Source organism: Mytilus trossulus, chromosome 7 (genome assembly GCF_036588685.1).
Source record: "Mytilus trossulus isolate FHL-02 chromosome 7, PNRI_Mtr1.1.1.hap1, whole genome shotgun sequence".
Taxonomy (NCBI): domain Eukaryota; kingdom Metazoa; phylum Mollusca; class Bivalvia; order Mytilida; family Mytilidae; genus Mytilus; species Mytilus trossulus.
The window spans coordinates 73,426,747-73,567,794 of NC_086379.1; the positions used below are offsets into that span (position 1 = coordinate 73,426,747).

Sequence of the window (141,048 nt, forward strand, 5' to 3'; positions counted from 1 at the left end):
AAACCCATATCGCATAGTCAGCTATAAAAGACCCCGAAATGACAATGTAAAACAATTCAAACGAGAAAACTAACGGCCTTATTTATTTAATAAAAAAAAATGAACGAAAAACAAATATGTAACACATAAACAAACGATAACCACTGAATTACAGGCTACTGACTTGGAGCAGGCACATACATACATAATGTGGCGGGGTTAAACAGTCCGTTTGTCAGTATGATACTGATATATGAGCAAAAAAAAAAATACTTTTAAAATTTTGATTCAAACATAAAAAGCTTCTGCTTGAACATAAAATTCGATGTCGGTTTGACATATAGTAAATGGCGTTTAACAAACTTACAAACTTTAACTCAAGACTGAAACTACTTATCAATTGTAAAAAGAAATCCTTTAATTATTAAAATACGTGAGAATTTAATGTGATAGTCGTGTTTTACGGGGTATCAATAAACGACAAGTCTTGGGTTCTTTGACATCACTTTATTAAGTAAACATAGGAAATAAATAACCCTGCAATAACAATAGCATAATAGTTATCACATTTATCAATATCACAGTCTTATTAAAGTCTTATACTATAAACATATAAATATTATACTGGCGTAATAACAATGTTACAAGATCGTAAATAATATTCTATTCCATTTACAATAAACTATACTGAGTATCAAGAATGCGGTGACATTCACAATATGCAATACATTTGCAATTATATCTTTCTAAATATAAATGCATGCTTTTGATAAGTCGTATCAAATAGTATATCATTATAATTCCACCTTATATAACAATGCTGTATTTTTACTGGATGAGAGAAATGGTATTTTTTAACAATTTTGTTTTATACATAAAATTAAAATTGAGAATGGAAATGGGGAATGTATTGATATTTACTTTTTTCTGTCGGTGTTTTTGTCATAAGGGAATTCTATTCGTGACTTCAACTTTATTTGCTAACAAATCTGACAGCAGATTGTCACAAAGAGCATTCAGTGGAGTTGCTTACAAGGACTTGTTTAACCCCGCCACATTATTTATGTATGTGTCTGTCCCAAGTCTGTTATTCAGTGGTCGTCGTTTGTTTATGTGTTACATATTTGTTTTTCGTTCATTTTTGTACATAAATAAGGCCGTTAGTTTTCTCGTTTGAATTGTTTTACATTGCCTTATCGGGGCCTTTTATAGCTGACTATGCGGTATGGGCTTTGCTCATTGTTGAAGACCGTACGGTGACCTATAGTTGTTATTGTTTGTGTCATTTTGGTCTTTGTGGATAGTTGTCTTATTGGCAATCATACCACATCTTCTTTTTTTATACTTATTTAATTTTTACCTTCGTATTTATAGGTAAATTGAGAAAGCACACGATTTCTCATCTCATCTGGAGATAGAATGGATAAAGGCCAGTATGTAAAACTAACAGTTGCTATTATCATAACAGGGATGTGTTTCATGATATATTCTGGAGTATTCAATAATTTAATTGAAAAAAAACAATTGATTGAATTAAAGTTAAATACAGTACCGTTCCATTCGTGCACTGGCCTCAATTGTACCAACTTTTTAAAATCCTATTTTTGGAAGAAAACCTATAAATCAATGGTTTTTCTGGGTGATTCGTGTATGAATCGCTTGTTTTTGGCTATATTAGGAAAACAAAGATCTTGCAAAGTTCGAAAGCAGGCTTATAGATGTAACCTTATCTCGTATTTGGGTCAACAAAAACGTTCTAACTGGACTAAACCATCTAGTGCAGAAGGACCTGTTGGGTATGGATTAACACACCCATTTTGTACAGATTGTTCTGGATGTAACAGTGCACTGTTTCATTGTGGAGAAACCAAGATTGAATATATTTCAGTGGAATATGCACGAGATGTCGAAATTCAGTCAACAATCGGTATTACTACGCAAGAAGCCGTTTCTCTGTACCTCAATTTAAGCTTAACAAATATATGTGTGGTTAATTCTGGTATTCATGATATGATTCTACCAGCCCTAACAGACCAACTTTATGTTAAGAACGTGCAGTTCTATGTACAAAATTTGGTTCAAACGTGTCAGAATGTAATTTGGATTTCCACGACAGCAGTAAGAGGTGACAAAATATTTCCTCAAAATAATCGCAGAATTCAGCTGTGGAATAGATTAATCAAAGAAATGTTACTTAAAAAGTTTCCAAAAATAGGTTTTATGGATTTCTTTCCTCTTTCTAATTCCATTAAAGCGCATAGTGATAATGTACACGTAACTCCAACTGTGTATAAGTTGTTAGCAAGTTTTTTTACTTGATTTTTGGACATGAAGTATAATTGTGTTTGTACTGTTCGAATATTGAGTTAGTTTTTGTTCCTATATATAAAATGTCCAAAATCCCTTAAATAGCGGATCTTTATATCAACATGTTCAAATTAACAGAAAACGTAACAGATGTCAATAAAAATATCACATTTTATCATGAAAGAGGGAAGAAAGATACCCGAGTGACAGTCAAATTCATAAATCGAAAATCCTGACAACGCCATGGCTAAAAATGAAAAAGACAAACAGACAAACAATAGTACACATGACACATCATAGAAAACTAAAGAATAAACAACACGAACCCCACCAAAAACTAGGGGTGATCTCAGTAAGATATGATAACAACCAATTTAGCGCGGCTCCAGATATTTTGAATGAGTATTCAAGTCGCTTTCGTAAAATGGAATGGCCGAGGACATCGAACGCTGCCGACAGGTCTAACATTAATAAAACTACACAACAGTTTTTATCAAGTGCAACAGCTACGTCGTGATGAACCTGTAGCAATGCCGTCTCGGTGGAATGGTAAGCACGGTAAGCCGCTTGAACACTATCAAAAAGATCGTTCGACTGAAGATGGTTCTCTAATCGATATTCTACAACCTTTTCGAGGACCTTCGATATAAATGGAAGATTCGGGACTGGACGATAATTCTTCAAAACATCTTTGTCTAATCCCGGTGTCTTCAGTAAGGGTCGTACAACTGCTTCCTTAAATGTTTTTGGAACATACGACTCTTGTAATGACTTGTTCACTATTTTCGTTATGATTGGTGCTAAGTTGTCCACACACGGATTTAGTAACAAAGTTGGCAACGGGTCGAGTTCGTACGATTTCGACGGAGCCTTTGAAATTATCTTCCGAACTTCACCCACGGATGCATATGGTAAAACAGCAAGTGCCTGCCCGTCGAACCTCACATCTGCGCAGAAGGCGTCATTCCCATTTAGAGAGGAATCATCTTCAATTTATAGACATCTCATGATGGTTTCAATCTTATTGAGGATGAAGTCGAAGAACCTGTTCGATATATCTTTATCGCACTCACGTGATGGCAAAACAACGGTCTTTGTATTACTTATTAGCTTGTTTGTTAAATTGAACAGTTTCTTTTGATCACACCCTATTTCCAAAATTTTATCTGAATAGTAGTCAGTCTTACACTTCAAAAGCAGCTTGTGTTTTGATACATTGCTATTTATACAACCTCAAGCTTTGTCTTCCTCTTTTTACGCTCAGCTTTACGGCACTCTGTCTTAGCGGTACGGAGCTCTGAAGAGTGCCATTCTGTATTCGGGCGCAATGTTATAGTTTTGGATTGCATAGGAGCATGTTTCTCAGTGATAAAACTGAGCACTGAGTCATATGTTGAAACTAATTCTTCAAGCGTTGTTGTCTGAGTTGGCATGAAATTTGAAAAATTGATGTCGGTATTAAAATCGTCAATGACAATTCCTTCGAGCTTACGGAATTTCATTAGGTGGTTTGTTAAAGTTCAGACTACAGTGAACCGCGAAATGATCGAGTGTTGGAATGCCTTTATCATTATAAAGATGTAATTCCTCAATAGATGGAATGCCGATTACAATTAAGCTATCTTCTCTAGTTATAATGACATCAAGCGTGTGTCCACGAACATGAGTAGCACCAACAATATTCTTTACAAAAAGAACTTGAAAATGTGTTCACTTTGTTTTTGAATTACTTTGAAATTATTTATGGCAACAGAAGAAATAAACGTTAAATATCAAAGACTTCAATGCAATTTAAGTGGTCTACGAAAGTAACCTAGGCAAACAAAAATATGATCATGCAATTGTTTTAAAAATTTTAACTTAGTTTCAAGTTGATTGAACTTCAACTCTATCAATAACTACCATGACCAAACGCTTTAACCTGAACTTCGCACTATCATTTTCTATGTTCACTGGACCGTGAAATTGGGGTCAAAACTTTAATTGGCATTAAAATTAGAAAGATCATATCATGGGGAACATGTGTACAAAGTTTAAAGTTGATTGAACTTCAACATCATCAAAAACTACCTTGACCAAAAACTTTAATTTGATGCGGAACGAACAGACGGACGAACGAACGGTACGACGAACGAACAGACGGACGTACGACCGAACGTTACGACGAACGAACAGACGGACGGAAGAACGAACGGACGCACAGACCCGAACACATAATGCCCCTCTACCATCGTATTTTGGACATAAAAACAAATGCTCAAATTTAAAGAACATCTATATAAAACAGAATTATACAAATAACTTAACAAAAAACAGCTTGTGTTTATCTTTAAAAAAAAAACGTTATGAATTTCTGTCTAAAGGAAAATTACGTCCACAAATCCGAATTTTAAGCCAATATATTAAATGTAGCACATGGAGATACATTTTGTTTTATTACATATTTGATTTAATCAGGCAAAAATAGCCTACATGCAAATTTTCAGCCAAATTTCAATATCAAAGATCCCGCTACGATTATAACACGTTCTCACCGCGCTTATTCTGCGACCTGCGACCTCACTAGGCTTATCAAACTCTTACTACGCTCATCACGTTCTAACTACGACCATACCACGGGTTATCCGATTGCAACACGATCTTACCACGCTTCTACTGCGATTATAGCACGTTCTTACCACGAGTATACTACGTTCATACCGCGATCTGAATACATTCTCAGCAATAACGTCGACATCCTGTTCCATATCAATACAGTTCCATTCCTTCTTTTTCTGATTAGTATGTAGATTTCTCGGAAACAATGCAGTGATACCACCAAAATCTACTAGAAAACGTGGTAGTGTTTGATGTAGAGGCAGAGGGAGCTCTGATAGTTAAGAATCCGGACCAAGCAGAGATGTCGGACCGACTAATTCAACCTTAATTACAACCTATTGCTGGTCAATAAAGCTGAAATGACGATATTTTAGTGAACGATATCAGAGATGACACAGATGTGTCAATATGTATATATAGGAAGATGTGGTATGAGTGCCAATGAGACAACTATCCATCCAAGTAACAATTTATAAAAGTAAACCATTATAGGCTAAGGTACAGCCTTCAACACGGAGCCGTCTCACACCAAACAGCAAGGTATAAAGCCCCCCTCCCCCCAAAAAAAATAAAATAAATAAATTAAAAAAATACTAGTGTAAACCCATTCGAACAGGAAAACCAACGGTCTAGTCTATATAAAAACGAGAAGCATAGTTGGGCCGTTAGAGAAAATTGATAATAAGTCATAATTACATACAGACAAACAAAACCTGGAGAGATTTAATATTTTTATGTGAAATGACCATGAGAATGATGGTCGTAGTATGAACGTAGTCAGGTCGTCGTAAAAGGAGCGTGATGAGGACGGCAAGGGCGTGCTACAGTCGTACTATGCATGCTCGTAAAAACCCCGTCACACTGAGACAAAGTCCATGAAGTTTCCACTACGCCTTAATTTTTTTTTAAACGTAGTAGAAACTTGCTCAAATTCGATTGATAATACCGTTATTCGGTCTCTAACACGACCCTTCTACGTCCTTACAAATATTTCGTCGAACATCTTGGGCGGCATTCTCAGAAAGTTGAAAAACGACTGTTGATCCTCCATTCTCAACTCCTGCATCAGTCTATCATAGTGGCCAAACATAAGCCTTCTTTCCTGAGTAAGCCAGGGACGCACCCACCATGTTCTGGGTCTCCTTTGTTTTCTTTTTATCCTGAAGCAGAAAAGCGCAACTGTGCATCAAGAAGAGCTTGTTGTCCTTGTAATGATGTATGAAGTAGAAGTAAATCTTGTTCCATCGTTCAACAGTACAATTACAAATGATTCCGTCTTAAAAAAAACCACCTATATATACCATATTCAACACGGGTAACAGAGATCCGATGCAAACCTGCTGCAAACGCACCGCAGACGTGGTAAAGACGTACTGCATACCGATAGGTCGTACAAAGAACGTACTAAGGTCTTTAGGAACGTAATAAGAACGTAGAATAGTCTTCGCGAGGTCGTGTTGAAAACTTCCCTAAATCACCAAGTTCTAAAATATCGTAGTAAAGACGTAGAGCAGTCGTAGTAAGGTCCTGGTGCAATCTCCAAGAACGTAGTAAAAACGCAGTGAAGACGGCTTTCAAATTTATCACGTCCGTACTACGGTTCATAACTAGTGTCCTCTACGTCCTTACTACGACCAAGCCGTTCTCAGTACGTTCTTATTAGGTCTTTACTGCGTTTTATCCTCAGGAAGTTCTCACTACGTTTGTTTTGAACATGTTCAAAATTATTTTACGTCCTTCACGTCCATGAAGACCTTACCACGTCCATGCAAGTTTGCAGTACGACCATATAAGTTTGCACTGCGTTCGTACCACGACTTAGAAGTTCCCACTACGTTCGCCTACTTTTTCAGAACGCACTGGGAACGTGATAGGAACGTGATAGGAACTTGGTCTAGTGTGACGGGGGCATTAACAGTGTGGTATAGTCGTAGTGGAAGCGTAGTTGGGTCGCGGCGAGAACGTGATGGTCGTAGTGAGGTCGCAATAACGTCGTTGTGAGATCGTAGCACAGTCTCTCCGATAGAATCACGCTTTCGCTACGCTCTCGCTACAATAATAATAATAATAATAATAATATCTTTATTTAGAGAGAGTAACTCATTTGGATTACACCAATTTTCAATAAGGCTCTCTTAATACAATAATAATTACATTACAAATAAACAATGCATCAATAATAATGGTAAATAAAGATTATGTACAATTTAAAATACAATAAACAATTATGATATGGCATTACAGTAAAAATATGATGGTAATGTTAAAAGTACATAGATTTGTATTTATGTTTAAATTCGGATACTGTATTTGATTTTTTTATTGAATTAGGAAGAGCATTCCACACTCTTAGTCCATTGTACGAGAAACTAGACTTATACAACTCTGTATTTGGTTTTGGAATAATAAAATTATCTGAGGATGAAAATCTCGTATTATATTTTTGGTTTGCAGAAGCTGATACAATAAGACTTGACATATATTCTGGAGCTAAGCCATGTTTTGCCTTATACATTAGTAATGATTTGTGATAAAGTATTCTTTGTGTGATTGGCACAATGTTACATTCGTGAAATAATGGTACAACTACCTTTGCAATATTACTACGACATAACTGCGCGCTCACTACGCTTCTGCTACAAACTGATTTAGCCATGATTGTTTTGAACATGCTCATCACACTCTTGAAGACCTCACCACTACTGTGATACGACCTTGCTGCGATCTACACGATCGTACAACGATCATCAAAATGTTCACAGATCGTAGTGCGATCTTGGTCTAGTGGGACTGCGGTATTAGGGACTGTGCAATATTTATCTGAGGGTGGGGCCGGTGTACAGCAAATATTTATTAAAAAAAAAACTTTATGCCCCGCCAAAATTTATTTAAAAAAAAGTTCCTGCCCCGCTTCAATTAATTACAAAAAAAGTCCTTGCCCCGCTTGAAAAAAATAAAAAAAACACATGGAAACATGATATTTTTTAACTCAAATGCACAACATTCAATAACACATGTATATCAGAGTTAATATATCAACTCAAATGCATATTTTAATATTATAAAGATTTTATAACACATTTTAATTGTGTTTTGAAAATAATATTTTATACTGCCACTAGAATGTTTCTATACAAATTTTTTTATATTCATTGATATACATGATATACTTTCCTTGGAATTATGAAATTCAACTTTAATAAGGGTTTACCCAACATTTTTACTAATTTTTATAAACTTTTGAAGAAGTATTTATTTTGAGATATTGACAAAACTATATAAATTTTAAAAAATTGTGAAATAGCCAAATCAAGTATAAAATTGAAGAGCTTGAGGACCAAAAATACCAAAAAAGTATCCCAAATGAGGCTGAGGAATTATCTATGCCTGAGGAAGAAAATCCCTAATTTTTCCAATGAATTCAAAATTTGCAAACTGTAAATTTATAAATTTAACTATGTCATTCATATATTGTGTCAACACATATGTGCTAACTACCAGGCTTGTGATAACTCATTTTTGATGTATTTTATAAAACAGTTTACTTATTAAAAAAAGTCATGAAATCGTGATGGAACACGAATTTGTCTATTAGTTTAAGAATTTATTTACAATACAACATACTGTAAGTCTTAATAATGTTTAAGAATTTAATTTTAAACACACTGTAAATTTGTTATGTTTAAGATTTATCATGTTTCTTTACAATACAATTATAAAAGTTGTTTTTATGTTTTACCATTTGTTTTGTTATGTTTAATTTATAGTTTTCCAGATATTTTATTTATACAGACAATGCTCAATAATTATGTACATTTATTTGTAAGTAATTTTATATTTTCTTTAAAATTAAAAGTGCCAAACATTTATTTTTCATATTTTAGTTTCAAATTTTTCTTGCTTTGCTTTGCTATTAAAGAACAACTGTACATTTTCTGAAGCTAATTCCAAACTATCAGTCAAATAGCTATGTGTTCAATCCTCTAGTGGTATTTACACAACCCAAATTTAAGTTGTAATTCTTTTAATGTTTAAGAATTTAATTTTGTTATTTTATTAAAGTTTAAGCATTTATTTTCCATATGTTATGTTATGTTTAATTTACAAACCATTGTTTATAGTTTTCCAGATATTTTATTTATACAGATAATAATAATGTACTATATTAAAAGCAATTTGATATTTTTTTAAAGTGCCAAACATTTATTTTTCTTATTTTACATTGTTTTAGTTTCAACATTCTTTTTTTTCATTTTAATACATTTGAGTTTAATGTTTTGATTCTCCTTTACTTTTATAAACAAAAATGTGAGTACAATATACATGTACATGTGTACAAATAGGTTGTATATACATTGTACATGAACATTTTATACATTTATATGTTGGTCAGTATTTCATTTTTTTAAATGATAATTAAAAGCATAAACTCACAAAAATATATTGAAGCACTGTATTAGGCTAATTTGTTTTAGATTATATTGTGTTTTTTTTTTTTTAAGTTATTTTTTTCTCACAGAAATCACAAATATATGTATTGAAAAGAACATTTAGACCTTTAAACATGTTGCATTCAGATAATATATAAGTATATGAACTAACATTATCTGAAGCCATCGATATGTTAAATATGCTGTTATTCAATTTGATTTTAATAAATAGTTTTAATCTTTTTTACTCTGATTTAATTATTTTTTTTGCACACGCAAAGGGGTTTTAAAAGTGTGCGCCCCGCCAAATGTTTCTTAAAAAAAACTTGTCGCCCCGCTCATAATTTGCATAAAAAAAGTATGTGCCCCGTCCATGTTTGCACCGGCCCCACCCTCTGATAAATATTGCACAGTCCCTTAGGCGTGGTCAAAATCGATTTAACTCCGCCACATTCAAATAAGCACTTGTGTTCAAATACGGATTTAGTCTTAGATGCATTGATTTAATTGATACCTATAGAATTGTATAGAAAGTATATACTATTACGTGTTTTACATAATTTATTTAATAAGTGTTTCAAATTTGGTAAAATCCCATCTATGTGGAGTAAAGGTATTATAACCCCTGTTTTAAATTGTGTATATAGTAATATACTCTGTATGTACTGTATATTTATGTATTGCAAGTAGTGAGACTTTATATTTTTGAATATTGAATCTGAATCTGCATCTGCATGATTTTTTATTAGTTGTTAGTGTCTTTGAACTAGCTGTCAATTAACTGCGAACACTCTCAGATCTGTACCTAGTGTCTTTTTGTTGTTTGGTTGTACAAGTTCCCGGAAACGTCCACTTGTATTTTTCCACTGGTTTTTATAGTTCGTTCTTATGTTGTACTGTTATAACATTGTCCCAGGTTAGGGTGTGTGTGTTGGGATCCCGATAACATGTTTAACCCCGCCACAGTATGTATGTATGTGCCTGTCCCTAGTCAGGTGCCTGTAATTCAGCGGTTATCTTTTTTTTTTGTTACATAATTTTTTTTTTCGTTCTTTTTTTGCACATAAATAAGGCCGTTGGTTTTCTCATTGGAATTGTTTTACATTTTCATTTCGGGGCCTCTTATAGCTTACTATGCGGTATGAGCTTTGTTCATTGTTGAAGTCCGTACGGCGAACTATAGTTGTTAATTTGTGTGTCATTTTGGTCTATTGTGGAGAGTTGTTTCATTTGCAATCATACCGCATCTTCTTTTTTATGTCAATATAAAGTCATGTCCTAGATATGTCTTTAAGTAGTTATACATTTAGTTTACTAAACGATTTACTGACATTGTTCTTTACAGTTAGATAGTATTTCTTTTTTTGTCGGAGTCATAAGAGCTTCTTAAATGGCGTGGACTGCTTAAACATTAAATACCTGTTATAGTGACAGCTGTCTGATGGTTTTGTATTTGTTACTGATGTGAGTTAGAATGTCTTCATGACAGCTCCGTTTCCGTTAATCAACAAAGAAAAAATCATAGCACATGGAAAGCTGTATTTTTTCATTTCAGTAATTATATTTTTACATGGTAATATTCCTTTTTCATCTTTTAAATACGTTTTCAAATTTTTAACTTATATTTGATAATTTTTAATAGCAATCTTATTTTAGACTTTTTTGGCTATTTTATTTTACCAACTTTATTCAGTATAATTTCATTTTGATTCATTGATATATATTCCACTTTTTGTAAAAATTTCCACATTATTAATCCTTTTATCTAGAAAAGTTTTAACACTTAAATATTTATTTTGTGTGTTCATGTTTTATATTTTTATCACTGTCTGTGTGTATATTTCGTTTAACATGTGATGTAAAGCGCTTTGAGTAATATTGTTTTAGATTTAGCGCTATAGAAAAATCTAATTGTCACAAAAAAAACGTCCTGGCCAACACCAAAAACATTCAATAAAACCATTTATGACATACAACAAACAACGGCAATGAAAAATTAAAAGTTCTTGCTTGAAACAGGCACATGAAGAATATGGCCATACAGTTCACTAAAAGAATCATCTCAATGTCTTAATTGGTCGAAATGACAGAACACATACAGTATGGAGTTTTTAAATAAATACTTGTATTTATTTAAAGCCAACTTATGATATGTGTGACAACATAACCGAGAACTTTTTGAATATGACTACAACTTTCAGTACTTAAAAATGACTAAATTTTCAGAAATATAAAATGACTGAAATTTACAATACTGAAAAATAACTGATATTTACCGTACAGTAAAATGACTGAAACTATCAGTTCTGAAAAATCACTGAAATTTCCAGTTCTGAATAATGACAAAAAATTTCACTACTGAAACGAATGTTTCTGTACTAAAACATAACTGAAATTGTAAGTACTGAAAACAACTTTTTCTCAACCTTTTTGAATACATACATACATACATACATACACATAATTAATTGTACTGAATTCACAACTGAAAATATACATACATACAATTGTACTGAATACACATATTCAAAACTAAAAACATACATACAATTAACTGTACTGAATACAGTTTGAAGAGGTTCTTCAAGGCCCAATATTTTTGGTCTTGTTTTATTTAATATTTTTTTAACAGTTGAAGGTTACATTATTGGTGGCGGAAATTATCATTTGGTGGTAATAGTTAATCACACAGATCATTTAAACCCACTAAAAGAGAATTGTTCTGATTTAAATGAAACAGCTTTTTCATGGAAGCACTCGTCTATATTATATTTTCTTCTTCTTTTCCAGAAAAAAAAACACCTGTCAGAAATAATGTGCTACAAAAGATTTACACGGGTACAAATGGTGTCAGTTGTTCTAGTCCTTCTGTTTGTGTGCATATTTAAAGTCAACTATGACAAGAACTCAACAAAGATTCCATCTATAAATAAAGAGGAATATAACGGTCTGAAATCATTCACATATGAAAAAAGAGCTGATAACAAAAAAGCTTTACAGCCCATTCAGGAATCAGATTCTGTAGATTCTATCAGAAAGGATTGCGGAAAACTTTGTGAAACAAATGCAAAAGGGGTACCTGGACCTTACTTTGATCAAATAACTGTCCCAATTGATTGTCAAGCGCTCTTTAAAAATGAACATATAGATCGTGGCCACGGCTTATCTAATGCCCCCAAAAATATACCTAAATATTTGCATATGGACTTTACGATGAACAAAAGACTAAAGGTGTCACCATGGTATTTCAATGATGGGGGATATTTGGGTAAGACAGCCAAACTGGCAGTTTGGACAGAACAAATAATCGAGGAATACATTTCTTTGGCAAAAGACAACAAGTTAAAAGGAACGTATGGCGTATCAGAAACAAATGCTTTACGAGACGGTTTAAAGCATGCACCTGGCATTATGAATGGTCGAGTTTTAGTTATAGGTTCAGAAATTCCATGGGTAGAAGCATGTGCGTTGGAAGCAGGAGCACGCGAGGTTGTAACGTTAGAATATGGTAAAGTTGTTTCAAAACATCCTAAAATAAAGACAATGATTCCCGATCAATATCGGAAAAGTTACTTAAATAAAACTCTAGGGAGTTTTGATGCTGTTGTTACTTTTAGTTCAATAGAACATTCCGGTTTAGGCAGGTATGGTGACGGACTAAATCCCTGGGGAGATATTATTGCCATTGCCAGGGGGTGGTGTGTAACTAAGAAAGGTGGATCGTTAACCATTGGCGTTCCATATAATTATGAAATGGATTATATCAAATTTAATGCCGGAAGATGGTATGGAAAGATAAGGTATCCATATCTGACTACAAATTGGAAACAGCATTATCGAGGTTACGGACTCCAACGCGTACATGTTTTTACTAAGAACAATGAAAATTTTACAAGACAGCTTGATCATTACAGGTTACAAGAACCACATACTAATTACCATTTAAACAACATTGATCAACGCTTCTCGCAAGCACATCAGGATGAAACGGTGTATCAAATTTCCCGAAAGAAAAACGGATTTTTTGTTGAAATGGGAGCATTCAATGGTCAAACGTATTCAAATACTTTGTGGTTAGAACGAAAACATAACTGGACTGGACTTTTAATAGAAGCTAACCCCAATCTTTGTCGTCAAATAGATGCGATGAAGCGGCACGCTTGGCGTCTTTGTGCATGTATATCAGATACATTAAATAAAACTGAATTTATTCAGAGTGGCGCAGTAGGCGGCATGGCGTCTGAATTAGATGATGACCAGATGAAGATGGTAAAAACTAAACGAACAATTTCAGTTCCTTGTTTTAATATGATGAAAATCCTAGATCTGATAGGCGTGCAACATATTGACTACTTTTCGTTGGACGTTGAAGGATCAGAAATGAGTATTTTGAAGTCAATAAGAAACGAACTCATATCCGGAAAAATAGTGGTAGATATTTGGTCTATTGAATATAGGACATGGGATGGAAAACAAAATATTATAAACAAGTCATTACAAAAATTAAAGAATTTACGAGATTTTTTTGAAAATATTGGAGGTTATGTGGAACATTCTCAGTTAAATAATGAAGGTGGTGATATTAGAGACGGTATGGCATTGGACGTTGTGTTTGTTCGGCTCTCGGCACTTACGGAGGAAACTCTAAAAGCCGATATACCGGCTTCGGCATATACAGTTACAGGGAGGTAATGACGTTGCTAACGTAAAATGTTATTTTCGCGACGTCAAACTGTAACCTATGGGGAAAAGATGCATTTTTCGACTGATTTTTATCATTCAAACTGATTTGATTTGAAAACGAGTTCATGGACCCATATTTTTCAAAACAGCAATTTGTTTCATTTTGCAGGGAGATTATGTGACCCAAATTTTATAAAACTGTAAAACTTCTTATTCTGTAGTCTGACCATCAAACGATGTACTTGTTAATAAATTAGTTTTATTTCATATCGGTTTAGAATAAGATTCTCTTATTGGATAAAAAGGGGTCACATGACATTCATTAATCTTCAGTAATAAATTCAATGGGTCATTTACAGAACGATATGGACCAGAAAACCGGTCGTTAATGAACTTTTACATGATATGGACCGGTGGGGCGTGGTTTACGTCTGATAATGACCGTTGGGGCGTGGTTTCCGTTTGATAATGACTGTTGGTGCGTGGTTTCTCTGTTTAGAAAGATGTACCTTTTATAAAAAATGTTCCTGTTATTAATATTACATTTAAGTTGTTGACTTGTTTATTACATTTTTCACGTTAATGGTAAAATTAAAGAGAACTTAATTTAGAATTTATATACTGAAAAGTTGCACTAAACTAAAATGAATGGCAGTATTACTACGACTGGTCTTCACTCTTTGCTATAGAAATCGTACAACTACTCGAGTTCGTTTTAGGCGTTTTGAATTTGTGAGCATTTCCAAAACATGGTTTCTCAATGAAATAAACATAATAGTTCTTGAAAAACTGGTCATTATCGTGATACATGGACGTGCCCGTATAGGACAGTGGTATTGACTGCGACAGCGATAATGACCTCGCCTTCGGCTCAGTCATTATCACTATCTTAGTCAATACCACTGTCCTGTGGGCAGTCCATATATCACGATAATGACCAGTTTTTCAAGAACTATTATATAAATAGAAACTGGATTGTATTATTACATAGCAAAGATATTACAATTGGAATATAAGCATTGGTCAGAATCAAGCTAACAACCACTTATATAATAGTTCTTGAAAAACTGGTCATTATCGTGATATATGGACTGCCCACAGGCCAGTGGTATTGACTAAGATAGTGATAATGACTGAGCCGTAACTAATTTATTAACAAGTACATCGTTTGATGGTCAGATGACCAGGTTTTCTAGTCCGTATTGTTCTGTTAATGACCGATGGAATTTATTACTGAAGATTAATGAATGTCATGTGACCCCTCTTTATCCAAATATAAGAGAATCTTATTCTCAACCGATATGAAATAAATATATATAGTGAATAAAAGAATAATAAAATTACATTATACATGTATATGTATTTATTCTCAAATTATTTACTTGACTTGACTTAGTGTCAGTGTTCATGCCTGATCTCCTTAATTCAAAACAGTCACAAATATAACAACCCAGTTTTTCCATAAGAGAAAACATTTTCTTATGTCAAGAGCCATAAAAAATTAGAAGATTTATTTAAATTTATAAAATTATAACAATTGTTAGAAATGCCTTGAAAAAAATCGTCCCTTTGAATATCATAAAGAGGGCATTCTAATAAAAAATGAAGCCCATCTTCAACTTCATCAAGTGAGCAATTAGTACAAAGACGCTCAGATCTTTCTATATGCTTTTTGGAATATCTGTCTGTTTTATACGATATAATCAATTCAACGTCGCTTTATTGTACATGTTGCATATACATGTATGATGTTGGAATCAGGTAAAAGCACATAATGTTCGCGTTAAAAGTAGTTTTACCCTAACTTGCCATCAAAAGGCTATTATGATTATCTTTTTCGCCTAATGCATAGTCTGAACTTAGAATATTTGAAAACTGTGATTAGTTTAGTAAGAAGTGAGGAACTATTGATTTTGGGATTGCGATGGCATATGAAAGGTGTAAATGATTCTATTCTTATTTTTTTTTATGTCTGTTGCCAGATATTGTATCTTCAGAAGAGACTTGTTGAATAGTGGTTATTCTAGTGTAAGTTTGATAAAATTATTTAATATACATTTAAACATTATGTAACATATATGTATGTTTATCTCTGTCAATGTCATAATATGAGTCATATATTTCAAAAAAGGTTTGTAATACATAACCCGTTGTTAGAAGAAACAGACAATGTTCCAGTCTTTAAATTGTAATAACTATTGACTGTGTACCTGAAATGTGAATTAACAGTATTGTGAATACAAAGTATAGTATATAGTATATAATGAGAACAATCAAGGACAATTGATTTTATATGTTGTTTTATTTGTATTATATGATGTTTGATTTTAATAAAGATAAAAAAGAAAAAAGAAAAGAAGAAGCGACTTGAATGCGGGACGTCGTGGGTTCGAACCCCAGCCGGCTCAAACCAAAGACTATAAAACTGGTATTTTCTGCTTCTCCGCTACGCACACGACATTAAGGAGTAGGAGCAAAGACTCACGGCATGGTCGGCTCGGAGCAGAATAATGTGTCCGGGTAAGGTAACTTGTCTTCCTGCGAACGATTACCTTTTGAACAAGCACGTTAACAATCCGACTCAGTGTGTCGATCTAGTACATAGTAGGGTTAATATTCATATTACATTGAAATGTTCTCGTCCTGAATTACACATTACTTTGTATTGAGCAGCCATCCACCACCATCAACATCTTTTTACTATTTCGAATACAATCTATCCTGATTTTACCGTCTCATATAGCATGTAACGGACTCATTGAAAATTGACTTGATTTAAATTTCTTAACGGAATCTAATATCAAATTTCTCAACGGAATCTAATATCAATTCACCACCTCTTGAACAAACAGAAAACATGACCCCTCTCATCTAATTATAAATGTATTCATTAATTAAAACTAATGCGGATTGATGACCATATATATGTTAGCGGCAATAAGTAAAATTAGGCATTAAGCTTAATTCCTAGGCAATAAGCTAACGCCTAGGCATTAAGTTATTGCCTGAAATTTGCAGGCATTAAGCTTATTGCCTGAAATCTGATGATGATTATTCATCCTATTGCCGAACATGATTTTAGGCAATAAGTAAACTCTGAAATGTATGCATATTGGGAGATTTATTCTTGATATAGGGTCGTTTTTAATTATATTTTTAATTCTACATTCATAAATATACAGTTATTTGACAGATCTTCAAATTTAGTAAGTTTATCTAGTAATTTTATCAGTTGAAAAACAGAATTACCTCATACTTTTTTCATGTTTGTGTGGTATAACTAAGTATCAAAAAGACTTAAAATAAAGTAATTGTATCCAATTGAAAAAGGGTGGAGATTCTATACAATAATTATAATTATTTTTCTTTGAAAATTTGTATACTTCGTTAGTCGACCTAGTTTGAACTGGTCAAAAGTAGACCAAATTAAGATATGATTTTTTTTTATCACATCATTTTCCAATTTTTCTATTGGATAAGTAAATTATCTTTGTTAATTGTTCCAAAATTTGTGATAACAAAATGATTTTTGAACACAAATTTCTAAGTTTTTATATTTCTAAATTATTATTTGATGCATTTTAATATTATATAAATAACATATTTTATTAGTGAATTTATTTCTGGTCTCTTGTGGAGATTTGTCATATTGGCAATCATGCCACATCTTCTTCTTTATATTTAGAATGACACTTGGCCCTGTACTTTTGCATCGTTAAAATCGGTGAAATTCAAATTTATTTCTTCTGCTCATATTCAAACCTATGTTATTTGCAGTAAACAAATAAAATGGTTGAAGTATTCAGTATTTATATGAAAGATGCACAAAATTTTTCTATGAACTATTAGTATGAAACCGTGACGCTTCGAATTCAGTTCCCTCAAAGCATAAAATGATTTTACCGATTATATATTTAATTTTAACTATTTACAATTATTTTGTTCAATTCTAGTATAAAACGTAGTTATATATTTTTACTTATATTTTGTTTCAAAGAGTTTAGATCTACAATAATAATATAAAAATTATTTATAACCTTTCATTTAAAACTAATAATTATTTTCTAATAATTAATCGGTTTATGAATTAAAGTTTTTGGTTGAATTTGATACAATATTTCTTTTTTTTCATTTGCTATTTTCTTTTACGCCAATACTTAGACATCCCAGCTAATATAATCCTCAGAAAGCTTTAAAGTGCAGCATGCTGAGAAATGTAGTAAGTCGATCCTAACTATATCATATGTTCTGTCCTAAGAATATCTTATAGGACTTATCTTAGAACAGTGTCGATAAACAGGCCACATTTATCATAATGTTATTATGTAACAAATGTATTTTAATTTATATGATTAAATATCTTTTATTTACTCGCATTTACATTTTAGGCATTAAGCTTAATGCCTGCACACATTTTTCAGGATTTAAGCTTAAATCCTAGGATTTAAGACTAATGCCTACCATCATTTAGGCAATTGACTTACTGCCTAGGCATTAGCTTATTGCCTAGGATTTAAGCTTAATGCCTAATTTTACTTATTGCCGCTAACATATATATACATGTACTGCATTTCCTTATTATTTATACCATGGAAGTATTATATTGACACTATAATACTTCCATGTTTATACCAAGCACACTGTGCCGTTCGAAAACACCGAAGGCTTAAGGGCATACGATGCAGTTTTGATCCTGTATTCACAAAGTTCGTGAAAATTTGCATATAGGCTATTTTTACCTGATTAAATCAAATATGTAGTTAAAAATATACCTTCATGTGCTACTTTTTTTTAGTAAAATAAGGTCGAAATTTTGTATATTTGCTCAAAACTCAGATTTGTGGCCGGGCCGTAATTTCTTTTTCGAAAGAAAGACATAACTTTTTTGTTATAAAAGATAAATACAAATTGTTTCTTTGTTAAATAATCGGTAATTTCTTTATTTTATAAGTATCTAAAAACATTAAGCATTTTTTATTCAGAAATAACTCATATTTATCAAATGTTCATGAATTGAAGAAAATACGTCAATTGTTGCTGCATGTTTATCAAAATTAAAAAAAATCCTCTATTTTATGTCAACATGTGTATAAGAACTTCAATTGATCTATTTAATGTATGTTTATTTAAGAACGTGCAGACATGTGAGAGTTGCTGATCTGTCAATTATAATTACTGAAACAGATGATACGGTAATAAAGTGTGGTGAACTTTATAACACTTCTCCGGCCTTAGATAAAAACAAATTAAAAACAAATTAACTCAATTACAGAAAATTAATGTCTTTTCACTGCTACTGATTGATAAGTCCATTGTTGAGATTATCGCGGGAACATAACGTTCCAACTATTGTACGTTTATTGTCGACGTCGTATTGTCAGTGACGTCGCCTTGGGCGGAAATACGAACTGCTATATAAAATGTAATGGCTGAATAGTTGTTGTTATATCGTTATATCATCTATATTTATGGTGCCGTGACCAGGATCTCGTAAAATTGAAATCAGTCCGATCGGGGAATAGAAGCGCTGTTACCAGATTATTCCGAAGATTAGATGAAGCAAAGGAGAATTCGAATTTCGACGAAGAAGAAGTTATTGCAACACTCGGAAAACTAGTGCAAAAACAAACATTGTTTGAGGACTTAAACGAACAAATTCTAAAAATAACAGAACCGGAAGATGTGGAAAATGAGATAGTGGATTCAGATGAATATTCAGTAGATATGGAAACAAAGATTCGCCACATACGTAAGTTCATAAAAAATGTCCAAACACCACAGTCCCGTCATATTGATTCACATACAACAACCCACACTTTAAATCCAGAAACTATACCGTTTGTACCAACGCACAACATAGCCAACCCACACAACGCACAGTCGTTTGAGAACCCGTCTGTACAAGCCAGTCATACGTTTAACACACAGCAAAGCACATTTTCGTCAGCTAGTAGTCACCGCCTACCCAAACTTTCGCTTCCAATATTCTCAGGGAACATCTTAGAATGGCAAACTTTCTGGGACTCATATGAGTCGGCCGTACACCTTAACTTGTCACTTACAAATGTACAAAAATTCAATTAATTGAAAGCACAGCTAGAATATGAAGCACTTGATTCTATAGCGGGGTTCGCACTTACAAATGTAAACTACGATGAAGCCGTAAATCTATTAAAAGAGAGGTTCGGTCAACAAGACAAAATCATAAATGCATACATGCAGGCATTATTAGAAATCCCTTCGCCTAGAAATCAACTTACAAGCTTACGAAGTTTTTATGATAAAATGGAAAGTTACGTCAGGGGATTAGAAGCTTTAGGTCAGACACAAGAAACATACGGCACTCTACTTGTTCCGATTATTATGAAGAAATTACCCGGGGAAGTCAGACAACATCTCGCGCGAGAACATAGAATACAAACTTGGGTATTACGGGACCTCCGTAAAAGCCTTTTAGATGAGATCAATATAATGGACGCAGGACAAGAGATAGAGTCGACAAACCATTTGCCCACAACATCGTCTTTCTTTGCCGGAGCGAACTCTGCAAAGTCCAAATCTGTCAAGAATATTGAGACAAGACCTTGTGTGTTTTGTCATGAAATACACGCACCTACCCAGTGCAGTAAAGATAACCGACACAGAATCCCGTATGATAATAGTTAAACGTGATAAGTTATGCTTTAACTGCCTTGGTAAACACAGAATAAATGATTGTAAATCTAAACACACATGTAGAAATTGTAATAAGAAACACCATACAAGCTTGTGTAATTCACGTCCAACAAACAACATAAAACCAGTGAATGAGGTAAACCATAGAAACGGGAGTAGTAACTCAGCAAATACGAACTTCCACGCGAATTATAACCAGAGCAGCAACCCGCCATCGACAAACGTTCAACTCGTTAATGAACTTCATGATACAGAAGAAGATACTACCATTTTGTATTCTCAATCGACAGAATCGCGATCAAATGTACTTTTGAAAACCGCCGTATCTCAAGTAGGCTCAAATCAGCACTTTATCGATACGAATATTCTATTTGACGAAGGAGCTCAAAGATCGTTTTTGACGCAGAACTTAGCGAATAAACTCAATTTACAGATAGAAGGAACAGAGATAATACATTTATCGGCATTTGGAGGTGAAGAGAAAAACACGAGACACTTAGAAAAGACAACAATCTATCTGAAAACCGATGCCGGACACATATTGCCAATCAAAGTATTGATAGTACCGATGATCGCCACGCCTTTACAGAATTACATACGTAATATTGATACACAGAACGGTTATTTACGTGGTTTGAAGTTAGCACACACGATGACACAGCAAGATTCGTTTGATATATCCTTGCTTGTAGGTGCAGATCACTATTGGGACATTGTAGAAGACCATATAGTACGAGGAAACGGTCCAACCGCTGTGAAATCCAAGATCGGATATTTGCTTTCGGGACCTACATACAGTAAGAAAACTAACACATCGAAAACTAGCATGTTTAATGTTTTAATATCACACAAAGATGAAGAATACAATTTAGAGAGATTTTGGAATTTAGAATCAATAGGTATAAATAGTAAGGAGTTAGACGAAGACGACGATACCTACATAACAGCATATCAGGACAGATCAATTGAATTCAGAGAAAATAAGTATTTCGCTAGGTTACCATGGAAACAGGACCATGATGAATTGCCTACAAATTTTGCAGTCACGAAGAGAAGGACAGAAAACGTCATTAAAAGACTTACCCAAAACCCTGATATGTTAAAGAAGTACGGGAACATTATACAAGAACAGGAACGAAGGGAGTTCATAGAGAGAGTGGATGAAACAGCTGAAACTCAAGGAATAATACACTATATTCCTCATCATCCAGTACAGAAGGAATCAAGCACTACGCCTATCCGAATCGTTTATGACTGCAGTTGCCGCCAGTCGCCTTATTCGCCTAGTTTGAATGACTGCCTCTTGGACACACCGCCGAAACTAAACGACCTGACAAAAATTCTGATGAGATTTAGAGCCAACCCTGTCGCCATAACAACGGATATTGAAAAGGCCTTTTTACATGTTGGCTTAAACGAAGATGACCGAGACGCTACACGTTTCTTGTGGCTCAGTAACCCATCAGACCCTACAAGTAATCTACAGACTTACAGGTTCAAATCCGTCCTTTTCGGAGCAACTTGTTCGCCGTTTATGCTTAACGCCACGATACTGAAACATTTACATCGTTACAACAGTACAACAGCTACATTGATGGAAAGAGACTTGTACGTGGACAACATTCTGACAAGTTTACAGAACGAGGATGACGCTAATACGTATTATAAGGAAGCGAGAACAATGATGAAGGAAGCCGGATTCAACCTACGATCGTGGACATCGAACAGTGAAAATATACGCACGCTAGCCGAGACGGAAAATGTACTAGATAAGGACATCAACACAAAAGTACTTGGTATGTTATGGAATAGCAAATCCGATGATCTGATGTACCAGAAATGTGAGATTCAACTACGAGACATTGTAACAAAAAGGGAGATTTTGAAACAATGTGAGATTCAACTACGAGACATTGTAACAAAAAGGGAGATTTTGAAACATTCTTCCAAAATATACGATCCACTTGGAATACTCAGCCCCGTCACAATACGAGCAAAGATGCTCATACAGGATCTATGGAAAAGTAAACTTGATTGGGATGAACCAGTTCCGGAAAACTTTAAGGCTACTTGGATTAATGTAGCAAGCGACTTAGAGAAAGCGACACAAATCGTATTTCCCAGATATTATTTCTCCAGTAATTCTACTTCGACACAATTTGAACTACACGTATTTTGCGATGCGAGTCCAAAAGCGTATGGAGCGACTGCATATCTGAACAACGGTACCGAAACTACGTTAGTGATGGCGAAAAGCAGAGTAGCGCCAGTGAAAAACCTAACATTACCGCAATTAGAACTTATGGCCGCAGTTATTGGAACTAGACTAGCGTCACATGTAAAATCGACTTTTGAATGTAAAAACGTGGTTTTCTGGTCGGATAGCTGCATAGTATTACACTGGATAAAATCATCGAAACCGTTAAAACGATTTATTGCAAATCGAGTGCGAGAAATTACAGAGTCTACAAATCAACATGAATGGAGATATTGTCCTACAGAATACAATCCAGCAGATCTCTTAACACGAGGAATTGACGCCGATCAATACATCAATAGTGTAATTTGGAAAAAAGGACCAAATTGGTTAACGACTCGAACAAAATGGCCAGAATTAACTCCTACAAGTAAAACAGTATTGACAATTACAGGAGAAAACGACGACGAGGAATTTCAAAACAATGACGTTCATACTGGCTACTATGGTATTAGTAACATTATAGACATTTCGAAATATGGGACTTTCAGGAAATTGATTCGAGTAACCGCTTACGTTCAGCGGTTCATATCTAATTGCCGATATACCAAAAATCTGAGAAAAGGTGGAGTCTTAACGACAAATGATATTAATATCGCGGTGCGTTCATGGATATTACATTGCCAAAAATCTTCATATTCCGCCGAAATAAAAAGTTTACAGGACGCTCGAAACAAAAACACAATGAAATATCCAAGAATAAGACAACTAGGACTCTTCATAGATGACGATGGCCTTGTGAGATGCAATGGTAGGATTCACAATGCACCGATTCCAGAGAATACTAAATTTCCATATCTTATACCTGCAAATCAACCACTTACCAAACTGATAGTGATAGACGCACACGAACGTTCACTCCATTCTGGACTAAATGCTACGCTAACTTATGTACGACAATCGTATTGGGTACCGACACTCCGACAATTTGTTAAGAAGTTATTAAACAAATGTGTAACTTGCCGCAAAGTTATGGGAAAATCTTACAACAAACCCGATCCGCCACCCCTACCGAAAATAAGAGTACAGGAAGCTTCGCCATTTACCGTCACAGGAGTCGATTATACAGGTGCTTTATACGTAAAGGACTCAGAAAGAACTTTAAAGAAAGCGTATATATGTTTATTTACATGCGCATCGACAAGAGCAGTTCACCTAGAAGTAGTTCCAAACTTGAGCGAACATTCATTTATTCAGGCATTTCGGCGCTTTGTTAGCCGTAAATCTTTGCCTAAAATTCTAGTATCTGACAATGCAACTACATTCATTGCAGGATCTGCAGAAATAAAAAGATTATGTGAATCGGATATAGTAAAAAATACTTTATCAACACACGGTGTCGAGTGGAGATTTATACCGAAACGTGCACCTTGGTATGGTGGATTTTGGGAGCGCTTAATTGCTCTGACGAAGACAAGTTTGAAGAAAGTGCTTGGACGATCCCAAGTAAACATGGAAACATTACAAACAGTTGTTACGGAAATAGAAACTATCTTAAATGACAGACCGCTAACATATCCATCATCCGATATCAAAGACTGTGAAGCTTTAACGCCGTCTCATCTATTATACGGAAGGCGGATTTCAACATTACCGTACCCGCAATCAGAAATTGATAATTTCCTAGACCCGACTTACATGGGACATAAAGATCTTAATAAAAGTGTACACAGACAAACGCAATTGATTCAACATTTCTGGAAAAGATGGAAATCCGAATACCTTACATCTTTACGTGAATTTCATAGGACAATCGGAAAAAATGAACAATTAATAAATACAGGAGACATCGTACAAATTCACAACGAATGTCCGAGGATAAACTGGAAAATTGGGATCGTAACCGAACTTGCGAGAGGTAATGATGGACTTGTAAGATCAGCACGAATAAGGACCAGCACGGGAGAAACTACAAGACCGATCGCCAAATTATATCCGTTGGAAGTAACACAAACGATGACAAACAATTCTAACAGTAACGTTCATATTGATGAGCAGGAACATATGGATAACAGACCGAAACGAAAAGCTAGCCTAAAAGCCCGAGAGACGATACAGAAGTGGATTCACCAGTGATGTAATCGATGAACATAAACAATTACACGTTTAGTGCAAAGTTGAATTTTATTTTATTTCATGAGAGACTTTAATTGAATTTAATCGCTAAATATAATTTCCGTTTTATATGATTTGCTCAGTATTACAAAGAAAAACACAACGCGAGAGACAATTTCAAAGTGATATTATTTATTGATGGACAGTTATTTATCAGTGAAACGATTTATCAATGGACAATTGAGAATTTTAGAAAATTGTGATAATTTTTACTTTTTCGCGGCCCCAGTATGTTGAGATTATCGCGGGAACATAACGTTCCAACTATTGTACGTTTATTGTCGACGTCGTATTGTCAGTGACGTCGCCTTGGGCGGAAATACGAACTGCTATATAAAATGTAATGGCTGAATAGTTGTTGTTATATCGTTATATCATCTATATCCATATCAGTTTGTAAACAAATAAAAATGTCAGATCACAAAGATTCATTCGTTAAAGTTTGTCTGCACTGAAACTATAATGTCCTACTATGAAAATAAAAATAAAAATGTTCGCACTGGTCTTGTTGTTATTTCTTACACTAATTGATATGTACATGCACTGCGAAGTACTTAACGCACTTCAAACGGTTGTGAGGATTATTATGCCTCTTTATAAATCAACCATTTATTTTAACACAAAATCCTTTAAATGCGATGGTTCTTTTCTTATTCTCTTCGGATAGCGTGGTTCCATTTGTTCAGTGATGTTTGACGGTTTCTCTACTTGCGGTTGTTCGGTCTCAGGTGTACTTATCGGTATAGTTATTTCTGGTTCAAACAAATCACTGTCATTGTCATATTTTTCTTAAATTTCATTGTTTGTGCATTCGAAGTTTCGTACTCTGATGTGGTCAATATGTCTCCGAATGACACGTCCATCTTGCAATTTAATATGAAATGAAAGTGGTCCTGATTGTTTTATAACTTCTCCTGGAATCCATTTAATCTTTGAACCAATTGCGAAATTTCGGGCAAATTCTCCCTGTCCTACATTTATTTGTCTGTTCACAGATTTCTTATCATGATAATGTTTTTGTTTTTGTTGTCTCTCCTGAACTCGCTTCTCGATATTTGGAAAAACTAAATCTAGACGTGACTTGAGTTTCCTTTTCATCAACAATTCTGATGGTGCCAATCCTCTCGTTGTTTGTGGCGTTATACGGTAGTTGAATAGAAAACGGTTCAATTTTTCCTGGACAGTTCCTTCTTTGATTTCTTCATACCTTCTTTGAAACTCTGAACTGCTCGTTCAGCACAACCATTACTAGATGGATGCCACGGCGCGGAAGTACGATGTTCAATTCCGTTTGATTTCACATAATCGGCGAATTCCTTACTAGTAAATGCGGCTCCATTATCACTAATAATTAGATCACATAAACCATGTGTTGCAAACGTTTGTTGAAGTTTTGCAATCGTAGCTTCGGATGTTGTAGAATTCATTACGTGTATGTCTATCCATTTTGAATACGCATCAACCATAATTAGAAATGATTTGTTGATGAATGGTCCTGCAAAGTCTATGTGTATTCTTGACCACGGATGGCTTGGATATTCCCACGGATGGCTCGGATATTCCCACGGATGTAACGGTGCTTCTGCTGGTAACTTGCGGTTTTCCTGACAACTATAACAATTAACTACAGTTAATTCCAAGTCATTGTTCATTCCCGGTCACCATATATAGCTTCTTGCTAGACTTTTAATTCTAGTAATCCCTGGATGTCCTTGGTGTAATTCATTTAACATGGCTTCACGTCCTGGTTGTGGTATAATTACTCTTCCTCCCCACAATATGCATCCGTCCTGACTACTGAGTTAATTTTTCCTACTATAATACGGTTTTATTTCTTCATTTGGACATTTTGACGGCCATCCATTCAAAATGTATCTAAGCACCATAGATAGTATTGTGTCCTTGTGTGTCCATTTTTGAATTTGTTTAGCATCAACTGGTTTAGTGGCTAAATGTTCCATTAATAAAATAGTATCACCTGGCGTTGGTGTCTTTTCAATGTTTGTTTTCAGCGGTAGTCTACTCAGTCCATCCGCATTACCATTCAAACTCCCTTCTTTGTATACAATCGTGTACTCATATGCAGCTAACGTCAGTGCCCACCTTTGAATTCGAGATGCGGCCATTGTTGGTATAGGTTTATCTTCTCGAAATATACCTATCAGCGGCTTGTGATCGGTTATGATTGTAACTGGGTGTCCATACAAATATTGATGAAATTTCTTGATACCATGCAAATATAATTGCCAGACTCTCCTTCTCAAGAACGGAATAATTCTTCTCTGCTGATGTAAGTGTTCGAGATGTATAAGCTATCGGTTTGTCACTGCCGTCGTCCATTTTATGCGAAAGTACGGCGCCTAATCCATACGGAGATGCATCACATGCTAAGATTAATTTCTTTTTCGGAACGAAATGTACAAGTACTGATGCGGATTTCAACAGCTGTTTTGACTCTACGAACGCTTTTTCCTGTTCTTTTCACCAACTCCATTTTGTGTCTTTTTGTAGAAGTACATGTAGCGGCTTTAACAAGTGTGACAAATTCGCTAAGAATCTATTGTAATAGTTCAGCATTCCAAGATAAGCTTTCAGTTCTGTCAGGTTTGTCAGACTTGGTGCTTTATCGATCGCCTCAACTTTACTCTCGACTGGATAGATCCCGTGTTTGTTTATTTTTAATCCCAAATAAACAACTTCTTCGGCCATGAACACACACTTCTGTTTCTTTAACCGAATTCCGATTCTCTTAAATCTAGACAATACCTCAGGAAGAGTATTATATGTTCCTCCCTTGTTTTACCCGTTATCAGTATATCATCTACTCGAACCAAAACATTGGCTATACATTGAACAACATTTTCAAGTTTCCTCTTGAAAATACCTGGGCTGGACGCTACACCATACGGAAGTCTATTGTATCTGAATAAACCCTTATGCGTGTTTATAGTCACATACCTTTTACTGTCCTCATCAAGTTCAATTTGTTGATATGCTTGATTTAAATCCAATTTTGTATATTCTTGTCCTCCTCCAAGCGTTGCGTACAAATCCTCAGTTTTAGGTATCGGATAGTTGTCTAACTTTGAAACGGCATTAACGGTTACCTTGTAGTCACCACAAATTCTAGTAGATCTATCCGTTCTCCTAAACTACAGGCACTATCGGAGCGGCCCAGTCGGAAAATTCCACTTGCTGAATCTGAACCTCCTTCTCAAGACGTTCAAGTTCCATCTCCACTTTATCCTTCAACGCATACGGCAAAGGGCGAGCCTTGAAATATTTCGGAACGGCACTCTCATCGACATAAATTTTTGCTTTCGTGCATTTTACAGTTCCAAGTTCATATTTGAAAACCTCCTTATTTGCTTCCAAGATCACATTTAAATCCCTCGATTGATTATCCCTTCCAACGACGGAGAAAATATCATTCCAATCCAGTTGGAGTTTGTTCAACCAGTCTCGGCCTAGTAAATTCGGACCTTTACGCTTCACTATCAGTAATGGTAATTTTGCACTTTCCTTCTTGTGGTTGACATTGACGATTGTACGTCCTATTACAAGAATCTGCTCTCCCATGTATGTTCGGAGTTTAGCACTTGTCGGTTCGATTCTGAATTTCGACTTGTATTCCTTGTAAGTATCCTCGCTCATGATAGATACGGACGCTCCGGTATCTATTTCCATGGCTATTTCACATTCATTTACATTGATTTGCACTTTATATGCCTCATTAGATTTATTTCCAAAATGAAAAACTGAGTAAACTTCATTTTCACTTTCACTACTCCTGTTCCATGAAATGAGCACGTGGTTTAAAACGTGATTTAAACTCTCTGTGATTTTCACTTAAATTCCCATTGTCAGATTTGTTATGGCATTTCTTTGCGATTTGTCCTTTCTTTTTACAACTGTGGCATTTTGCATCCTTAAACCTGCATTCAGCGGCTAAGTGATTTCCTCCACACCGGTAACAATCTCCTTGATTCGAATTTCCAGAGTTGTTCCTTGTATATGATTTTGAAACTTTATTGATTTGTTTCTGAAATGTTCTGTTTGTCCCACTCGCTTGGATGTCCTGTGCATTCTTCTCTGCAGTCTCCATAGCGATAGCAATTTCCTATGCCTTAAATTATCAAATGTTAAATTCGGCTCTGCTAACAGCCTTCTCTGCATGCGGTCACTCTTTATCCCGACGACTAACCTGTCACGTAACATCGCGTTTAACGTGTCACCATAATTACAGTGTTCTGTCAGACTTCTTAGTGCTGCAATAAATGTCCTCACTGACTCATCGCTGTGTCTTGTTCTACTGTTAAATTTAAATCTCTGAATGATTTCTGATGATCTCGGTGGTCTTTCACTAGTTTTGTTAAATCGGCCAATGATTTCGTTCCTAGTTTGGCTGGTGCTAATAAATCCCTTATCAATTTGTAGGTATTCTTCCCACAAACACTTAAAAAATATCCCTTTTCTGGTCTTCTTCGTCTATCTCATTAGCATTAAAATAATGTTCCATACGTTCTACATATTGTGTCCAATCTTCGGATTCGTCAAAAGAGTCTAATTTCCCGTATGTCGGCATTCTCACTTGTAGAAATTCACATTTATTTTAATATTCAGTTTTTTCCTCGTCGCCAAAATGTGTAATATCTTTGCTATGTAATAATACAATCCAGTTAAAATGTTTCTATAACTAATTTATTAACAAGTACATCGTTTGATGGTCGATTAGACTACAAGACTACAGAATGACAACATGTGTATAAGAACTTCAATTGACCTATTTAATTGCATGTTTATTTAAGAACGTGCAGACATGTGAGAGTTGCTGATCTGTCAATCATAATGTATGTATATGCCTCTATTTTGTCTGTTGTTACTAATTATGTAAATCAATTGTATCTGATTTTATGCTCTTATGGGCCCTGTAATTTGGGAAATAAAAATATTCTATTCTATTCTATTCTATCGTATATACTCTAAAGTTATAAAACTGCAATTTTTCTTTTCATGTATACATGTTTTTATGAGGTTAAATTGTCAAAAACGATATTTTTTAAACTTTCAAAAATCTCTGCTATTCAATTATTTACTTTTTTTTTAAAATCCGGATAGTAGTGTCATGTCCATGATTGGGCTGAATACATAGTTTTCCCGTAATGTTCTGGACTTGATATTCCTTGTTTCTGTTGATATTTTATTATTTTGTTGAATTATTTGAGTGTCCGTAATTCTTTTTTAATGATGTGTTAATATAAATTTATCTATATAAGAGGCAAAATAAGTGTTTCGGTTGTTTATTTAAGAAATAGGGATTCGGCAAAATCCCCAAAAGATCACAAAACAAGAAAGTCCGTTGAAACTTGACTTTTAACATTTAAAAAAAAGCATACATTCAGTTTAATCCCCTAAATAGTGTTATTTCTCAAGGGCGGAAGTGGGATAATTGACTTATTTTACCACTTACAGTAAATAGAGGTATTTTTGATTGCCATTTGGTGTATTAAATGATGAAATTGACCCGAAATTGGCGGATGACATGTTGTGACTTTAGTTCATTCCTAGAGGGACATCTATAGTTCCTTCTATTCGTTGATTGCCATTTGGTGTAATGATGAAATTGACCCGAAATTGGCGGATGACATGTTGTGACTTTAGTTCATTCATAGAGGGACATCTATAGTTCCTTCTATTCGTTTGACAATTGTTTATAATAAAAGTGGATACGAATCAGATGCATATAAGTCTACATAGCATAATGACATTTACAGTTCGCGCTACTATTTGAAATGCAGAAACTTTTCAAATATCTAAAGACACTGAACCATTTTGCTTAGATCTTTGATTTGAAATTCAGATATATTGAAGATTTCATGTCTCTCTTTTTACACACACATCAGTCAATCAGTACATGTATTTCCCATGCAGTTAGTTTGTGACCAACTATGGAGGGCGATTTTAACTTTCCAATTGTCAATTTCCCCATGTCTCAATGTACTTAACTCCTCGTATAATGTGCACATATCTCAAATTATACCCTCGTGCATGTTGAGGTAAAACAGACTTTATGAACATGGGTGAACCCCTGATTAATTAAAATAGGACGCAGATGTCACAGGGATATTCAAAAATATTAGTCACCAATAATACCAAAACCGCATGGTAAAAGTCGAAGAACGACGTAAATGAAAAACAAACTTCTACAAAACTCTACATAATATGTAGACCACCAAAGATCAACACGAAACATACTGAAAACCAGGGGATATCTCGTGTGCCCAAAAAGTTTTAGCAGGTCCAGTTTCATTTGTGACATCTGAGTGTCGAACGTGGAATGCTACCTTTAAGCTCCGTCGTGACCAAACTCATAAGCAACATCTTTTTGCAGTTTTAGACTTTTAGATACTATATATAAGAATCAGATCACATCTGAAAATTTTCAATTAATTTGTGTTCCATTCCTGTTCGAACATATTGATACATTTATTCGCATGACACGGGTTACACGTTGTTGACACAACTGAACTGAACTCTTTTCAAAATTTTTGGAATGATTTTGTTTAAACACACTGTCATAAACTTCGGTAAACTACTGTTGCCTCTAATGGTTCTAGAGGCATACAGATAAAATAGCAACCGGCTAAAGTAAAAAAATCGAGGTTACGGCATCCAAGGTTATGCTATGTGTACTATTGTTTGTCTGTGTGTGTTTTCTTTATGTTTAGGCCATGGTGTTAATTGTAAGTTTATTTTCGACTTAGGACATTAAAGCCTCTCTTACATATATCGTCTTTCTTTCATATGCTTGCATGTATTGTAAAAAAAATCTACAACCAAGACAAGGAATTTCATTCTCTAAAACAGAACATTTAAGTATAGGCTGCCTAGTGCTAATTTGTCATACAGCCACTCTTAACCTTTACTGGGAGTCAGACTGTATTCTGAATTAAAGGAACATTCACTGAAGAAAGTTTTGTACCATCATAATTGCGAAATAAATGCTAACCCTACTTCAGATATCAAATCTGATTATCAATTATACAGACCAGACTGTAGGACATTACGAACACGACAATCGGAAATATTCCGCAGACTTCAGTCATGTGATCATGGCTAGTGTATACTGTCGATCAGTAATGGCTTTTTTCTTTACTTTTGTATAGAGATAGTTTGAGTTGCAAGCAGCAGAACAAGACATTTTTTTCAATACAGGGTTCTTTAACATCGTTAAAGCGTTCCAACATTACAAACGATATACGAGGTCTGAATTACTGATTAAAGTTAGTATACGTATCTATACTATTAAACGAGAAGACCTCATTTTGGGTGTCGCTTCTCTTCTTTCCACAATAAATTAATCATCATGCCTCTGTGTCCTATGGGTACAGTGCATAATCGCATTTGTCATCCATTCATATGATTATTCAGATTGAGTTATTTTGGGTGAAAAACGAGAAAAAAAACGTTCGGATATGTTTCCGTCATTGGAAGAAATTTTAAGTCAGATCAGACTTCCGGTTTGCGTTTTTCTGTAAACTTTGAACATACATTAATACTACGAATACAGTGTATTTTCTGTTTTATATCCGTCATTGGACGAAATTTAAGTCAGATTAGACCTCCGGTTTGCGTTTTTCTTTTTACTTTGAAACAAATACATAGACTACGAATAAAGTGTATTTTCTGTCTGATATCATTTTCAAGTTTACTATACACGGCAGTCACAAGGTTTTTTAATAGAGAGGGTCTGCATAATATATCAATGACCGCTGTAGATCAATTATTAAACTGAGAATTGACTGTAAAAAGAAAATACACTTTCGGGACGTCTGGAACGGGTGTTTTTAAGATCGAAATTTAAGGATTGACCATTTCGGGATTCGGGATTTTTTTTTTCGAATTTCGGGATGTCGAGATATTTAATTTGTATAATAAATTCAGAACCTCGGGATTTCATGTTTTTAAGCCCGGGATATTGGGATCAGGGCCCCTCAGCAGTGACAGATCCAGAAATTTTCATACGCAGGGGCCCGTTGACTGCCTAAGAGGGGCCCGCTCTGGTCATGCTTCAGTGATTCCCTAAGCAACCACTTATTTTCCAGAAAAGGGGGGGTCCCTTTAATCAGCCTCTGCCTTGACCCCCCTTTAATGAATGTTCATAATATACAGATAAGCGCTAAAATTATTCATGTGTCATTAAAATTAATAGAGAACAACCAAGGATTTTTTTTGTGGAAAAAGGAGGAGCCGGGCTAGAAAAACAATTATCCTGTCCCAAATTACTTTTGATACCTTTTCTGAAATTCTCAAGTCACTAATTGTTTTACAAAAAAAGAAGATGTGGGATGAATGCCAATGAGACAGCTCTCCACAAGAGACCAAAATGACACCGAAATTAACATGTAAAGGTCACCTTACGGCCTTCAGCAAAAGCCGATACTGCATAGTCTGATATAAAAGACCCCGAAATTACAATGTAAACAATTCAAATGAGAAAACTAACAGCCTTATTTATGTACAAAAAAAGAACGAAAAACAAATATCACTGAACCACTGAATTACAGGCTCCTGACTGGAATGTTCATAATACATGTACACTAAATGTATGTTCATAATGAAATTAATAGAAAACAAACAATGGGAATTTTGGAAATAAAGGAGGAGGGTTAAAAAAAACATTTTCCTGTCCCCAAGTACCTATGACTTTTGATACTTTTCCTGATATTCTCAAGTCATTAAATCTTTTACAAAATTCTTCCTACAACACTTTACATCCTTTCAAATACGCTCTGAATGCCCGCGATTTCGCGGGTGTGTACTAGTATTTATATATAATTAGTGCTATATAACAGTCCTGCATAGAAAAAAAAAAATGTTTTGCGTTACTAACTAGTAGTTTGGGATTGAATAACCAAAACCTTCTCCATTTTAAAACGAATAATAGTCTGTTCTATCCTAAAACATATATTTTTTAAGTTGTTAGTTTATCTAAAAATTAATTTTTGTTGTTGTCTGTTTTGCATGTACTTTGAATTCAACGTTTATAGCAAAAAATAAGTTTTCAGTTTCATGGAGGTATAATAGATTGTTATATCAATAAATACATATTTGTTCATAATTTTCTATAAATTTTGTTGAGTTTTGACGGACGTTGTTCTTCTTACTTGAAAAAAATACCTCATTTAAAACTGAAACTGAAAACTACCCCCCCCCCCCCCTTTTTTTATAAAGTCGCATACGTGTGTTCGTAAATATCATTTAATTATGTGTTTCGACTTTTTTTTTTTAAACAATTGGATAAGAAAGAAAATATATTCAAGTTTTCGATCATTCTACAGTAAAAAGGGTATTTTAATTTGAGTTTGATATTCAATTTTGTTTTTCCTTGAAAACAACATGTGACCTTTCATCATGATTTCTGAAAAACTGCACTATATTTTCTTCTGACGACCAGAAGAATCTTAATTTACACATATTTCCGAATACAATGATATATGTCATTTATGATATAGCCGTAAACCTTTTTTGGCGATTAAAATTTCATATTTCTGACTTTGGTCACCGAACTATATATTAAAATTATGTCCATTTTAAATTTTTATGATACAAGTGGAAATTCAACGCCTTATTTGTCCCTTGTGAACCTTTTTCTTTTTCTTTTATCTTATATACACCACATACTTGTTAGATATATATGTTACAGTGAATTTGTATAATCAGGGAATATGTAGAATCACTAAAATCATTAGTAATTATATATAATCCCTGAAAATGACCAGTGATTTTACATAATCACTGAACATTTTAATAATTATTCTACAAATTCCCTAAGATGATTTCAGGGATTATGAATAATTTAGTGATCCTTCGTTTGATAAAAAAAATTAATATAGACAAATTATATTTTTTTCTTTCATTAATCCCTTGTTGCTTTTAAACACAGATTATGATCTAAAAGATATAACCAACACAGAGTTTCGAGATAAAGTTGAAGACTTCAAAATTAATAATATCAACATTCCCTTTATAGCAATAGCTTTACATGTATTGTTTGGTTATTAAAAGCCAGTGTCAAATGAATACTCAGGTAAAAAAGGAGATGTGGTGTTATTGCCAACAAGACAACTGTCAACAAGAGACCAAAGTGACACAGAAATTAACATTTATAGGTCACCTTCAAAAATTAGCAACGCCAATTCAAACAAAAACTAACGGCCTTATTTATGCTATATTTTTAAGTCCACAAAGCATTTTATTTGTGATACATGTACAGCAAATGGTGAAGAAGATTATGGAACATCTGTTTTGTGTGTGTTTTTACTGTTAAAATGAACAAGACGTTCAAACTGTGAGAAATAAGACATCTAAATGTAGGAAAAACATGCAGGACTTAGGATTGACACATAGAAACAAATTTTAGAGGAAGCTTACATATTTGGTGTATTATTCTGATAGCAATTCCACATGCTAAAAAAGGAAAGGGAAACCGAAAAACATAATGACAATTGTTTAAAAAAAAGTCTGAAAAAGGATATCGCCTGACTACTTAACATGGTACCTTTCTTGCTCGAACCAGTTCAAGGTTGCAAATTCCCATCTTTTGTTGGGGGGTACCTTCAGATGTTTTACTGAACACTTTATTTCACTTCGATGTGTCATTAAAATCAGATTGAATATGTGCAGTAAAAGGTTTTCAAAAATGTGGATATTGTGGTAAAAACAGATGTGAAGCATTTTATTTTGATATATTGTGTTTCACATTTTCATGTTATGTGCCTAACATCTTTTAAAAAAAATTTGGTTTCATTTTGATATATTGTGCTTAACATTTTACAATTTTTGTTACTTTATAATGATGTTTTTATGTGATTTTATAGAATAAATAATTTCAATTTTATTCATCTTCTTTATAAATAAAGCTATTTCTTCATTTCAATTATAATGTAGAATCCCTGACGTTTTTTCTAGTGATTATAAATAATCCCTGAAAATTTTAGTGATTATATATAATACCTAAACTAGCCAGTGATTCTACATAATTCGAGTCCTGCCGGAAAATTATCACTGATTATACATATTCACTGTAACATATCATACGTCTTCAACTTGCTACATTTCTGCTCAAGTTGTGAATTTTCAAGTTTTGCTTTAACCTCTCTGCTAGTCTAAGCTAGTTTTTAATCTTTAATCCAAAACGAAAATCTTTTAAAAAGAATTTTTTTTTGGGGGCGAATTTGTCCTAGTCCGAAACTACCCTAAGCGAAAGGTCTGTTGTAGTTTCGTATAATCGGGTTTTTAGTCAATTTTTTTTTGTTTCTTTGTCAATTTTAATATATTTTTTATTTAAATATAAAATTAAAGATAATAATTTCCTGTTAAACTGGTCTAAAAAATTACAATATAACATTTAAAATTTTATTCTTCGAAAATAACGACGACCACATGGTCTTTCTTTTTACTGATCAAGCGTGTGTGTGGTGGACGTGTATTTTTCAGAGCATTTCAAACTTGACATCATGCCTCCAAAAGAAACCAAGGGAAAGAAAGTAAAGAGTTACAGTTGTTTAAATATGTTTAGAACTACGAAGAGCTTCATAGATTTTTATATTTAATAGATTTAAATGAAATTATGGTGAAATAATGAGATGTGCGAGCTGAGCACGTGGTGCAGTATAAATTATTATTTATGTCTGGCAACTTAATTTACAAATTGAGTTTAGTAGCTGAATCATTTCAGATATTCTAGATAAAATGTAATTGGGGTTAAAATTATTTTTCTCGTCGTTTTAATTTTTCTGTATATTAATTTTAATTGATTTCTGAAATCTGAACTGCCGAAAGTACAATGTAAAAAATATTAACAATTGCAAATTATTTAAATCTTAGCAAGCATTTTAGTAGGAATAACAGCAACGGTTTCGCAGCTAAGATGGAACATTTTATAATAAAAATGAAATTCTTGTTGGGGAAATGTATGCCATTTATGGACCGCATTGTTTTTTTTTTTTTTTTTTTTTTTTGTAGAAAGAACTAAAAATTATATTTAAATTTAATCTATTTTTATGAAGAAAACTAATTTATAGACATAGTTTAGTGTAAACTGCAAGAAATGTTAATTCTTTCTGATTTAACTACTAAGTAAATGTCTTCTGAAAAGTTTCGTCTGAAAAGGAAGTTTGTTTCACCATTTTTGTCAAGAAGAAATGTCAAGTCTTTAATGAGCAACTTTTCACTTTGAAATAACACAAACATTTTTTTAAGTAAATTATTCAATTGGGAAACAAATGGGGAAAACCACATTAAGTTTGAAATATTGAATTAATTATAGATTAATGGATATTGGGAATGTAAATTACTCCATAATTTAGTTTTTGGTAAATAATTTTGAAAAAAATGAAAAACGAGTTCATCCAATCTTTACAATTCAAATAACTTTTTTTCTTGAAAAAATTAATAGACAATACGTTTATGGTGAAGGGGTTTTATAAATAAATTTTTTGTTAATTATCATTTTGTGAAAGTATGTAAAAAACAATCTTATTGCAACAAAAAAATTAATGAATTTCGGCAACAACATAATTTATAATAGTAATGGTTGGTAACCTTGGCGACAAGGTAGTTGCAAGCATTCTGGCAACAGGATACAAACGCTAGAACAAAAAGGTATTCCTGGCGACAGGTTAAGAAAGAGATGGAATTTGCATGTAAGGCAAAGTTGGTAAAAAGCATTTTTATTCCAGACTTCCTGGCGACAGGTTCTGGAAACGGTTGCAAAAAAAAAAAAAAAGGGTACCACGCTCGTCACAGGCTGTGATAATTTTCTGACATCGTCTGAAAATGTAGCATTGTTGCAAGGGATAGCACATGATACAAACCTATCTGGCATCGTCAGAATGAGGTTGATGCTGTAAATATATGCAAGCAAATGGCGACATTTGCTTAAATAAGTGCTTGCAAGACGGCACTTTGTTGAATAAAAAGCAAGTGGCGACATTTGCATTGAATAATGAAAAGGAAACCTTGTTTCCAGTTTACTTACTAATGGTTAAACCATGTAAGTATTTAGTGTGTTGATTTTAGTCTTGCACAATCTCTGTAAAACTTGTCAATCCTGTACAACACGAGATCAAAATTATAAGTAGTGTTCGAATAGTCTATATTGATTCAAATACTGTTAAACTTAAATATTGTTGATCTTAAAATAACAAGTGTTGACTGGAATTTCACATGATACACTGTCTCTTGTATGAGGTGAAGCAAGTTTTACAAAGACTGTTAAACAAATAACTGGTAGTAATAAGTAGAAGAAATGTATGTACACAGACTTGTTTTTTAATCGTAACATTTTATTGTTTCTAGTCCTGCAGTGGAATTTTGTTGGATTTTTTGGTATAATATCGTGTTTAAACTTTTGTCCACATTTTGTATTTAACATTTGCATGTATCCAGTTTATAAATATATGGAAATTTGGATTGTACATGTATAACACAAGGTTAGACTGATATTAAAATGCGATGAATTGAAATTGAAAGGTTATTTAGGGATTTACCAGTGTGGCTGCAACACTATATATATTGGTAATCGATAAAGGTAACTCATTTCTGAAAAATTTATGTGAACCTTCAAAATTCTTTAAGAAATAGCAATCGAAATTAAATTAGATCTGCTATAGATACATGTGAAATACTGTACATGAAATGACTAAAATATTAAAACAAAAATCATGGTGACAAAATTGTACCCAGACTAGTATACAAATTTGAAGAAGGTAAATCCATTAAGTACATTGTATATGTTATACTTCACTAATTGTGTTCAGGATTGTTATTTAATGTTGTGTTACAATATTGTAGGGAAAGAAGGGAGGACAAAAAGCTGCAGCATCACCTCAGAAAAGGAAAGCTGTAGAAGTTGAAGAAGACGATGATGATGAAAGCGATGACGAAAGTGGTAAGACTTCTTGAGACAAATATATTTCTAATATTAATAGAAAATCTTTCAAGTTTTTTTGGGAGAACTCCTTTCCAATAAATGCATCTATATAGGAACTTCACTATAAGGAGATGATGATGTTTTAATAAGCGAACTAACTGAGCTTTTTGGTAAATAACATAAAAAAGGGCTTTGGGGAATATAATGCAATAGAATCAATTTAATAAATTTGAATAAATATACAGACCTTTCAATTCCACACAGAAGGTTGCTTAAAGCTAAGCAATAAGCGTTACTTTGAAAAATGGTACCTATTTTTTTTCACTGGTCATTTGTGAAATTAAATTTGTATGGTATTGTACTAGGAAGCAATGTTGTGTAAACTTTTGGCTTAAGGCTGATAATTATCAAGTATAATTTAAAGCAGAGTACAAAGTTGTCCATCAAAAAGATCTCGACAAATGGCTGCTAACTGGAAATAAAGTTATCGCCATATATTTGTTAATCAGATTTGTGAACCAGTCGAGGCTTTTTCCAGGGTTGCCAATTTGAATGAGTGATGAAAATTTTGACTTGTTCAATCGTAAACACTCGTTTTCTTTTAAGATGATGAACCAGTAACAAAAGTTGCACCACAGAAAAATAAGAAGGCCAAGGCTGCTCCACCACCTGCTGAAGAGAGTGATGATGACGATGATGATGATTCAGGTAAATACAAACACTTTTTCTGTTGATTTAGGAAATTTGAACAAGTACTAGAACATGGCTGCTGGGTAGATTGCACCCCACTTTTTGGTATTTGAAGATTAAAAAACCAAGACAATATGAATGGTTGCATGAATTGTAAGGTAGTTAATGTTCAGGATAGGTTTTCCTTTTCAGTGTAAGGAGACTTGACTTTGGCCCATTGTCTTGTTTCATATATTAATACATTTGGACAAAGTCACTTGTAGTTACAAGACATAGTGATTAAAATGTAGTCTTGAAAAAGATAACTGATTTAAAGAGATGTCCTGTCCCCTAAGCTTAAAAAATTTGACCAATTTGCAAAAAAGTGTAAATAAAATCAGTATTGGGTGGTTTTGGTTCAAAACAAACCCATAAAATTTCAATATATTGTTTACCGGTAACCATGAATAAAATGTTTTGGAGCAAGAAAAATAAAAAAAATATAAAAAACCAGTTTAATATCTAAAAAGAAATTTATTTGGTCAAGGATTTTCCCCCTTAAACTTAAATTCCAGGTCTTTATTCGTCAAAACAATCGTGTGATCAGGAAAGTTGAAACCTAAAATTGTTATAAAATTTTATTTAACTAGAAGTATCTAAAATGGCTGCTTCCAATACTGTAGCCAACCCAACTAAAGCTGATGGAGACAATGATGAAATTAAACCTGGTTTGTATTTGTTCAAACATTTCATTAAAAAAAATGCTTCATGAGATGTTATAAGAGCAGTGATGATTTTTTTTTTAGGAGATTGAATAAATTTATGTATTGCTCACAGCACATGGGAAAGCTGTTCAATTTCAATAATTCAAAATACTATTTATCCAAATTTGTTATGTTGTCGAACATGAATTTATAGTGTTATATAGAACCCATTTAAGGTGTAGGCTTAAAACTTGGGTCTTGTTTATAAGCTCATATAAAAGCTTAGTATCTATTTGTATTAAATGTTGATATGAAGATATAATCTAGCAGGGATAATTTTCTTGTATGACTGACATTAAACAATATGTCAGCAATATGTTGTATTAAGATATGTTCTTGGGCAACACTTCAATATAGATTTCAGAAACATCTTCTGTAAGGAAACGCTTGATTTTGTGTGTATGTGTTGAAAGTATTTTTGCGATCTGTGGAATGCTATAACTTTCAGAGTTCGCGAAAATGGTCGGTCCTGACCGCCAAAATGAGGCTCGGACCAGTATTTTGAAACCTAGTGCCGGTCCTGATGATAGTTCCCTTTTTATCGGTAATTAGTTGTATCGCAACTAATTCCAATACGTGTTTACATCGGTCTTCAGATGTACCTGCAGGTTATTTCCGGTACTGGATTCCTGTTATTATAGACAAGCTGAAACCTATGGAAAACTTAGTGCCGATCTACACGTGTCCTGCTAAATTTGTTCTTGGCAAACAATTGGCGATTGAAATCTTAAATGGAGATAACAAATACTGAGAAAATGATTCAGTTGATGAAATTGATAGTTAAGATGACTATAAGAACAATCAGAAGAACAGAACGTGTCCTTCATTATTAATTTGTCCGTGGCTGTGAAAAATAAAACTGAAAATAATAATAAAATATTTTTGGATAAAATATGTTATTATTTTATATTAGGATCAAATTGACAGATTTTTTAGGACTGGCAAAAATTTTGTAGGACTGACAAATAAATTTGCTTTGTCGGTCCAATGACCGACGGGTCAAACGAAGTTTTCGCGAACTCTGAACTTTGAATTTTATATTAATAATTTTTGGATAAATAATAAGTACACTTTATTAAACCACAATATAAATTTGATAAGTAAAACTGTTGGCAAGTACAAGTACATTATTAATCTTGTGGATGTTATAGAATTGGTTCTTAAATATCAAACTTTTATTAGATGAAGAACCACCAAAGAAGGCTGCTCCTAAGGCTCAAGCCAAACAAGCAAAGAAAGGAAAAGCTGCCCCAGCCAAGGATAGTGATGACGACGATGATTCCGGTTTGTATACCATTCTTTTAAATGTTTGTAAACAGCTATGTCTGGGCAGGGCTTTTACCACTTTGTTGGGGCTCTTGTCGCTTGAATTTGGGGTAGTTGATTGCTGTAAACTTCAATAAACTAACTACACATTGAACTGATATACAGACCTTGAATGGCTTCTTGTCCATAGTGAGCCAAAGGAATTATTGAGAAAATCTAAAAGTTACAATTGAAGCTCTCGTGCTTTGGTTGATGAATTGCAACTATCTCTAAAATGATCCAACTCTGTTTTAAATCTTTGTAACTGATTTAATTTATTAATATTTGAAATATAGGGGTATGATAAAGTAAAAAGCAGAAAGTGAAAAATTGTTTATAGAACACTTGTATCAATTGATTTGGTTCATAGTTTTAAATAGTATTTGTTTTCTTGTAGATGACAAGGAAGATGATGAAGATGAAAGTGATTCTGGTTAGTATACTGATCTCTCAAACTAAAGCCAAATTTTCCATTTTTATACCTGGATGCTTTTGTTTTTTGAACAGACTGAATATCAGGTGGTTGAGATTAGGAACTTTTAAAACTAGCTGAGATAAGTAAATAAATTATTTTAAATCGAAGCAATTTTTCTGTGATTTTTTTCAAATATATGTATCTATCCTATATATGAATTTATTAATGAGTAGACCACAACTTCTGCACGTAGATTAAGAACTCAAGAGTAAACCACAAAATACACGATTTAAATATTAAAAATGCTGTTATTGTATTTCATAAATTTTGTAGATGAGGAAGAAGCTCCCCCCAAAAAAGGAAAACAAACTAAAATGGAAGTAGATGAAGATGATGATGATGAATCAAATGATGATGAAGATGAAAGTGAGGATGATTCTGGTAAGAAAATGAAATGCTCAAAATTTTTCAAGAAAATCTGTTTTATTTGTTATTTTGATATTAAATTCCAACATGCTGTAATAGCATTTCTCTTAATTTTGTTGAAGCTTTCCGTCGCATGTACCTTGAAAAATTTGCACTTATTTAATTGAACTGGTTTTCCATGTTAAATCTTGTATATAAAATGCTCTACTAGATTGAATTGGTTTGTAATGTATATCACCTCCAACTCGGAATATACTACAGTACAAGGTAAATGTCAACTTCAACTTGAGTGCTTTTGCAGAAATCAGTAGTATATTATACCATATTTATTTTAATACTGAGAAGAGCTTGAAGTGTTGAATGTCAAGGTAACTACTACAATGATGAAATCTTTTTGGACTAGAGTCTAGGACTGCTGTATGATCTTAATATACACAATGCTGAGTGGTAGTTAACTTTGATGTTTCACTTTATTAAAATGCTTAGCATTCATTCAAACTAACAAAGCAAGCAAGCCAACAAAATCTTGGGAATGGGCTTCCTCTTCTGTATTGTGCAGTATTTATGTATCTTTTATTCTCATGCAGCCAATGTTTGACATGGTAAATTTTCATTTTATAGATGCAGAAGAAACACCTGTGACAAACGGAAAGAGGAAGAAGGAAGCACAAAACAAAAAGGAGTCGAAGAAACAAAAGACTGATGATAGTGACACAAGTAATAATTTTAAGACACTACATTGAGAGTTTACCAGACTTTTTATGTCCCCATTTATACCTGTTTTCTTTAAAATGGGGGATTTTTGGCCATTAATTCTGGCAACTTCTCATTTTACAATCAAATAATCACTTGAATTGAAAAGGGCAAGTTTTGAATACATTTTCATGCTTCAGTGGTTTAAAGTAACTAAAGATGTATGTTAAAACATCTATAGGTCATTGAAAGAGCTTCCTAAAAGAGCAAAACCCAGATGAAATTTAATAGAATAGAAGAGAATGTTTTATTGCTAAATCACAGCACCCAAAGCTTAGCTGAATGATTACATTAAATTTATATACATTAATTGTTTAAAACGAAATTAAGTTTTAAAAGGTCCCCTAATGTTAAATTTAAATCAATTCAAACAAGAAAACGAACTGACCATAAAAAGTTATGAACAAAACAAAAGAAAAGTTCATTTTATAAAAAAATATTGTCTCCAGTCAATGATGATAAACTTTAACCAGTTCTGCTACTGATAGTTTATGACGATTTCATTTGCTACTACTGAGATTGGAGAACATTATTTTGTATCTAGTTAATATTTTTACCTTTCCTTAAAAATTAAATAAGTTGTGTTTTGCTTCATATTGAAGGATTTGTTAAATTGATGTTTCAGGTATATGCTATTCTTATATAAATGTATTTCATAGGTCATTTTTTTCATCCTCAAATTTCAGGCCATACTTTAAGATTAAGTTTGATATAGTTTTTATGCTTGATAGCAAGTTCATTGGTATCTGGTATGAGGGTTAGTTATAAACTGACCTGAATATTTACTAGATTAAGGACTTGTAAAAAAGATGATGTGGTATGATTGACAATGAGACAACTATACACCAAAGACCAATATGACAGACATTAAGTTTAACAATTAGCAAAGCCCATAGTCTGTTCGAAAGAAAATATGACTGGTCGACCAGCTTTTAAGTTTGATCCTATTTTCAGGATCATATTTAAACTTTACAACTGTGGTGATTGATTGTACCAACTAGAAAAAAAATTGATGAAAATGTAGGATTTTTTATACGACCGCAAATTTTGAAAAAAATTTCGTCGTATATTGCTATCACGTTGGCGTCGTCGTCGTCCGAATACTTTTAGTTTTCGCACTCTAACTTTAGTAAAAGTGAATAGAAATCTATGAAATTTTAACACAAGGTTTATGACCATAAAAGGAAGGCTGGTATTGATTTTGGGAGTTTTGGTCCCAACATTTTAGGAATTGGGGGCCAAAAAGGGCCCAAATAAGCATTTTCTTGGTTTTCGCACTATAACTTTAGTTTAAGTTAATAGAAATCTATGAAATTTTGACACAAGGTTTATGACAACAAAAGAAAGGTTGGGATTGATTTTGGGAGTTTTGGTTTCAACAGTTTAGGAATTGGGGGCCAAAAAAGGGCCCAAATAAGCATTATTCTTGGTTTTCGCACAATAACTTAGTTAAAGTTAATAGAAATCAATGAAATTTAAACACAATGTTTATGACCACAAAAGGAAGGTTGGTATTGATTTTGGGAGTTTCGGTCCCAACAGTTAAGGAATTCGGGGCCAAAAAGGGACTCAAATAAGCATTTTTCTTGGGTTTTCGCACCATAGCGTTAGTATAAGTAAATAGAAATCTATGAAATTTAAACATAAGGTTTATGACTATAAAAGGAAGGTTGGTATTGATTTTGGGAGTTTTGGTCCCAACAGTTAAGGAAAAAGGGGCCCAAAGGGTCCAAAATTAAACTTTGTTTGATTTCATCAATATTGAATAATTGGGGTTCTTTTATATGCCGAATCTAACTGTGTATGTAGATTCTTAATTTTTGGTCCCGTTTTCAAATTGGTCTACATTAAGGTCCAAAGGGTCCAAAATTAAACTTAGTTTGATTTTAACAAAAATTGAAACCTTGGGGTTCTTTGATATGCTGAATCTAAAAATGTACTTAGATTTTTGATTATTGGCCCAGTTTTCAAGTTGGCCTAAATCGAGGTCCAAAATTAAACATTGTTTGATTTCATCAAAAATTGAGTAATTGGGGTTCTTTGATATGCCAAATCTAACTGTGTATGTAGATTCTTAATTTTTGGCCCAGTTTTAAAATTGGTCTAAATTAAAGTGCAAAGGGTCCAAAATTAAACTAAGTTTGATTTTAACAAAAATTAAATTCTTGGGCCTCTTTGATATGCTGAATCTAAACATGTACTTAGATTTCTGATTATGGGCCCAGTTTTCAAGTTGGTCCAAATCAGGATCTAAAATTATTATATTAAGTATTGTGCAATAGCAAGTCTTTTCAATTGCACAGTATTGTGCAATGGCAAGAAATATCTAATTTCACAATATTGTGAAATAGCATTTTTTTTTTTAATTAAGAGTTATCTTTCTTTGTCCAGTATAGTAAGCAAGAAATATCTGCAAGAATGTTTTTCAATTGGAGTTATCTTTCTTTGTCCAGAATCAACTTAAATCTTTGTTATATACAATATACAATGTATATTCACTTTTTACTACCAACTGATAAATTTAAATAATCTTTACCATTCAGTGATAACAAGCAGTTTTTTTTACATCTTAATATTTTATGATGTATTTAAATGAGTAGTAATTGTTGCAAACTCCATTAGAATATTTTAATTGAAATTAGTTTTGGAATAAGGGAAAGGGGGATGTGAATAAAAAATTGGGTTCAATTTTTCTCATTTAAAATTTCATAAATAAAAAGAAAATTTCTTCAAACATTTTTTTGAGAGGATTAATATTCAACAGCATAGTGAATTGCTCTAAGAGAAAACAAAAATTTTAAGTTCATTTGAATACATTCATTCTGTGTCAGAAACCTATGCTGTGTCAACTATTTAATCACAATCCAAATTTAGAGCGGAATCCAGCTTGAATGTTGTGTCCATACTTGCCCCAACCGTTCAGGGTTCAACCTCTGCAGTCGTATAAAGCTACACCCTGCGGAGCATCTGGTTTTTAGTTGAAATAAGAATTCTTTATACAAGATGGTAGAATTTAAGTTATTTGAAATTACATTATATTACAGTTACCATGTTTGTTGGAAACCTTCCAAAAGAAATGGATGCTGATAAAGTTGAAAAGATCTTCACCAAGAAAGGGATAGAAGTAAAAGAAGTTCGTAGACCCGAGAAAAAGAAGTAAGTAGAGACATGGTGTGGGAGTGTCTAATGTTTAGTTGACAGTTGTAACAGTAATGTGGGACAATTGATGCTTTTTATAGAATTTTGTGAAATTGGGTTTAGAAAAATATTTGTTGAGGTAACTAGTATGTCTCCAGTCAATGATGATAAACTTTAACCAGTTCTGCTACTGATAGTTTATGACGATTTCATTTGCTACTACTGAGATTGGAGAACATTACTTTGTATCTAGTTGATATTCTCATCATTTCAAAAAAGATTCAAACATGTACTGAATAAGTATAATTGAATCGGTCAGACATTTTGCGTATTATAGGAGGGTTTTTAGATAAGAATTCTACTGGTAGATATCTCCAATGTCCTGCGTTACATTTGTATCACTGTGAGCCTGACGTGTACATCAGTTTACCAGTTCCAATTGAATTTGAACCAATCAACTTTAATTCTGATAGTGCACCAGTATAAATGAATGTTTTTTGTGAACTTTTTATTAATTCCTTTAATTGAATGTATTCATCCACTAATTACCATCTGTAGAATACACAAGGGTTATTGGGTGTTCATTTTGCTTGTTTAACAGTGCTTATTTTTAGTCCCAACATGTAAAAAATAAAATTCCATCAATGGTGTAAAAGAAATTTAATTTGATGTTGATTGCTTGGAATGATAAGAAGGTAGCAATGAAATAGTAACCTACACAAATTTTCTTGATCAATGATGAAAATTTTAACCAGTTCTGCTACTGAGAGTCTGTGACGATTTAAATACCATTGCTGAGATCGGGGAAATATTACTGATACATATATACATAGGTTAACCAAAAATGAAAAATGTTTATTTTGTGGTATTTTGGCTTGGATTAAAAAAATTGTCAATTATTTTGGAAGAAATGATGCAAGTGGAACAGACTATCGATATGATTGAGATTACATGAATTTCTTCCTCTAAAAATAAATCTAAACTGCTAAAATAATAATAAATCCAGTGAGCTTTGTAGAAATTAACTTTCAAAGAAATAAAACACATTCAAACATTTTTCCACTTCTGAAATTAAAGTTATGAAAACATAGTTCTAAAATGAAAAAGTAATGTCTTTTACAGGGTTGTTTTATAAAAAAAAAATCCATCAAGTTGAAAACTATAAATTAAATTTGCTTCTGTTATAAAAGTATAAATATGAATCAACAGACTATTGTAGTTGTTATTTGGGAGAATGTTTGTTTTATAAAGATTGTTGGTTACTAATTAAAAGCTGATGATGACAGTATGTCGTGCACCACGCTGATGTAATTCATGACTGATCACGACTATCACCCTTTTGTCTGAAGCTAGGTTACCCATAATATAAGGAATTTGAACCGTGCATCTTGTGAATTACTATAAGATGACCAGATTTTAATCTAGCGTTTTTTATAGTTAGATATTTAAGTCTTGATAATAACTCTTACAAATCCCTATATTTGACAGGAAACGAAGGCCTTTCATTATGTTTGGTAAAAAATGGTGAAAGGAGCAATTTTTAAATCATTCTAATGCCACATTTATTGGCATTATGTTAAGGTTCAAGTTTTTTTATCAAGTTGAAGTCAAATCAACTTTAAACTTTGTACACATGTTCCCTATGATATGATCTTTCTAATTTTAATGCCAAATGAGTTTTGACCCCAATTTTACAATCCACTGAACATAGAAAAATGATGGACTTGGTGCAAGTAGGGCATCTATTTACTAAGGACACGTCTTGTTACTTTAATTTCAAGGATTTCAGTTTTAGATCAGTCTTATTATACAAATGCTTCTGTGATGAAATTCCTTTTTGGACTAGAGTCTAGGACAAGAAATTGGATGATCTCATTTTTACCGGATTCTGAGGAGCACTTGATAAACTTCAATATAGTCATACAAGTTCTCACAATAAATTTGGGCTCAAAAATGTTAGAAACTTTAATTGTTAATTTGGATATCACTCGCATGTTCTTGGCAAATTGAACGAAAAATTGTTTCATTATCTATTTCTTGATCATGAAAGAAAATCCGATGCAGGTTTGATGCCGATATTCATCTAAAGAATAAAGAATTTTATTGAGGGCAATCTACTTCACCAGTTAAAATTGAATCCTTTGTATTTATTGTATCCCCTTGAAATAAAGAAAATGTATTCAGCAACCAAATCATTGAAAATTGAAAAGTTAATTAATTATTTGATATACCTTAGTGATGACACAAGATGACGAGGCTGATTTATACCAGGATGTACATATGGAAGTAGTTTTTACTTCCTTTGTATATGATTGGTGCAAACGCTGATGTAACATCGAGGCATTTGTCTGAAAGGATTAAACTTTATCATTCAAGATTCTGTCAATTTTTTTAAATATCATATCAGTCTGGGTCAAGACAGTAGTACATGTGCATCATTTCAAAAAATAGAATTGTAGTGGTGCAGAAAGTTTAATAGTTAAAAGCAAATCCCGTAATTTTAAACCATATTGCAAATTTAAGAGTAAATTTTTTCCAGAATAAGTTCATTTTCATTTCTGAACCAATACCCATATATTGGCTTTTGACGAGCTATTATTGTAAGGTTTGCTAAGCTGTTGTCACTACACCACTTAAAATGATTGCTGCTTCACAAAGTATTCTATATAATTTAGTTTGTATGCTACAATGAGGAAATTTTGATATGATTCTAATGATTTCACTTTACCGGATTCTGAGTAGCATTATAGATCTGTAGTTTCTAGAAATAGATGAAATGTTTTGACAAAAAAAGTAAGGCAAATATTTTCTTTGTTTCGAAAAAAAATTTAAAATGCATTATAACTTGTCCTATAGATAGTTTGAAGGTTTTGTTCTTTATATAAATAAAATATCTGAATTGTAATTGCCCGTATTATGGCATTAAGCTGTGCATTTGTATACGTGTAACATTGATTTAATCTATTCTGCAGATGGGCTATTTGTATAAAATATGTGTTGTGTGAAAAGGCGTTTAATAAATGTTGCTGTTTTTAAACCAAAGAAATGAAATTAAGGTTTTTGAATAGCAGCTGTAGAATAAAACATGCTTTCTATGATGACTAAAACTTTGAACCCTGATTTCTGATATTCAGTGAAGTCTAATATGCAAGACTGAGAAAGCTTTGAAGATTGCTGATAAATACGATCTAGGACATCAGAATTGAATCGTGTATTCATAGTGTATAATCATCTTTCCAATGTGTTGTAAAATCTGCAGACAGTTAAAATTATCAAATTACAAGTTGAAAGAAATAAATAAAAAGTAACCTATGTTTATATATGCATGTAATTGATATTTCAAATGAGCATTTTAATCCAGAGTTGCCAGTTTTTTTTTATTTTGGCAATTGTATTCAATTTAAAAGTATCCTTTTGATAGGTTTTATTCCTCATATCCACGAAGTAATGTGTTCACAGTATTTACTATTATTTGACTGTTTCACTCAATCATTCCCATTTCATTTAAAGTTGTGACATGGTTGCAATTTGTTATTAATCAGCACAACTGGTTACTGAATTTACAAAACTGCTTCAGGAGTATTCAATAAGTGCTAAATTAGATAAAGTACCATGTGTGCACCCTTTTTAATGATGACACAAGATGACGAGGCTGATTTTTACCAGGATGTACATATGGAAGTAGTTTTTACTTCCTGCGTATATAAATGGTACAAACGCTGATGCAACATCGAGGCATTTGTCTGAAAAATAAAAGAAAAAATAGCACTCCATTTCAAGTTCAATACTTGTGATTAGAATATTTATTTACAAGTATTAAAATTGTTACAGCACAACAACTTTTTGGTGATGGATTTGTGCTGAATTAAACTCTGCGTTCCTTGTATATAAACAATTCCAATATCGCAATATGATGTTGAATTTATTTGAATCGCAATTGACATTATTTTAAAGCAGGTCAAGATGACCTGATCTCTAACCTTAAGTTTTCTGCAAGAATAATTGAAGTAAGTGTAACATGCCAATGATGAATTTTATGTCGTGCACCACTCTGAATTAGAGATGTAGATTACGACTACCCTTTTGACTGAGGCTAGTTATACTTATGCTGAGGGGAGGAATGGAAAAGTACATGTACCTGTGCCCTTCCCATGAAATGTAAAAATACGTTTTGGAAAAACATCAGTCAGTGAGCCATTTTGTAGATGCAAGTCTGAAATATAATTTTCAATATGCAATTTGTTTATCAATGATTTTGTTTCTACTTGAAGGTTTGCATACATTGATTTAGAAAATAATGACGATCTAGAAAAGGCATTGAAACTTCATGGAAAGAAAATCGGAGATAGTGAACTTGTTGTAGAAAAAGCTAAATCCAAAATTGAAAAGGAGAAGGATAATGCAAGCACACCAGCCAAACAAAGTACTGGTGGAGGAAAAGATGACTCAACATTGTTTGTGAAGAATCTAGCTGATGACACAACTGAAGATAGTCTGAAAGAATTTTTCCCTGAATCTGTTGAAATTAGGTTGCCAAGAAAACCAGATGATAGTCATAGAGGGTAAATATAACTGGTTATCTTAAATATATGAAAGCATGTGCAAGTTTTAGGTCTTACTATATGTTTTTGTATTTATTTGCACAATATAGGTAGAAGCAAAGCTGAATATCATTTAGATGTTACTTACTTGAATTAAAAAATTTCGACCTACAATTATTCTTGTCTTCATTTTGATGACCGTTGCATTTCAAATAAATTTGTTAAAATTCACTTAATACAAAATAAATTGGCTTATATATTATATATTATATAAGTTTCTAAATTTTAAAACTATTTTAACTGAAATTTTTACTTTTTGGGGCTTACATGTTCTTTTGATTTATTTTGACAGGTTTGCCTATATAGTTTTCAAGGATCCATCTGAAGTAGAGTCTGCACTCAAGGATAAGCAGGGATCAGAGTTGGATGGTAATGCACTATACTTGGATCATTCTGGAAGCAAGAAGACCTTCCAAAGTCCTGCTGGAGGAAACTTTGGTGGCAGTTCAGGAGGTAATTACATGTTTTCTTATAGAATAAATCAGAACTATGAAGGGTGGATCAATTGTCCTAAAAACCATTTTACAGTCTACTTTACATTGCTGTTGACTAAAACGATGTGGAAAAAGAAGTACCTTGTTTTTAATGATGACACAAGATGACGAGGCTGATTTATACCAGGATGTACATATGGAAGTAGTTTTTACTTTCTTTGTACTTCTAGGGTATTAGCATTGATGTAACATCGAGGCATTTGTCTGAAAAAAAAAAGGTGTAAAATAGTACTCCATTTCAAGTTTAATATATATATTTGCATATACAAAATTGTTTCAGCACAACCAACTTTTTATACGACCGCAAATTTTGAAAAAATTTTCGTCGTATATTGCTATCACGTTGGCGTCGTCGTCGTCGTCCGAATACTTTTAGTTTTCGCACTCTAACTTTAGTAAAAGTGAATAGAAATCTATGAAATTTTAACACAAGGTTTGACCATAAAAGGAAGGCTGGTATTGATTTTGGGAGTTTTGGTCCCAACATTTTAGGAATTAGGGGCCAAAAAGGGCCCAAATAAGCATTTTCTTGGTTTTCGCACTATAACTTTAGTTAAGTTACTAGAAATCTATGAAATTTTGACACAAGGTTTATGACCACAAAAGAAAGGTTGGTATTGATTTTGGGAGTTTTGGTCCCAACAGTTAAGGAAAAAGGGGCCCAAAGGGTCCAAAATTAAACTTTGTTTGATTTCATCAAAATTGAATAATTGGGGTTCTTTAATATGCCGAATCTAACTGTGTATGTAGATTCTTAATTTTTGGTCCCGTTTTCAAATTGGTCTACATTAAGGTCCAAAGGGTCCAAAATTAAACTTAGTTTGATTTTAACAAAAATTGAAACCTTGGGGTTCTTTGATATGCTGAATCTAAAAATGTACTTAGATTTTTGATTATTGGCCCAGTTTTCAAGTTGGCCCAAATCGAGGTCCAAATTTAAACATTGTTTGATTTCATCAAAAATTGAATAATTGGGGTTCTTTGATATGCCAAATCTAACTGTGTATGTAGATTCTTAATTTTTGGCCCAGTTTTAAAATTGGTCTAAATTAAAGTGCAAAGGGTCCAAAATTAAACTAAATTTGATTTTAACAAAAATTAAATTCTTGGGCCTCTTTGATATGCTGAATCTAAACATGTACTTAGATTTTTGATTATGGGCCCAGTTTTCAAGTTGGTCCAAATCAGGATCTAAAATTATTATATTAAGTATTGTGCAATAGCAAGTCTTTTCAATTGCACAGTATTGTGCAATGGCAAGAAATATCTAATTTCACAATATTGTGAAATAGCAAATTTTTTTTTAATTAAGAGTTATCTTTCTTTGTCCAGTATAGTAAGCAAGAAATATCTGCAAGAATTTTTTTTAATTGGAGTTATCTTTCTTTGTCCAGAATCAACTTAAATCTTTGTTAAATACAATATACAATGTATATTCACTTTTTACTACCAACTGGTAAATTTAAATAATCTTTACCATTCAGTGATAACAAGCAGTTTTTTTACATCTTAATATTTTATGATGTATTTAAATGAGTAGTAATTGTTGCAAACTCCATTAGAATATTTTAATTGAAATTAGTTTTGGAATAAGGGAAAGGGGGATGTGAATAAAAAATTGGGTTCAATTTTTCTCATTTGAAATTTCATAAATAAAAAGAAAATTTCTTCAAACATTTTTTTGAGAGGATTAATATTCAACAGCATAGTGAATTGCTCTAAGAGAAAACAAAAATTTTAAGTTCATTTGAATACATTCATTCTGTGTCAGAAACCTATGCTGTGTCAACTATTTAATCACAATCCAAATTTAGAGTGGAATCCAGCTTGAATGTTGTGTCCATACTTGCCCCAACCGTTCAGGGTTCAACCTCTGCGGTCGTATAAAGCTACGCCCTGCGGTTGATATTAAATTGGTGCAGAAATAAAAATTCAGCGATCCTTGTAAAGAAAGATTTTAATATTGCATTACAATGTTGACTTGAAATGCATCACAATTTGCTAAACAGATTTTGAAATGAGTTTTATACACGCGTCGGGGTTATCATCTTTGTTGAATTTTTATGCCCCACCTACGATGGTAGAGGAGCATTGTGTTTTCTGGTCTGTTTGTTAGTCTATACGTGCGTCTGTTCGTCCTGCTGTAGATATGGTCAATGTAGTTTTTGATGAAGTTGAAGTCCAATCAACTTGGAACTTAGTACACATGTTCCCTATGATATAATCATTCTAATTTAAATGCCAAATTAAAGTTTTGTGCAACTCAACATTATGAATAAAATCTTGCCAACTTACTTCCCATTGGGACACAAACAAGGTCACCTTGCAAAATTATAATTCATGATTTGAATATAAACTGACAAGAATTGAACATACTAACACTTCCTTTTATTTGTTTTGTAGAAGCTGGAAAGTCTAAAGTTCTCTTTGTTAAGAATCTATCCTTCGATACTGATGAACATGGATTAAAAAATGCTTTCTCAGGCGCCACTGCTGCAAGAATAGCAAAATTTCCAGACACTCAGAAACCAAAAGGGTAAGTTCTCTATTTTTTTGTGGCCCGTCTACAATAGAAGGCATTTTTTTGTTTTTTTGGTAAAAAAGAATTTTATCCTGAAATGGAAGATTGGTACATGTTCTAATCAGCTGTAAACTTGAAATCATTTTCTCTATGAAGTGTACTACCTGATGAATGCCAGTATATATATTCGCCCAGATTTCACATGTACTGTAACAGCAAAGTGTAATATAACAAGATTGAAAAAACAATGTTTTGTTTTGTAGGTTTGGATTTGTAGATTTTGATTCTGCAGAGGATGCCCAATCAGCATTCAATGCCATGAAAGGAAAGGAAATCGATGGTAGACAGATATTTGTAGACTTTGCTGGTGAGAGAGGAGGTAAGTAAAACTAGAAATCAAAGCTGCATTGTTAATGTCTATTTAGTAAGGTATTGGTATCCCATATCTTATCCAGGACCAGTAAATGAAAATGATATAACCCTTGGGAACTAAAATTATGTCACAAGACTGAAATCAGTTGGGAAAAATAAATATATTGTGATGGAAAGAATTCTTCAATTTTGTTCAAATGTGCATGTTTTTAGACTTGTTGTAAATAAAGATTTGGTTTCACACTTATTGTATCTGAGTGGTAGGAAAGAAGCTGGGAGAGATAAGTTTCTCTCAATAAAGCTAAAGCTGATTTTTCATATGCAACATACATTTTAGTATATTATCAATTCTTTGTTTTTCAGCTGGCGGAGATAGACGAGGTGGTGGACGTGGAGGCGGATTTAGAGGTGGACGTGGTGGTGGATTTAGAGGAGGTAGAGGTGGTGGTGGACGAGGAGGCAGGGGTGGATTTGGAGACCGAGGACGTGGTGGACGAGGAGGTGGAGGAGGTTAGTATTACTTATAATAATTAAGAATGGGATATTCAAGATGATTTTTTAAAAACTTTTTTCATCTACAAATTTCCCAGAATAATACTCGGTATTTGATACAGATGGCTGATGTATGTCAACAAACATTTTTCAGTACTTTCTCAGAACAAAGAAGCAAAGAGAGACTTCAAATGTTGTCAGCAGCTAAATGGTGAATGTTTGAAAGGAATGTTCACTTTTTGAACCTGTTTGAGACCTATCTTCTCTTATTTTTTGTAAAATAGTTCAAGATTGTTTTCTTTTTTCTGGAAGTATTGAGGTTGAGAACAAATATTTTGTATTATGAATTGTTATAAATTTGTAAAATAATTGAACTATTTGATTTTGTAGGATTCAGAGGTAGCAGGGGTGGCGTCGGAAGTTATGCCGGAAAAAAGAAGACCTTTGATGACTAAATAAACAATTGTGTACATGTAACTTGCAATTGAATGAATGAAAGAATGATTGTTGAAGGGTTCGCTTGCCACTTTGAAGATTTCAATTTTACAAGAAGTTCCGAAGCACAGTATGAAAAAAGACTGGCAGAAGAAACAATGTTGAAATGTACAAGTACTGTTTGTGGAAGTGATCAATTAATAAAACTAAGACTAACCAGCTGAAAAACAATGTTCAGTCTTTATGAATCTTGTGTATATCATCACTTTTAGACTGATAAACTTGAACACCAGATTGTATACTTGATTTTTATTTGTTTTCAAACTAAACATCAACAATTTTATATATGATGAACTTTTTGGTACAGAAGTGTATTAAACCTATATAGAGTTTATTGATTGGATGTGGGAAAGCATGAACAAAGTTTTAATAATCTGATTCTGATTTCTAACTTGTGAACATCAGTCCTTCCAATATAAAAGATACAAAGTAAATTTCTTTTTCAACAAAATTGAAATGAATTTTTGATTACTGAATTAGATATGTCGAAAATTATGATTCCAAATTTCATAGAAAAATATGGAAGAAATTTTTCTAGCTATGCTGAATTTCTAATCATATATTCAATAGCCTAAAAAACTAATAATCCAGAAACTTGTTTCTAATTTAATATTTTGATATTAAATAGCTCTAGTTACTTCATCCCATAAATTCACCAACCGTACAAGGGCTCTATAGCCAGTTAAGGTCGTTAAAACTTCCATTTGTCCATAAATTCACAGAATTTATTTGATCCTTTTCTATCATTGGTAAACACTATGTTCATTTTGCATTTATACAGCATCCATCTTTTTCTAATGTGTTCTGTTGTGACATTTTGAAACCATAATTTTTATTTATACACTTAAGATTTGTTAATGTATTTACATGAATTGTTATATGAAGTCATTTTATGTCCACTGCAGCTCTTTTCACAAAATCTTTTACAATTGTATCTGAAATGATCATGATACGAGATGATTTAATAGTAACATTTTTTGTGGAAAAGTTGCTGTATTTTATCATTATCGCCATTGTTATGTTATTTTATGCTCATGATCATGTCGACACGCTGAATAATAAATAATTAAATTGACTTTTTTCGTTCTTACAATAAGATTTGAGTCTACAATATGTATTTTTTTTGGAAAACAAGTTTTTATTGTGAAGGATAGTTGAAAGATGGAACTTGGTAATTAAAACTACTTTTGCCCTATGAATCCAGAAAATGAGATAACAGATTGATGAACGGCATCAAATGGAAACAGACACTTTCTTCACCTTATAGAATCTATACATCCAGCAGTTTCGGGCATATTCTGTGTCCTTTCCTTAAAATGCCTAACCTTTATTTTTGAAGGGTAGCCGATATATTCTTGCTTAATTCTTGTATGATCTTCCTATTGAACCCCCCTCTTTTTTTTGGCCGATAAATGCATTTGAATGGGGATGTATAGCTGGATTGCCCCTGTCTGTCTAGCAGGTATCTGACTGACCCCTTTTTCATGCTTCATTGGTCAATGTTACAAGTTTTCATGGGTTCTAGAAGCAGTAGGTCAACTATTTATTGCTTAGAGAGATTGTAGTGAGTTCTTCTCTGTATTGCATGGTTCATCTAACTGACATCATTGTCATGGTTTCATTGGTCAATGTTTAGTTTTCTTGGTTATGTCTGTTTCTCGGGAACTATAAACAATAGGTCAATTATATTTGGTGGATTATAGGGGCCTCTGTGGCCCAGTGTCCAAATAGTTGCTTCTGTAATTATGAGCCACTCAACACTGAGGCGAGTAAGAAATAAGATCTTGCGGTTCCACCAAAAAAAACTAGCCACCTTTTAATAGCCTTAAAACAGTGCTATATAGTGCTCAAAACACAAAATAATCAAATCAAATACCTTGCATTAAATAATTGCAAGGTGTACATGTATTTCTTATTTGGTTGGTGTTTGTCTGACCATCACCTCATTTACCTGAATCGTAAGTTTATATGATACTTCTAAAGCTTTCAATTTGAGACATTTCAACATGAGCACTTTTGTTCTGAACTAGTTTTGTGAAAAGGGGAGATTTTTTACCTGCAGCAGCTGTGTCACTAGAGAATTCTCAGTGACCTAATTCTGAAAAATGAATCTCGCTTTGTACCCCAAGCATTTATTTCAACATTGTCCTTTTCTTAAGTCGTAGATATAATACCTACCTATGCATTAATGTTCTGTGAAGAGTGAATGTTTATATGTTAGTTGTTATTCAGAAGATATTTTAGAAGTCTGCCTTAGGTCTGTTGTCCTTGACCTTTAATTCATGCTTCAACTGAGACTTGCAAGTATGTTTTTTCTCCTGGGTAATTTACATATCCATTAATGGGCTTGCCTGAGTTTTACCACAATTTTCTGGAGCTTGTGACTTTTGTCACGGAAAGCTTGACATAGTGAAATGGCGGCGTTAACTAACCCCTTCAAAAGCTTAATATTTCTAAAGGTAGAAGACCTGGATGCTTAATACTTTGTAGATGCCTTATGTTATGAAGTTTCCTTCTGTCATATGTCCATTGTCCTTGACCTCATTTCATGGTTCAATGACTTTGAAAAAGTTCAGATTTTTAGTATTTAGAATATTCGAAACAGTGTGGTCCTGGCCATTGATTGACGACCTAAATTATCCCATTGACTGTGACAGATTAGGTGAATGTTTGTCTGTAGCGACAATTGCTCACTTCTTACTTATTATAGAATTTAAACTGGGGTCACCAAAGGTTTTTAACGCCTTTAATAATAAAATTATTCGAAAAATTATTCAGGAATAACCTTTATGTTTTGATTTATATTATTGATATAAATCAACACATCGTATTATTCCGGATTCGGTTTTCGAATTGCTTTATTTAGGTGTTGTGAACCTTTGGTGACCCCACAGATTCAGTGAGGAGTGATTGTTACCGATAAACGTTCACCTAATCAGTCCTAGTCAATGGGATAATTTAGGTCGTCAATCAATGGCCAGGACCACACTGTTTTGAATATGATTCTAAGTATTCTTCATTTCTTTTTTGCTAAGAGTAATAGATATCTTAATGTGTGTGTATCTTGCAAGATCCCTGGCCCTTTAGGCAGTTCTCGCATGTCCTTACCCTCATTTCATGGATCAGTGAACAAGATTTAGTTTTTGTCGAGTTGCAGATAGCTCGACATAGGGATAGTGATCTGGTAGCGGCGGTGTTAGCTCACTTCTTAAAAGCTTTATATTTTAGAAGGTGGAAGACCTGGATGCTTCACACATTGTATATAGATGGCTCATGTTACAAAGTTTCCGTCGGTAACATGTCCAATGTCCTTGAACCCATTTTCATGGTTCAGTGACTACTTGAAAAAAAAGTTAAAGATTTTTTTGTAATGTTAAATTCTCTCTTGTCAGTAATAGGATCACTATTTTTGGTATGTGCATACCTTGCAAGGTTCTCATGCCCATCGGACAGTTTTCACTTGACCTCAACCTCATTTCATGGATCAGTGAACAAGGTTAAGTTTTGGTGGTCTGAGTCCACAACTCAGATACTATAAGCAATAGGTCTTGTATATTTGGTGTATAGAAGGACTGTAAGGTGTACATGTCCAACTGGCAGGTGTCATCTGACCTTGACCTCATTTTCATGGTTCAGTGGATTTAGTTGAAGTTTTTGTGTTTTTCTTATACTGTATGCAATAGGTCTACTATATTTGGTGTATGAAATGATTGTAAGGTGTACATGTCTAGCTGGTAGGTGTCATCTGACCTTGACCTCATTTTCATGGTTCAGTGGTCAAATTAAGTTTTTGAGTTTTGGTCTTTTTTTCTTATTCTATATGCAATAGGTCAACTATATTTGATGTATGGAAATATTTAATGATCTCTGTCAGTCGTGCAGGTTTTATTTGACCTTGACCTCCTTTTTATGGTTCATTGCTTAGTGTTAAGTTTTTATACGACCGCAAATTTTGAAAAAATTTTCGTCGTATATTGCTATCACGTTGGCGTCGTCGTCGTCCGAATACTTTTAGTTTTCGCACTCTAACTTTAGTAAAAGTGAATAGAAATCTATGAAATTTTAACACAAGGTTTATGACCATAAAAGGAAGACTGGTATTGATTTTGGGAGTTTTGGTCCCAACATTTTAGGAATTAGGAGCCAAAAAGGGCCCAAATAAGCATTTCTGGGTTTTTGCGCTATAACTTTAGTTAAAGTTAATTGAAATCTATGAAATTTTGACACAAGGTTTATGACCACAAAAGAAAGGTTGGGATTGATTTTGGGATTTTTGGTTTCAACAGTTTAGGAATTAGGGGCCAAAAAGGGACCCAAATAAGCATTATTCTTGGTTTTCGCACAATAACTTTAGTTTAAGTTAATAGAAATCAATGAAATTTAAACACAATGTTTATGACCACAAAAGGAAGGTTGGTATTGATTTTGGGAGTTTAGGTCCCAACAGTTTAGGAATTAGGGGCCAAAAAGGGACCCAAATAAGCATTTTTCTTGGTTTTTGCACCATAACTTTAGTATAAGTAAATAGAAATCTATGAAATTTAAACACAAGGTTTATGACCATAAAAGGAAGGTTGGTATTGATTTTGGGAGTTTTGGTCCTAACAGTTTAGGAAAAAGGGGCCCAAAGGGTCCAAAATTAAACTTTGTTTGATTTCATCAAGAATTGAATAATTGGGGTTCTTTGATATGCGGAATCTAACTGTGTATGTAGATTCTTAATTTTTGGTCCCATTTTCAAATTGGTCTACATTAAGGTCCAAAGGGTCCAAAATTAAACTTAGTTTGATTTTGTCAAAAAATTAATCGGTTGGGTTCTTTGATATGCTGAATCTAAAAATGTATTTAGATTCTTGATTATTGGACCAGTTTTCAAGTTGGTCCAAATTGGGGTCCAAAATTAAACTTTGTTTGATTTCATTTAAAATTGAATAAATGGGGTTCTTTGATATGCCAAATCTAACTGTGTATTCTTCATTTTTGGTCCTGTTTTCAAATTGGTCTACATTAAAGTCCAAAGGGTCCAAAATTAAACTTAGTTTGATTTTAACAAAAATTGAAATCTTGGGGTTCTTTGATATGCTGAATCCAAACATGTACTTAGATTTTTGATTATTGGCCCAGTTTTCAAGTTGGTCCAAATCAGGATCTAAAATATTATATTAAGTATTGTGCAATAGCAAGTCTTTTCAATTGCACAGTATTGCACAATGGCAAGAAATATCTAATTGCACAATATTGTGAAATAGCAATATTTTTTTTAATAAGAGTTATCTTTCTTTGTCCAGAATAGTAAGCAAGAAATATCTAATTGCACAATATTGTGAAATAGCAATATATTTTTTTAATTGGAGTTATCTTTCTTTGTCCAGAATCAACTCAAATCTTTGTTATATACAATGTATATTCACTTTTTACTACTAACTGATAAATTAAAATAATCTTTACCATTCAGTGATAACAAGCAGTTTTTTTACATCTTAATATCTTATGATGTATTTAAATGAGTAGTTATTGTTGCAAACTCCATTAGAAATTTAATTGAGATTAATTTGGAATAAGGGAAAGGGGGATGTGATTAAAAAATTGGGTTCAATTTTCTCATTTGAAATGAAATTTCATAAATAAAATGAAAATTTCTTCAAACATTTTTTTGAGAGGATTAATATTCAACAGCATAGTGAATTGCTCTAAGAGAAAACAAAAATTTTAAGTTCATTAGAACACATTCATTCTGTGTCAGAAACCTATGCTGTGTCAACTATTTAATCACAATCCAAATTTAGAGCTGAATCCAGCTTGAATGTTGTGTCCATACTTTCCCCAACCGTTCAGGGTTCAACCTCTGCGGTCGTATAAAGCTACGCCCTGTGGAGCATCTGGTTGTGTTTTGATCTGTTTCTCAAACTATAAGCAATATTTGTTGTATGGAAGAATTGTTAGCTGTACATGTCTGCCTGGCATTTTCCATCTGACCTTGACCTCATTTTTATATGGTTCATTGGTCAGTGTTAAGATGTCTTGGTCAATGTTAAATTTATGTGACAGTTGTAATAAAGCTTTATATCGAGGACTATCAACATAGTATCAATGATAAGTAAAGAAGACAAGACATTTCAGCGTGTGCACTCTTGTTGTGATAAGGTCCATATGAAAGGATGTTATATCATTTTGACAGTAGATGAAGTGTTACCGTATGAACAGTATAATATACAATCCATAATAAATTACTTAAATATGCATATCCCTTGGAATTCATCTAAAAACAGCTTTATTGCCACAATAAAATGAAACGGACATAAAACATTGGATTTCAATATTTATCTTGATTACAGATGTCACAAATTTTACTATTTTACAAGTATCACAGATATATTAATAACAAACTCGAGTTCAGTGTATATTCACATTTCTCTGATAAAATTTTGAACACAGTCCTGTATTTTGGCAGGTTCTAATGACATTATCCGGAATACACTTTTATTCTCAGTCCCTCCACTACTTGACTTGAAAATCTGCAATTAAAAAAGATGGATAAATTATCCAATAATTTAAATGTTTATATTTTTATTGTTTACAGTCCTAGTGATCTGTTTTGATTTCTTCTTCATGGTTCTAAATCAAAAAAGCAGTCAGTGTATTTCAAGTTGTCCCATGTTGTTATAAAAAATAAACATTCATGATGTAAGTGCACTCAAGTTAAATTACAGATCATTCAATCAGATGCTCTGCAGGGCACAGCTTTATTCGACCGCAGAGGTCGAACCCTGAACGATTGGGGAAAGTATGAGCACACCCCTGATTTTTTTTTCACCTCCCCCTTTTTCTTATTCCAAAATTGATCTCAATTCAAATACTAATGGAGTTGGCAATAACTACTCATTTAAATACATCATAAAATATTAAAATATAAAATGTCATACAGTCATGGTTAAAATTAATATCAGTTAATAGTAACTTCTAAAAAAAAGGGAAATGTGTCCAAAGGGACACAGATATTGCCCCAGCTAGCATATAACATAATAAAGGGACATAACTTTAGAACTGTAAAAGTGAAGCTGCCAAACATTGAACTTTAACTGAGTTTAGAGGTAATAAGCATTATATACACATTTCATTTAATTTAGTTAAGACAAACTTAACTTAAGAGAACAGAAACTAAAATATTCTTCAATTTCTCCACTTGTAAAGGGGCATAACCCTAGAATGGTAATCAAAGTGCTTGTAATCACTGAATGGTAAAGATTGCCTTAACTGTCAGTTGGTAGTACAGTGAATATTGCAGTGTATTGATTAAAGTTGATTCAACTACTATTCTGGACAAAGAAAGATAACTCCAATTTTCAAAGAAGATTTCATAAAGTATTGGTTCAGGTGATTCAACAACCATTCTGGACAAAGAAAGATAACTTTAATTTATTGTCTTGAAACTACATAAATGCTTGTTTTGACCCCTCATTCCTAGACTGTTTGCCCCATAAGCCTTCATATATATCCCAACCTTCTACTTATGGTATTAAAAATTGTAGTACAATTTCAGAACAATTGAAATACTTATACACAACTTATTATCCTGACACTAGATAAATGCTTGTTTTGGGCCCCTTTTGACCCCTTATTCCTAAACCTTAGGGACCATAACCCCTAAAATCAATCCCAAGCTTCCTTTTGTTGTTATAAACATTGTGTTAAAATTTTATTGATTTCTATTTACTTATACTAAAGTTGTCCTCACACTAGATAAATTCTTGTTTTGGGCCCTTTTGGGTCCCTAATTCCTAAACCTGAGGGACCTTAATCTCATAATCAATCCCACGCTTCCTTTTGCGGTTATAAACATTGTGTTAAAATTTTATTGATTTCTATTATACTAAAGTTATTATCCAGAAACCATCTGTCTTCAGACGTTGCTGACAACGCTGCCACTGACCTGAAACCAATATACGACCCCAAAAATTATTGCGGTCGTATAAATAGATGAAAATACCTATAAATCCATTTTGTTTGATGACATAACTATGTTTGGTGTTAAGTTGACATTATCTTCACCAAAACAACACATGTTGAAATTGAAAAATCATGCACATGATTAATTTCAGATTTTTTCTTGTTTGTTGCTCATTCAAATATTTCAAGAACTGTGTGTATATTGTTGGACATCTAGAAGATAATAAAGTACTTTAAATTTACAATTGTGTCAAGTTATGTCCAGTATATCATAATACTTTTATGATATCCAAGATATATTATAAAATTGAGAATGGAAATGGGAAATATACATGCTTTTTATACGACCACAAAATTTGAAAAAATTTTTGTCGTATATTGCCATCACTTTGACGTCGTAGTCTGCGTCGTTGTCGTCTGCGTCGTGGTCGTCCGAATACTTTTAGTTTTCGCACTCTAACTTTAGTAAAAGTGAATAGAAATCTTTGAAATTTTAACACAAGGTTTATGACCACAAAATGAAGGTTGGTAATGATTTTGGGAGTTTTGGTCCCAACATTTTAGGAATTAGGGGCCAAAAAGGGCCCAAATAAGCATTTTCTTGGTTTTCACACTATAACTTTAGTTTAAGTTAATAGAAATCTATGAAATTTTGACACAAGGTTTATGACCACAAAAGAAAGGTTGGGATTGATTTTGAGAGTTTTGGTCCCAACAGAATAAGGGGCACAAAGGGTCCAAAATTAAACTTTGTTTGATTTCATCAAAATTGAATAATTGGGGTTCTTTGATATGCCAAATCTAACTGTGTATGTAGATTCTTAACTTTTGGTCCCGTTTTCAAATTGGTCTACATTAAGGTCCAAAGGGTCCAAAATTAAACTTAGTTTGATTTTGACAAAAAATGAATGGGTTTGGTTCTTTGATATGCTGAATCTAATAATGTACTTAGATTCTTGATTATTGGCCCAGTTTTCAAGTTGGTCCAAATCGGGGTCCAATTAAACTTTGTTTGATTTCATCAAAAATTGAATAAATGGGGTTCTTTGATATGCCAAATCTAACTGTGTATGTAGATTCTTCATTGTTGGTCCTGTTTTCAAATTGGTCTACATTAAAGTCCAAAGGGTCCAAAATTAAACTAAGTTTGATTTTAACAAAAATTGAAATCTTGGGGTTCTTTGATATGCTGAATCCAAACATGTACTTAGATTTTTGATTATGGGCCCAGTTTTCAAGTTGGTCCAAATCAGGATCTAAAATTATTATATTAAGTATTGTGCAATAGCAAGTCTTTTCAATTGCACAGTATTGCACAATATCAAGAAATATCTTATTGCACAATATTGTGAAATAGCAATTTTTTTTTAATTAGAGTTATCTTTCTTTGTCCAGAATAGTAAGCAAGAAATATCTGATTGCACAATATTGTGCAATAGCAAGATTTTTTTTTTAATTGGAGTTATCTTTCTTTGTCCAGAATCAACTTAAATCTTTGTTATATACAATATACAATGTATATTCACTTTTTACTACCAACTGATAAATTAAAATAATCTTTACCATTCAGTGATAACAAGCAGTTTTTTTACATCTTAATATTTTATGATGTATTTAAATGAGTAGTTATTGTTGCAAACTCCATTAGAAATTTTAATTGAGATTAGTTTTGGAATAAGGGAAAGGGGGATGTGATTAAAAAAAATTAGGTTCAATTTTTTCTCATTTGAAATTTCATAAATAAAAAGAAAATTTCTTCAAACATTTTTTTGAGAGGATTAATATTCAACAGCATAGTGAATTGCTCTAAGAGAAAATAAAAATTTTAAGTTCATTAGAACACATTCATTCTGTGTCAGAAACCTATGCTGTGTCAACTATTTAATCACAATCCAAATTTAGAGCTGAATCCAGCTTGAATGTTGTGTCCATACTTGCCCCAACCGTTCAGGGTTCAACCTCTGCGGTCGTATAAAGCTACGCCCTGCGGAGCACCTGGTTTAATATGAGGCACTGCCATTCTTGTCATTTATTTAATGTCATCATTTCAAAATAGAAAAAAATGATTAACGATACCAATTTTTCAGGGCAAAATACTACATTCATATTCTAGATATTTGTGATAAAAAATGCTATGCACTAAACTAGATACACTGAGTAAGATTTTAAATAATATTTCCTACCAAGGTTAACAGTCTACTCAGACACATTAACCTGACTCAAAGATGACCTGTCTTTGCTCTCGCTTCTACTATGCATACTTGTAGAGAGCACCCATTTTTTAAGTTTTAGAAATAAAAAATATTTCACCATTGACTACACATACTTGCATGAGCATTATACTGCCATACTTACATTGTTAAATATTGTTATACCTTGAAATACAGTTTACATCTTTCTAGAAGAAAGTTCCACTTCATTTGTGTTCTTTTATCAATATTCAAATCTCTGAAAACTTCAGCCTGAAAAAATATATATATATTCCATTATTTTGTACACATGCATATTCATTTTCTTGGTTTTGTTTTGTTGAATCAGATATGGAAATGCATACTTAATTTTGTGACTTATGACTTATTTTGCAAGAAGAATTAATACATGAAAATTAAGGCACTTTTATGAGTCAATAAGTAAAACTAGAACTTTGTATCAAAATATTAGCAAATAACTCTTATTTGTAAAATGCTTTCAATCAATTAGTAAATTAATGCTCTGTTGGTAAAATGAAAAATTCAAATTATTGGCAAACAAGACCTGACTGAAACTCGATCTGTAACTAATCATGGTTAACTCACATACCCAAAATCAGCCCAATATCTGAAGGCACTTAGAAAATAACTCTGTATAATGTTTTGTTGCAGAATGACAGAATAAAAGAAAAGGTTAAAACTAAACGGCACCTACAACTTTGTTGCAGGGCCATGAAAATCTACATTATAAACAAGAAAAAAATTTAAAGGTCCCATTGAATAAACTCCAAAGAGAACTTTTATGCAGTATATGATTTTCAATCCACTTACATTATTAAGATACAAGTGCAGAATAAAATGAAATTAAGGCAATAATCCTTTTCAGTTTCAGCTGTCAAAATTCATCATTAAACTATTTTGTCTAGTTTACCGTAGTTAAAATATTGGGCCAACCCAAATTTTGACCTTTGGTTTTGTAATGAAATCATACCTTCATTCCTAAGAGATTTTCCATCACTGTACCATCAATGAAACAATGTTCAATTGTGCCTGTATGGTCAGATATAGATACTGGAACTGAATACTCTACTACTGGTTGTTTCTCAATGACTGAAGTATCAAACATAGCTAAGGCCCCCTGTGTACATTCTACATTGGAACACAAATATCCTCTGTCCTCATGTACTGTTTCTCTACATTTCTCACTGTAAAACAAATAATGTTTAAAAAAAGATTTCACTCAAAGAATCAATATGGCACATTGATCATTCTGCCTAACAACTAGTATCAGATAAAGAATCTCAAATATAAAATCCAACTAATAATTTAATAAATAGAGTCCATACTGTCCATACTTAACCAAGGAAGAATATATTTTTTCAAAATACCTTCTTCAACAATTGATTGATGTCTTGTTGGTGTATATACATGATATAATGCCACAATAAGGTATGAGAACATATGTTGTTTTTGTGATACTAGGTTGCTGTCTCTTTAAAGAATTCACCAAAAACTCCTTTTATTAATATTTATATTAAACTAGAGGCTCTAAAGAGCCTGTGTCGCTCACCTTGGTATATGTGAATTAAACAAAGGAAGCACACAGTTCATGACAAAATTGTGTTTAGGTGATTGTGATGTGTTTGTACATCTTACTTTACTGAACATTCTTGCTGCTTACAATTATCTCTATCTATAATGAACTTGTCCGTGTAGTTTCAGTGGAAAATGTTAGTAAAAATTGACAAATTTTATGAAAATTGTTAAAAATTGATTATAAACTATTATAAAGGACAATAACTTCTTAGGGGGTCAATTGAATTGCTGTACATTATTGCTGTTTACAGTTTATTTCTATCTATAATAATATTCAAGATAATAACCCAAAACAGCAAAATTTCCTTAAAATTACCAATTTAGGGGCAGCAACCTAACAACGAGTTGTCCGATTCATCTGAAAATTGACCAGATAAACAATTGTACCCCTTGTCAGATTTGCTCTAAATGCTTTGGTTTTTGAGTTATAAGCCAAAAACTGCATTTTACCCCTACGTTCTATTTTTAGCCGTAGCGGCCATCTTGGTTGGTTTGCCCAGTCACAAAACACAATTTTTAAACTACAGAGCCTAATAATGATTCTGGCTATGTTTGGTAAAATTTGGCCCAGTAGTTTTAGAGGAGAAGATTTTTGTAAAAGTTAACGACGACAGATGACGACAGACAACGGACGACGGACGCCAAGTGATGAGAAAAGCTCACTTGGCCTTTTAGGGCCAGGTGAGCTAAAAAGTGTAAATTAACAGTTGAAGACTTAAATCATGTTTTTTTATTCAAGTGCCTGAAGTGGGCATACATTCTTTACTAAAATAAATAATTTACAGGCTAGTCAATGACACTTACCATCTAAATCTTAATACACCACCTCCTTCTGTGTCAATATTAAACTGAGTTAGGAAAACATAGACAATACCATACTGAGTAGGTTTCCATTGCTTAGATAAATCTTCCATTATCTGTTTAATTTGGCTGATATTGTACACATCTGTAATGGTGTCCACTGAAGTTAAAGTGATATCACTAGTCAATTTGATTTCAAAATATATGACATTTAATATTTATCTAAGAAGCAGTTATATAAGTATCTATAAATTTACGTGTGAACATTTTGTGCATTTCTTCTTATTTTTATGTAAACTTAACTATTGAGCATAGAATAACAAAGGATGACGTTATGTTTGGCAAAATCAAAACTACTGTGGATTCATTAATATTCGTTGGATACCAATTTTCGTGGATTTCGTGGGTACAGGAGAACCACGAATTCAACTGTTCAACGAAATACAAATTTTGTAAAGGAATGATTGTAGACTTTGCCAAAACCACGAAATTAAATATCCACGAATATGTAAGTTTTCCTCAAACCAAAAAAATTGGTACCCACGAAAATAAAGAATCCACAGTAAGTTGTGTTGAAATGGAAAACTATCTTATGAACTTAAAATTCTTTCAAACTGTCTTTATATTATTTAAACAATTCTGATTGTATTTTTTTTTTTTGCATATAGTTGCTTTTTATTATAATTATTGGATATCAACAAACAATTTTTTATATTAACTAACAACATACAGCTTGGGTCTGTCTTACTGCCTGAACTCTCATCTCCATCTTGAAAATCTTGGGAATGTGCAAACTGATATAAACTTTGAGCTTCTAATGTATCTGAAAATTAAATATTTTTGGTTTAAACAAGCATTCTGTGAATATTGCATGGCAATATATAGTCACCTACCAGTTAAAACTTCATTGTAAATTAATGTAACAAAATTCTCACTTGTCATGGTGTAATAAATAGTAATAAAAAAAAAATTGACCAGTTATAACTAATTTAGATATAAGATAAGATATGGCTGTTTTATCAGCCTAAAAACTGATAAAACCACTAAATATGGGTTCATAGTTGGGTCTTAAAACTTAATAAACTTATTGACTAATAAGAATGCCAGAATCAAATGAAATTTATGTAAATATTTAAAGGTTTATACATTTTCACTCTTATATAACAAACCTGGATTGACTGTTACAATGGTCTTGGAGTCAGCTGTTGCTATCATTGTTGATCTGAAGTCATCATAAGTAACTTTTACATCAGCAGCAAATATAACTGTGGAAAATAAAAATAATTACACAATAAATGTCCTGTCTGAGATCAAATCAATGAAATTGGATCAGAAGGCATATACAAAAAAATAATACAGAATTTATATAGGATCAACAAATTGTTTTTATGTAAAATTGATTCAAAAGACTTCAGAACAAAAACTTCCAATGTGAAGGGAGGATGGTATTTTGGGTCTTACAGTGACTTGATTGTTAGTGTCTCCACCAATTGCAACTCATTCAAAATTTTGACCAACTTGCAATTTGTTTTATTTAACCAAATTGTTCAACTGGTCAGAATATTGCACAAATTGTTTAGTCAAAATGTGAAAGTGCAAGGTGATAAAATAAAGCCTACTTACAATCCTATAAGAATTTAACTCCACTTTAACGATGTTGTGACAAAATTAGTTTATCAGTTTGTATTGGTATATTATAGTAATTTCGCTGCTGAAGGAACTGTTATTATTTTGAATTGCAATAAAAATGTCCAAACTAAGTTTTTCTTTCTAAAAAAATTCTATATTCATAAGAATCATTTTAAATAAAACATCATATATTCAGTAAAATGTGTGTGAAATAACAATATGCTATTGATAAGTTTCCATGGGGAGATAACCTAAAATATTATTCTTTTGAATAAAGACTTTTTGAAAGAAATGATTATCCCCCCATGGAAACTTCCTACATACATATTGCAATTTTACTGAATATGAAATATTTTAATTCAAACAATGTCTGATTCTTATGAATATGAACATAAATCATGTATGTATGATTTTGTCATTACATGTTTAAATAAAATATGTGATATATAAAACAATTAAAATAATGGGGATCTGTCCATGGGACACAGGAAATACCCCCACTTTCATATAACGTTTTACAGGGACTTAACTTAAGAACTATAAAGTGACACTACCCAAATTTGTACTTGATCTCAGTTTGTGGTGATAGGCATTGTTTAAAAGTTTCATAACATTTAACTGAGGCATACCTAACTTAGAGAACAAAAACTAAAAAAAATCACAAATTTTTCCATTAGTAAAGGGGTATAACGCTAGAATGTTAAAAGTGACGCCACCAAATTCAAACTTGATCTGTGTTTTGTGGTAATAAGCATTGTGGATAAGTTTCATAACATTTGGTAGAGACAAACTTAAGTTAGAGAACAGAAACAAAATTCAGCATTTTTTCTATTTGTGAAGGGGCATAACTCTAGAATGTGACACCACCAAAATTCAAACTTGATCACTTGATCTGTGTTTAGAGGTGATAAGCATTGACATTGTGGATAAGTTTCATGACATTTGGTTGAGGCAAACTTAAGTTAGAGAAAGGAAACCATTTTTGGGACTTACATACAAACAAGGTTCAAACTTAATGCCCCCTCTGCTATGGCAGGGCTTAAATGGCGGGGCATAACTTTTTATTTTTTTTATTTCTTATTTAATTTAAGTTCAGTTATTATATTTAAAGTGTTACCAGTCTCCAATGGCACCCATGTCAGAGCTAAATCTATCAATTCTTTGTCCCATCTACAAAATAAAATTAATCACATCTATTATTGACAAAAAAATAGCAGCTAAGATGAAATTTATTATCAGTTGTCAGACTTCATAATAGTCAGAAATATTTAAACACCACCATAAACATCAAATATTGTCAACACAGTATAGATATGCAATGTATTGCCTCATTATATGACATAATTACTTATAGCCAAAAAGATGAAGAATTATCAGCATTGTAAGTTCATCCTTATAGCTGCATAACACACTATTATTTTTTTCCTCTTGGATGACCTCTTTTACAGGACTCTCATATTATATTTCATGTTAATTTGTTCTCATCCTGAACATGCTTGAATTACTTGCCAATGGATATTAAGCAACCAACAATCAATCAATCAATAATATTCTTAAATATTCAAAATTCTGATGAAATACATAACATACAGTTCAATATGTATAGGAGGGGATACTTTCTGTTTTTAAAAAAGAATTTTTATGACTTTTATTGTCATTTCTCAATTATATTTTTCTCTATCACTTTATGTTCATTTTTAGGGAAGATAATTTCTGTAATATGAATAGCATTTTTTATGACTTTTATTGTCATTTCTCAAGTATATTTCTCTATTTCACTTTATGTATATTTCAAGGGGAGATAATTTCGGTAATTTAATAAAGAATCTTTTGACTTTTATTGTCATTTCTCAAGTATTTTTCTCTTCTCCACTCTATTTATATTTCCAGGGGAGATAAAATCTGTTATTTTAAAAGAACTTTTATGTCTGTTATTGTCGTTTCTAAAGTATATTGCTCTATTCCACTTTATGTATATATCCAGAGGGGGGATAATTTCTGTAATTCAATAAGAATGTTTATGACTTTTATTGTTTTTTTCTAAAGTATATTTCTCTATTCTACTTTATTCATATTTGAAGGGGAGATAATATCTGTAATTTATTGTCATTTCTTAAGTATATTCTCTATCACGTTATGTATATTTCCAAGGGAGAACATTTCTGTAATTTAAACAGAATTTTTATGACTTTTATTGTAATTTCTCTATTCCACTTATGTAAATTTCCAGGGGAGATAATTTCTGTAATTTAATCAAGAATTTTTGATGACTTTTATTGTATTTTCTCTCTGCCACTTTTTGCATATGTCCAGGGGAGATAACTTTTGTAATTTAAACAAGAAAGAATTTTTATGACATATTGTCATTTCTTAAGATTTTTTAAAACTGGAATGTGCATGAATTTGAAATGTTCAACTTTATAAGAAATTTGTAAGCCTAAATGCCTATTTTTGAACTAGAAAGTGGACAGGGGTCTTAGAAGTCAGTGAGAAAACCGACAGATTATAAATGTTTATCTTTACATAGCATTTTACCTGGATGTACTTTTTGAAGGAATTAAAACATCTTACTATCAATTATACTTACAGCACCAAACCAAAAGAAGGACACGTTTCATCAAGAATCCTCAGTTCACATCTCTGTGTATGTCTTCCAGCTTTGGTAGTTATCTCTTTAACTTGACCAATCTGGAAAATGTATACAATATTTTTACTGCAGGATACTACAAAAAAGGTGAATAAATAAGTTTTATCAGACATTTTAAATATTGTTTAATGAAAAGTTGTTATTCATAAATAAAAAAAAAATCAGTCTGTATATATTACAGGTAAAATCCCTTGAAACCATATTTGAAACATTAAAGGGAAATTCCGCGATTTTTTACTTATCATCTAATTATGTTCATCTTAACATAAAAAACACATTTGCAAAGTTTTAAATTTATATTCCTTCTAATAACGGAGAAAATCAAGTATCTGTAACTTTTTTGGTTGAATTCTCGAGTGGGTCGTGACGTATTAGCCCGATTTATTGAATTCTGGGAAAAAATAAAATCTGTTTAACTCTTAGAGCTTATCGACAATATACGTAATTAAAAGCGCACAGCTGACGAATGGTCGTAGTTATTAACCACAATATAATAATGAACGAAAATAAATATGCATATACCGTTTTGTATTGATTGAATTAAACTCCTATAAAATTATCTCTAGTAAATGTTTTTGAATAAATTTAATTAATTATTGTTGAGATTTTATTCATAAAATATTTATTGAACATTTTTACTGATATTGAACTGAAAATATTTCAGTTCTATTTACCGTTATTGTTTTGATAATCATTTCAATGCAACTAATGTGTGAGCAGAGTGTGTATATTATTTTGTAAATGTCACTGTATATTTCTCGGCTTGAGGTCAATTCGTTTACCTTGTAGCTATTTAGCCGCAGGTGTGAGTTCAAGCGTACACAGGTATAAATGTTGTTATTTGGAAAGGATAAACAGAAAAAATTAGAAAGAGTATGATGTCACGATGTTAATACACTAAGATTTAATACACAATGAGAATAAAGATTCAATAATTAAATTGTGTAAATTAATTGAAAATCAAATTCAGATTCGTAAATCCGCAAATGTATAAAAATAAAAGGAAACAATTTTTGATTACTTTCTTAGCGGCAATTGGCGTAAAGATTCAGATATGAGGTAAACAATAGTAGTTTTAATCTTTAATAAAAACTAAATGCAATATTACCCAATTTGATATACCATTGTACATCTGTTTGATATCATTGACTTTACCGGAATTTCTTAACTTGTATTCAAATCTGGCTGTGTTTAAATGCTAATAAAACTATTGCAATTTTAAAGTTTTTAATTGATAAAAAAATACAACATACATGATTTTTTTTTTAGTTTCTTTTTAACATTTTATTCTTACAAGTTACATAATTAAATTCATTTGACAATCATTTACACGAACTTTTTGTGAAAAAATACCAATTATCTAAGCTAAGGCATTATTTTTTTTAAGGATTTTTGAGGATTTTTTTTTTATTCTTTGATAATATTTGTGCAGTGTTGAACATGATAGCCGTCATTAATCCAAATAAGTCATATAGTAGGTGAATAAAAGTTATATTTTATTCATGCATAACTGATATTGACGAATTTAGAATAGTTCGTCCATACATCGTTGTTCTTGAAACAATCATTATTAGTATACATGTAAGTTTCCTGACGTATACGAGCCATTGAGGATGAGCTCCAGAGAAAGCAGTCTAGTAGCGTTTCGTTCGTTTGTTTGTTGGGAAAGGAGAGGAAATGCAACCGCTTGTACAGATAAACGACAGAATTACCATACAAGCATTTATAGTCAACACAATCAGAAACAGTTCCCATCGTTAGACGGGGAATATGAAGGCTTTCAAGAATGAACAAGTGACATGTCTAACTCGAACAGTTAGAAAACGCACTATCGACATCGACCGCTTGTTCTTGATATTTGAAATTGTATGCATATATTCGTATACGTTTATGATAGTGATGAGTTCTTGTGTCTGACAAAAACTAAATTCCTTCATGGTTATATCTTGCCATACGTTTATATTGGTTTGTAAGGTGATTACTCAAAATCGTTATTTGAAAATCCTGTTTGTGAGATGTATATTCATTTTAATACAGAAATTTCGTCTATATATTTCACAAGTGTATAACACGGAGAAGCTCTGAAGGTCCATTACTCCCATTTTGTTTGGGTGTGAACCATCGATGTTGACAGCAATATCAAAGAATAAGATGATGATGGTAGAAAGAACTATGGGCGTCATGTGGCAAATATTACATGCATATCGGACAATGAGTTGTCAATCTGTATAAAAAGATTTCCTGTACAACCATATTATTGAGAAGGAATGTTTACATGCTATACTCTCGTACTAGTATTACAGGGTTCTTGTGGTGTTCACCTTAGACACACATCTTTTTAACGATGTTTAAAAAAAAGACAGAACCAATTTAATGTCATATTTCCTTATTTTTTAAATAAAACTAAAAGTCTTTCATCTGACAAGAATACCCCTATTTAGCGGACAAGTAATTTATTCTTTTTTCTGTTATTGAATACCAAGAAAGAAAATTTGAAACTTTGATACTCAAAAGTTTCCCAGCAAAATATTCACATCCCTTCGGGATAATTAGCGTTCGTCCAGTGGCATATATAACAATTATGACGAATTCCTTCCTCTGTTCGAGAACAATCTTATTGAAATATAAATCTGTGATTTTACTATGTCCACAACTTCAATGAACCAAAGCAAAAGTTATACATCGACCTGTATTTAAATCAAATTGGTTCTCTTCTTCTTCTGGTATACAATAGTCTATCGACTATTGATTAGTGCATACTGTTGGCATATGTGGACTAGTCTATTGAAAACACTTTTACCCCTATTTATTCAGAATATATGTTTTTTTCTTATGTTCAATGTATACATGTATATATTTTAAATTGCGCTATAGTTCCGTAACTTTCTATCCAGTCGCATAAACGAATCGTCGGCAAGTGCGTACATTTTTTTAAATCAATATTTCTGGTATGTTCCAATCTGTCCTTCACTTTTGACTATCAGTATATATTACATTTTCCCAAATTCACCATTGGAAAAAATATTTAAATAGATTTTAATTTCATCAAATCTTATTTTTTGGGTATTATTTATATTTTTATGAATAATATTCTTTACACCAGAAATGTTATTTATAAACAAGCGTATGAGTTTGGTAATGACAAGAAGACAGAGTTGTATATTATACATCTGATAGTTCAAAATGGAAAGTCAAATGTTATCAGCCGTGTACACTGATCAATACCTGCAGAAGTGAAACGATGCGTGAACTTGCAAGCCCGACAGGAAATCGCTTGAATACCTGAACGTGTCAACTCACACCCCTCACAATACCTTAAAAAGTAATACCTTTAGCCATGCTGGCGATCAGAAGAGGGAAGATCAAAATTTATTTGAAAACAGTTTATTACTTAAAAGAAGAATGAACAAATTAGATTTTCGAAAACAATTTTCATGGCACACTTATTTATGATTTCAACTTTGACTTTTCACTTAATTCCAATATCAAGTTTAAAAACAACAGACCATGGTAATTTAAAGAATATTTTCCGTATCAAGTTAGTTAGTCGGATAAAACAACCATACGATTGACAAGATATCGACACGCAATTACGACTACATCGGTTACTGTGGTTTTGTTTCTTTGTGGTTTATAGACATATCTTTTTTTATTAATCGGGAAAGAAGACAAAATGGCGGAACCGTAGAATTGATACTCTAAATTTAAAATCGATGGTGGTCGCTTATCTAGCGGAATAAAACTTTAATATCTATGAATTTGAGCATTTTTATACAGAATGAACATAATATCAAATTTTGATTTTTTTGCGAAGTTTCCCTTTAAGTCTTTTTTACGGATACATGTTCTACTTTCTTTTAATTAAACCCATACATGTATAACATATTTTCCTCCAATGGGAAAGTTTTATCTTTAAAAAACACAATAAAAGAAGATATTCACTGTTTTTCAAATTTCAGAGAAAAAGGCATGTTTAAAATAAAACTTTTGCCAAGAAATGCTCAATATGTAATCTGTGAATATACATGTATACCAAGATATTCCCAAGTTAGTTGTTACTGCAAAGTACAGTACCTTTCTGACTACACAAAGTAAGTTAACATGTTCTCCATGTAATCCTTGACCATTAGCTTGAATGTCTTCTAATGTGTAAAAATCATTAGTGGCTTTGATAGGTACATGCTGCAACTGAAGTAGAGTGTCACTTTCTGGTCCATTATACCACTCTATGTTGGAATGATTCTCACTTCCACTCAGACAAAATGGTCTGAAAATATTTAGGGGTATTGTAAAACATTTGAATTACGGTACCTACTTTTTTTAACAGAAAAGGGCAGCTTTAAAATTCAAACTGTCTTCATTAAATTACAATAGTTGAATTAGTTAGAGAGAATATGTTAGGCTTCAATGAGCATGCAATTGCCACCTGGTTTATATGCATAATATTCACTATTATTAAACCAAAGCACCATATGTCATAGTTGGCTGTCAGTTTTCTGCTAGCAAGTAAGACTTATTTTGCTAGCAATGTCAAAATTATCTTGGAGAATGAAAATTGACCAAAAAATCTAATTTGCTTTTTTTTTCTTGTCTCTTAAAACTTTTATATTGAAAAAAAAAAAATATCTGCATGTGATTCTGTAAATGAGCTGTAGTTATATTTGGTTTAATTGGTACATCAGTTTGTGTTATTATCATATGCAATTACAGTGATGTTGATTTTCAGAAATTAAACTTAATACAAATAAATGAAAACCAAAAATAACTGACAAAATGACATGGCATGCAATGCCAAAATCTAAATTTTCCTACAACTGATAACCCAACAGAAGACCTCTTATATACAAGAGTGAAAAATGTCTCATTGTTTAAAGTTGTGTAGAATGTGCTTGGAATAACTAAGTTTCTTTTAATAATAAATGGAGAAAGGGACACAGAAAATGCCTCCACTTGCATTTATGATATAACATTATAAAGGGACATAAGTAAAGAAAATGTAAAAATGGCACCACCCGAATTCAAAATAAATCTCAGTTTTGTTGTAATAAGCATTGTGTATAAGTTTCATAACATTTGGTTGAGTCAAACTAAAGTTGAAGAAGAGAAACTTATTTTGGGACATACAGACAGACATGGGTAGTGTTCACTTAATTCCCCTTCCGCTGCAGACAGTTTTATCTTAAAACTATCTACAATTAAGTTTTTTTTCCAAGAAAAATCGGCCATCTCTTAATGATAATCAGTTTTTTTTAAAAGCCAAGCATATTTTATAAAACCCCTTTAATAGAGATTAACCACCTGCTAGTGTAGATATCTGATCTCATAATTTTCCTTTTGGTAAAACAAAATAAATTGTTCCCAATCCTTAAATATTAATGATACTTATAAAGTTTTTAAACAGTCTGTACCAAAACCTTTTCCGATTACTATTCCTTTTAGGCTATTTCTATACATTTTTGTGTAAACAAAATTTTTCAAATAACTAATTGTCCGAATAAAATGTTACTAGTTTGGGGCATCAGAGTAGTGGATAATGATGCAGACTGTTTACACAGGTTTAAAATTGACAATTTCTTACACTGGTGTAGCAGATTTATATTTCTCATCACTACCATCTTGTGGTTTTGCCTGCACTTGAACATTTGACAAACAAACTGTAAAAATAAATATATAGAAAAATTCAATTGTTCAAGTACTTTATAATATACAATAAACATGGCCAATATATCCATTATATAAGTGCTATTGTGAAATTCAAATGTCTCTTTTTAATACATGAACTAGTATATGGTTTAAAATAAATATCAATAAACAATTTTACCCTAGATGCATCACTTCATGTTTTTCTAGTGTAACCTTAATTCTAATGAATAATACAACTAAAATATGCTGACTCATGAATATTGATTTCATACAATTAAGTCACTTTAATATGTACCTATGGTGATTTAAATCAAATAAATTCCAGCAATAATTCATTGCCGTGGACAGACAAATAAAGAATAATCTATTATCCTTTCATTCATGATCAGCAAATTACAAACTGAATGTTGGTGTAGTGTAGAATGTTAAGGCAGATCTTTCAATGGTCAATGTAGAAAGGTGTGGTTGAATGAAGAACATAATTAACAGGCTACTATTTGAACTTGGAATTATTTTTAATTATGGAATTTACTTAATTTCTTGTGCATGAAATTTTGAATAAATTCCAAATTAATTTGGTATTTCAATGTTTTGCACGGTTCATAACACTTACCAAACAAATGCATTTTGTATAGAGAGTGTTGTGCGCGGCACAGTACGTTCTATTGAAAATGTACTTTCTAAGTTTCTTATTTGTAATAGAAAGTGTTGTAAGCAGCACAGAACATAAAAGTACAAAATAATAATTCCAAGTTAAAATAATAGCCTGTTAGTTGTAAAACTTACCAACATCTCCAATGTGAAATCTATCAGTCAGATCCTTTATATTCTGCTCCTTACCCCAAAATGTTACATTTACATAAAACAGTGGAGAATCTCTCAAAGTAAAGTTGAAGACAAAACGTTCTGTGGATGAATCTGAAACACATTGAATATAAGCAAAAACTAACAAAGATAAATGTAATAGATATAGACAATAAAAGCTTCACAAATGTATGCAAACTGTAGAAATATATATTTTCCTATCGGTTCAGGTGAGTTACATTATTCTTTGCTAAAGGTAGATGAATCAGAATTAAACTTTGTTTTATATGTTAATATCACAACCCTCCATAAAACAAATATTTCATTTTAAATATACTAACAAGTTATAATTTGGTAAGAATCATAAGGAAACTGAACAGGAATGTTTGTCAAACTCAAGTGTCATTATTATCTACATGTACATGTAGCTTTATATGATTTTCTGCATCATGTTTTAACATGACTAGCACTTTATTTCATGGCATCAAACATTAAAATGAGAGAAAGATGAAATATATGGTACGGTTTCTTCATATTTTGGAGCCAACAGTTCTCTAGAACATAAGGCACTGCATCCCATAAACATTCATAGAATAACATATGCACAGATGTACTTCATTGACAACAAAAAAAGTACAACAAAGGCCTACTTAGTCATGTTAACCACTCCACTTGTAGAAAACTATCAGAAATACAAGATGCAGATGTTGACAGAAACAAAACATTACAAGTCATCACTGTCTATCATATTTCTTTTTCTGATGCTGACTGTTATTTTTTCCATTAAAAAACCTAATTAACAGATATTTCTTTCTTTCAGAAAAGATAACACTAGATACATTGTATACAACAACATTATGTACATGTACAATGTATTAACAATTGAAATCTGACATCATACTTTTACGACTTTGAACAGATCTTGCATCTTCTCTTGATAATATAAGTCCAACTACATTCTGAAAAAAGAAAGCACTGTAATTATATCTCAAATTATTGTTTATTTTTGTATTTTCATTGATTTTGTTTCCAAATAATTAAAACTTAACTAAACATGTGTTTCTATACTATGATGAATCATTTGGGTCCTTAAATAAGACACCCTGTCTGACAATACATATATTTTCACATTGCACATGGCCTTTCAGACTATTCAAAATTTACTCTTAATTCCCTGGATGTGACAGAGTACATGGAATACATATTGACATTTTGGTCAGGGAAACATAATTTATTTTGTTCTATTTTTCAGTAAATTGAGTACTCTTACTCTTAGATCAGTCTAACTCTGAACAGTTTGGGTATTCTGGACACAATATTCAAGCTTCATCATGTTCATACTGTCTGAATTTTGATTGTGATAAAAATTTTTTTTACATAAAATGTTTCAGACACAAAATAAATGTGGTCAAAGATATTAAAACTGTATTGCACAATCAAACCACTGTTACATAAACACAAGTTATAGTCTGGAAACTAAATAAATGCTTTTTTTTAGCCCTAATTCCTGCATGTTAAAGCCACATTACCCCCATAGTCAGTCCCAGCCTTCCCAATGTGATAAGCAATTTCAGAGAGATCCAAACACTAACACACAAGTTATTGTCCGGAAACGCTTTTTTTAGCCTCTTATTCCTAAACTGTTGATACCATATATAACCCTCAAAATCCAATCCAAGCCCCCTTTTGTGATATTAAACCTTCTTGACATCTTCACTTTAACTAAAGTTTTTGTCCAGAAACCAAATGTGTCTTCATACTAAGAGGCAAATCTATACAGATGACAACACTGACAACATCAACAACATTATACAAACATATATATATTTTTTTTGCACTTAAACAAAATAAGAATTTTTCAGCATACAAATATAGTAAACTGCACATTGATGGAAAACAAAGAAATATCAATGACAACGTTAAACACATTAATATTAAATGTACATTTGTAACACAAATAGACAGGAAATATGAAAAAGGATAGAAAAACAAAATTTTACATAATTTAACCAAGTCCTCCCTGATCCTCCCTATGTTTCTGACCGGTACCACGATTTCCCAAGAAATACGTAAAAAACGTAGAATACCGAAAACAAGATAATATATCCCGAGAACAAGATTTTTAATTGTGTTATAGGTGTTTTTATTGTGTTTTTACTACTTTTTACAATAATAAAGAATACTAATAAGAGATATTACTCGTTTTTATTCAATAAAAAGGCAATTTCAGGTCAAAAATTCGATTTGTATGTCTTGTATGCAAAATCCTTGTTGAAAACAATATGGTGGACATTCTAAACTAAAGGTAGACAACTTTGGAGTTTTAAAATGTCTTAAAATAAAATAAATAATTGTCGCGGACTTCATAAGGTATGCCCGTGCCTTGTGCAGGGTACCTTTGTAGTTTTAAAATTTCTTCAATGAAACATATAGTTCGCGGTCTTCAAAAGTTAGCCTGTGCCTTGTGCAGGGTACCTATAATGATTCTATTGTAGCAGTTAGGATTATCATGTCATAATTATTTCCCTTGTTTAAAACTATAAATTTCATATTTCTTTGTTTAATAATTTACATGAAGCTTATTCAGTATATATTTGTTAAATTGCATAGCTTTTGCTATTTGAAATCATTAGTTAAAGGTATTTATTTTTATTGTAAAGTTTAATATTTGCATCGTTGCAAATTCTTTGGATACCTTCTGTGAGAGATTTATATATTTTATATAACTAGTTTTAAATTCTTATTTTGTATGCTCTGAGGACTGACAAGGAAAGCCAGGCTTTCCAACCATCGATTACATTAGTGCATTTGCTACATGCCTCCTTAGTACTGTAAATTGAAGTCTTCTTAATGCTCCATTTCTACATACGTTTGGCTTTACATGATTACAGTTGTACTTTGCTGATTAAATATTGTTTTCAGTTTTTGGTTTTCATTTACTTAGATATATTATAGCGCATCACTTTTGGCATCAGTCGTTTTCCCCATACATCAGTTTACAAACTAGAATTAGCTGTGGTCCGCATCCCCGAATCTTAGGCAGAATTGTTCCTGCTACATTTGGTAGTGCGGGTGGGGTGTGGAATTCTAAAGCAGCTTTTCTGGTTTGTAACTGAACAAAATTATACTAAGAAATGGAGCAGACATTTGAGTCAATGTTTGGTGCCACTGGATATGACAGTCCACAGCAGACCAGTATTGAATAGTTATTTCTGGGGTATTTTATGTTCATTGTTTGGTTTATTTTGTAAATATTATATATTCAGTTATGATATGGTTTGAACAGGGCCGTAGCGTAATGGAGGCAAATGAGGCAAATGCCTCACTTTTGAAACGACGATCAAACTTTAGAAGTGTCATTTTTTTTTTAATTTCATGTATTTTACATTATCAATTAATATGCGAGTTTCGAGTTTCAAACTATCTACCGGCACACTTCATACAGTGTTTCCAATCTGCAGCAGCGATTTTGAATATAATTATTTTACCATAGCGGTGACGGTAAAAAAAAAATAAGTGTCCCGATTACAAATCAAAATACAAAAATTGAAACAAATCTTATTTATGTCGTTACAAAACTGGTTGAAGACGGGTTCTTTAAAGAGAAAAAAGATGAAAAGGGAAACTCATGAGTATGCTGGCTTATAACTTTCTTGGTTTATTTTTGAATCTACCATTGTTACACACTGAACAACAAACATGCTGCAAATGCAAATCGATAAAATAATTCATTGACCAAAAAATATAATGATTATTTATAATTAATTTACTGAACAAAATCATGAAGCGCCGTTTTCATAAATATGGAAGTCCTTAATGTATAAGGCAATTCATGATTTTTATTTATCTTAAATAAAAGTATGAAATAAATTTTTGGTATTGTTTGAATATTTTTTTCGTGTTTCTTTTTTTCTATTATTATTATTAACATTGTCTGGTTGTATGCTAGCGTGTTCCATTGATTCTATTGTGGTAGGCCGTGGCTTCGAACCCCGAAACGGTAGGTCAGACCAATGACTTAAAAATTGGTAGAATAATGTGTCCAGGTAGATTGACATGTCTTCCAGCGGAATGTTTACATTTTTACAGATAACTTGTGATCACTTGGGACATTAGAACGTCAAACATCTGGTTTAGTAACAATGTTGATCTAGTCTTCTCTGTACCTATTCTTATGGTTAATGATTATGTATAATAAATGTATCCTAATTGATGCTTATAATATGTTCTCGTCTTTTAGAATCTTATAACTTGCTGTTGGAGATAAATATATATGTATATACATCAGAAGGTGTGTTGAAGCTTTTAAATAGTACAAATCACAGGAGAATCGTAAAGTTTTGGTTGACCAACAGAGATTAACTTTAATATTGAAACTCATTTTGTTACCTACTAGGCTAGCTAATAAAACAAATCCCGCATTTCTGTTATATTTTTTTTTTTATTATAGATAGTAATGCTGAAATAAGCTTCTTCCGTTTCATGCATCCGAACCCCCCTAAAAAAAAAGGGCCCAAAAATTTTTCGCCTCGCTCCGCTCGGCGGAATGCCTCACTTTAAAAGGACATGCGCTACGGCCTTGTTGAAGAAAAACCTTGTTTGTTTGATGGTATCAGCATTGATATTACTGATTATTTTGTTCATTTTGAGACAGTTTCTCTTTGGAATAAGTGGAATGAATTTGAGATGGCATGTCAGTTGATAATGAATTTGAGAGGTGATGCTCAAACTGTTTTACGTTTTTTAAAAAGGCCACAGTTATATGATTATGACTGCTTGAAAAATGTTCTCATTCAGAGGTTCAATCCTAAGGAGAGGATGGCATATTTTAAATTTCAACTGCGAGTTTGCAGCTTGAAAGAAAAGGAAACAATTTCTGATTTTGGTCAGCGTTTTAAGATACTAGCTCATAAGGCTTATCCTAATAATTTTTCTGATTTGGATTCGTATTTTATTGACTTATTTACATCATTTTTGAATATTGAGATGGCTAAATTTGTCACATTTAAGCACCCTCATAGTTTAGACGAGGCGGTATCACTAGCTATTGAATATGAAGCTGTTCATTTTTCTGGTGATCCTGAGATTATTGATGAGACAGAAAGTTTAGATTGTTGTAAATCAGTTCATAACAGTTTTGAAATTTTGATTAATATATTGAGGAGGCGATTAAGATCACGAAGGAAACGTAAACCAAAGAGATGTTTTAAATGTCATCAGTTAGGTCATGTCAGGTCTAAGTGTTCCAACGCGTCTTCTATATGTCATTCTAGAGATTACAGGTCTGCAGATAGTCAAGCGAAGATCTCAGAAATAGGCGAGATGTTAAAGAATGATAATTGTAGTTCAGATTGTGTAACCTTTGTTTAATGGTTGTTTTTACATTGTGTTTTATATTTATAGTTTTACTTCATATTTATTTCAATGTTCTCAGGGGTGTCATGCCTCTCAGTTTTGGCTGTTTGGTTTTTCTTTTTCAAAGGGAGGGATTGTTCTCGGGATATATAATCTTGTTTTCGGGATATTACGTTTTTCTCGTATTTCTCTGGAAATCGTGGTACCCATTTCTGACACCTTAACCGAGTCTCTATGTTTCTATCTGTGACATCTTTGCTTCAACTTTGAAAATCAAGCAGAAAGTTAGAAAACAAATAAACTTAAAGTGATGGGTCTTAGACCCTTTCCATTTCAACGATATAGATGTAGATGTGATCTTACAACAATGCTTGAATATCCTAAATTTATATTCTCAAGTTTAATGTTTGTTTGGTCTTTGTTGTCATTTGCATTAATACTTCTTGCATTTGATGTATTTCGTTTATCATTTTGACGGGTAAAACTGTCAAAATCTGAGAACTGTCCAGACCATGCCATCTTGTGACTTGTCGTCTGCTAGTGCTATGCTGTGAAACATACAAGTGAACAGGTGCACGTGCAGAACTTTACCCTTGAAATAAAGTCAAATGAAATCAAAATTTGGAAATATTATCAATAAGAGTTTTATCATAAACAAAATTACCAATTGAAACGTTTCAAAAATATCATTTTACACACAACAGTAGCCAAAAGGTAAACAATCAAGGTGTCGCCAACGCTTTCCATAAGGCTTCTTAAGAGAATACTTCAAAAGCGTTTAAGTCATTAAGACTTTTCCGATGGACGAAGGCAAAAGTGATAGCTCGAATAAAAGTGTAATTCGTCGCTTTTATACACTTTTTGACTACAATGATAGCATGTAATAATTTTAAACTCAATTGTAGAAAGTATACACGTTTGCTGAAACATATTGTAGACTTGATCAGTTTGATAGGAATAGATGGAACCCAAACTGCTCGACCCATTGCCAACTCGCCCCACTTTAAGTTTTACCAACACGACCCTTTTTAGTTATACCATCTTGACCTTCATCCTGCCGATTTAAACCTGTAAAGAGGGTGGTAAATGGTTATTTTAGTTCAATATAATCACCTTTTTTATTTCACGTTCAACATGTTTTTTACTTTTTTATTTGACGTTCAGTCATGCAAGACAGGTACCTTATTATACCCCCGCTTTAAAAAAGGGGGGGGGGTATACTGTTTTACCTCTGTCTGTCCTTCCGTCAGTGTGTCAGCCAGTCAGTCACATTTTTCTCAGGAACTACAATACAAGGATTTCTGAAATTTGGTTTCAGGGTTTATCTAAGTCAGCTATACCATGTGATGAGTTTTCAGATTGATCACTTGACAACTTCCTGTTTACCGAACACTTGTATGATTTTACACATGATAGCCAAGTTGAAAATTTTCGTCACATTTTTCTCAGGAACTACAATACCACTTTGTACAATACAAGGATTTCTGAAATTTGGTTTCAGGATTTATATAAGTCAGCTATACCGGCGTGTGATGCGTTTTCAGATTCATCACTCGACAACTCCCTGTTTACCAAACACTTGCATATTTTTACACTATTAATATTATCCACTTGCAGTGGGGGTATCATCAGTGAGCAGTAGCTCGCAGTTTCACATGTTTAATTTTACGTGCATTATGATTTTCAAAGTCTATTTTTGCGTGCTCAGTATTTTTCAACTATGATTCAAACACTGACACTTGGCAGGGATCGTCAAGAAATACTTTTTTAAAAGCCGTAAACCAATTATATCATAAATGTTTATATTAAATCGGGAATATCAAGTAAAACAAAGAGTTAATATATACAAAAAGACAATGACTCAGTCATAAAAGGTTCACATTTATTTTTCGTGCTATGTTCATTACAGAAATTATGTCTTATTTCACGTTTTTTTAGCGCAAGCACCCCCCTTTACCACCCTCTGTAAACCAGTGAAGAATCTAGGGGATGGGCGTTTGATCAATGCTTTGAATGGTGACATACATGTATGGTTAGAAGCCCCCTTTTAGCTCACCAGGACCCCAAGGTCCCCATGTAAGCTTTATATGCCATCACTTGGCATCTGTTGTGGACTGTCAGCATTGTAAACTATTTCTAAAATCTTCTCTGAAACTACTAGGCCAAATACTTTCAAACTTTAACTAAATGTTCCTTAGGGTATCTAGTTTATAAATTGTATCTGAAGTTTTGATCCATCGACAAACATGGCCCCCATGTCTAAAAATAGAAAAAAGGGGTCAAATGCAGTTTTTGTCTTATACATGTATCTCAAAAACTAAAGCTATTCCAGCAAATCTGACAGTGGTAAAATTGTTCAATTGGTCAAAATTTATCAGCCCTGAAATTTTCAGACAAACCGAGCAACGTTGCTGCCACTATAAAATTCATGGTAGTTTAAACAAAACTTTGCAGATTTTTGTTATTATGTTTTATATCAATAGAGATAGATATAAACTGGAAACAGCATTAATGATCAGCAAAGTAAGATCTACGAAAAAGTTATATGACAAAAATTGTCAATTGACCCCTAAATTGCCCTTTAAAGAAATTTACGCTATATGTTCATCGAGTTTGCTTACATTTAAAAATCTATTCCTGAAATGCAGGTGAGAGATTAAGGCTCTTGCTATAAATGTCTGGATCCACCTAAGGGCCAAGGCAACCCTACCCACTTATGAAAAGGAACCATATCAGATTATCCTGCTAAATGAATATTGCATGAAAAGGAGACACATATCCTCTTCTAGTGGGTTTTTTAGCTATTAAAAGTACATAGTGATGTCACAATTTCCATTGAAAAGGTATGCATAGTACAAATTCATATGATGTACAAAAATTATATGATCTAACCATACAATGCCATACTTGCCTTCCCATGCTGCTCAACTTAAACTTAAACTCCCACTTAAAAATGAGCCCCTGAAAACATGTTAGTACGATATGCAGGGTAATTAGAAACAAGTATCATTGAAGAAAATTCTGCCGCAATCATAAGCACAAAACAAATGCATATGCATTAAAAAAAGTACCTACCATATATTGATAACATTTGAATTGTTATAAAGATATTCATAGAGACAGAAACAATATACTGGACAACTGATTAATAATTAATGCTTGTTTTAATTTATTTTAGCAATACTGAAGAATTAGTGGATAATGTTGAAGAAGAGGAAAGTTACAGGTTTATATACTTATTTGTATATTTTTATTGTTTGTCCAGTTAATGGTAGTTTTTCTGGTACTACTATCAATTGGTAATATAGTTTAAAAATATGGTACCAAATATATATATTAAAGCTAACTTAGCTGTGTCTGTACTTTAGTTTATCAGCAATTTGTACATTTTCTTTTTGATCTTTATACTAATCTAATATATACTTAATGTTATAGACAGGAGCTGATACTCTAAAACATTATTTCACATATATACAGCATGTATTTTGTATTTTTAGCTTAACAGTACTATGCACAGATGTGCCAGCTTCTCTAGAAATTGAACTGAGGAAATTATTATCCCAAAAGCTATCAAAAAGTGCTGTGTATTTTGGTGCTGGCAGTGTAACACAGTTTGAAGTAAGGTAAGAAATCAAATAAAAGATTTGTAAGTAATTCAAAACAAAATGTTTTTGTCTTGACTGATCTTGACTGCGACGAAGGTTGAAGAAGGCAAGAAAAAGGTGTTGCTTTTCCATCAGCATGTGGAAAAAGATGAGATAAAGGTGTTGATTTTCCATCAGTGTCAACAATTGTTAAGTTAACTTGGAACCACTTGTAATAATAATATTTTCTATAAAGTTACATAACTGTCCCTACATAACAGTTTTGTCAGCTCTTTGAGGCCATATCCCCCTAGGTCATGGTCCAGTGACAGAATTATTCAACTCTGAATTAAAGCGCTCTTCATTTTCCTCATTTACAAAATGATTTTCAAAATAACAAACAAAATTGAATCAATATTGTTACTTAAATGACAAGGGGCAATAAAGGTCAAATATATAAAGGCCATATTTGGCTTAACACTCAAATAGCATTAACTTTTTTTTGTATGCTGTAATTACCATCATTGACCATAGACCTTTTTGAAAATGTTGACATTTTAGGTTTATCTTGTATATTTTGTTGCCTAGCATTTAGCATAATGTTAAAGATAACTCATTAGATATGTTAGATATGTTTATTAAACATACAGATTAAATCTATAATTAAAATCAAACCTCTTTCAGATGCAGTAAATTTTACACTTATACACTGTATAAAGAAACACAGTGTACTGCACATTTCTTGGCAAAATCATATTATTTCCTCCCTAACAGCAAATCTTTGCCCATAGCAACAGCAATTTATTTTCTATTTTACAAGATTTAATTTTTAATATATTGCAACAAAAATACATGTCAAGAGACTCAAGATGCACACTATAAAAAGTAACTCCAAAGAAAATTTCAAGGATAAAAATCAGTGCTGAAATATCAACAAACAAAACTACAGCCAAACAACAGTAACTCTTCAAGGTAATAAAATACACTTCAAGGCACCTTCTGTCGAGTAAAATTATACCATATGGGGAAATTGCTGGTTATTACTTTTATTCATGAATTAAAATGTGGATGCCTTATGTACTCTTAATAATTATACCAGGAATTAAAATATTTTGTCTCTTGTGTTTGGTGGAGTTGTTTAAAGTTTTTAATGCTAATTAGTGACAAGAAGAATAATTATGCAAAAATAAGACCAATTTTGACTAAGAAATCTTAAGATTAATGATCTAGACAAATAGATATACAAACTGGTATCTGACGTTTGCACCCTATAAATTGCATGTTTCACAAAAATAAATAAATTGTATAAATATGTGATATTAGCAGTATTGATTTGCTTATATTATAAAGCAATATGATCTGTTTCAGTGAGGAGGAGAAAACAGAGACATGGTCTTGTTATTATTGTATGCTGAAAGACAAAGAAATTAGAGAAGATGGAGGCAATGTGAAATATATAGTTTGTTTTCTTGCTCCTGAAGCAGAAATGCTGGAGATATATCCTTACATAAACTAAACAGTTTCATGGTGTCTTTGAAAAGATATTTTATGCCCCACCTACTATAGAAGAGGGACAATATGTTTTTTGTCAATGTAGTTTTTGATAAAGCTGAAGTCCTATCAACTTTAAACTTAGTACACATGTTCCTTATAAAATACTTTCTTATTTAAAAGCCAAATTAGACTTTTGACCCCCATTTTTACGGTCCACTGAACATAGAAAATGAAAAGTTTTTGGTCAAGGTTACTGGTAGTTTTTGATAAAGTTGAAGTCAAATCAGCTTGAAACTTGTTCCCTATGGTATGATCTTTCAAATTTTAATGCCAAATTAAATTTTTTACCCAATTTCACGGTCCATTGACATGGAAAATGATAGTGAAAGTGGGACATTCGTGTACTTTGGACACATTCTTTTTTATAAGGGGTATGCATTCATCAAAAGTCATACAGTGTCAGATAAACACATGTTTAGCAATTACAGGAAATGCAGTTTCATATATTATTTACTCTTTATTGCAAAAGTGTTCTTTAGTTTTTCTGTTGACAAAACCATTATTATTCAAGCATCTCTCTCTTGTAATGTAAGCATTTCTTGGAACTTAATTGCATCAGTTAAGCTGAGTTCTATATAGAGTTCTTGTGACACATCTTTCTTGAAATACAAAACTTTAACTCCATTGACCAATACTTTGTCAAGTTAATATAATGGAATTTATGCAACTGTCATACTAGTGAGAGGTTTAGCTAGCTATAAAACTTGGTTTAACCTACAATTTTCTATATGACACCTGTACCAAGTCAGGAATATGGCAGTTATTATCAATTAGATTAGGTGTTTTCAGTTTTGAATTTTCCTCAGGAGTTTTGAATTTTTGGTTTATACCGTACATTTTTTTGGTACTTTTGAACGCAAATACAATGGATGATTCAGAATTACTCAAAGCCATTTAGATGACCAGCTGACATTATGTTTATAGTATACACAAGTGGCAAAATTTTGACTTTTACTTTAGTTGTGCCTAATTATTAGGGTTAGGGTTCATTTATGGGAATAATATGGTTAGGGTTTGCTTCAAGGTTATGGTTAGGTTTTTGGGCAAGGGCTAGGCTTATGTATGGTTTAGGGTAAGGTTAAGGATAAAGAATTGTTCATTATAGCTTAATATGGTTTAGGACCCCTAAAGTGAAAAAAAAACCCAATTTTCTTTTGATAATGATGTTGAGTGTAGACTTTTCCTTAACTGAGATAACATTTACACAAGATTTGGACGTTTACTGCAAAAAACTATCAGAGGAAATAAGAAATGTAAGTAGAATATATTTAATCATGTTGATAGATCATACAATGTAGCATATCTTCAAAGGAAGTAGACATTTAACTAACATGTGTGCAGTACTAGTTCCATGAAAAGTTGCTTTTCATAGAATTTCTGTGTAAAAACAGACAGGAAAAAAATGTTTACTGTTCATAAAAAATTCTTCAAGCCATTAATATGTTAATGTTTTTTAAATGGTTGATTCAAATTATTTAGACAAGTTTGCAATTGTTATCTTCATAATAAAAATATCTGGCATGTATCATCATGGGATGTTTAACCTGATGATTCAGTCATTATTTTTTTTTATGGTAAGCTTACCCAAGTCACTTAGCTTTTGTCCTACATTTATGACATTTGGCATCATATTGTATCAGGTAATATGTTTTCTACATTGACATTGACTATTGATCTGAAGATAATAACAAACTTTTCTTTTAACACACTTAGCTGCCCAAATATGTTTGATATATGAAAACAAATACAATTCATATGCATGTCCTGATATATTTCAGAAAACAGATGTACCAACTGCTGCCAAAAAGTTTTTGGAAAAATGGCATGAGACAATTTTGGACTTTCTGTGTCGATGTGTTCAGCTTTTACAGCAAGATGTTAAATTTCTTTTATATTGTGTAAGTACTAAAACAAGAGTTGATTAAAATACCATGTAGTTTATACTTTAATTATGCACTCTCTTATGTTATTTAAGATTAACAACCCATGAATCACTGTAAGATGTCAGTCAAAATAGTCCACTTTTACATTTTTGTTGAGCCTGTGACTTTTTTTGCAAAAGCAAAACATATAAAGCGATCATACATTTCATTGTTGGTGTTGTCCAGAAATATTCACTCTGTGGTTGAAGTTTTTTAAATTTTAATAAACTATCCTGGATTTCTACCTAACTTGGATAAAATAGAATTGATAATGGAAATGGGGAATGTGTCAAAGAGACAACAACCCCACCAAAGAAAAAACAACAGCAGAAGGTCACCAACAGGTCTTCAATGTAACGAGAAATTCCCGCATCCAGAGGCCTCCTTCAGCTGGCCCCTAAACACATATATACTAGTTCAGTGATAATGAACACCATACTAATTTCCAAATTGTACACAAGAAACTAAAATCAAAATAATACAAGACTAACAAAGGCCAGAGGCTCCTGACTTGGGACAGGCGCACAAACGCGGCGGGGCTAAACATGTTTATGACATCTCAACCCTCCCTAAACCTCTAGCCAATGTAGAAAAGTAAACGCATAACAATACGCACATTTAAAATTCAATTTAAGAGAACTCTGAGTCTGATGTCAGAAGAAGCTTGTTTATAATCATAATATAGTATCCAGAAGTAAATTTGGTAAAAAAAATCCAATGTATATTACTGATAAATGGACTTAGTTTTGCTGCCAGTTAACATTACAATCAGTCTGTGGTTAAAGTTTTTAAAATTTTAATAACTTTCTTAAACTATCCTGGATTTGTACCAAACTTGAACAGAAGCTTGTTGATGATCAAAAGCTAGTATATGGAAGGAAATTTTGTAAAAAATTGTTTCCTGTTTTTGTGTATATTACTTATAAATTGACTTAGTTGTTCTGCCAGTAAACATTACATACAGTCTGCAGTTAAAGTCTTTTAACCCTTACCATGCTGAGTTGTTTTCAGAAATTGTCTAAATTTCGAGTATTTGCCCCAAAGTTGGTCCTCAGGTGCAAAAAGCGTCAATTTTGACGTTTTTTCGTTCTTTTTCATATTCTGTAATTCCGAAAGATGCTAATAGATGCATCCATCTGTAGTTTACATGTAGAGTGGACACCAGTGAACACTTTTAACACAACAGTTGTAAGGTCGGAGTGAAACTGGTCTGGATTCATCAGTGTAAAGAAGGTTATTTTCACCAAAATTCACAAAATTTCGGAATTTTTTCCGATTTTGAACTTTAACTGGACTTGCAACCGGAAGTAGTAATTTCCTCTGCGTATTTTGATAATAAACACGACCAGTTGTTATGTGCCTTTAGGTTAACAGTATTTGTCAAGATTTCAGTCCTCTTAACTCAGTGTTTTAGACCTTGAAGGTAAGCCCACCCCTCCAAAAAAACCAATTTGTCCGATATCAAATTTTGAAGTTCGTATTTGAGCTCAAAATGAATATTAAAAGTGAGAAACATGACATGAATAGTTTCAGATTAAGGAAATGTGCATACACTACGAATTAAATGGTATTACGATGACCTCTAAATGTATGGAGTGCCATTGATGCCAAAATAACGGTGGTCTGGGTAGGGCCGTAATATTACGGCCCCTGCACGACAAGAGTTAAACATCGATTATATTCATAAACTAAAGATGGGGAGACACTGGAATGACAGGGTTTTTAGTTTACCTGGTCCTTATCAAGCAAATTTACCATGAAGTTCAAGTCACATCAGCTTAAAACTTTATAGTACAAATGTTCATTATGATTTTAACGTTTTAAATACTCAAAAGCATTCCAAATTACATTTTTTGTGTCAATTTCATGGTTCACTGTACATAAATATTTGTAATGATTAAACCTGTACATTCTGAGTTTAAAGTTTTTGGTTATGACTGAACAGGCTTTACATTTTATTAATTGTATCTAAAAAAAGATTTGTTATTCTGAAAAAGAAATGGCACATTTTATTATACTTTGTATTTTTAATAGGCGTTAATTGATGGTTGTTTACAAGCTGATGGAGGAAAAGAATCAGTTTGTTCTGATCTCAAAAGGCAAGTTGTTTTTAGTTTTAATCAGTTTAATCTCACTATATTTTAGTGTTTTGGTTATAATCCTATAAACATGTTGTGGTTTATATAACCTCTATACCTCTGTAATTTTTATACGACAGCAAACATTTGTTTTGGTTCGTGCAATGATGTTGTTGTCGTCTGTCATCCACAGACACATTTGGTTTCGGGACAATAACTTTAGTGCATGGATCTCTATGAAATTTTACAAAAAGGTTTAGTACCATAAAAGGAAGGTTGGAATTGATTTTAGCGGGTATGGTACCAACAGTTTAGGAATTAGGGGCCAAAACAAGCAAGTTTGTAGTTTATGGACAATAGCTGATGTGTATGAATCTCTATGACATTGTACAGCACAAGATTCCATTTCACAAAGAGTAGGATGTGATTGAGTTTGGGGGTAAATGGCCCAAAATTGCATGAATAAGAGGCGGAAAAAAGGGACAAAAAACAAGCATTTTTCTAGTAACCAGACAATAACTTGTGTTTAAGTGTATTGATCTCTCTAAAATTGTACTACAAGGTTCCATAATAGATTAAAGATCCTGGTTTCAATTAAATTGCTGCTTTTTCTTTCATTATGCTTTACAATTAACTATCCTGCCAACAAATGTCCCCTTCCAAACAGTCTCACAATATCATGGGTTTTAATTGTTGGATTTGACATTATGTAATATGGATTGATTTTGATTGTAGGTTCGTGAAATTGTGCAATATGTCCAATATGTTTGGAGATGAGTCTACAGGAAGTATGGATATGTTAGTTGATATATCATCAGCATCCATACCACAGAAGTCTGTAAATGTTACATTCAGTAATGATCAACCCATGTTTGATAATATTAGTAAGTATGCTGTTTGATCATGAAAAAAATTACTTTTTAAAAATAAGAATATGTTGTTATGATGATTGCCAATGAGACAACTATCCATTGAAGTTCAAATGAATTGGGAGTAAACAATTATACAGCTTTTAACAATGAGAAAACCATACTGCATAGTCATCTATAAAAGGCCCAAACTTGGAAAATGTGAAACAATTCTTAATTTATAACAAAACATTTTAGGAAAACAAATATGACAGAAATGAACCAACATCTCAAAGAAAATTTAACATTCTAGAATAAGTATTATATTTATTTGTAATTGGAATGCACTTTCTGATAACCTCATATAATAAATAAGTGAATAGTAAGTGCACTTATTTGAAACGCAGATAAAATAGTTGTTGGAACATTAAATGAGTGAAATTGATTGTCGTTTTGTCAGATTGTATAAAAATAAATGCCTTCTTCAGAGTATTTTATTTGTTTTTCAGTCTTGATTTTGTTCAAGGTATTTTGAATAGTAGCATCTTGTTTTCATTTACTCTTCAGAATGTTCCAAATTTTGTGAGCACTGGAGTAAAGCAATAAACTTTGTAGATAATAACAGCCCTGGAGAAATCAGACAAGCTGTAGAAGCCTTTAAAGTCAAGGTAATTACAATGCAATATTCAGTCTTGTTTTTGTATGTGTGGAACTAAATACATGTTTAAAACACACAAAAAAGGTTCCATATTACTTAACAATTTAAAAAAAGTTAAGATGAAAATTAAAAAATATGAATTCCAATTGGCCTTTTAAGCTTAGTTTTTTCTATCAAAAATTATTTCCAATGAAACCAGTGGGTCATATGTAATCATACATGACCAATGAAATCCTTACTCTCTATCCCATGTAACAACAGACCAATATAAATGACCACCATTACAATCTATATATTTCTTGAAATGACCTATTAATATCTTTGATCGAAAGAGTCACTGTGTTATAACTGGATTACCTGTGTCCAGCCTAACTACATTGGGACAGGACAATGCTTTTAGCTCTCCTCATTTTTCGAAATCCATCATTTTCTATTAATTTCAAATATTTTGTGTTTTCTGTATACTATTTTCAGACCTATACTATAATCTTTGATTAATATATGACTGCAGTAGATAGTTTTACATAGTTAACTTGGAATTGATAGAAAAAAGCAAATCTGCTTTACATACCTGCCAAGTTTTCAAAATGCCCATGGGGGTTTTACCTGCAAGATGGCTGTCATACTCCTAAAAAAAACTTCAAGGGGGCCTTCAAATACAGTGTAATGAGGTTTTTTGGCTTCTTCATACTTTTATAAGCCTCAATTCATTGTAAAATTAATTGTTTTGTTAAAATTGTGGACATAATTGGTCTTTAAAAAATTCAATTTGGGAGCCTCCATGGGGGAAATCCCCCGCAAATAGTGACAGTTGGCAGGTATGGCTTTATTTATAGTATATGTATGTTCATAGTATACAGAAAAAAGCAAAACTAATTGTCGTATATTACCAAATACCTATAAAAAAGAAGTTGTATCTTTTAACAGTCCCAAATGAAAGTCTTGACTATAACTTAAAAGTCTGTCCACTGACAGAAATGATATCAGGACACCTTTGTTTTTCGTTTTCCTCCCAAAATAAACCAAACAGAATAATCATAACAAGGATGATAAATTAGACTATGCATGGTACCTATAAGACAGAAAGGCATGATGATTAATTTATTGTGGAAGGAAGAGAAGCATCACACAAATGAGGTCTTCTTATTTAAAAGTATAGATTTTTGCTTTGATCTTGGATTGTTTTAACATTTCATGTTACTCCCTTGAGTTTAAATCTAATCTAGAAACTAAGGTGGCTAGTGCTGTTGCATCACCGATGTCATTGGCAAAATAACAATAAACATATTATTAGTTGTCTATCAAACTCGAGAACGATTCTCAGCAAATGTCATCTCAGGGCTAACATTACCCTTCAATGAAATTGTATCTAAGAAACACTCTCTTGTTTGAAAAACTATTGATAATCTATAATTATCCCTATTTTGTGCATTTTACCTTTGATCTTTTTCTGTGATTATTTTCATATCATGCTACTTGCTTGAGATGGAAAATTATCGCTAGAAACTAAGCAGGCACATGCACGGTGTCTATCCATATCGGATCCTTTACGCGCAATTCAGCGGTACGCGGCTCCTTTGTGACCAGATTACGGATCCTTGCCGTAAACATAAGGTGAGTTAATCTAAAGGTTCCTTTAAAATTGTTTTTTATTCTGTCTAAACACTCTGGTCAACAAAAAACAAATATCAGGCGGAATAAACCAACTATCAAGGTAAGTATATAGATGTATTTTATTTCGTTAGCTATTATGATTACGAAATAATCACTGAAACAAGGGGTGCAATTATATGAAATTGCGAAGTGATGTTGACATTTTCCAGACTTTCAAGCATTTCTTCCCTGTTTTTGCTGATAAAAGTACTGAATTGTATTAGAAATTGACGTTCTTTTATTGGGTAAAACAATCTACCGAAATTCTAATGTTCAGTCTTCTGAAATTAGTTCAAAATGTTATAAAATTTTTTGCAACGGATCTTTATGATCACCGCAGTAGATCCTTTACGATTTTGAAATGAATTATGAATTTTCAGAGTTCATGTGTTTATGTTCGCTGAACACGCTGAATGTGCATGTAAAATGCATATATTTACGATTAACTGTTATAAAAATGACTTGTTCTTATGAAGCTCTATCATTTAACTTGAATTAATTATTGACAAACTGTAAAGGCCATACAAATTTGTCTAAGTAAGATACAGAAAGCTTAGACTGAATTTTTCAAATCGTTACATACAGGCTGGCAATATATGGCTGTTGGACTGATATAGCGGTTCTATTATATTAGTAATGTCGGGGATCATACTGCTTAGTTTATTTTAGCATAGCAAAAACTAAAATGGCCATAATCAATTGTTTTTTTTTAGATGAACCCTCAACATTTGCACGATTTGGATGCACTAGGTGTTAGTGCTATTAATTACGATTCAGATACAAGTATACACGGCAATGTTTCCAGCAGTAATGTCAATGAGGGGCCAGAAGAGAATACGAATACCACAGTTTCAAATGAACTAGATGTCCCCGTCGATTCTCCTTCATCTTCCATTGTTTTAGAAAATATTGTTGACGGAAATGTCAATTTTCTTGGTATGGAAGTCAATATTACAGACCAATCTAATGACGTGAATAATAATATTTGCACTAAAGTTAAATGTTCAGGGTGTGATAAATATTTTGCAAGTAAGTCTAACATGAAAAGACATTCAAAAATTCACACAGGTCAAATGTCAAGATGTACTATATGCTTTAAAGAATATCAAACAAAGCATGATCTAAACAGGCACAACGAATCTGTCCATAAGGGGACTTTATACACATGTGATCGTTGTCCGAAAACATTCAAATCTACTACTGGTTTGAAGAACCACAAACGAGAACATGATGGAGATTTCAGGTACCTGTGCCAGTTTTGTGGTCACGGATTTAACTGCAAAAATGACTATGATGGGCATAGACACAAACACGAAAATAATAAGCCCTATGAATGCTCAAAATGCGATAAAAGATACCAATTTCAAGCCAATCTTCGCCGACATGTGAAGCACTGTGGAAAACAAGGCAAACCTTTTTCCTGTGATACATGTGCCAAACAGTTCAAATGTCAACGCTACCTAAAGGAACATCTGAAGGTGCACAACTATCCTGATAGCTATCAGTGTTCTCAATGTGGTAGTTTTTTTAACCACCGTTCTAGTTTATATAAACATGTCAAAAGGACTGGCCACCAGTAAAGTTGGGATTTAATGTCTGCTCATTAGTGAATCACCGTCCATCCATACAGAGGATTTGGTACAAACGGACTTCCACCTGATTCCATATTAATATGTCCAACACTGCCATCAGGAGAAACTAATATGAATGGTTCAGCTTCAACAGATATGACATGAGCACCTTCTTCTATGTACTTTAAACCTGGGCTGAAAAATGGCAAAACCTTCCCTGTCAGTGTCGCAACTGCGTGTATTTCAGATTGTGTGCCATGTTCCATACGTTTCCTCACTTCATCAGATATCTCTTCATCGATTTCTATGTTTCTAACTACTTTGTCAAAATGTTTTTGTAAGCCTTTTAGCGTGTCTAGACCGAGCCCTTCATATAGTTTGCTACCTGTAAGTTTGAAATCCTTTCGTTTCGTGAACCATTTCTCTGTTCTTTGTTTGATGTAGCGTATATCATCAGTAAACTGTTCAGGTAGATCCTCTGGTTCTTTCAGAGTTACCATGTTATTCTGGGCATAAACATCTAGTTCGTTTCCAACAACAAACACTCCACAAGAATCTACTAGATTAGACCCTTCTTTTAAAAGACAATTATTTGCGTCTAAAAGACGTTTAACAATGGCCTTAAGTTGGTATATACTAGCTTGCACGCTACTGATAGCATAAACAAAACGAGAGCTTCGCCAGTTATCACCAGCTTCCTGCCTAAACTTACGAAGCGCTAGCTGCTGACTTACAAGCAACTTTCGCAGATCTTTAAGACGAAATGATACAATTTTAACAATAGTCTCTATCTTTCTTATTTTCTCGTCTTTTTGTATTTCATTCCATTCAGCAATAGTTGTTTCAATAAGGCTTAACTCTTTTTCAATTCTTTCTAACGAATCTTTTAATGTCACTCCATCTTCATACCCAAATAAGTCCTGGTCTCCATTTGTTGCGTTCAGACCAGTAGCTACTTTTTTTCCATCGACACTAAGTACGTAAGCGGTTTGATTTGATGACTTAAGTTCTATTGCCTGATTTATTATACCTGGCGGTAACTCCCTAGGGATCTTAGTTTCAGTCATATCAAACTTTGATATTGAGGCGGTGCTTGGTACAGCAAAGTTTATCTGCGTATCTTGTGGGTCATATTCTCCTTTAGATGACGGGATGTTCACAACCTGTCCTACAGACTTGATACCTGCCATGAACCTCAAAACCTTGCCATGGAATAGCCTATACATCACTTTCCAGAATTTCAAAGTACTTTCGGAATAGAACATTTTAGAGGTATTGTCAACGGAGTACCACCTAACAACTTCTAATAACAACTGAAAGGAAATGTTGTGTAACGGAAACTTGTCCTCTGCAATCAGACGAATAAGTTGGCAAAAGTCATGCATCAGATTTTCATTTTTTAATTTCTTCAGAACACTGGGCACTAGATCTTGTATTTCTTTTATTAGTTTCTCGTGTAAAGAGATATTAAACAGTTGCCGCTTGTGATTTTCATTGATTTTACTGCGTGATTTTTTTGGTGCCAAGCACAGATTTCTGGGAGTTTTTAAAACACCCCTCGCGGTTGGGGTGCTTTTGACCTCCACATTTTTCCTCTTTTTGGGTTTGTGCAACCAAAGCAAACTGGATTTCCTCCTGCTTCCCTTTTTTCTGAAATATAAATGATATATAAGTAGAGAGAATCGTAAAGAATCCGTTGCCTGTTTCTCGTGAAGATTCTGCTGCCACTTTTTTGTGCATACAAAGCTACTCGTAAAGGATCCGTTTCCAACACGGTCTTTTAATTCTATCTGGAGCTTATTGTACACTCTTTTATACTCAATAAAATGAAATGGGCAATTAAAAAATGATGAACTGTTTATTCAAATCGATATTGACAGAAATAAAATGCATAAAATGCTGTTTTTTGGAAAAAACAAAGGTTATGTGGGACACTTGCCCACTTTTTCTTGTAAAAATAGCCTGTTATTCTTCAAACTATCTATAGTCATAAGAAGAGTGGATCAGTTTGCCATTCTAAAGTTCTAACTAAGAATTTAACACAAAATACCTCTCTGATTTGTTGTTATCCATCACTTTCGAACAACATCACGTTGTTTTTATGGCAAGGATCCGTTATCTGTTCACAAAGGAGCTGCGTACCGCTGAATTGCGCGTAAAGGATCCGATATGGATAGACACCGTGACATGGCATTGTTAATGAAATTGACATGAAATTGACATCGTCGTCATATGTAAAATAGCGATACACAGATTATCATTGGTCATCTCAACTCGATTGCCTTTCTCACTTTGCCGTCCTGGCTCAAGCGAGAAAATCAATCTATAAGTACATTTTAATCATCAAAATTCTATAATTTTCAGTATATCCACAGTATAAATACAATGAAAAGACTATTAATGGAAGCACAAACAGATTACTATGCATATTACAGGTATGTCAAAAATTCTCTTTTATATTCACCTGGTAGAAGTTCCAATTGCATCCACTATCTCTGAGAATGAATATGGCAGTTGTTATCTTAAAGTTTGTTTCTATGTATGTTCTTTATTGCACTTCGGTTTTTCTGTTGTTTCATTTTTTCTCTCTTTAAGGATGTACACTTCTGAAGAGCCAAAAATTTCTAGAATTAAACTTTTTTTCTTAACCTGATTTTTGGATTTATAAGACTGTAACAAAATAATTGGTGAAGAAAAAATCATATGGTGGTGCACTTCTTTTTTGCTACGGCCCTTTGAAAATGCCCACAATTTTGATGATTTTCCTATTTTTCATCGATTTTTACCTATTTTTGGGCTATTATCATGAAAAAAATCACAGTTCCACAATTAAACTGTTTCTCATACTTTCTATAAAGATGAAGTGGACCAATCTGAATAAATTTTACTTACAAAAACTATAGGTAGGTGTTAATATAAGAAAGTTTTATCATATTTTGATGTTTTTTTGTGTAAAATTTACCATGCTGTCAATTTTGTATTTTTGTGATTTTTCTCAGTTTTCAATACAAAATACATATTATTTCAACTTTTTTGCTGTAAATGAATGACAAAAAGACATATCTAAGAAATTTGAAAAGACCAAAATGATATGGGATGTACATGATTCTTGTAAAATCATTTTTTGTATCCCTCACCCATTTTCTCAGAATTTTGACTTGATTGGTCCTAAAATTTGAAAACTGGATTACGCAAAAACCATTCATTGTAAATACACAATTTTTTCACAGATTTATGTTTGCTTATAATATTTTCAAAATTCATTGATATTTTCCACTTCTATCACATGTTTTGGAAATAATTCAAGAACGAGATTTCAACGAGACTGAACGAGACTGAAAGTCAGAAGAATACATCCTTAAGTTGATTGGTTTCCCTCTGTTTTAGTTTTTAATCCAGATTTATATTTTCCTTATTGATTCATGACATTTAATTAAACAGCATTATACTACTGTTGCCTTCAACTATCCAAATTAGATTGCAAACATTCTTTTCTCAGATATTGTTGTCTGTTCAAACTTCAGACAATACATCAAAATTTCTGTTACTGACTAAATATTTAATTCTTTTAGATTAGTTTTTAAGATATCTAAATTGTTCTTTCAAGAACATTGTTTTTTCAATCAATTTTTTTTTTTTTTTTCCATATTTTACTTCAAGGAATTGTTTTTATATTTTTTAAACTTATGAAACGGAAGAAAAGTTTTCAATTTCCCCCTTTGATAGTCCTTCATTTTAGAAGAACCGAACAGTCTTCTAACAGAGTAACAATAGATGTAATGATAAAATATAATTATGTCTAGACTTATTCATTTCTTTTTCAGAGCATACCAATTTATCATAAACTCAGGAAATTCAGAGATACTGTTGAGCTATGCACATTTGGATGAGATTGCAGAAGTGAAAGATGTGTTTACAGATTTGAAAAACTATCTTTTACATATCACATAACTGTTGTTAAATTTTATTTATTTATATTAAACATTGTATAAATTATTATTTAAAACTTGTGATTTAGCAATCCACATTTTTCTTCATGGTAAATGTCATAGCTGTCTTTGTGTTTTATTTTTACTGTGTACTAACTGATTTTGTGTCAGGGATTTTAAATACACCCAACCAAACGAGTTTCAATAAACAGATATAATATTCAAAGAGCCTTCAAGGTATATAACAACTAGAGGCACACATGGATAAAACCATAAAACATCACATAGATTATATGTTCTACCCAGTTTCTCATACAATAAAGATGTATTGCTGTTAATTGATGTTGACATCAAATAGTTGGAATCTTTTATGTACATTTTTTTAAACAAATACAAGCACTGTCACTACCTTTGCAAACAGCAATTTTAGCAGTATATTTTCTTTTGAGTGCTCTTCCAATAGAGATGGAACTTCCCAAACAGATTTTTGTAAAAGTTCTTTCACTCCATCTTACAAGAAAATGAAAATCTTGAAAAGGTTCTAAAAGGCAATAGGTTTTAAAACTTCTGAACCAAATCTCTTTGAAATCTCAGGGGCGGATGCAGGAATTTTCGAAAGGGGGGTGCTAACCCAGGGCAAAGGGGGGTGCAAAACATATGTCCTGATACAAATGCATTGATCGGCAAAAATAAAGGGGGGGGGGTGCGCACCCCCGGAACCCCCCCTCTGGATCAACCACTAAATCTACTTTACTTGCACAATCTTCCAACACAGACACATCTGAAAGATAATTACCAACAAATTATCATGGAAATATTAGGTAAGAGAGACATTTACTTTTGGAAAATTTATCTGCAATCAAGCAACACCCACAAACCAACACTGAAATTTCCTTGTATCCCCAATCTAGATGTGTATATCTTATACTATTTGGAATAGCTTACTAGCTTATCTTGGTGACTGAGATCAAAATAACACCAATAAAGCAAGTCTATGTAATGGAACATTTATTGGAAGCAAAAACTATACATCTTAATGTTACCTGTCCAACCTGCTAATTGAAAGAATAAGATATACACTTTGTGTCCAGGTTTCGCTAGAATACACCCATATTCACTTGAAATTACCAAGAGACTTACTATTTGTAGAATATTGTCAGGACACTGGATTTCAAATTTTAATGAGAGAACAAGTATTGCTCAGTTGAGTTAAGGTAATCAACAACTGGCCAGTGCCTTATTTCTCCTTAGGATGAAATCTTCCTGCATACAAAGAAGAAACAAAGAAGCAGCATGTGATCACGTATGGTATAGACAACACCTTAAAATAGTGTTCTTTCTTATTTATTAGGATTCACAAGGTTAGTGTAGTTGTTTTCGGCTACACCTTTAATTATTCTTATCGACTGTGCTAGAGACTTATGAAAGTCATGGTTGTTAATTGACATCCCTGTAGTTGTAGTTTCTTTAATTGTTTTTTTTTCTTTAACTCGTAGAATAATAAAACAAATCAAATGAAGTAATTTTATTGGTGTAAAATTCAAATACAGGAATGATACTAGCTGCCATTTACAACATACAAAACTACAAATACAACAATAAATACTTGCACTTACACAGAGATATATTATTTTTTTTTAAAATAAGAGATTCATATTTTACATGTCGTGTATAAGTTATTATTTTGTACAGGTTATTACTTGTACACAATTTTCATACAAGTAATTACTTGTATGATGCCATCATACAGGTTATTACTTGTATGAATATAATTGTACAAGTAATAACCTGTACACATTTTGTGGAGAAAAAGATAATAACTTGTACAAATCATTGTTTTACCATTGACTTATTTGAAGTTCACAACAAATTGTTTCCCTTTTAACATATAATTCATTACTTAGCCTAAAGGTATAAACTCTCAATATGTGAGTACATTTAATATATCAAATATATGAACAAAACTGTTCATTTAAGTAGTCAAAACTAAAGTGTTAAGATGGAAAACAGTATAGAAAAGAAATTTCATGATGAAATAATTAAATTGTGTGATGACAATAAATCTTCTAATAATTCAATATTTACACGTGAAAGATACAGAGAGACTATTTGGGAATGTAAAGGAAGCAAAATTAAGTTCCAAAAAGACTGCTCTTCAAAGATATTTCTTGAGGCAATATGATGTTTTGAGTGCATTAGATGGACAATAGATACCTGACAATAATTGGTTATTTCAACTGTGTACCTGAGTGGACCATATCGAGGTAAACTCAACTGTTAGTTAATTTTATCATCTTCTGCAGGGACGAAAAAAAGTGTACGGCAAAATCCAGTTAAGCTATGAATTTTCTAAATCATACAATGCATTTGAATACTATTTATCTAGGGCATGCTATGCCTTAAAACTTTTCCAGATGCACAGGTGTGCCTGTACTCAGAGAAAATTTTGAGGTGAAAATACGACCATTTTAGCCATAGGGTCCACACGAACCTTAAAGACAAAAAGAGCAGCTGAAGTGAATTATCAAACGGATAATAATGAATCCACAGTATTGGATATACCAGAGAAAACAGAGGTTAACGTCAGAAAAGCAGTACAATTGCTTTCTTTAAGTGGTGGCCAAGGTCATGTTCACTGCAGCTGTCGGGATGTCTGTAAAACAGGCAAATGTAAATGCAAAAAAATGAACTTATTGTGTAATTCAAGATGCCATGCTTCCTTGTCTTATGCAAACAAATAGGTTTTTTAATCCATTAGGCTTGACTTATATTTCCAATGTGTGATATTATGTTTGCACTTTTTTGTCATGATATATGTTTGAAAATAAATGAATGGAGGGTACCAATTTATTTTTGCTTTTAATGACCATATCACTTTGTACCAGAAGTCCGTTTTTACGTGGCATCTAGCTGTTTAGCTAAATTTGCACAAGGTGTCACGTTAGCGTATAGTATTACTTTGCGTCCTTCATTCATCTTAAACTTTTAACATTTCAAAAAATACTGATAAACACTTGAAAATAAGAACAGAAAAGCAAACACAACATAGATTTAAAAAAATACGAAAGATAGTGAGTTGTACAAGTTATTATCTTTTTCTCCACAAAATTTGTACAGGTTATTACTTGTACAATTATATTCATACAAGTAATAACCTGTATGATGGCATCATACAAGAAATTACTTGTATGAAAATTTTGTACAAGTAATAACCTGTACAAAATTATAAAATGTACACGACATATATATTACTGGAAGGTGTTATTCATAATATATTAACAAGACAATACAGTCATCTTTAACAATACAACAGTTCATGATAATTTTATGTTTGGTTTAAGTAAAGGTTTGTGCCATTTATATCGTTTATTTCTATTACAAATACAGTAAAGTTAAAATGTAATTTCTTTCAAATGAAACTAAATGTTTCATTTTCAGACAAATAAACAAAGATTGAACTATATCACATAAATTGCAGAAGAGATTATATATTTCTGCTAGTATCAAATTAATATTAAAGCTTTACATTTTTAAATGAGAAAATATAATTCATCTTCAATTTAATCCCTAGTGGACTAATATATTGTATGTGCATGATGTTGTAAAGGCGTCTTAGTATATATGCCAACTTCTATTGGTTATTTGCTTATTCTAATCTTTGCCATTTCAGAAATGAAACTTTTGTTAAGGTCTAATAGAAGATATTTTTCTAATTTAAAACTATTTTTGAATTTTGCGATACGTTCTTAGTTTATTACCATAAAAGCAAAAGTTTAAACACATGAAGCGAATGGGAAACAAATGTCATTTTCCTGACTTTGTATATGCATTTCCTTATGTAGTAAATAGTGGACTAAATCTGGTCTGATAGCTAGCTAGATCTCTTACAAAACTAACAGACACAATTGGTAAAAATGTCAAAAATTGGTATAAAGGTCTATGTAACTTCATAATGTGACCAGATAATACTTTTCATTGAGTAAAACACTCTCTAGATATCATAGTATTTATATTTTGAGCAAATTTAAAGGCATGAGTGATTAACAATGACTTATCTGTCAGACGTAAGTGATGTAAGAAGCTAATGACTTCGAGACTGAAGACAAAGTATTAGACGAAACACAGAGGCGAGTACATATTTAAACCCTGGTATCAATGATAAGTTTAATGGGGTTTTATACTACTAGTATATTTACAGAAATATAAAGCGTGTTACACACACAAAATATGAACATTAGCTTAAGACATACTAGTAGATTTTAAAATCTGTCAAATCATTGTTAATACCAGAGACAAATAATACAATGTCTCTGCTAATACTTATGTCCATCTTCTTGCAGTTTTCTTGTATTCCATAGTACCTGCTTAGTTATTTGGCCTATGTTGTCTACATCCTGCGCAGTATCCAGTTCATTTTGTATATATTTTATTTCAGAAATAACCTTTATTCGTTCGATGGTCGGAATTATAAATATTATCTGAATTGTATAAGATGTTAGATATATTTCACTGTAATTCTAATAAAACCATAGGGAAACATTGAAATCTATAATAGATTTATTTGTATGTTTGTTTAACTTTTTAAGTCAGTTGTTTTTTGTATGTCTGTGATGTTCGTTTACACAGTCTTAGCAGCTTGATCAAATATTAATCAAAGGTACCAGCTAGCTTATAATTTTGATACGCCATACGGGCGTTTCGTCTACATAAGACTCATATGACGCTCAGATTAAAATAATTAAAAGCCAACAAGTATAAAATTGAAGAGCATTGAGGAACCAAAATTCCTAAAAGTTGTCCCAGATACGTCTACGGTAATCTATGCCTTGGATAACAAAAAATCTTAGTATTTCATGTAATTCTTACATTTGTTAATATAAATGATATAAAAAGTTAAAAGAGCTTTATGTTTTATAGAAATTTATTTATATTGATAGGCAATAATCTATTTTAAATTTATTGAACCATAAAATTAATTTTAGACTCTTTGCATTTTACACATAATCCGCTTTGCGGGTAATTCAATGTAAAGAGTCAAAAATAATTTTATGATTCAATAAATTCAAAATAAATAATAGCTATTCATTAAATATATATCATGTCTCCTAATCTGATGCTTTTTTTTATTTATTTTCACCGAAATACGGTAAAATAAAGTTCTCATTTGTTTTTGCTTATTCCTTCCCCCTATTCCCTTCCCCCTTACTTCTTAAGAAAAACCGGTCATTCATCCGTGAATCCCTTTTCTAAATCCTTCTCTTCACCAAGTTCATGACTTCCTGTTTCAACCCTTCCATTCCCATGTTCAGACGCGGAACAAACATTTTGAGGGTCACCTAACTAGGCAAAATATGTAGTGGAACAGGTAAGAAATCTAAACTTATATAAATATATACATAAATATAGGTTCATAAGGGGTACCCTGATCCTCCTTAAGCTGTCTATTATTTTGATAACTTTGATATCGCGTACACGTATGTCAGTATGTATCCTACCGAAATGAGGAACTGCGCCATTATAGCTTCTATAATTTAAGATCTAAGTGTGTTTGTCCGTTTCAGAATTTGGTGTTGATACTTGTACTTTTCAGATTATAGAGTTGAAACCAACGACTTTTTGATTAAAATATATAGAAGACAAAAAATCCTCACTGATAACACTCAAAATTACCTTTTTATCCATAAAGACAATAACAGTACCCAAAGAAAGTGTTTGGCTAAGTGTAAAAAAACGATGATGCAAGTATGCTAATGCAGAGGTAAGTTGTGAAATCAGACGAATACTCTCTCTAATAGTAAGTTTCCGCGTAGCAAACAGTTCTCTAAGCGTTATGTGCCTTGTCTGAAGCATCTGTGCATTGTTGATAAATACAGGTGAGGAGCCATGCTTATTTCATCCGTTGAATCTGCAATAGTATATCATATTTATTAGATAGAAACAATTCGGACACAATCAATAAACATTAACATTGAGAATGGAACGAGGAATGTGCCAAAGAGAAATCAACACGACCAAAGAGCAGTAAACAGCAAAAGGCCACTATTGGTTCTTCAATACAGCGAGAAAATTCCGCACCCAGGGGCTTGCTTCAGCTGGCACAACTCAAAATTATGTACTAGTTCACAAGAAAAAAGACGATAAAACCTCCTTTTCAAACCACATACTAGTAATGTAGAAGCATGCTGGCAATAATACAGAAAAAATGAAATGCACAGTCAAATCACCAATAAATGATTACCAATACCAATATCAGTTAATTTTCGTTAATGATTTTGACGTTTTCCATCTAGAGTTATCTACAGCCTTTTTTATTTGCTCTCCAGTGCGTTAGTTCACTTTATTGAACCTTTTCAAAACTTTTTCACTCGAGCATCACCGATGTAGACAAAACATACTGTCTGGAGTAAACGTTTCCATCCTGGTATCCATGATGAGTTTATTAGTGCTGATATGATATATCAATTATAATTATAAAGTCCTGAGAAAAATTATACATTTCTATTACCTGGTTAAAAATTTCTTTAACTTCGTTTTTAATTTCGCTGACCATTGTTTTGGTTCAAATGGCACTGATGATTCTTTTTTAGAAGAAACTCGTAAGTTATCTGAATCCTTTCAAATAAAGCTTATATCTTACCTTTACGTCGGTCTTTAACTTTAGACATCTGGAATATCTTGCTAGACATCTTACCCATAATATTGGGTTTCTACAAATAATCAAACAAACTTAAATAATTAAGAAAACCAAGGTTGGTTTAATGCCAGGCTCGGATCGGTGTTTCTCGAGTTATTGGAAATAAAATTGTAATGTGCTGTCATTTTTATTAGAATGATTCCTTTCAATTCAATGTTATGTTGTTTGGGGGGGGGCGAGGGGTTGTATTGATTCGTTTTGATTGTTTATTCTTATATGTATCAATTGTTATCTAAGGTACAAGGATTATAATTTAGTTCGCCAGACGCGCGTTTCAATCATTGAAAATTATTGACTGTAAATACAAAGGTATCACGCGATGCAATTCAAAGGGTTATGAGTTCCCGTAAAGACCGTTTTGTAAAGGAATCATTGACTTATGTATACATTGTAATACAGCAAGGTTATTGTTAAATGGTTTCAGAACAGAAATTTATCAATAATTGAGATGGTTTAAACTTTATCATCAAGCAATCAAGTTTTGTGTCTTATTAGAGATTTACGGAAAGTCTCGGATCCGACTGTTGACTCCGAGTCTGACAGTAAAAATTTCAGGGGTCGTCTTAATTTTTTTTTACCAAAAAAATAAACATATCCTGCTTTCTGGTGTTTACATTTTCCTGTTTCACAGATACAAAAATAAATGGAGCATTAAGGATAAATATTATTAAAATAACGGGAATGTTTGGCAAAATTTTGATCACCCCCTCTTTTTTGTTTTGAAGAGCACGTAGCATGGTCCGCCCTGAGTCACACTATTGTGTTACAGATGGTTGACATGTTTTACTGCGCAGCGGACAGTTACCTTTTCAAATGTAAAGCTAAAAATGGTTGTGTTTTTCAGTCGCAAAAGATGACGGAAAAAAGACAACGGTGCCAAGTGATCAGGACTATAACTCACAAATACCTATGAGCCAAGAAACAGTGAATAAGATTTGTGAATGTTCAAACTATATTTATAGATATATATATATATATATATATATATGAATTAAGAAATGAATGAAATACATTTTATTTGTTTTCTTAAAAAAAGAGGGACGAAAGATACCAAAGGGACAGTCAAACTCATAAATCTAAAACAAACTGACAACGCCATGGCTAAAACATGAAAAGACACACAGAAAAACAATAGCACACATGACACAACATATAAAACTAAAGAATAAACAACACGAATCCCACCAAAAACTAGGGGTGATCTCAGGTGCTCCGGAAGGGTAAGTAAGGGTTAATCTACAATCAATCGGAATCGTTTTCAGAAGAACTAACTGCAATAACTTTCATTATTTTTGGATCTGGTTTTCTCGGATGATGTCCATCAACTACTTCATATCATTCTTTCAATTATTCGACCTCCCCCGGACCCTTTAATGGATCTTCGTCGTAGAATTAGGGGTGATGCAATAGAAGAATGGAGTGGAAATGATGTATTTACTCAATTTTCTGAGCACATCCATTCTTTTTATCTTGTAACCGGTGAAAGCCCTGAAACAATGCTCGATGTTCTGCAGCTTGTCAAGGACTCATTTACACAATGTACTGGGAGACCCCACAAACTATCACAGAAGAATCGGGTCATGTTGTGGAGGCACCCAAGACAAAAACTTGTGGAGGCACCCAAGACAAAAACTTGTGGAGACTTGTGCAGGATTTGTTAATAAAAGACAAACCTTATTTGAATAATTAAATCCTTGTGTAAAATCTTGTAAAATTGTTACTTGCAAATTTTTCTTGATTTTTTTTTCTATTTTGAGATGATCCCTTCATTTTACCTGTCGGAGTCGGTGTCAACAGTCGGATCTGAGACTTTGTCGTTAATCTCTAATAAGAACATATTTTATTGTCCTTCACAAATTACAGTCAAAAACTATAAAATGTCAGTTATTTATAAGAAAATGAGTTGAAAAACCCGTACGTTTTAAATGTTTTTCTCGAGAAAAAAACCAAGGGCAGTATGAATAGAGGCAATAGTAGTATACCGCTTTCGACAGAATTTTAACTGAAACAAATCTGGGTTACAAACCAAAACTGAAGGAAACGCATCACCTATATGTGGAAACAGACGTACTGAATTTCTACAAAAATCAACGGCAACATGAATTGATCTGAATTGAAACAAGTCATTTATACTATAATACAGGGAAATTCTGTCGTTTGTGTTCAAAAGCATTCAGAATTAGGTAAACTGTCGAAAAATAATAGCACGCTCAATCTGATCGCATGAGGATTCACCCGGAAATGCCTGATCTTCAATCGAAAAAAATGGACTGATTCATTAAAAAAACACACGATCTCAGCACTTTTATAAATGTCAACCACTCTTTCAATCCATTCATTCGACGTCCCACAAATTTTTCCAATCATGACAAAATAATCGCTTCTTCTTCCGTTCTACTAAACAGAAGGACGAGATGATAGTGAACAGGTGGGAAGTGGAATTAACACGCCTTTTTTCTGACTGTCAGTACTTTTAGTTTATTTTCGATACTTTTTATGAAGTCCAACAAAACTTTCGTTATACAATTTTTCCAGTTACAAATAATGTTTACTTTTATGTCATCTATATATGACGACAAGAGGGATATATCATATAGGAAGATGTGGTGTGAGTGCCAATGAGATTACAATTTTCCATCAAAATAACAATTTAAAAAAAGTAAACCATTATAGGTCAGTGTACGGCCTTCAACACTAAGCCTTGGCTCCCACCGATCAAGAGGGAGTTTGATTAAAAAATATTCATCAATTAAAACTCAAATTAATATAAGAGGTTAACTTTAATATAGGCTACAAATGGTCTTTCAATAAAAATATAGACAAGGACAAAGAAAGACATTTCAAACAGGATTTTATATCATGCAATTAACAATCAATGGCAGTCCGCAAGAAACTCAAATACTCCGGACAGAATACAGATCATGAACATAAATGATTGAAACATTGTATAAAACATCCCTTCAGTTTAATCTATATGTTTTGTATGATGTGTAACTTGGTAATGTTAATATATTAGTAATCGTTGTTCCAAATATACCCAACCAATCTCGAAAGCAACTTTTTACTTTGAGCAATTGTGTATTTGTGTTTAAAAGCATACTTACCTGCTTTATTGTTGAAAAGGTATATAGAAATGGGTTCAATGCTGCATTGAGTGGCATTACGAATACCGCTACCCAAGAATAAACTTCTGACGGAAATACTTGACCAGCCATTGCTAGTATACCTAAAAAATGTTAAGAACATGATCTTTATTATTGATAAATATATACGTTTACATACTGCTAGAAAGTCTTTACTTTAACCGAAAATAATTCAAATGCATTAAATTATGTACAATAACGTTATCGATTAAATTATGAATTGAAATGGGGAATATGCCAACGAGACAAAAACCTGAGCAAAGAGCAGAAAACAATCTTAGCGTATAAAATTATAATCCTGGTACTTTTGATAACTATTTACACCACTGGGTCGATGCCACTGCTGGTGGACGTTTCGTCCCCGAGGGTATCACCAGCCCAGTAGTCAGCACTTCGGTGTTGACATGAATATCAATTATATGGTCATATTATAAATTTTCTGTTTATAAAACTTTGAATTTTTCGAAAAACTAAGGATTTTCTTACCCAAGGAGTAGATTACCTTAGCCGTATTTGGCAAAACTTTTTTGGAATTTTGGGTCCTCAATGCTCTTCAACTTTGTATTTGTTTGGCTTTTTAACTATTTTGATCTGAGCGTCACTGATGAGTCTTATGTAGACGAAACGCGCGTCTGGCGTATAAAATTATAATCCTGGTACTTTTGATAACTAATTAGACCACAAATGGGTCTTCAACGCAACGAGAAAATCCAGCATCGGGAGGCGGACGTCACCTCGCTCTTTAATAGAACTGTGTACTAGTTAAGTGAAAATAGACGTTATACTTAATTCTTAAACATAGATAAACTAAAATGGACAAAAAACATACAAAACTAACAAAGGAGAGAGGATCAAAACGCTCAAAACTAATTACTAGTATTCGAAAACCAAAATGGTTATGGGCCGAAACAATTGAACAACTTTATGACGCAAAGGGACATATGAAGCCAGCGTCCCTTGAGAAGTAGAAGCTCATTGTTTTTCAATTCAAAATTGACAAACTGACAATTTGAAATTAAATTTGCTTTACATCAAACAAGTTCCCAATCAACGACTACTGAGCTGTGCAAATACATTTTATTTTATTAGATATATTTGGCTATTCTAATTGACAAAATAAAATGTAAAAATTTGAGCAAGACAATTTACCAAAATAGTTTAATTGGATACATAGTGGTGTGACAAACACTAATTTTGATCTTTGAGAAGCTTGAATATTATACTCTTTACAAATAATATGTGATTTAAGAGTGCAGCTGATTTTGTGTTTTGAACCCTCTCAAGGTGTTAACAACGCTTTCTTTTTTACGTGTCAAGAAGCTTGAATTCTTCTTACTCATAGTTCGTGATTAAAACGTTCAACTGATTTGTGTAAAGTTAAGTCTCTTAGGTGTTCTGAACCAATTTCTCACACACGCTATTTTTTATTTTAATTTTTTCCCTTGATTTATGAATGACTTACCCATAATTCCAACAGGAAACCAACAAAGAAAGTCTGTTAAAACAACTAGAAATAATCTTCTAGCCAGTGTTATGTCTTGTTTTGCCCTCTTTGTCATTATTCTATTACTACTTTTAGCTACATTGTAAATTGACAATTGACACGAAGCTATAACAATAAATGCTATATTATTGAAAAACACGAAAATAGCTGTTGAATATTCCCATCCGCTGACTTTCTGTCGAGAAAATGGTAGAGCCAAACAAACTGCTGTTCTTGAATAAAACATATTCGAAAAATATGTCGTTACAAAAATTGGAACCACAGCAATGAAGATTACTAATAACCAGCAAACCAAAGTCAAGAGCTTCGCGGTTTTGTAAGTTATCCGCCATCCGCCAAATGGAAACTTTACCATTAGATAGCAATCAAAAGTCGTTAACATGACAAAACAAACAGATGCCTCACATGAAATGGCTGCAATGATACCTGCAAATTTACAAACAAGACTATCTCGCCATTCTCTGTCATGTAAAATATAGTTTCCAGAGTTGTACATATCTGCAACAGCAATAATCCCTAGGTACACGTCCATCAACATGTCTGATACAACAAGATTCATAATAAATAACCAATTTGCCTTAAATAGCAGCGTTTGTTCGTTGATTATACGATAAATTATAACTCCAATATTTCCAATCAAGGCGTTTATGGCAATAATCCAAAGGCAAACACGTAATACATCATTTCTCATCAAATTGCTACACGAGGAAAATTCGTCCATTTTTGGAAAACAGTTCTCTACGGAAACAGATCCTGGTTTTAAACAACAAAATATATAAGAATCAGTTTTCATTTTTGTTAAATGAGAAAGAAGGGAAAATATATCAGGAGAAACCTTTGCCACATCGTTTTGTGTCAAATCAATTGTCAGAAGAGACACAAGTCCATCAAATACGTTTTCCTCTATTGTTGTTAGTCCATTCCCTGTTATGTTAAACTTTTCAAGGTTTGATAAATCCCAGCATCAGATTGCCTTTTAAGTTTAAGGTTACTAGTTTGGTGAGACCATATATCGTGTAACTTTGCAGAACCATTAATTTGTTATTGCTCAAATCTAAATGAAGGAGGTTCACTAATATCTCAAATGAGTATGGCATAATCTTTTCAATGCTGCAATTAAATAGTTTAAATTTGTATATGCAGGAACAAACAAATTGTTATTCGGAAATACTGAACTGCTCAAATCTATTTTTCTAACTTCATCAGACAAATCTCTGAAAATGGTCTCTATCTCTTTTTGATGACATATAAATACAAAACCTTCACATGAACATCCAATAGGACAGGTGATATCACAACCAACTTCATCATCCCCATGCTGACATTGTCTTATATTGTTACAAACCCCATCAAATAACAAACACGTGGTTGACTGTTGACATCTATATAATCCAGGACAGGTAAAATATTCTGAAATCAATCATATATCAAGACTCATGAAATTTGTATGGACTATTCCCAATTAAAAGATAATTATGATGAGTTGTCATTGAAAAGTTTAGTGTTTAATGTTTAATGTTTATTGTTTAATAAAGAAAAAAAAAGTAAATGTCTTAATCCTAAGTTTCCATTGTCTTTCGTAAAAATTTGAAGTGTTTGGATCTTTTTATATCTTTTTTGTAGTGTACACGCAGTTACTAAAATGAAGTTCAAAACCAATACCAACTAATAATTAACTATGATTTTCTAAACTAAAACAATTACTATTCATCCAAAAGATTTTTTGTAAAGGCGTATCGAACATTCATAGAAAAACCATTGCATTGATCAATGTCATATATTAGCGTCAACTGGAATGTTCGTTAACAGCTAAATATTTTAGTAATGTTTTAATTGATTAAAGACAAAAACAATGTTGGCATCGATAAAGTCAATATAGCTACAGTCTAATGATACTTATTTATTTAATACATAACGTGTGCTTAAGAATGAAAACAATTAATTTTGTCAAGAAGACTTATAACCTATGTTTACCACAAAATAATTCATCATCGCCATGGTTGCAATGTTTTATTCCGTCACAAAGTAAGCTAGATGACATGCAGTGACCCTCTTTGCATTTGAAAAATCCTGGCTGGCAAATCTCTTTTTCTAAAAAGATTTATGATTTATATTTTGAAACAAGAATTAAATGCTTTCTGCAATAAAACTCAGGACTTTCAATTGTAGATAGATGCCCATTTAATACATAAAACTAAAAGTATTATCAAGTTTCAGAAAACAACTAAAACAACACGTTATAAATTGCATACGTCCGACGCATTTTTCTGATTTCATTTTCATCAGAAACGCTCTCAAGTGCCCATATTTGATAGCCACGAATGTATAAGAACCGAAATAGTTGAAAAACTGTACAATCAAAAAGGACATCACCAAATAATCAAATTTGGTAAACAATTTAACACTTTTATTTCATAGATCGATATGAAAATAAGGCCAATTGAGCTCTAATAATCTCCCTCAATCCCGCCACTTATTAATGTGCTTTACTTGAGCCAGGAAAAGCTGGTGTCATTATTCTAAGCTTGATCGTAATTGTATAATTTAAAGACGATCTTTTATATGTTGTCAGTTTGTTGATGTCTCGTTATTGTATACCCAAGTTACATAAAAATTAACTATGAATATTCTATACAAAGCACGTAAATATTTCATATTTACTTTTAAAATGGACTAAACTCAGAATATTTCAGTATAATTGCAAGTAACTGCCTATATCCTTACTGAATAAATTAATGTTTTAACTTGAGTTTTGTCTAATTTAAGGATATTATCAAATAAATAAATTTGATGTATTTACTGTCTTCTGATTGGTTACTTTTATTTTGGATGTTGTCAATATTTATGGCGATACGCCCACTCTGACGTTATGTATTCCTACGCCAACATGTGTGTTCGATGTTATTGTTAATATAAAGTTCTTTCAGCCTATTTTTTATAAAAAAATATTCATATTGAATGGCAATAATTCATTTTGAATTTATTGAACCATAACATTAATGTTTAAATCTAAACATTTTACATAATCCGCATCTCGGATTATTCAATGTGAAGTGTCACAAATTAATTTTATGATCAATAAATTCAATATAAATAATAGCCATTCAGTAAATGTCAATACACCATTGAGGTGACATGTTTTCTAATTTTAAAAAGATATTCGCTTGTCATGTTTTTGGAACTTTTGTCAGATTTTCGGAGTCCTCTGGTTTAATTTATTTGAATGCATCAAAATATTTTGCCCACAACACCTCAGTTTTCCTTTTTAAAATTATAAATTTTTCACATTTATGAGTCTTTTGGGAACTTATACTTGTCAATGATAAGGCTATGAAAATTCAAGAGAGAACATTATCTCGCCAAAATTTCAATGGCTAATATCTCGATAACAAGAACAACTACCTATATTTTCCCGCGCTCGTTTGGTTCCTTTATTAACCCCATCAATAATAACTAGTGTTTTGAAAAGCTCGTTATTTTGAAACTGAGTAGCGAACGATTTAATCTGTTGGAAAATAACATTTTCATTTTCAAAGAACATTTTTGAACGATTTTAACATGGACTGTCTTCTGAACTGTTTTTTTTTCTTCATTTGTTTTATGTTTTAGATTTGAATAAAAAAACACCAATGTATATACAAAATGAAGAACGGAAGTGTAAAGTATTTTATTGTTATAGATATGCACATGTCATAGTTGTTTTTTAAGCATATTGTCTTTACTGTCATATTTAATTTTCGGTTATTGTTTAATTACAAAAAAAATAAGAGAATGCGCAAAACAACTTCGATTCGTTCATACGCAGTGTCAAGATTTGTCTGATCAGTTTGTTAGTATGTCATAACAATTCAGTGTTCAACTAACAACTAACAAGCTGCATATGAGCTTTCTTTTTTCCTGAATTCCAACATTTAACATAAAGTGTCAATAAAATTTTATATATATGTATATAACAACGTTCTTGTCTAGCTGTACTAGTTCCATTAAATATATTGCCTTACTGTGTTAATGCTCGTGATAATTCAAAATAAGATCAAATACTCAAAATTTTCAAACCAATTGGTCTTTGCCATTTAATTCATATTTGACATTCTTTTTTTTTGTTGATTTTATGCATTTCAAAACAATATGTGCAATTTTAAAATACTTCTCAAAACATTTTTTGTTTGCAAAAACCACTCCTTCATGCTCGTCCTGAATGGAAACCCTATCAAAAGACCAAAGATTCAAGCACTTTAACTTTTGTTCGGTACAATATCACATTAAAAAGATAGTGGATTTGTATTTCAACTTGTCGTCGGTATCGATCAGTATACGTGTTCAGTGGGGGACTATTCTTATTCCTGTCAACAAGAGGTGGAAAATACAAAAGGATATACATTTAATTGGTCGAAGAAAAACAGACAGATTCTGTACCACATGTGAGTGTTTTATAATTCAATTTGGTTGTCTTACCACAATGCTGAAGATGAGCCATATCTCTACATCCATTAATATCACTCCTTTCATTTACACGCATTACACAGTGGTCTGTATAGTTATACAACTTTCCATCAGAACATAAGGACTGGCTACTGGAAACGTTTTTCGAAATTTCTGACAAATAAATATAAGAAAAAGGGAGTACCGATGTTCAAATCTTTTAAATCGATTATAAAGATAAATGAAAGGAACAAGAACAAAGTGAGGAACTCCAAATAAATAAAGATGATATTATGAGGTAACAGAACATGTATTCTATTCTTATATTGAAACAATGTAGTTCAACGTATTCTTAAAAAATATAAAATATAACAAATAGCATAATTACAAACCTAATCTTGAGTTATATCCAAATTTTAGAAATTTCAATATGACGTCGTGTTCTAATTGAGTGTTCGTTGTTATTCTGTGGTTAGCATGTCGAAATGAACTTTTGTATTGCTTAATGTGTACTTTTCTGTTAGGAATGATCTTGCATTCATTTTTACTGTATTCCTGTCATGTAATATTGTCATTTTATAATTCGTTTCTGTGTGTGTTGCATTGTCGTTTTTTTGTTGTTGCCCTCAGTGTTTCTGTTGTTTCTTTGTTTTCCTCTTATAGTTGATGTGTTTACCTGAATTTTAGTTTGTAACACGGATGGTTTTTTTTTATCTCTCTGGATTTAAGACTTTTGAACAGCGGTTTACTTTTTTTGCCTTTATTTATTCATCTAAGAGAATGAAGCAAATATTATCTAACGGTGTACAAATCATTTATCTAATTGACAAAAAACGAGGCATTACACGAATGCATATGACATTTAGCAGGAGAAAAAGGTAACAAAATAATAAAGTATATTTTGTGCCACACTTTTACATATAATTTTGTTTAATTGAATAATATAAAGTATGGTGTTTGTTTCCTCAAAAACTTCATAAACGATGATACAGGTTTATAACATTTCTTTAAATGTTATTTTCAGCTGAACATTTAAACATACAATTATGGGGTTTGTTCTTTATAGTTTACCTGATTTACAAACAACAGGCCCAACTGTCACATCATAAAACCCCTCCTCACTGTAAGATTTGTCAGGAATTTTATAAGCATGAAAGAGAACTCTATCTATTGAAAGTACTACATCATCAGTAAACACTCTGTTGACATCTGCTTGACTCCAGTCAATGTATTCAGTGCAATGGCAACTACAAAACACAGACACTAGTTTTAAGTTAAACGAAGTAAAGTAAGGCGTGAAAGTAAAATGAAAACGGTTGTTAACTTCCGTATAAAGCTATGGACCAAGCTTCAAAAATGAAACGTTTCCGATTTTGGTTTTGTTGTTTACTTGTGATGTTATTTAAGTTATGACGTCATGTTCAATGTTAACAAAGAAACTCGATCATCAGGTAACGGTTATACATATCAAAGACGAATAAATATTAGACATAAAATTCCCTTGAGTTCCTATATTTTACTAGACTACTCAAAGTCTCATGACAACGAGACCAGAAGGGAGTAGATTTCAGCGTTTTGAACAAAAACATATATACTAAACGTCAAGAGCTCCAACGAACTAGATAAAAAACACACATATTAAACATCAAGAGCTCCAACCAACTAGATACACAACATCTAAACTGAACATCAAGAGCTCCAACAAACTAGATAAACAACATTTAAACTGAACATCAAGTGCTCCAACAAACTAGATGAAAACATATAAACTAAACATCAAGAGCTACAACAAACTAGATAAAAAACATGTATACTAAACACCAAGAGCTACAACAAACTAGATAAAAAAAACATATATACTAAACACCAAGAGCTCCAACAAACTAGATAAAAAACAAATATATTAAACAGCAAGAGCTCCAACACACTAGATAAAAACAAATATATTAAACATCAAGAGCTCAAACAAACTAGATAAAACATATATACTAAACATCAAGAGCTCCAACAAACTAGATAAAAAAAATACATATTAAAAATCAAGAGCTCCAACAAACTAGATAAAAAACATATATATTAAACAACAAGAGCTCCAACAAACTAGATAAAAACATATATATTAAACATAAAGAGCTACAACAAACTACATAAAAACATATATACTAAACACCAAGAGCTACAACAAACTAGATAAAAAAACATATATACTAAACATCAAGAGCTCCAACAAACTAGATTAAAACATATATATTAAACATCAAGAGCTCCAACAAACTACATAAAAACATACGTATTAAACATCAAGAGCTCTAACCAACTAGATAAAAAACATACATATTAAACATCAAGAGCTCCAACAAACTAGATAAAAAAATATATACTTAACAGCAAGAGCTCCAACAAACTAGATAAACAACATTTATACTGAACATCAAGAGCTCCAAGAAACTAGATGAAAACATATTTACTAAACATCAAGAGCTCCAACAAACTAGATAAAAAACATGTATACTAAACATCAAGAGCTACAACAAACTAGACAAAAACATATATACTAAACACCAAGAGCTCCAACAAACTAGATAAACACAAATATATTAAACATCAAGAGCTCCAACAAACTAGATAAAAACAAATATATTAAACATCAAGAGCTCAAACAAACTAGATAAAAAAAACATACATATTAAACACCAAGAGCTCAAACAAACTAGAAAAAAACATTTATATTAAACAACAAGAGCTCCAACACACTATAATAAACACATAAATACTAAACATGAAGATCTCCAACAAACGTTATTAAAAACATATATACTAAACATGAAAATCTCCAACAAACTAGATAAAAAACATACATATTCAACATCAAGAGCTCTAACATATTTTATAAAACACATGTATACTAAACATCAAGAGCTCCAAAAAAACTAGATAAAAGCATTCATAATAAACATTAAGAGCTCCAACTAACTAGATAAAAAAAATCTATATATACTAAACATCAAGAGCTCCAACTAACTAGATAAAAACATATATACCAAACATCAAGAGCTTCAACAAACTAGACAAAAACATATATACTAAACATCAAGAGCTCCAACAAACTAGATAAAAAAACATATATACTAAACAGCAAGAGCTACAACTAACTAGATAAAAAACATATAGACTAAACCGTAAGAGCTCCAACAAACTAGATAAAAACCATATATACTAAACATCAAGATCTCCAACAAACTAATTAAAAAACATACATATTAAACATCAAGAGCTCCAACATAATAGATAAAAAAAACATATATACTAAACATCAAGAGCTCCAACTTACTAGATAAAAAACATACATAAAACACATCAAGATCTCCAACAAACTAGATAAAAAAACATACATATTTAACACCAAGAGCTCAAACAAACTAGATAAAAAACATACATATTAAACATCAAAAGCTCCAACAAACTAAATAAAAAACATAAATATTAAACATTAAGAGCTCCAACAAACTAGATAAAAAAAACATATATACTAAACATCAAGAGCTCCAACAAACTAGATAAAATATATATATATTAAACAACAAGAGCTCCAACAAACTAGATAAAAACATATATATTAAACATCAAGAGCTCCAACAAACTAGATAAAAAACATGTATACTAAACATCAAGAGCTACAACAAACTAGATAAAAACATATATACTAAACACCAAGATCTACAACAAACTAGAAAAAAAAAACATATATACTAAACATCAAGAGCTCCAACAAACTAGATAAAAACATATATATATATTAAACATCAAGAGCTCCAACAAACTAGATAAAAACATATATATTAAACATCAAGAGCTCCAACCAACTAGATAAAAACATACATATTAAACATCAAGAACTCCAACAAACTAGATAAAAAAATATATACTTAACATCAAGAGCTCCAACAAACTAGATAAACACCATTTATACTGAACATCAAGAGCTCCAACAAACTAGATGAAAACATATTTACTAAACATTAAGAGCTCCAACAAACTAGATAAAAACATGTATACTAAACATCAAGAGCTACAATAAACTAGATAAAAAACATATATACTTAACACCAAGAGCTCCAACAAACTAGATAAAAACAAATATATTAAACATCAAGAGCTCAAACAAACTAGTTAAACAAATACATTTTAAACATCAACAGCTCAAACTAGATAAAAAAAACATATATATTAAATAACAAGAGCTCCAACAAACTATATTAAAAAAATATATATACTAAACATAAAGATCTCCAACAAACTTTATTAAAAACATATATACTAAACATGAAGATCTTCAACAAACTAGATAAAAAAACATACATATTAAACATCAAGAGCTCTAACATATTATATAAAAAACATGTATATAAAACATCAAGAGCTCCAAAAAAATAGATAAAAGCATTCATAATAAACATTAAGAGCTCCAACAAACTAGATAAAAAAACATATATACTAAACATCAAGAGCTCCAACAAACTAGATAAAATATATATATACTAAACATGAAGATCTCCAACAAACTAGATAAAAAAACATATATACTAACCATCAAGAGCTCCAACAAACTAGATAAAACACATATACTTAACATCAAGAGCTCCAACAAACTAGATAAAAACATATATACTTATCATCAAGGGCTCCAACATACTAGATAAAAAAACGTATATACTAAACATCAAGAGCTTCAACAAACTAGATAAAAAAAAAACATATATACTAAACATCAAAATCTCCAACCAGCTAGATAAAATATATATATACTAAACATCAAGAGCTCCAACAAACTAGATTAAAAACATATATACTAACCATCAAGAGCTCCAACAAACTAGATAAAAACATATATACTAAACACCAAGAGCTCCAACAAACTAGATAAAGAAAATATATACTAATAGTTATCAAAGGTACCAGGTTTAAAATTTATTACGCCAGACGCGCGTTTCGTCTACACAAGACTCATCAGTGACGCTCATATCAAAATATTTATAAAGCCAAACAAGTACAAAGTTGAAGAGCATTGAGGACTAAACATCAAGAGCTCCAACAAACTAGATAAAAACATTTATACTAAACATCAAGAGCTTCAACAAACTAGATAAAACACATATATACTAAACATCAAGAGCTTCAACAAACTAGATAAAAAAAATCTATATATACTAAACATCAAGAGCTCCAACAAACTAGATTAAATATATATAACTAAACATCAAGAGCTCCAACAAACTAGATAAAAACACATATACTAAAAATCAAGAGCTTCAACAAACTAGATAAAAAAAAAACATATGTACTAAACATTAAGAGCTCAAACAAACTAGATAAAAAAACATATATATTAAACAACAAGAGCTCCAACAAACTAGATAAAAACATATATATTAAACATCAAGAGCTCCAACAAACTAGATAAAAAAACATGTATACTAAACATCAAGAGCTACAACAAACTAGATAAAAACATATATACTAAACACCAAGATCTACAACAAACTAGAAAAAAAAACATATATACTAAACATCAAGAGCTCCAACAAACTAGATAAAAACATATATATATATTAAACATCAAGAGCTCCAACAAACTAGATAAAAACATATATATTAAACATCAAGAGCTCCAACCAACTAGATAAAAAACATACATATTAAACATCAAGAACTCCAACAAACTAGATAAAAAAATATATACTTAACATCAAGAGCTCCAACAAACTAGATAAACACCATTTATACTGAACATCAAGAGCTCCAACAAACTAGATGAAAACATATTTACTAAACATTAAGAGCTCCAACAAACTAGATAAAAACATGTATACTAAACATCAAGAGCTACAATAAACTAGATGAAACACATATATACTTAACACCAAGAGCTCCAACAAACTAGATAAAAAACAAATATTTTAAACATCAAGTGCTCCAACACACTAGATAAAAACAAATATATTAAACATCAAGAGCTCCAACAAATTAGATAAAAAAAAACATATATACTAACCATCAAGAGCTCCAACAAACTAGATAAAAAAAATATATACTAATAGTTATCAAAGGTACCAGGATTAAAATTTAGTACGCCAGACGCGCGTTTCGTCTACATAAGACTCATCAGTGACGCTCATATCAAAATATTTATAAAGCCAAACAAGTACAAAGTTGAAGAGCATTGAGGATCCAAAATTCCAAAAAGTTGTGCCAAATACGGCTAAGGTAATCTTAGCCTGGAATAAGAAAATCCTTAGTTTTTCGAAAATTTAAAAAATTGGTAAACAGGAAATTTATTTAAATGACCACATTATTGATATTCATGTCAACACAGAAGTGATTACTGGGCTGGAGATAGCCTCGGGGACGAAACGTCCACCAGCAGTGTTACCGACCCAGTGGTGTAAATAGTTATCAAAGGTACCAGGATTATAATTTAGTACGCCAGACGCGCGTATCGTCTACATAAGACTCATCAGTGACGCTCATATCAAAATATTTATAAAGCCAAACAAGTACAAAGTTGAAGAGCATTGAGGACTAAACATCAAGAGCTCCAACAAACTAGATAAAAAAACATTTATACTAAACATGAAGAGCTTCAACAAACTAGATAAAATATATATAACTAAACATCAAGAGCTCCAACAAACTAGATAAAAACACATATACGAAACATCAAGAGCTTCAACAAACTAGATAAAAAACATGTATACTAAACATCAAGAGCTTCAACAAACTAGATAAAAAAAAATCATATGTACTATACATCAAGAGCTCCAACAAACTAGATAAAAAACATATATTCTAGCCATCAAGAGCTCCAACAAACTAGATAAAACATATATACTAAACATCAAGAGCTCCAACAAACTAGATAAAAAAAAACTATATACTTATCGTTATCAAAGGTATCAGGATTAAAATTTAGTACGCCAGACGCGCGTTTCGTCTACATAAGACTCATCACTGACGCTCATATCAAAATATTTATAAAGCCAAACAAGTACAAAGTTGAAGAGCATTGAGGATCCAAAATTCCAAAAAGTTGTGCCAACTACTGCTAAGGTAATCTTAGCCTGGAATAAGAAAATCCTTAGTTTTTCGAAAATTTCAAAAATTGGTAAACAGGAAATTTATTTAAATGACCACATTATTGATATTCATGTCAACACAGAAGTGTTCACTACTGGGCTCGTGATACCCTCGGGGACGAAACGTCCACCAGCAGTGTTTCCGACCCAGTGGTGTAAATAGTTATCAAAGGTACCAGGATTATAATGTAGTACGCCAGACGCGCGTATCGTCTAAATAAGACTCATCAGTGACGCTCATATCAAAATATTTATCAAGCCAAACAAGTACAAAGTTGAAGAGCATTGAGGACTAAACATCAAGAGCTCCAACAAACTAGATAAAAACATTTATACTAAACATCAAGAGCTTCAACAAACTAGATAAAAAACATATATACTAAACATCAAGAGCTTCAACAAACTAGATAAAAAAAATCTATATATAATAAACATCAAGAGCTCCAACAAACTAGAGAAAATATATATAACTAAACATCAAGAGCTCCAACAAACTAGATAAAAAACATGTATACTTAAAATCAAGAGCTTCAACAAACTAGATAAAAAAAACCCATATGCACTAAACATCAAGAGCTCCAACAAACTAGATAAAAAAACATATATTCTAGCCATCAAGAGCTCCAACAAACTAGATAAAACATATATACTAAACATCAAGAGCTCCAACAAACTAGATAAAATATATATGCACTAAACATCAAGAGCTCCAACAAACTAGATAAAAACACATATACTAAACATCAAGAGCTTCAACAAACTAGATAAAAAACATGTATACTTAAAATCAAGAGCTTCAACAAACTAGATAAAAAAAACCCATATGCACTAAACATCAAGAGCTCCAACAAACTAGATAAAAAAACATATATTCTAGCCATCAAGAGCTCCAACAAACTAGATAAAACATATATACTAAACATCAAGAGCTCCAACAAACTAGATAAAATATATATATACTAAACATCAAGAGCTCCAACAAACTAGATAAAACGCATATATACTAAACATCAAGAGCTTTAACAAACTAGATAAAATATATATATACTAAACATCAAGAGCTACAACAAACTAGATAAAAACATATATATTAAACACCAAGAGCTCCAACAAACTAGATAAACACAAATATATTAAACATCAAGAGCTCCAACACACTAGATAATAACAAATATATTAAACATCAAGAGCTCAAACAAACTAGATAAAAAAACATACATATTAAACACCAAGAGCTCAAACAAACTAGAAAAAAAAAAACATTTGTATTAAACAACAAGAGCTCCAACACACTATAATAAACACATATATACTAAACATAAAGATCTCCAACAAACTTTATTAAAAACATATATACTAAACATGAAAATCTCCAACAAACTAGATAAAAAAACATACATATTCAACATCAAGAGCTCTAACATATTATATAAAACACATGTATACTAAACATCGAGAGCTCCAAAAAAACTAGATAAAAGCATTCATAATAAACATTAAGAGCTCCAACTAACTAGATAAAAACATAATTACTAAACATCAAGAGCTTCAACAAACTAGACAAAAACATATATACTAAACATCAAGAGCTCCAACAAACTAGATAAAAAAAAACATATATACTAAACAGCAAGAGCTACAACAAACTAGATAAAAAAAAACATATAGACTAAACCGTAAGAGCTCCAACAAACTAGATAAAAAACCATATATACTAAACATCAAGATCTCCAACAAACTAATTAAAAAACATACATATTAAACATCAAGAGCTTCAACATAATAGATAAAAAAAACATATATACTAAACATCAAGAGCTCCAACTTACTAGATAAAAAAACATACATATTTAACACCAAGAGCTCAAACAAACTAGATAAAAAAACATAGATATTAAACATCAAAAGCTCCAACAAACTAAATAAAAAAACATACATATTAAACATTAAGAGCTCAAACAAACTAGATAAAAAAACATATATATTAAACAACAAGAGCTCCAACAAACTAGATAAAAACATATATATTAAACATCAAGAGCTCCAACAAACTAGATAAAAACACATATACTAAACATCAAGAGCTTTAACAAACTAGATAAAAAACATGTATACTAAAAATCAAGACCTTCAACAAACTAGATAAAAAAAAAACATATGTACTAAACATCAAGAGCTCCAACAAACTAGATAAAAAACATATATTCTAGCCATCAAGAGCTCCAACAAACTAGATAAAACATATATACTAAACATCAAGAGCTCCAACAAACTAGATAAAACACATATATACTTAACATCAAGAGCTCCAACAAACTAGATAAAATATATATATACTAAACATCAAGAGCTCCAACAAACTAGATAAAAAACATATATACTAACCATCAAGAGCTCCAACAAACTAGATAAAAACATATATACTAAACATCAAGAGCTCCAACAAACTAGATAAAAAAATATGTATACTAATAGTTATCAAAGATACCAGGATTAAAATTTAGTACGCCAGACGCGCGTTTCGTCTTCATAAGACTCATCAGTGACACTCATATCAAAATATTTTAAAAGCCAAACAAGTACACTGTTAAAGAGCATTGAGAATCCAAAATTCCAAAAGGTTGTGCCAAATACGGCTAAGGTAATCTTAGCCTGGAATAAGAAAATCCTTAGTTTTTCGAAAATTTCAAAAATTGGTAAACAGGAAATTTATTTAAATGACCACATTATTGATATTCATATCAACACAGAAGTGTTCACTACTGGGCTGGTGATACCCTCGGGGACGAAACGTCCACCAGCAGTGTTACCGACCCAGTGGTGTAAATAGTTATCAAAGGTACCAGGATTATAATTTAGTACGCCAGACGCGCGTATCGTCTAAATAAGACTCATCAGTGACGCTCATATCAAAATATTTATCAAGCCAAACAAGTACAAAGTTGAAGAGCATTGAGGACTAAACATCAAGAGCTCCAATAAACTATATAAAAACATTTATATTAAACATCAAGAGCTTCAACAAACTAGATAAAAAACATATATACTAAACATCAAGAGCTTCAACAAACTAGATAAAATATATATAACTAAACATCAAGAGCTCCAACAAACTAGATAAAACATATATACTAAACATCAAGAGCTCCAACAAACTAGATAAAACACATATATACTAAACATCAAGAGCTTTAACAAACTAGATAATATATATATATACTAAACATCAAGAGCTCCAACAAACTAGATAAAAATCATATATACTAACCATCAAGAGCTCCAACAAACTAGATAAAAACATATATACTAAACATCAAGAGCTCCAACAAACTAGATTAAAAAAATATATACTAATAGTTATCAAAGATACCAGGATTAAAATTTAGTACGCCAGACGCGCGTTTCGTCTACATAAGACTCATCAGTGACACTCATATCAAAATATTTTTAAAGCCAAACAAGTACAAAGTTGAAGAGCATTGAGGATCCAAAATTCCAAAAAGTTGTGCCAAATACGGCTAAGGTAATCTTAGCCTGGAATAAGAAATCCTTAGTTTTTCGAAAATTTCAAAAATTGGTAAACAGGAAATTTATTTAAATGACCACATTATTGATATTCATGTCAACACAGAAGTGTTCACTACTGGGCTGGTGATACCCTCGGGGACGAAACGTCCACCAGCAGTGTTACCGACCCAGTGGTGTAAATAGTTATCAAAGGTACCAGAATTATGATTTAGTACGCCAGACGCGCGTATCGTCTACATAAGACTCATCAGTGACGCTCATATCAAAATATTTATAAAGCCAAACAAGTACAAAGTTGAAGAGCATTGAGGACTTAACATCAAGAGCTCCAACAAACTAGATAAAAAACATTTATACTAAACATCAAGAGCTTCAACAAACTAGATAAAAACATATATACTAATCATCAAGAGCTTCAACAAACTAGATAAAAAACATACATATTAAACATCAAAAGCTCCAACAAACTAAATAAAAAACATACATATTAAACATTAAGAGCTCAAACAAACTAGATAAAAAACATATATATTAAACAACAAGAGCTCCAACAAACTAGATAAAAACATATATATTAAACATCAAGAGCTCCAACAAACTAGATAAAAAACATGTATACTAAACATCAAGAGCTACAACAAACTAGATAAAAACATATATACTAAACACCAAGAGCTACAACAAACAAGAAAAAAAAAACATATACTTAACATCAAGAGCTCCAACAAACTAGATACACAACACATATACTTAACATCAAGAGTTCCAACAAACTAGATAAAAACATATATACTTAACATCAAGAGCTCCAACAAACTAAATAAAAAAACATATATACTAAACACCAAGAGCTCCAACAAAGTAGATAAAAAAAACATATATACTAAACATCAAGAGCTCCAACAAGGTAGATAAAAACAAATATATTAAACATCAAGAGCTGAAACAAACAAGATAAAAATCATACATTTTTAAACATCAAGAGCTCCAACAAACTACATAAAAAACATACATATTAAACATCAAGTTCTCCAATAAACTAGATAAAAGCATTTAACCCCGCCACATTATTTATGTATGTGCCTGTCCCAAGTCAGGAGCCTGTAATTCAGTGGTTGTTGTTTGTTTATATGTTACATATTTGTTTTTCGTTAATTATTTTGCATGAATAAGGCCGTTAGTTTTCACGTTTGAATTGTTTTACATTGTCTTATCGGGGCCTTTTATAGCTGACTATGCGGTATGGGCTTTGCTCATTGTTGAAGGCAGTACGGTGACCTATAGTTGTTAATGTTTGTGTCATTTTGGTCTTTTGTGGATAGTTGTCTCATTTGCAATGATACCAAATCTTCTTTTTTGCATACATATTAAACATCAAGAGCTCTAACATACTAGATAAAAATATGTATACTAAACATCAAGAGCTCCAACAAACTAGATAAAGCAAACATATCAAACATCAAGAGCTCCAATAAACTAGATAAAAAACATATATACTAAAAACATCAAGAGCACCAACAAACTAGATAAAAAATTACATATTTAACATCAAGAGCTCCAATAAACTAGATAACAAAATACATATTTAACACCAAGAGCTCCAATAAACTAGATAAAAAACATACATATTTAACACCAAAAGCTCCAATAAACTAGATAAAAAAAATACATATTCAACATCAAGAGCTCCAACAAACTAGATATAAAACATACATATTTAACACCAAGAGCTCCAACAAACTAGAAAACACATATATACTAAACATCAAGAGCTCCAAAAAACTAGATAAAAAACATATATACTAACATCAAGAGCTATAACAAACTAGATAAAAAACATACATATTTAACACCAAGAGCTCAAACAAACTAGAAAACACATATATACTAAACACCAAGCTCCAACATACTAGATAAAAAAAAAACATATATACTAAACATCAAGAGCTATAACAAACTAGATAACAAAAACATGTATACTAAACATCAAGAGCTCAAACAAACTAGATAAAAAACATATATACTAAAAAACATCAAGAGCTCCAACAAACTAGATAAAAAAAAAACATATATACTAAACATCAAGAGCTATAACAAACTAGATAAAAAAACATGTATACTAAACATCAAGAGCTCAAACAAATTAGATAAAAAACATATATTCTAAAAAACCATCAAGAACTCCAACAAACTAGATAAAAAAAATACATATTTAGCATCAAGAGCTCCAACAAATTAGATAAAAAACATACATATTTAACATCAAGAGCTCCGACAAACTAGAAAACACATATATACTAAACATCAAGAGCTCCAACAAACTATATAAAAATATACTAAACATCAAGAGCTACAACAAACTAAATAATAACCATGTATTCTAAACATCAAGAGCTCAAACAAACTAGATACAAAACTAGAGGCTCTAAAGAGCCTGTGTCGCTCACCTTGGTATATGTGAATTAAACAAAGGAAGCAGACAGTTCATGACAAAATTGTGTTTAGGTGATTGTGATGTGTTTGTACATCTTACTTTACTGAACATTCTTGCTGCTTACAATCATCTCTATCTATAATGAACTTGTCCGTGTAGTTTCAGTGGAAAATGTTAGTAAAAATTTACAAATTTTATGAAAATTGTTAAAAAATTATTATAAAGGACAATAACTTCTTAGGTGGTCAATTGACCATTTTGCGAAGCGATATGAACGCTCCATATGAGAGTTATTTCCCCTTATGCATTTGATATAAGTGATATGCATTTCTATCTTATAAACCATAAGTGCTAGAGACCTAGGATCTTTTGATTTGAAGTCCTTGGTCCAAAAAAATGAAAATTAGGTCAAGGTCAAAGGTCAAGGTCATATTCTAATTTTTGAATTTGGCTTATTATCTCTTATTTCCAGAAACTGTATAAGATAACGACAAATTATTTTACCTAAATTGTTTGTTGCGACATGTCAAAATAGGACAAATCATGCGAAGGATATAACGAGCAATTTTGTAAAAGAAATTTGTCATAATATTTTACAGTTGCGAAGAAGTTGCGCTCACAAGGAAAACAGTGTTTGGGGAGATAACTCCTACAAAGAAAAGTATTCGGTTACGCAGGGTCAAAAGCGCATAAACTGTTCGATATCATATACCAAATAACTTAGCGACATATTGCGAAACAAATGTTTATCGCAAAAACAAAATTAGGCGGAAGAAAAAAAAAATAATCAATAAGAAAAACAATAGGTCTTTCCACAGAAAAGTGGAAAGACCTAATAATCAGAAGAAAAACAATAGGTCTTTCCACAGAAAAGTGGAAAGACCTAATAATAAGAAACGATACAAAAACAACAAGTCCCCAAAACTCCGTTTTGGTGACTTAATCACTTATCTGGGTAATTATGGTCTTGTTCGTTTCTAACTTCAAGTTTTTATTTGAATTTTATATATTTTATACCATCCAATTTGATACAATATTTGCTGTTGTAGATGCGGTTTTCGGAATAGAATGGACAATGTAGACAAATGATCAAAGTCCATACCGCATATAACTATAATCGGCCAAAAAATGACAAATTTTATATCAATTTAAACAAGAAAAACTAATCGCATAATTTATGTACAAAACAATGAACCAAACCAAATTTGTAACACAGCAACAAAAGACAACCACTGAGTAACATGCTCTTAACTTAAGACAGGCTGGTATAAAATGCGACTGAGTTTAAGTAATTTGAAGGCGCCAATTCTCCCAAAAACCTAACATTGTTGAAACAGTACAACATAAGAATAAACTTTATATAGCTAAAACTTAATGACTTCATATAATTTAACATTGTGTGATGATACTTCCATTGTACCTACCATGTGCATAAGATGATATGTAAATATTTGTATTTGTTCATATTTTATAAGTAACGTTAATTAGTAACCTTTAATTAACTGCACCACACAAAACAACAAATTAATCACTATCAAAACACTTCCCGATTGTCCAGAATTTAATTTCCCAACTGATTCTCGATTGTCCCAGAAACATATTCCCGATTGTCCCACAGAAATTCATTAGTTTTTGACCTGTAATTTCAAAAAGTTGGAAAATCGGAAACACATCATAATTACTCAATATATATAGTCATACGTTTTTTTTAATTTTCATTAAAGGTACAACAACTTCCATCTTTTTAATCATATATTTGATTATAAATGGACAGTACATGAAGGTGATAAGATCAGCACAAATTAAAGACGCATTGGATTTGGGGTTCCCTTACTCCCCTGTGTTATGTATGTTTGGATCGATCATGTATTTTGTATGTGCCTGCTTACTCATTTATTTAACACTTAAATCAAAAGGGCAATATAGTTATGAGATGATGGTGATTGACACGTCATCGGGTGGTAGTACGTATACTGCAAAGACTTAAACTATTACTTTTTTTGTGAATGACGTTGGGAAATTCGTTTATATTTTTCCTTACACATTCAAAACATTATTATATAATATTATGTATGAACGAAGAAATACATATTTAACTTTTACAAGTCATTATGTTTGTGATATTTTTAATTTCAGAAGTGTGATTATCACTTTACCAATGGTAAAGTATACAAGAAACGTGTTCTGTATTTTAGTAAATATCTAAAACGGGGTTGATCACCAGCCCAGTAGTAAGAACTTTTTGTGCTGACATGAATTATCATTGATATGGTTACATTTATAAATTAACTGTTTACAAAATATTGAATTTTTGAAATACTAAGGCTTTTCTACCTCAGGCAAAGATTACCTTAGCTGAATTTGGCAAAATATTTAGGAATTTTGGTCCTCAATGCTCTTCAAATTCGTTCTTTATTTGGCTTTTTTAACTTTTTTGGATTCGAGCGTCACTGATGAATCTTTTGTAGACGAAACGCGCGTCTGGCGTATATACAAAACTTACTCCTGGTATCTATGACGAGTTTATTTATACGTCATATTTTTAAGGAGCAGCATACTGTTGTTTATCGTTTATTAAAATATAATACTATTAGTTAGCAATATCTTTAATTTTACTTTCCGTTATATAGATCAGGTTCTCTAACAAAATAATCCAAATGTGGTAACTATGAAGAATTCATCTATCCCATCGAACTAGAGATAAAGGATGCAACAGACAAAAGTACGTCTGCTTCATATATTCACTTACATCTAAAATTGACAAAGATGCTCGGTTGAAAACAAAACTGTTCGACAAACGAATTGATATCAGCTTTTCATAGTAAATTTTCCGTTTCTATGTAACATCATTCCAGCAGCCCTACATACGATATATCTACCAATTGATACGATATTACCGGGCTTGTCTTAAATTTCATGATTTCCTTGATAAGGGATTGCTACCATCACGGCAGATTTTATAATTAAGAGTTCAAAAAATTGATTTCATTCCTTCGTAATTTTACGGACACCATCACGAGTTGGTTGGCCGTTACGGAATATATATTTCATAAATGATACTTAATATATTCTTTATGTCGTAACTACAATCTCGTTCCATTTCCCGAATGTGATTAACTGAATTATACTATTTACCGGGTTCGTTATATCATGAGCAACAAGACTGGTGCAACATGTGGAGCAGGGTCTACTTTCCCTTCGGGAGCACTTGAGATCACCCCCAGTTTTTGGTAGGTTTCGTGTTGCCTAGTGTTCAGTTTTCTTTTTTCTGTTTTTTGTTTTTTCTGTTTGTGCTTTTTTTCTATCCATGGAGTTGTCTTTTTATTTTTGATATATAAGTTTGACCAGAGGGACAGTCAAACTCATAAATCTAAAATAAACTGACAACGCCATTGCTTAAAATAAAAAAAAGATAAACAGACAAACAATAGTACACATGACACAACATAGAAAACTTAAGAATAAACACGAACCCCACCAAAAACTAGGGGTGATCTCAGATGCTTCGGAAGGGTAGGCAGATCCTGCTCCACATATGGCACCCGTCGTGTAGCGTATGTGATAACAAATCCGGTAAATAGTCTCATTCGGTAGGTCACATTCAATAAATGGGAAGGGGATTGTAGTTACGAGGTAAGGAACATATCCGATATCATTTGTGAAACGGTTATTCCATAACGGTCAACCAACTCGTGATGGCGTCCGTAAAATTTACGAAGGGATGATTCTAACTTCAACATTTGGAACTCTTGGTTTAATAGCTTCCTTGTGAGCAGCAACCCTCTATCAAGAAAATCATTATAGGAAATGCAAGCACGGGAATATCGTATCAATTGGGAAATACATACCCCGTTTGCTTCTGGAATGTTGCTACTTAGAAATGGATAGTTCACAATTGGAAAGATAAACATGCTATGCAGGATTTTCCGCTGCGTTTGGGACGCATTGGAGGCCTTCAGCTGTTAACTGCTCTTTGGTAGAGTTGTTGTTTTTTATTCCGTTCTCAATCTTATATGATACAGAAAACACCGAATTATTTGGATTAAAATAAAACAAGAGATTATTATACCACAAATATTCAATAACAACGAATTGATCAAACCATGTACATAATATTTTTTACCACCATTGTCATAATTATATGTATTCAAATTTTACAAAGGTGAGACATTTACATCATCATTTCACACGAAATAGTGTATATAACATCTGGGTTCCTTCAGTAAAGTCTCAACAAAAGGACACATTTTATGTTAATGGCTTACAAGATTGGAATATGTTGCCAATAAAGGTTAAAAAAATTAAGAAAATGAAGGAATTCAAAATTAGCGTCAAAGAGCACTTAACCAAAAGTTATAGTGCGGCTTCATCAGACTCCTTTTTATATTATTAATCATATTTTTATATAAATTACTTTTTATATGAATTTTTATGTCATATTAATTTGTGTGTTATCTTTTTTTGTATGCTGAACACTATAAGCCATTTACATGAAGGGACCCCATTGGATACAAGCTTTAGAGCTTTCATGGGTTATCCCAGATAAAATATCAGCAAATTGTTGCATACACTTAAGGATACTGCACTCATAAAATGCCAATATATTTTTCCATATATGTGTTTAGTAGTGTCTTTTTATGTATCGAATATATTGTGTATTGTAATTATACATATGCTTGATATTTTATTGAATAAAATATTATTATTATTTTTATTTGATAAAAAATGATAACAATTGAGTGTTTTGTTTAACCATTGAAGAAAATAGTTTGTTAATTTAAGGGTCAAATTGAATTTTTGAACTTTCATTAACCGTAATCGAAATATGACTATTAAACAGCGATATGCTACTGGTTTCCTTTATTTACAATAATGATATTATGCTACTGATCAAAACGTTTTACAATATTTAACATGTGCTATAAACTGACGACTAATACAAATGTTCAAGTATAACAGTTTACAATATTCAGGGTTTTCCCCTTCTTAAATGACAGTAAAGGCACATGTAGTATACCTCTGTTCAATACATATAAATCAATTTAATTGAGAGAGAAAAAATCCGTCTAAAAATCAAAAAAGAGGGAAAATAACAATTATAAGAGGACCCAAATAGAACAACAGAAACACTGAACTGCTACAAAAACAAACTTAAAAACGGACTAGGTGATAATAACTGCCATATTTCTGATTGCGGTTTGAATATGGTTATAATTAAGCCTAATTTTCCGTTTATATGGCCGCTAAAATGACAAATAACGTGACATGAAAACAGTACAAATTAATGCAAGAGCTTTCAGGTCTGAAAAGTACTTAAATTAATAATATAATAGTACAGTTCGCAATGTGAACCACAGAATAACGACAAACACCTCATAATTTACGAAAGGAAAAAAATACAGTACAATAGAATGTACTGTAAGTCATGTTGCTGTATGAACTCCACAAAAATGACGTCACAGGTTAAGATTGTAGAAATACAAAATGAAATTAGGATTAAGAAGTACACAATGAAAATTCAGTTTGTAATGGTGTTATTTGACGTATGTGCTACTTTGTTTGTCAATAAAAAGTCCAACTCTGTATTTACAAAAAATGCCATGCAAAACAACTTTTATTTTACCTTACATTTTATATTTTTAACTATTCTATTGGTTAATATGGTATATATATAATTCAGTTATTTTTTATTTAATTGATGGGAATGACGAATGACCCTACAAATTTACACTAGTGGAAAATAACACTATTATTCACCGGCGAATAACCTTTTGAGTGTCTTGATTTATTCTCGGGTTATCTCATAATCTCTCAAAAACATGAAGTCACAGATGTAAATAAACTAAATGGCAACATTCACGTTGCAGGATGCCCATCAAATGACGAAAAAACAAGACCAAACAAGCGTTGGGTATTCATCTAGTGTCAACAATTTTTCTTGTAAACAGGGCAATGTATATATTACAGAAAGGGTCGTTTTTTGTTGTACATACGCGAAATGTAAATATAGACAAAATAGTTTTCTAACGTTAGTCATACCTGACTACACAGATGCTTTTGCATAGGTTCTTTTTCTATACCATAAATCTGTAGTACTGGAATTCTACTTTTAATATTCAGTACTATTTTGTTACCTCTTGAAATTATTTTAATATTAAGGTACCTGTATTTTACAGTATTTCATTTGTACTTAAAGTTTTAAGTACTACAAAGTTTGGTTACAACATTACATTTTTAGCATTTTCAAATCTCTTAAAATTATGATTTTTAAACATAGAATATTGTGATCGCTTTTGGTATTATTTCTATACCTAAATTTGAAGTACAAATCAAATACTGTAAAAATACGGTCAGTAAATAGTACAATAATTCTAAATTAAGAAATAGTAAAAAATATCAAAAGTAAATTACCAGAACTACAGATTTTAAGTACAGAAAAAGTACCTATTCAAAAGTAGCAGTGTAGTATACATTTTAGTTAAGGGGCCAGATGAAGCACTCCTCCCGATTTTCTAGCTGCATTGACGACCCATTGATGGTCTTTGACAGTTATCTACACTCTGGTCCGGTTGTTGTCTCTTTGACATAAGCCTCATTTCCATTCTCAATTTTAGTTTATGTAGTTGTATAGAAGTTTACTATGACACCTGACAATTTCATACAAAACCAAAAACAGCAAAGCTGCACACCATATCCGTATCCGTACCCTCCCCCTTTTTCTGGACCCCAACCTGTGCATTTAAGCCAATTTACACCGCCCGTTGCGGATAGTAGTATTCTCAGTCATATTATGTACAGCATCAGTTCTATTGATTCTAGATTGAGTAAACTTGAATGTATGGATAAAAAACTGAATAAATTTGACGGTCTTTGTGAGGCAGTTGATAGTTTATTCACCAGGGTTAAAACATCCGAATCTGATGTTAAAAAACTCACTACTCAAGTATCTGAATTAAATAATACGTGTGACAGTTTTAATATCAAACTTGACGAATTAAATGCAGAAAAGGATAGTTTGTGGATTGCACAGGCATCTGGGGGTTCTGGTAGTCCAGGAAAGGGGTCGAAATTAAAGAAAGAAATAGCTGAAATACATAAACAAAACAGCGAGTTAAAGTCTACCGTGTCCGATTTGCAATATGAGGCTACAAAAAACAATCTAATATTCTACGGTATTGTGGACATGCCAGGTGAGGATGTCCAACATCTGCTTAGTGGTTTCGTTCGCGATGAAATGGATGTTAAGACAAATATCAATTTCCGCAGCGTTCGACGTATGAATAGCAAATACAAGCCAAGGCCAATAATTGCAACTTTTGACAATTTTAAACAGCGTGAGGTAGTGAAGTCATCTGCTTACAAATTGAAGAGCTCTCCGTTCGGTCTCAGTGTACAGTATACACCAGCTGTTCTCGCTAAAAGAAAACAATTGCTCCCAATTCAAAGAGAAGCTCGTGCTCAACAAGCTAAAGCAGTGATGATCAGAGATAAACTGTATATAAATAACGAGCTTTTCGATCAGATTAAGCACAAACAATTCTTACCGAAAACAGAAACTCAGATACCGAATGAGAAGATCGATGTAGATACATGTACTGACAAGACAACTCATCAAACTGACGAGAAGCAGGCTACTATCAAAGAAGACTAGGATAGCGTTGGAGGTTTTGTGTCTCATTCAAAAAACTATGACAATTTGAAAGTAATTTCTTGGAACGTGAATGGTGGTATTCAAAATAAACTTGATAACATTGCATTTTTGAATTTTATTTGCACATATGATATAGTTTTTCTTACAGAATGTTGGTTTAAAAATGATTTTAGTTTTTCTATTCCTGGTTATGATTGTTTTTTGTATGCTAGACGCAAGTCTAAATCTACTCAAGGAGGAGGTATTGTAATTTTAATAAAAGAGTGTTTTTCTAATAAAATTTCTATTGAAACATGTATTCATGATACAATTATATGGTTGAATATTGAAAAGGATATTGTTACAAGTGATAAAAACTTATTTATTGCCTGCGTTTATATACCCCCTGTCAAATCGAATTTTTATAAACTTTATAATTGTGATTTATTTGTTGATTTAGAAAATAGTATTGAACTTTACTCTTCACTTGGTGATGTTATACTTTTGGGTGATACAAACAGCCGAACTGGGACAATAGATGACTTTGTGAGTAACGATAGTATTCATACTACTATAAGGAGTAGACTTGATGATATTTTTGATTATTCTGCTGATATAGAACTCAATGTAAGAAATAATCCTGACAACAATACGAACTGCTATGGTCCGAAACTTATCTCGCTATGTAAAGCCTCGGGTTTGAGAATATTGAATGGCCGGCATAAAAATGGTTTTGCGAATGATTTTACATTTTGTGGTGCGAATGGAATGAGCGTTATAGACTACCTATTAGTCCCAGTGTCACTTTTCCCGATAGTACGTCAACTTATTGTGTCTAATTTTACAACTTTTTCCGACCACGCATTTCTACATATACAACTTTCATTACTGTGTAACAAACAAAATTCAACACTGTATCCGGATGATGAAACCAGAGAGAATCTGTCGCAGGACAAATTTAAATGGAATGATGAATTAAAAGAACAATGTAGAGATTGTTTACTGAATAATATGGAAAAGATAAATATGTGTCGTGAACGCATTGACTTTGATGGGCAGCAATTACTCGACAATTCGTTGGCCGAATTCACTAGTACGTTAAATGACATTATGGCACCATTTTTTAAAAAGAGGTCAAACAATTATAAATCTGACAGATCTAATATTTGTGATGATAAACCTTGGTTTAACGCCCAGTGTAAAGACCTTCATCGCCGCTATATAAAATGTTTAAATATATTTAATAGACTAAAATCACAACTGAACCATAGTAATTTAATCCGAGCGAAAAAGGACTATAAAACACTAGAACGTCGCCTGAAACGAGAGTATATGCGCACCGAAGGAAACATGTTAGACATAATGAGACTTACAAACCCAAAATTGTTTTACAAGAAATTTAAAAGGAAAGCGTCTCCTAAACATGCTGTACCATTAAAGTTGTTCCATGAACATTTTAAGTCATTGTGCTCATCAGACACAGATGCTGTACTGGACGACAGCCAATTTAATAACACTGATGGTGAATGCGTCTATGAGGAACTTGATAGAGAAATTACAGAAAATGACATTTTGAAAGCTATTCGTAACCTTAAACGTGATAAAAGTCATGGAGTTGATGGAATTCTTAACGAATATTTTATTGAATACAAAGATGTGTTTATGCCTGTATTACTGTACATTTTTAATGGAATTTTACAGTCCGGAATTTTCCCTACGGACTGGGCTAAAGCCATACTTATACCTATATTCAAGAAGGGTAATGTGCTTGATCCGAACAACTACAGAGGGATTAGTTTAGTCAGTAATTTTGGAAAGTTATTTACGTCCGTTCTCAATCAACGTTTAATAGACTGGTCGGAAACGTTTGATATTGTGACCGATGCCCAGTTCGGCTTTCGCCCAGGTCTGGGTACAGTAGATGCTATTTTTTGCTCTTACATCATTAATTTACAAATCTTTATCAGCCAAAAATCGTTTTTATTGTTGTTTTGTAGACTACACAAAAGCTTTTGACACTGTTCAAAGATATATGTTATGGTATAAACTATCTAAAATTGGTATACAAGGTAAATTTTTAATGGTTATCAAAGCAATGTATTCTAATGTAACTTCTTGTGTAAGTGTTGATGGGTTCAATTCTGATTATTTTACTAATGAAGTAGGTTTGATGCAAGGTGAAGTCTTATCACCGATATTTTTTTCTATGTATGTCAATGATTGTGAAATGGCTTTTATAAATAGTGACTCTATTCCTTATGAGATGAAGGAACTAAATTTATTTTTACTAATGTACGCTGACGATATGGTTATTTTTTCAGAAACTGTATCTGGGTTACAAACATTACTTGATACTTTGTATGATTATACCTCCAAATGGTCACTTAGTGTGAATATAGCAGAAACGAAAATTGTTGTTTTTAGAAAGGGTGGTAAAATACATGACAATGAAAAATGGTATTATAATAACCAGGAAATAGAAGTTGTAGATAAGATGCCTTATGTTAGAAATTTCGGTCTGTCATAAATGTCCATTGTCCTTGAACACTTTTGCATGGTTCAGTGACGGCTTGAAAAAAGTTAAGATTTGTTTGTAATATAAATTTCTCTCTATGATAACTATATTTGTTTTGAGTGTACCTTGCAAGGTCTTCATGCCCTTCAAACAGTTTTCACTTGACCTCGACCTCATTTCATGGATCAGTGAACAAGGTAATTTTTTGGTAG

The 141,048-nt window shown here is 32.1% G+C and overlaps 6 protein-coding genes across 7 annotated transcripts; 4 read left to right on the forward strand and 2 right to left on the reverse strand.

Moving 5' to 3' along the window:
• Positions 1-12,110: 12,110 nt before the first annotated feature.
• Positions 12,111-14,494, forward strand: LOC134727253 (uncharacterized). Its single transcript, XM_063591632.1, has one exon. The coding sequence runs from the start codon at positions 12,129-12,131 to the stop codon at positions 14,004-14,006; it is 1,878 nt and encodes a 625-aa protein (XP_063447702.1). The 5' UTR covers positions 12,111-12,128; the 3' UTR covers positions 14,007-14,494.
• A 6,155-nt stretch (positions 14,495-20,649) lies between these two features.
• LOC134726663 (uncharacterized) lies at positions 20,650-25,005 on the forward strand. The gene has a single exon (XM_063591074.1). The coding sequence runs from the start codon at positions 20,650-20,652 to the stop codon at positions 25,003-25,005; it is 4,356 nt and encodes a 1,451-aa protein (XP_063447144.1).
• Positions 25,006-26,210: 1,205 nt separating this feature from the next.
• On the reverse strand, positions 26,211-27,384 carry LOC134726664 (uncharacterized protein K02A2.6-like). The gene is made up of 2 exons (XM_063591075.1): positions 27,203-27,384; positions 26,211-26,655 (listed from the first exon to the last, which is right to left on the reverse strand). The coding sequence occupies exons 1-2, from the start codon at positions 27,382-27,384 to the stop codon at positions 26,211-26,213; spliced, it is 627 nt and encodes a 208-aa protein (XP_063447145.1).
• Positions 27,385-36,478: 9,094 nt separating this feature from the next.
• Positions 36,479-56,500, forward strand: LOC134725766 (nucleolin-like). 2 transcript variants are annotated; one of them, XM_063589899.1, is made up of 14 exons: positions 36,479-36,593; positions 38,902-38,998; positions 39,587-39,688; positions 41,596-41,697; positions 42,116-42,151; positions 42,467-42,574; positions 43,181-43,276; positions 46,357-46,468; positions 50,722-51,012; positions 51,344-51,504; positions 53,949-54,081; positions 54,330-54,445; positions 54,802-54,948; positions 55,321-56,500. In XM_063589899.1, exons 1-14 carry the CDS (start codon positions 36,564-36,566, stop codon positions 55,383-55,385), a joined length of 1,596 nt encoding a protein of 531 aa, XP_063445969.1. In that variant the 5' UTR covers positions 36,479-36,563; the 3' UTR covers positions 55,386-56,500. The 2 variants fall into 2 exon arrangements, with proteins under 2 accessions (XP_063445969.1, XP_063445970.1); XM_063589900.1 differs by lacking the exons at positions 36,479-36,593; positions 38,902-38,998; positions 39,587-39,688 and adding an exon at positions 40,296-40,377.
• A 5,231-nt stretch (positions 56,501-61,731) lies between these two features.
• LOC134725767 (meiosis-specific with OB domain-containing protein-like) lies at positions 61,732-84,593 on the reverse strand. Its single transcript, XM_063589901.1, has 13 exons — positions 84,400-84,593; positions 79,583-79,640; positions 78,664-78,795; positions 77,813-77,888; positions 76,309-76,501; positions 72,175-72,275; positions 70,705-70,757; positions 69,128-69,223; positions 68,689-68,781; positions 67,962-68,118; positions 66,553-66,766; positions 65,748-65,834; positions 61,732-61,940 (listed from the first exon to the last, which is right to left on the reverse strand). Exons 1-13 carry the CDS (start codon positions 84,553-84,555, stop codon positions 61,830-61,832), a joined length of 1,527 nt encoding a protein of 508 aa, XP_063445971.1. The 5' UTR covers positions 84,556-84,593; the 3' UTR covers positions 61,732-61,829.
• A 202-nt stretch (positions 84,594-84,795) lies between these two features.
• On the forward strand, positions 84,796-101,903 carry LOC134725768 (protein Njmu-R1-like). The gene is made up of 11 exons (XM_063589902.1): positions 84,796-84,916; positions 87,215-87,262; positions 87,534-87,659; positions 88,989-89,117; positions 90,373-90,427; positions 90,953-91,072; positions 93,131-93,195; positions 93,910-94,058; positions 94,590-94,690; positions 100,269-100,339; positions 101,729-101,903. Exons 1-11 carry the CDS (start codon positions 84,837-84,839, stop codon positions 101,853-101,855), a joined length of 1,071 nt encoding a protein of 356 aa, XP_063445972.1. The 5' UTR covers positions 84,796-84,836; the 3' UTR covers positions 101,856-101,903.
• Positions 101,904-141,048: the final 39,145 nt, after the last annotated feature.

Coding starts and splice junctions, on each gene's coding strand:
- LOC134726663 (XM_063591074.1), top strand. CDS start 20,650: ATGATAATAGTTAAACGTGATAAGTTATGCTTTAACTGCCTTGGTAAA.
- LOC134725766 (XM_063589899.1), top strand. CDS start 36,564: ATGCCTCCAAAAGAAACCAAGGGAAAGAAA. Junction 43,277..46,356: donor GACTGATGATAGTGACACAA/GTAATAATTTTA, acceptor ATTATATTACAG/TTACCATGTTTGTTGGAAAC. Junction 54,949..55,320: donor TGGACGAGGAGGTGGAGGAG/GTTAGTATTACT, acceptor TTGATTTTGTAG/GATTCAGAGGTAGCAGGGGT.
- LOC134725767 (XM_063589901.1), bottom strand. CDS start 84,555: ATGGCATGGTCTGGACAGTTCTCAGATTTTGACAGTTTTACCCGTCAA. Junction 70,758..72,174: donor CCTTCTTTTGGTTTGGTGCT/GTAAGTATAATT, acceptor TTTATTTTGTAG/ATGGGACAAAGAATTGATAG. Junction 68,782..69,127: donor CATTGTAACAGTCAATCCAG/GTTTGTTATATA, acceptor TTTAATTTTCAG/ATACATTAGAAGCTCAAAGT.
- LOC134727253 (XM_063591632.1), top strand. CDS start 12,129: ATGTGCTACAAAAGATTTACACGGGTACAAATGGTGTCAGTTGTTCTA.
- LOC134726664 (XM_063591075.1), bottom strand. CDS start 27,384: ATGGACGACGGCAGTGACAAACCGATAGCTTATACATCTCGAACACTT. Junction 26,656..27,202: donor CGATCACAAGCCGCTGATAG/GTATATTTCGAG, acceptor TAATTGTTATAG/TTGTCAGGAAAACCGCAAGT.
- LOC134725768 (XM_063589902.1), top strand. CDS start 84,837: ATGGACGAAGGCAAAAGTGATAGCTCGAATAAAAGTGTAATTCGTCGC. Junction 84,917..87,214: donor TTTGACTACAATGATAGCAT/GTAATAATTTTA, acceptor AATTTATTTTAG/CAATACTGAAGAATTAGTGG. Junction 87,263..87,533: donor GAAGAAGAGGAAAGTTACAG/GTTTATATACTT, acceptor TTGTATTTTTAG/CTTAACAGTACTATGCACAG.